Raw genomic sequence first — 144,179 nt, 5'->3', positions numbered from 1 at the left:
TACTCCTTCTAATAATACTATATTACCCTTTTTAAATTGCTTTTCTAACGATTCTATAACGGGGGGAGCTTTGTATGGAGAATTTTCGAACGGTATATATTGCAAAATCGGTTCTTTGTTTTCTGTAAAGGAGAGGATGATCCATTCAAACTCAATTCCTTCAAGAGACGAAAATTCGTTGCCTTGATCATCATAAGCTTTGACTTCAAAATCTTCAGGTGCTTCTTCCATAAATAGTTCCTTTGTCGTTGTTTTAATGCGCAGCTCATGTATGGCGTCTACTATTACATCACATCTCAGCGTTTCCCCTGTACTCAGATCTTCGGCTAAAACAATCGCCATATTTTTTATTTTCTCTTTAGTAACGGCACTAATTTGTACTTTATTTGAACATTTTGATTCAGGCTGCTCATCTATTGGAATGATTTGTATGATATCGTTTCTTGTTGTACTCCATTTGTAACAACCTCCTTCTGTTGCTTCTAGAGTAAAGTTTATAGCAAACTCGTTGAATATTGGTAGTAAAACTCGCGGCACGTTCAATTTGAAAGCGTTTATCGTTGTACTTATTACAATTAACTTGACAATAAAAAGTACAATTTTAATTTGGTTACCCATCATAACTTTGTCAAATTAATTTATCTGTTATTTGACCGCTCATGATATATCAAAGTTGAGTGACATATTTGAATTAATAAAAAATAGTGTAACTGGAAAGAAAGTTTGGTTTTCCAGCCAATGAGAAAATGCCATTTTTTATTTAAAAACATACCATTCACATTCCACATCAAACATATAGTGGAGTAACATCCGCAAGGATTCGATTTATTTAGATTAAAAATATATGTATGTAAACACAACTATTTTAAATACGAGTAAATGTTCGGTGTTTTTTGTGATTTCATATTTTCTTCTTTTTTCTGTGCAGTACTGGCAGTCAACTAGAATATGCTTTACAGTCAACGGGAGAGAACAGTTTCTGCAGGTTGGCGAAGATTATTTTTGCGTTAAGAATTTACGGGTTATAGACCAGGGCATCTAGCATAAAAAACACCTTAATACATCGATTTTTAAATACAGCACCTAGAAACTTACAACTTTTTGCACTGTGTTTAGGATGACATCATGAAAAAATCTATCTACTTTAGAAAAATAGGTGAAAATGCATAATTGCACTTTAAAGTGCATAGAATGCATCTAAAAGAGCATAACAGTGTCAAAATAATTATATTAAGGACCATGTTTTGACACTCGGGGATTTTCGGGTCACTGAACACGAATACATAATTAGAACCGACTCCCGAAGCACCTTGTGCTCAGGATTATTGCTAAGGCACGTCATCTCGAGTTTCGATGGTTTTCGGCACTAAATTGATGCAAACAGATTACTCGGAGGTTATTTGGATCGCTGACCATGAATAAGTCATTAGAACCGGCCCCGGAGCACCTGGTGCCCAAGATCACTGCTGAGGCAGTGAGGCACGTCATCTTCTGGAGTTTCGAGGGTTTTCGACATTAAATTGATACAATCAGTTGACTCAGGGAGTTTTAGGGTTCCTGGACACGAATATGACATCAGAACCGATCCACGTATCACCTATAACAGCCCCACGAATGGAAGCCATTTTATGTGGCACGCCTATGGATAACAAAGACAAAAAAAATTAATATGTAATTCGACAAATTAAACAAACATAAAAATATATATACTTAATGGTACGTAACTTTTCGGAGTACCTCGGTAGCTCTAAGTCTTCAGAGATCTAGGGGCGTGGATTCTAAATAGATTTTAAATATAATAGAAACTCAAATTCTCGGGGGCCACCATTGGATAAAAAGAAAATGAAAGACGAAGCTTAAATAAAACTTCAAAAAAGATAACTAATGTAAAAAGTTAATAAAAATATGTTATCATAAGAGACAAACACATTTACATAAATATGTGTAAATATAACATGACTTACCATAGTATTCTCAGTTGAATATCATTTTGGAACAAGAGAAAGGGATCAAATAATAATACATAATGTCAATCAAAAAACGTTATTGCAAAATGAAATAAATTTTATTAAAATTAAAAATAAAAAAAAGGAAAGGTTGGATCTCTTGTAGACAATATAAGAGATTCTGTTTACAAAAACCATAAAAAGGTTTACAAACAATACCTTGTCATACAGTCCTGTCCTCATTCTTCACGTTGTGAATGTCCAAAGCACGCACTTTTCACTGAATGTAGATAAATAGTTGTACAAAAATGTTTATTTCCATGAAAAGTTTCAGCAAAAATAAATAAACTTCCAAGATTCTGCTCCTATTGACTTTTAAATAACTTTTGAGGTATTTAGGATTATCTTTAGCATTTAATACATAACTGTTTACAAAAAGAAACTTAGGCAGTATAGTATACACTAAAATAAGCTGGCTTTTTTCTGACAGCGGCATTTGGCTTGTGACTAGCAAGTCACGAAAGTAGAACAGTTTCTAACACTACATAGATACTGCTTCCAATACTGCTTTCTTAGAAAACAACAACCTCTCTCTTTGAAAGCCCAAACTTGCATTCCTAATCACACAACTTGAATGCCTCTCCTCAAAGCAAAAAGATTCCTTCCAAAGACCCACTCCATTTCTCTCATTCTACCCCACTCATCCAATCAACCAATAAGAAAAAAGTTTAATCCTTCTCTCTTTCATCATTGACTAATAAAAAAATAACTTAGCTTCCTACACTTATTATAGACCAATAGGGAAAAACAAAATATATCCTAAGCCAAACCTACTTAGTAGGGAGCCATCAAAAATCAGTTCGAAAAGTCAGCAAACCTCTCCCAGTTCCACAGTTTTCAAGAAAAATATTGCTGATACCACGATTCGACACCTGGGCTCTCTGATACTGATATTAGTACATATGTGTATCAACTCCAAAAATCGTGGCGTCAGTCGATCATTATAATACAATGTAACTCTTTTTTTACATCACAGAAATTAAATACAGGAAATCTAAGTTAGCTATCTATCTAATCTATCTAATCAGCCCTAAACATCCATCCTTGGATATAGGCCTCCTCTTCCTTCTTCCATGCCTCTCTATCTTGGGAAATTTGCATCCATTTTGACCCAGTGTGTTTCTTCAGGTCATCTGACCATCGCATCTGTGGCCTTCCCCTTTTTCGTTTGTGGTTCCATGGTCTCCAATGTATTACCATCTTAGTCCATCTTTCATCCTTCTGCCGTAGGGTGTGTCCGGCGAACTTCCATTTAAGCTTTGCTACTTGGGTAGAGAAGTCTTTCACTTTTGTTTTGTTACGGATCCATTCGTTTCTTTTCCTGTCTGATAATTTAATGTTCAGCATTTGTCTTTCCATGGCTCTTTCTGTCTTTGCTATTTTTTCCATATTCTCTTTTGTAAACGTCCATGTCTGAGAGCCATATATTAAAACAGGGAGTATACATTGATCGAAGACTTTTGTTTTTAGGTATTGCGGGTATTTTCTGTTCTTTAGAATATAAGACAGTTTTCCGAATGATGCCCAGGCCAACCTTATTCTTCTCTTTATTTCTTCGGTCTGATTTTCTCTATTTAATCTAGTGATTTGTCCTAGATATATATATATATATATATATATATATATATATATATATTCTTTTACTTGTTCTATTCTTGTTTGTGCCACTGTAATTACTAGTTCTTCTTGTTGATTGGTCATGGTTTTTGTTTTACTGTAATTCATCTTCAGTCTTATCTTTGTCGATTCTCTATCTAGTTCTTCCATCATTCTTTGTAATTCTTCACTTCTTTCTGCTATTAATACAATATCATCAGCATATCGTAAGTGATTCAGATATTGCCCGTTTATGTTTATACCCAAACCATCCCAGTGCAGTTGTTTGAACACATCTTCTAGCGCTTGGTTGAATAGCTTGGGCGAGATGGTATCTCCTTGTCTTACTCCTCGGTTTATTTTAATAGGCTCCGTTTGTTTCATTAGCTTGATAGTTGTTGTTGCCTTATCATATATATTTGTAATTAAGTCGGTATATCTGTAGTCTATTCTGCTGTTTTGTAGGGAATTCTTTACTGCCCAGTGTTCCACACTATCAAATGCTTTTTCGAAGTCAATAAATGCCATATATAGCGGGATACGATATTCGTTAGCTTTTTAGATTAATATCTTCATCGTTAAAAGGTGGTCACTTGTACTGAAGCTTTTTCTAAATCCGGCTTGTTCTCTTGCCTGGTATCCATCTAATTTAGTTGTTAATCTGTTTGTTAATGTCTTGGTTAATAATTTGTACATCATATTTAGTAAAGTTATGGGTCTGTAATTCTTTAGATCCTTTTTATCTCCTTTCTTAAATAGTAACAATGTTACTGCTTCGTTCCAAGTGTTGGGTATTTGTTTTGTCATTAATATTTCATTCATAAGTGTGTACAAAACTTCTCTAGTTGTTTTCCCACCATTTTTTAGCATTTCTACAGTTATCCCGTCTTTTCCTGGCGATTTATTATTCTTCATCTCCTTGAGTGCTCATTTTATCCCATTCTTACTGATTTCTGGTTGTAAGTCGGAATTGACATTTTTTATTTTTATTTATAATTGCTTAAGGATTTCTTGTGTTGGTTTCTGTTTTGTATTGTAGAGGTTTTTATAATATTCTTGTGTTATTTGTATAATTTCTTCTATATTATTGGTCTCTATGCCTACTTTGTTCTTTATACTATTAATCTGTATGCTTCCAAGCTGTGGTTTTAAGCACTTCATATTTTTATTTTGTTCAATGGTTTTTTCTATTTTTTCTTCCTGTACTCTCCTTTGACTTTCCTTGATGTTCCTTCTGATAGCTTTGTTTATCTCTTTGTAATGCGCTGTGTTTCTCTTATCTTGTTCTATTAATGTTTTTCTTTAGCTATGACCACAAAATAATATAACGTCTTTCTTTTAACAAAACAGATACACTACAATTCCATATTGAATTATTTTCACGTTTTTTTTTGGAACAGAAATAAATTCCTTGAATTTACTTGACATATGAAGCGATATTCTTATATCTACAGGGTGAGATAAGAATGTGTTACAATACATTTACGGTTTTTGGTTTCTGGATGAGGCAAAATAATTGAGTTCTTTTGAACCGTTTCACACCTAGAACCCAGATTGACTGATACTCACGTTATCTTCTGTAATTTCGAGGGTTTTCGGTTTTCGGAGATCGGTTCTGATGGCCAGGGCCGGCGATAACGGGCCTGCAAGGAATGCACTGCAGGCGGGCGCCGTTGTTTAGGGGGCGGCATGATGAGCTTTTTTTCTGCTGGTGTTATAAAAAATATTGATTTTAAAAATCCGAAGGGCGCCTATGCTAGTTTTGCAGGCGGGCCTCTTATACCCTAGCATCGTGTTCAGCAATCCCAAAAACTTCCCGAGTACCTAATCTATTTGCATCAGTTTAGTGTTGAAATGTCGGAAAGGATCGAAATTCCAGAAGATGACTGCGTTCAGTCTAAGATGACGTACCTCAGCAGTGACCTTGGGCACCAGCTGCTCCGGGGCCAGGTTCTGATGACGTATTTATGGTAAGCGATTCATTTAAACTTTGAGTAATCTGTTTGCACCAATTGAGTGTCTAAAATCGTCGAAACTCCAGATGACGTGCCTTAGCAGTAACCCTGACCCCAAAAGCCCCCTGAATAAGAAAATATTTACCTTAATATACTTATTTTGACATGTTTACGCACTGTTCAATGAAATTTATGCACTTTAAAGTGCAATTATGCATTTTCACCCATGTTTGTATATTGGACTTTTTTCCTGACGTCATCCTGAACACAATACAAAACGTTGCAAATCTCTAGGTGCTGTTTTTAAAAATCGATTTATTTTGTTAAACGCCCGGTCTATTAATGCAGTACGTCAAATTCTCAGACAGTCGGTTAATTATTACTTGGTGTCTTCTTCTATTTACTCAATTATTTAAGATGATGTTCACAAAAGGAGAGATTTCATTTAGTTTGGATCTTGCATTCTTTCAATAGTTTTGCCAAATATTCACACTATGAGCTTTGGTTAGGTTTTTCAGGTAGGTGTTCAAATAATTGCTATATTTTGTTGTAAATTGTTTATTCGCTTTATGTTGACTGTCCACTTTCTCATTTACTTCGATTCTTAGACACGAAGATACCCAGATACTGATACTTATTTTCGAGATGACCCAATCATTTTTTATTGCTTGAAAAATTGGATTTGTAGGATATATTTGGTGTATCTGCACTTAATAATATGGCATTTAATGAGCACAACACATTTCTCTTCACAACTCGTTTTGAAGAAAATTAAGGCTTCCAAAGGGGCTATGGTCTCGTCTGTGAAAATATAGAATTTTACAGGAATGGACATAGTGTGGGTAGTATATTTCAGCAGTATGCAGCATCATGTCATAGTAAGACATCGAAACAGACTGGGACAACATCAAAACAAGCGTAATACACACAGCAGAGGAAACAATAGGATAAAAGCAAAAAAATTTTTTGATGAAGAGTACAAAGTCAAAAACATAGAGAAAAAGCAAGCATGAATCAAATGGATAAAAATGAGAACAGATTAAAAGCTAAATGAACACAAAAAGAAAAAGTGGAAGTGGAATAGGGGATGAAAGGGACGAAAAAGAAAACGCTCCCACATACAATGAAATTATTGAAATAATGATAAGGTTTAATAAAATTAAATCAGGGAAAACAGCAGGACTGGATGAAATTAACAATGAATTAATAAAAAACGGAGGAGAAGAACTGATGCAACGGGTTTAGAAAATAATAAAAAATATATGGAACCGAGAAAATATGCCAATGGAGTGTAGAAAGGGTCATATAATAAACATGTATATACAAAAAAAGAGACCCAAGGGATCCCAATAACTACAGTAAAACCTCCGTTAACCGAAATAATTGTGGGGAAGGCCGTTTCGGATAACAAGAATTTCGGTTAAAAATAACATTATTTTTTGTAATATTGAATGGGTTGCATATGTGAGTCCATATTAAATGTAGTAATGAAACACAGACTTACTCACAATCATTTAATTATACTTTGACGACCGGTTTCGATCTCTACATTATTCAGATCATCTTCAGGTTGGCGTTACAAGTAGTTAAATGCTACATTTAAAGAAAACCAGAGTTAGAACATTGTCTGGTTGCACAGATGCTAATAGAAAGCCAAATTTGAAATTTTTGAAATAAAGGTTTGCAACTGTTGACATTTCAGAAATTCGATACATACAAATACACACCTATGAGAAACAGATACTCATAAGCCAGTATAAGCACATGGATGCATGCAGTTTATGACCATTTGTTGAGAAAAGGGGTAAAACTTTAAAATATTAAAAAACTAATAAAATATTAATCAAAATTACATATGCTACCAAATTCAAATAATAATAATAAATAGTAATATTGCTTTGATCCACTTACATGCCGATACAAGGGATGCGTTGCCAGTTCGTTGATAACATGTTTATACGTCCAACTTATGCTAATTGGTTAGCTGGGAGAGGTACAGGGCAAACGGACATGTTACGTAGGTCAAAACATAGTAATTTTTTTGAAATTTGAATGGATCCTGAAGGAAGATGTGTGCTGAGAAACAGAGGATGTTGTGTTAGAAAGGAGAAAGACAACGTTCGAGTGGGTGTGTTTTATATGTAGCCAAGTTTGAAATTACTTTATTGTAGACACTTGTACTAATGTGATGGTCTTTGCTCGTTGATCTTTTACGATGTGGGCAGAGGTCAAAGCATGGGAAATGACAAATAGGAAAAAATTTTTAATTAAATTAAATTAAAATGTCTTGTTCCCGGTCAAAGGACTACGGGATGTCATATATTTAATAAAATTGTAGGTGCCTAACACTTTGAAATCTATGAAATGTATAGAAATTATAAGAAAAGTAATTAGATGAAAAAGATAGTTAAAAAAATTGTCAAATAGGATTGGTTAAGAAACTGTAAATTGATCTGAAAAGGCACGGGTTATTTTATTTGAGCTTTTGTATGATGGAATATGATAAGAAAAAAGTTAATGGTAGGGTGTAGGCACTTACTTGAGAATAGTTTTAAAATAAATAAATAAATTAACACATTAACACCTAGGATTTTAAAAATACACCGACATAACAATAATTGGTAAAAATTTTTGATAGTACTACATTTCCCCAATTCACTAAATAACTAATTTTTATTTTTTAATTTTTAATTGGAATCTAGTTTTTTGTTTATTCATTCTTATAGGGAATATTGACAGTAATTAGACATATGTAGCTTATCTGAAATGTCAAAATACTTCTTCTCAAATGTTGTAGAGTGGTTGCCTACTTTAAATAAATCTATTAGTAACATGAAGTATAAAACAGTTTTCTACATTTTTCAAAAAGAATATTGTTAATTTATAACATTAATAGCAAAATCTAAATTATATGTGTAACAACTACTATAAAAAGACTATTGTAACAATACTGATGTACAGGATTGTAAGTTAATAATAAATGTATTATCTAGAGTTGCACAAGTTTGACTTGAATGTTTGAACTTGACTTGAGTTTGACTTAATTTCAAGTCAAACTCAAGTCAATCCTTCTGACAAATATTTCAAGTCAAGTCAAACTGGTCAATCGTACAGGTTTGAAAATTCAAACTGTTTGTCAAACTAGTTTGAAAGAGTTAATTTGAAAAATAATTTATTTAGTAGATATACTTTTTTGTCGAGATTGACATGTTAGTTGCCAATTACGATAAGAAAATTAATAATACAATGAGTGCCACATAAAAGTAACTTAATACGGGAAGCGATTATAATCAAAATAGGGTCGTAAATTTAAATTTCTTGAAAATGATTCCTGAATGCTTAAACTGCTTGCTGGCAAGTTTCGTTTTATCCATATAACTTTTTTATATCTGAGTGTTACTAGATTAAAACAAAGAATTCGTTGGATAGTTTTTTTTATCATACAAAGTGTAATTTAATCTACTTTGGGAGCGTTCAGGTTCAAGTATTATGTAACGCAAGTTGGGGGGGGGGGGGGGTTATATAAAACGTTACGGCGCGTTACACGGGGGGGGGGGGGTAGGATGGTTCGAACAGCGCATTACGTAATAGTGATGTAACGAATGTCATTTTTTGAACATTCGCGAATAAGAATGCGAATGCGAATATCTAATAACGACATTCGAGAATGTGGATGCGAATGCGAATGCTCAGTTTTTTTTTTAATTTGTTTTTATTTTTGAAATGTTTTCTAAATTTGTAATGAGAAGTTAATTGATATTTAGTGTAAATCAATCTGAATCTTAAGCTTTATTACATTATGCCAAATAATAAAACAACGTGAAGGCTGATAATCTGATTATACGAGGTTAAGTTACCTTTTTTTAATAAAAAAGATGAGAAAGAGAATAGATTTTGATTTTATTAATCTAACTTTATTTTCAAATTATTATTTCTCTAGAGTTTCACGATATTCGATAAAAATATCGATATTGTATTGATATCGTATCGAAAACCAATACGATACCGTTACAATACATACCTTAGCAATATTAATGTCGATACGATACTCATTATCTGAAATCAATACAATACTCTTGTATTGTCGATACGCTTGCCTCGATATTATTGAAAATATCGATATCGAGAAAAGAAAATAAAACGCCACAGTTGTTTGATTATATTTTGTGGAATAGGTATTTAGATCATAATTATTTATTACATAAAAGTATAAGTGATCTGCAACCCAAGCATCAGCTGTTATAATATTTTACACTTGAGTGCACGAACTTGAAATTCTTGAGAGTGAGTAAATGTCTGTTATGATTACACTGTTTATATCATGTGGAATTTGTGGCAATATTATGGAAGTAAGTGGTGATGGCTCAAAAATAATTTTTAAAAACACTGAATTCGATTTATTCCGAATCTCCGGGGATTTCCCTATATTTTCAAAAGTAGTTTTTAAACAATACAGAATTATAAGTATTTGTCGACTTTCAAAGAAGCATTCAGCCATATTCAATCTTTATAAGAATACACATATAAGTTATAAGCAATATTCGTAATATTTTTAGAATAATGTTCATTTGTCAAGCATACAAAAGTGGGCATAAAGGGCCTACACAGCTCAGATGTATAATCCTTTTTATGTCGATATTTTATCGAGTATTGTATCGATATCGTATCGAAATCAATATCAATACGATATTTTTATAAGACAGTATTGCCGATATCGATACTCGATACGATACTTCATTGGCATAACCAATACAATACTCAATACTTAAAAAGTATCGATATTGTATCGTATCGTGAAGCTCTATATTTCTCTGATATTCATATTCGCAAAACATTCGCACAAATTTTGCGAATGCGAACGCGAATGCGAATATGCAAAAAGATGCGGATATTCCCGAATGCGAATACGAATACGAATATTCGTTACATCACTATTACGTAACATTGTTTTTTTAACTTAAATAAAAAAAAACTACCGAATCACAATCTTCCACCTTTTCAACTTTCGTTTATATTTTACATAGAACCCCTGGATTGTATTATATTGTCCCCTCACCTCCGCTCATGTTACAATAGGACAAAATAGTATTCAAGTGAAAAAATCTTAAAATTTGTATTTAGCAGTCAAGCACAGTAACATGTGTCTCAATGGACAGCTCAAAATAAAATGATTTGGAATTTTTATGACTTTCTTTTATTAAAAAAGGCGTTTAAGGGTAAGAACCAGTTAGAAAAAACATCTGGTAACCAATCTGCTAGTTCACTCGAAAATACAATACAAATGTATTGCTGTATATTTGTTGGTATTTCTTTAAAATTCAAATATAACCATTGGGTTATTAGACCTGGATCCTGCGTACCAAAAAAAGTTGATTAATAGCAAGCGGAAAATTTGTTAATATCTTAACGGTGCCTAGTCGGACAAACTTAGATGTACGGGAACACTGGAACGGTGGAAGTTTTAATTGTGGAACAGTTTAATAATTTGGAACGTCAGATTACGAAAACGTCCCATGTATTTTGTCGGACATAACATTCAATTGATTTGTTACCATTTCATTAAACTCTCATGCAAAAATCAGACTGCTATTACTAACCAACGTGATTCCTGTCATTTGATATGTTCTTCATGTTCCACTCATTAAAATGCCCAGTTGGTGATAAACACCAGTCTGATTTTTGCATGAGAGTTTAATGAAAGGGTAACAAATCAATTGGATGTTAATCAATCGGAAGTTCTATCCGACAAAATACATGGAACGTTTACGTAGTCTGACGTTCCAAATTTTTAACCTGTTCCACAATTAAAACTTCCCCTGTTCCAGTGTTCCCATACATCAAAGTTTGTCTGACTAGACACCGTTAAGCTATTAACAAATTTTCAGCTTGCTATTAATCAACTTTTTTTTGGTACGCGGGATCCAGGTCTATATGGTTTTACCTACATTTATCTACAATTTAAATTTCTTTCGGAGACAGGCTACAAATGTTGGGTTTAAATTTTTTAAAAATTAATGTATAAATATGCATTAATAGTTTGGTATAACTTATAACTAGACCCAAACCCAGACATCCAAAGTGAAAGTTATCCTCCAACACCAAATGGTTCTATATGGTCCACATAATGTTAAGAAAAAAGTTACACACACCATTTTGAGCGTCGGGTTTGGGGGGTGAGGGGGAAGAAATCGGTAAATTTTCGGTAGAGAAATCGGAATATTTCTAAAACTATGCGGTTTCTAAAGGATTCTACATAAAATTTAAAACAAAAAGGTCCTATACATATTTGTTATAAAATCAACGGTTCCAGAGTTACGGAGGGTGAAAAGTGGAAGTTTTCGATACTTTTTATATTTTTTGGGAAATTTATAATATTATTACTGATGAAAGAAATTTTTCTTTAACAAGATTGTGTTTTGTAAATAAAAATTGCTATTTCAGTGGCATGTTAGTGATAAGCCCTCGAAGAAATGTCAACCTCACCACCCAATATCATCAATTGCCCAAAAAATATAAAAAATATCGAAAACCTCCACTTTTCACTCTCCGTAACTCTGGAAGCGTTGATTATATAACAATTATATATAGGACCTTTTTTGTTTTAAATTTTATGTAGAACAATTTGGTATAGAACATTGTTTACGCTAAAGTATAGTTTTAGAAATATTGACGAAAAACGTAAAAAAATACTAATTTACTGATCTCTCTCCAATCTCCCCTCCAACCCTGACGCTCAAAATGGTGTAACTTTTTACTGCACAATATGTGGACCATATAGAACAATTTGGTGTTGGAGGAAGACTCTTTCTTTGGATGTTTGGGTTAGGTCTTTTTTTGACCAGTTATACTATACTACCTCCGTAACTTTGGAACCGTTCATTTTAGAAGGATTATGCAATGGGCCTTTTTTATTTCAAATTGAATGTAGAACATTTTTGTATAAAAGGTTGTTCATGCTAAATCGCATAGTTTTAAAAATATTGACGAAAAACGTAAAAAACTACGAATTTACCGATTTCTCCCCCCTCTTCCCATCAAACCCGACGCTCAAAATGGTGTGACTTTTTTCTAAACATTATGTGGACCATATAGAACAATTTGGTGTTGATGATAACTTTCACTTTGGATGTCTGGTTTATGCCATTATTTGGATCAATTGTATCATACTATAAGACGCTATAAGCTTTCTTAATAATTATTATCCTAACTGGCGCGCTTATTGGGTTTTATTTGTCTGTCTGCGGTTTAAATATCATATCAGTCAATACATTTCTGTTTATTGAAATTTGTCAAAAAATTTTTTTGGACTTTGTTGGGATTGGGGGATTCCCCTACCCCTCCCCCACCCATTACTCCCCCCCCCCCCGTTGATCCGCCACTGAACAAATAGACACGTTGCGTAATATTCAAACTTTTCAAACTGTTTGAAGATGTTTGAATTCAAGTCAAACCTAAAGATATCGAAATCAAGTCAAGTCAAACTTTTTTATATAAAAAGTTTGATTTTCAAGTCAAGTCAAGTTTGTTGAGTAAAATCAAACTAGTTTGACTTGATGCATCTCTAGTATTATCCAAAAGTATTATTCAAAAAGAGAAGAAATGTAGAGTGAATTCACGTAATACGAATGCATAATCTAACGGACAAGTATATCACCTGTTGCATAAATGCAGGAGAATTAAGTACTTTGATAAGTCTAGTCTATTTTAAATTTAATGTATGCAGTCAAATATAATTACAGTGAAAGTTGTAATAAAGAGAAGGAAGAGAGAGAGAAAGTTGGTTGGTAATATTATAGTCATTTGACATCGACAAATCGACGTGGTCTGCGGAAACGGAAAATTTAGTGACAGGTGTGGGGAGGGGGGCTGCTAATTTAAAAAGAACCTAAAACTTGGTTTAATCTTATTTCTATTTAATTGTTGGGTACCAACCAGCTTCCTCCTGTGTTGTCTCTGGTAAGTTTTAAATTTTGAATAATTGATAGATTAAAAGGGGGATTTTTGATAACTTGTAGGTACGCCCGATCATGCATTCATACAACGATCACTATTTTAAATATGTATTATGCTATAAAATTAAATATGTAGTCATAGTGAATCTGATATAATATAGCGTGACATTTTGAATTAAGAAACATGTGTTATATATAATGAATAATGAACTGATCAAACTCTGTATTAAATGTTCAAACGGTCAGGCAACTATGGGTAATTAACGGAATGAGCTCAAATGTCGTACCAGCAATTTGCTGGTACGACAGCATAGTAACTATCTTTTTCATCTAATTACTTTTCTTATAATTTCTATACATTTCATAGATTTCAAAGTGTTAGGCACCTACAATTTTATTAAATATATGACATCCCGTAGTCCTTTGAGCGGGAACAAGACATTTTAATTTAATTTAATTAAAAAAAAATTCCTATTTGTCATTTCCCATGCTTTGACCTCTGCCCACATCGTAAAACATCAACGAGCAAAGACCATCACATTAGTACAAGACTTGTACTAATGTGATGGTAGACACTTAGTGTCTACAATAAAGTGATTTCAAACTTGGCTACATATATATAAAACACACCCACTCGAACGTTGTCTTTCTCCTTTCTAACACAACATCCTCTGTTTCTCAGCACACATCTTCCTTCAGGATCCATTCAAATTTCAAAAAATTTACTATGTTTTGACCTACGTAACATGTTCGTTTGTCCTGTACCTCTCCCAGCTAACCAATTAGCATAAGTTAAACGTATAAACATGTTATCAACGAACTGGCAACGCATCCCTTGTATCGGCATGTAAGTGGATCAAAGCAATATTACTATTTACTATTATTATTTTTTGAATTTGGTGGCATATGTAATTTTGATTAATATTTTATTAGTCTTTTAATATTTTAAAGTTTTACCCCTTTTCTCAACAAATGGTCATAAACTGCATGCATCCATGTGCTTATATTTGCTTATGAGTATCTGTTTCTCATAGGTGTGTACAGTGGAACCTCGATAACTCGGATTAATCGGGACCGCGGCCGATCCGGGTTATTGAAAATCCGGGTTAGCCGGAGAGCATGGTAAAAATTAATAAAATACGGTATACTTATAGATAAAGTCCCTTATAAGCAAAATAATATGAAATATATATGCACAGTTACCTATGGTTGTATAGAGTTTAGTATAGAAAATATAGAGTATTATTAATTTCTAGGTAAAAAAACTCAGTCAGTTTGGTTGTGTCAATAATTTCATCTGGTCTGCTTATGTAATTTAAGAACAGTGACTCTTTCATTATTTAAAAGACCATTGTTTAAAAAACAATTTTTTAAAAGACAGTTGAAAATAAATAAAGGAATAACAGGTGCCTGTTGTTTGCGATAATGAATGTCGCTCTGCCGCCGCCGTGTACATGAGTCATTTTTACTATCATATAGTTCAAATTACACAGATACCCATTATCTCTCAAATATTATATTATGATTGAAGGGAAGTTTTATCAATGAAATTCGATATTTTTAAGACATTCCAGAAGCGGCTGCAGATTAAATGTTTTAACATAATACATACATTTTTATTGGTGAAATGTTTGTCCGATGAAAATCGGTCCGGGTTAGCCGGACTTCCGGGTTATCGGGGTCCGACTTATCGAGGTTTCACTGTATTTGTATGTATCGAATTTCTGAAATGTCAACAGTTGCAAACCTTTATTTCAAAAATTTCGAATTTGGCTTTCTATTAGCATCTGTGCAACCAGACAATGTTCTAACTCTGGCTTTCTTTAAATGTAGCATTTAACTACTTGTAACGCCGACCTGAATATGATCTGAATAATGTAGAGATCGAAACCGGTCGTCAAAGTATAATTAAATGATTGTGAGTAAGTCTGTGTTTCATTACTAAATTATTTTTTGTATTCTTATTGTATCAAGCTACCTAGTATTCTTGGTCAAAGTTGGTATTAAAAAATTCTATGAGGTGATTTCGTAATGTGTTGTATATTTAATTGCGTTCTTTAGTTGTATGAAAGCCCTGTTGAAGATGTTGACAAATTAACATCGAATTGTTTCCATTTTTCGATAAAAAATTACTTTTTATTGACGAAATTATTGAAACTGTCGGTCGTTTCGGTTAAACGATGTTTCGGTTAAAAAGGTTTCGGTTAACGGAGGTTATACTGTATATAGGAATCAAGCTACTGAACACCGCATACAAAATACTTACAAGCATTTTAAGAAAGATATTAGAAAAATACACTGAGAATACTCTAGCTAGGGCAATGCCAACAAGGCTGCAGAGAAGGAAAATCGACTATAGACGCCATTCACTTACTAATACAACTGATTGAAAAGTGCTACTAATATGACATAAATTTACACCTACTATTTATAGATTTCCAGCAACCTTTCGACGCTGTAAATAAACACCAACTCTTACTAAAAATGTTGAACATTAATATACCAGCAAAACTTATTGTGATCAAGACTTTCTAACTCTAGTTTATATTATTGATTTATCTTTTTATTAGTAGGTAGTCATAATTGGTTGTGCATAGTTAAAATTACCAAATATTACCAAATGTTAAACACTCTCTGTTTAAAAATATGAATGATATTAGCTGCTCAAATTTATATTCAATAGTTGATTAAAATATATTAACACTAATACCGTGCGCAAATATTCGCATACAAAAATTCCTATCAATATTATTTTGATTGCAGATGTCATATTTATTAAATTATTTTATTCAGTATAGATAGAAAAGATAATTGTAAATTCAATATAAAATATTAATGATTATGGGGATCAACATATGTCTAATGAAAATTTTAATAATATGTGATTAATAAAAATAACAGTCTCTATGTTGTCCATTAAATCAATTACATTTAGTTCATTAAAAGTATACATCATCAAAATAAATACCTACATCTACATACATAATATAATATATGTATTCATTAGATTTTAATAATTTTTGGTAAAAATGGTCAGTATCCCTTACTCGTAAAATGATTAAATTTTCATCTTGATTTGTCAACAATCATTGCAGAAGCTAATAATTAATAATGTGTTGAGGATTTTTATACATTCATTGACACGCCTAGATATGGTTCTGATGAGGTGGTCAACATCGATATCCTTTAGGGAGTAGATATCTCATTCCACAGACTACTGCAACTTCCTGAGTAAGAGCTGCTAGAATCTGTGGAGAGTGTTGCAAATTCAAGAGCTTTCTTGCATCCACAACAAAAGCCTCCCCGTGAGTTCTCCACTCTTCTCTGGTTCGTGTTATTTAATTCCAGTGGCGACGCGTGACTTTCTCTTAATTGTTACCAAAACCAGACGCAAAAAATCTTATTTAAAAAAATGACGATATGGCTGAATGTATATTGTATATATGGCTTCAATAATATCATTTTGTGTATCACTTGAAACTTCCGAAAAAACAGTTGATGTTTCTAGATGTTGGCAACATTTTTGACCTTAATTAATGATAACAATTCCCTGTAATTACCTCGATTGTCAGAGTGGCCGGCCCTCAAAATGACCACGAAACTCTAATTCTTGTTTGGTCAAAAAACATACGGTATCTGTTATAAGTGTGCTAAGGATATACCTATCTATTTTTTAACTCGTTTTTTAAACTCATTATGTTTAGCAATATTTGCTTTAAAAGCTTAGTTAAGAGAACGTTCGATTCTTGTTTTGCCAAACTGAATCAAATTGGCTATACATCTTACATGTAGATAACGGAGAAATTTCATGTTTCCTTCTTAAAACTCTAAAACTATTTAAATCGTAAACGAACTATTTTTTTTATTCCTTGTTTAAATGGTTTAAAATAATAATGATAATATTTTCAATAATCTCATTTTTTTTTCAAAATTATACAAGGAGAATTACTTTTCAAGTAGTTTATCGATTACGCAGTGACACTCATCCATGGTTAATAGCACGCACACTGTAACTGTTACAGTAACCAATCCAAAATCTGGTAACAGGCCTACTGATATACACAACGCGCTCACGCCGTCGCTCTTTCAAATTTTTCAGACACCAGCCGGTCTTGACCGACAGCGAGGATTACCACATTGTAACCACATACGAAATTGGTAACAACGTATAATAATAAAGTGCAACTGGGTCACATAAACTCGCCAATATTTTCGTGTGTCTACGAGTAGTTGGCTATTTACTGAATTAGGTACTATTAACACATAATATTATGAGTAGAACATCAACAGGAGCACAGGAAACATACGCAGAGTTAAAAACACAAACAAAAATGCTAGGTCTGGAAATTAACACAGAAAAAAACAAAAATAATGACTCAGACGAGAAGAAATATAGTCCCACAAAACATTATACATAAAGATGACATTGAAACGGTTGGAAAGTTTACATACCTGGGAGTAGAAATATATGCCGACGGATCAGAAGATGGAGAAATACGGAAGAGAATAACGCAGAAAAACAGAGCTTATTTTGCCCTGTCCCATATATTTCGGTCTAAAAGTGTCCACCGAAATACAAAGATGAGAATCTATAAAACTTTAATTTGACCAATATCATGCTTTGGCAGTGAAGCCTGGGTCCTGAAAGAAACATCCAAAAACAAACTCGACACATTCGAAAGGAAAGTACTGAGAAAAATACTAGGATCTGTGAGGAAAAACGGAATCTTCAGAAGTCGATACAACAACGAACCAACTTTATAAGGAAGCACCCTTGTCAGACTTCATTAGAATACAAAGGTTGCAATGGGCTGGACATGTGATAATAATGGGAGAAGATAGGCTACCAAAAAGAGCACTGAATGCTAGAATGTAGGGAAAGAGACAGGTTGGAAAGCCAAGAAAGCGCTGGGAAGACACAGCAAACAGCGACGTACAAGCCCTTTTAGGAGTCCGTGTATGGAGAAGAGCAGCCACAGACAAGCAAGGGTGGAGGCAAAAAATAAAGGAGGCCAAGGCTCAATTTGGACTGTAGTGCCGTAGAAGAAGAAGAACACTTAATATATTTCTATTGGTAAAAATATAAATGTGCAAGATTTTTAACTGTTACCGATGGTAACAGTGGTTACACAGATGTTTAGCCAGTGTTTAACGCCATTTCTTTTCACTTTTTCTTTAATTTCTAGTCACCGTTTTTCTTTCTCTACTACGACTGTTACGTAGGTCATCTCTTAGGATGAGACTGTTAAATACCCTTCTCTTTATACTTATTGGTCCCTATCTCTTTATTATTTAACACAACATTAAACCTTCTCACTGCTGCCCAAGGTATTCAAATAATGATCAAATATTACACAGCTAGCAATTTACGTCAACATTGTCATATTGTAAATAAGGATCAGATAAACTTGTTTCTTAAAAATCAAATTTAAATACACTGCAGTTAATTTTGACAATATTTGATCTTTGATTTAGCTTCTTCTTCTTCTTATGTAATCCACTAATGGATGTTCGCGATCACGTTTACCATTTTTCTCTATCCCTTGCAGTATGTATTAGGTCTCTTATATTTCTTAGCCCTGTCCATTGTTTGACATTAGGGAGCCATGATATTTTCTTCTTGTCCACTCCCCTTCTTCCTTCGATCTTTCCCTCAATTTAGACATGCAGAAACTGGTATATTTCGTTTCTAATTGATTTAGCAATCAAGTTAAATAATGTAGCTGAAAATTAGCAAATTGGTTACGGCTTGGAATATTGCTTGTAAAAGCCTTGACTTGATAACGACACCTTTCAATAAGATATATGACACAGGTAAAATACCATCAGTATTATAATTACCGAGAAAATCCAATTCGGCACAGTGCGATGATTATCGAATATTAAGCTTGATGTCTCATGTTCTAAGAACATTTCTCGGAATTATCCATACACGAATTTACAAGAAGTGTGAGTTCCAGATGAGTAATACTTAGTTCGGATTTCGAAACGGATTAGCAACACGAGAAGCTCTTTTGCCTTAAATGTGTTAACTCAACGATGCAGAGACATGAATGTAGATGTGTATGCATGTTTTATTGATTATTACAGAGCATTTGACTGCGTTATCCATCAACAGATTATCTACATTTTAAGGACAACTGGAATTGACGAGCAAGACCTCCGAATTATCTCAGAATTTTATTGGCACCAAACAGCAACAATTGAAATAGAGCACACAACATCCGAAGATATACAAATCCAACGAGGAGTGCGACAGGAGTGCGTCTTATCACCGCAATTATTTAATCTATTCGGAGTCTATATTCAGAGAAGCATTAGACGAGGTCCAAGGTGGAATCAAAATTAACGGAACCAGCATAGACAACATTACGTACGCCGATGATACCGTCCTAATAGCAAGCAACGCACAATAACTACAAAATATAATAAATGCAGTAGTTCGCATAGCTAAAAATTTTAGTTTACACTTAAGCGTTTTCTAAAATTAAATAAATAATTCTATTTTAAAGTAACAGAAAATTCAATAAATTTTTTCTTCTTCCTTATTGGCTTTGGATTACTTGATCCATTCAGCCACGATAGATAATAAATTACTGTTTGCTACAACATTCCAAATATAATACATTGCATTACATAATACATTAGGCACATGTGCGCACATATAATACTTATGCACGCGCATACATACATACATATGTAGAAGTGGAAACATTTAATTGACCAGTAGGTATACGCCTCATTCATGGCCCTAACCAACTTAAATTAATTTACAAATAATTAAATCGACAAAAAAAAACTACATGCTAATACTAAATACTAATACTAAATGCTAATAAATATATGTTTTTTTTACACAGCGATAAGGCTTCAACCCGGATCAACCCCGCGGAGGTTTACACCCTCTTTGTGTTTTTAATTTTTTTTTTCTCTTTTTTATTTTTTTATAATTTACTATACTTTTTTTTTATTTATTTAATTTTTTTTTAATAATATTTAATTTTTTTTATACATTTTTTTTGTATACATATTTTTTGTATATTTTTTTTTTATAATTTTTTCAATATAAACTTTTTCAATAAAATTTATAATCTTCCTTATCCTTTCCGGAATCGTGCTATAAAAACTTACGCTGCAGGCCGTGCGGGGCAACTATGTTACCCCACTAAAATACTTTAATAATTCATTTAAATTTTACATTATTGTTTGGAAAGTTATGCAATAAGGCACTAGTAACTCAAATAATTTGTTTTTATTATTAAAAAGATTTACATTTTTTTTATTTTTACCTGTAATTACAATTTGATTTTATTCCTGATTTTTACAGTCAGGGCATAAAAATATTTTAATTTCTTCTCGATGTATGGTACAAATTGGTTTTCTGCATGTACTACATGATATTTGAGTCTTTCTATCACGTGCCCTGGCACAAAAGCTGCATCTTCGACTTGTATATTGTTGAATGTCTCGGGCAGGGGTTTCTGGCACTGTGTGCCCCGAGGAGTTAATTTCAATTTTAGTATAAAATTTAAATTATATTTGATAATTTTTATAAAAAAACGATTTAGTAATATATTTTCTAAGATTACCTGGAGGGATAAAAAAAATAAAAATATTTTGAAAAGTTATAAAGACAAAACCGCATCTGGGGTAACCAAGTTGCCCCGCACGGCCACGGAAAGGTTATTAAAATATAAGTCAATTACTGAATTTTGGAAACTTGTACCGGAATCGAAATATACTGAATTAAAAAAGGCTGCTTGTCGAATTATTTCCATATTCGGACAACGTACTTATGTAAAAAATAATCTTATTCCAATTTAAAATCCAAAATCCAAACATCGATCAGTATTAAGCCAGCATCTGAAAGAATTATTGTTGTCACGAATTTTTCGTTAAATTTTAACACGTAAAAAACTAAGTAAAATAACTGTTTAATTTTTAATATTTAAATTTAATACACATATTTTGTAATTCTATCTACAAATATGTCTTCAATAAATACATGTACTGTCTGTAAAAATATTTTGTATTACCTTTTTTGCATACTTTTTTAAAACGTATTTAATTGTCGCTTGCGAAAAATTTCTAATTTTGAAAAATGGTGGAGACTATCAAGGAGCCTGGCCACCCCTGCTGTTATGTATACTGTTTATTTTATTTAAAATCTTACGTAAGATTCATACGGTACGGCAAAGTCAGAAAAAAATTGAATTATTACCAGAGAACGGAAGTTCTCGCCAGTGGCGCACACCCACACCCCTCTACACGCGACACTATATATACACGAAATTTTCGATTTTCTAAATCTGACTGAATTGAAAATTGGGCCAACTCCCATCTTAAAATTCAGGAAAAGACTCACCCATTCATATGTCAACCATCTACTTTGGTCCAAGTATGTGGATTTTACGGCCCTTTCTATTTAGGGTCTGTTTTTTGTTCTCGTCCCCCAAACTCCCAAAAACTTCGAAAATTTAAGTCCGACCTTTGCGGCTTCTAATAGTACTGATCATAACCTCTTCCAACGCATGTTTAATTTTGAAAATCGGTTATGCCATTCAAAAGTTACCGAGCTCAGAAATATGACTCAATTTTTATTTAAAAAACGGAAAATGTTTGTGGATATGTATGTATGTATGTATGTGTGTGGAAACGTTAAACCGATCTGAATTTTTTTTCTGTGTTTGAAGAGGGGGTCAGGGCCGATTCAGAACCGGTGTAGTTTGTGACTTTTGACCACCCATAGGCCATTTATAGGACTTGGTAAGTACAAAATGGCATATTTTTTGGGGGTATATATCTTCGGTACAAGAAGAGACAGGAAAACCGCAAATACACCAAATCAATAGCGTTGACTTAAGCTTTCAAATGGTGTCTAAGCCGCTAGAATCAGATATACACACGGCTCAGCATAGCCGAAAAACGGAAAAACTAATCTTTGAAAATTTTGGTTTTTCGACAATTACTCAAAATTTCAACGTACGAATTGCGCCAATAACTGAGCGTTTGTAGAAGAACTCTAGACGAATCTAACGGTGTATACCTGATATCGGGGAAAATTCGAATTTTTTAGTTATAGGCTTCATAAGTATGATCAAATTTATTTCTTATGGGGAAAACGGGTTTTCAAGCTCAATAATTCCTGTAATAGCTTCAGTTATCATACTTAACCTTAGATGCATCAGATACTACTTGTCAATACGTTTCAAACTCATGTTTAGTGATTAAAATCGGTTAAGCCGTTTAGAAGTTATTAAGCTACAAATGTGTAATCCAATTAACGATTATTCCCGAAACGGTTTATGTAGTTGTAGTGGTTACGACGCTAAATTTGATCTAGCAACGGGCAATCCGAGTTCATTTAACGGTCATCCCAATATTTTTTTTAATCTATTTCGAATAGAAAAAAAATCTAGGATACATTCCATGTACACTAGATCATTTGGGAGATATTGCGACAAAGGCGACCATTTTTAAAGCTTAACGTGTAATCGAGAAACATTGCATTCAACTTCATACATTTAATTTATACTTAAATAACTGAAAAACTCCTGATACAAGAATAAAAAACCGCTAAACGCCGTAAAAATGAGTGGCGCATACAATATTCCAGCTACAAAAGATCTGATATGAATTTTACGTGGCGCGAAATTTTGTATGTATGTATGTATTTTCAATTTGATGCAAAGCAAAATTCTAGTTTTATTTTAAAAGATTTTTTCATAATATTTGCTAAATTTGAAGTAAACGCGCCACAAAAGAGTTTCAAAATTCAAACTGTATCAAAGTTACTCTTCTGTGGCACGTTTTCTTCAAATTTAGCAAATATTATGGAAAAATCTTTTAAAATAAAACTAAAATTTTGTTTTGCATCAAAATGAAAATACATTTTCGCGCCACGTAAAATTCATATCAGATCTTTTGTAGCTGGAATATTGTATGCACCACTCATTTTTACGGCGTTTAGCGGTTTTTTATTCTTTTTGTTTATTTTACATTGATTATATTCTCCCAAACCCCATATAGTACAATGTACGACATAACTTCGACGACCCAATTTCGTAGTATCCACTAATAAACTATCTCTAAATGAGTCAATTTAATAATAATGAAAGAGTGTCTACCAGTGATAAAGGAGCAGTAATCAGAAACGTGTGCCGGACCGATGCTCCCTTATCAGGCGATATGCAGCTTGGGACACCTTTATGACTACATTAACATTATATACGTAAATTTAATTAAATTCACTCTGCGTCAATATTTATAATGGATGAGTGTGTATGTCGGGTAACCAGTAACTAGATGGTTCAATCTACTAGGGAGAATCAATCTATCAAGCCTTATATTTGCTGATAACAAGTTGTTTATGTAATCAGATTTTTATTTAGAAATCAATGATTTTTTTTATTTTTGGGATCTAATTTCTGACGTAGATATCTTTCGTAGAAATCGTCTTTAGTACAATAAAAACAAAAAAGATTTAACACGAATTGAAAGGACCATTGTTTGGAAATCAGGTGCTGTAATTGTTGTTGTTTCTAGCGGTTAACGTTAAAAATCTGCAATATTTACTGCAGTATAAAATCTACAGTTTTTCCTCTGCTGTAAAATAGCTTTGTGAAATATTCGTTATCACTTTGGCCTAGTGTTGCCCAAAATCGGTCTTGGTCTTGCAGTCTTGGTCTTGTTCTTGCGTTTTTGCAAGACCAAGACCGAGACCAAGACCGCCTTATTTTAGCAAGACCAAGACCAGGACTGACCGTGCAAAACTTGAGCAAGACTAAGACTAAGCCTGCGAGACTCGTACGCCTTGCAGTTAGGATTGAGTGTCGTTTTAGGGAATATAGTAGTTCGTGTATATGCTTAGAGACTATGAGACGAAAAAAATATGTAACAAGAATTTAAAAAATTGGACTTTTGCTCATTATGAACAATACGATAAACATACATAGCGAATCAAAATATCCATTAAAAGAACATTTGACATATTTATTTGACACTTACTCAGAGGTCATAATTATTATAATGTAAACATAAAATATGTTGTACATTCTTTCCTAGCAGACAGCGCCTTCGCACTGAAATTAATTGTAATTGTCTAGATTTTGAAAATAGCTGTCCTTTAATAAAATAATCTTCTTGTGTTGCGACGCGCGACTTCTTCTTCTTAAGGTGCCGAGACCGCTTGTCGATCGTTGGCTCTCATGTTGCCCAGCATATTAACAATCATTGTCTTATTTACAGCCGCACGAAATAGTTCAGGGCTAGTTTTCCCAAACCATTGGCGTAGGTTTTTTAAGCCAAGTAGTTGTACGGCGGCCCACACTTCTTTTTCCCATTATTTTACCTTGCATGACAAGGTGAAGTATGTCATATTTTTCTGGGTGACGCATTATATGACCAAAGTATTCCAATTTGCGCCTTTTAACCGTGTTCACTACTTCGCAACTTTTATTCAAACGTTGCAAAACCCTTTCGTTTGTGACTCTTTCTACCCAACTGATCTTAGAATACGGCGGTAGACCCACATTTCAAATGCTTCTAGGTTTTTTAAAAGCGATTCTGTCAGTGTCCATGCTTCAACCCCGTAAAGTAGTACTGGGAATATATAACATCGGACCATTCTTATGCGAAGTTCCAAATTTAGATCATGACTGCACAGGATTTTCTTAAATTTCATAAAACTCGACGACGCGCGACGCCGACAGTATAATATTGCATTGAAACTTTTTAAGATATGTCACCTAAGCTGATAAAAAATATAATACGATTAGCATACCCACTGTTAAGGCACCCACCCAATTTTTTTTCCTAAATACCACATCGTAAACACTAAACATCGTACTTACAAACTTTCTGCAGAGTGTGTAATTAGATCAATCTGTCTAATTTCACACTCCGTAAATATCGGTAAATATTTTTTACTTGTGTTTTTGACTCTTGAAAATCGTCATTTTTCGTTTTTTTTTTCAGTTTTAAATTGTTTATAACTCGGAAACGATTAACTTAGATAAAAACTACAAACGACCTTTTTGTTCCCTTTAATTCAAAGCACGTAAAAAATGTCTTCTCGGGCTGAAATAATTGATTTTTATAATTTGTTTAAATGTATTTTTAAATGAATATGGGAGCGTTCTAGTATTACGTAACGCGATTTTTGAAGGGGTTTAAGCCCCCCCCCCCAACCTGCGTTATGTAATACTTGAACGGTCCCTATAGCAATAACTCAGAAATTACGGCATTTAGGTATAGGGAATATTACATGAAAAATAATCAGTATTTATTATGGTTCAAAATGCAATAAATATACAGGGTGTTCTGTTTGAAATACGAAAGTTCATTAAATTTTCAGAAAAACTTCAGTATACATGTTATTTAATTAAACTGTATGTACTCGTATTATCTTGTATTAATTCTTGATAAAAAAATTAATATCAACTATTAGTAATGTCAAAGCTATTGCGTACTCTTCTGTAATTTAATTTGTATTGCTTTTTATATTTTTTTTGAATAACTGACAAATTGTACAACTCTTTTTTACATTTGGTTTTTTGTGTTTTAACTAAGTTTTAGCACATGTAAGGTTATTAAATGCAAACGTTTAGAAACAGACCGACTCCCATGGGACATGGTAGATAGCTCAGTTAGTTAGAAGTACAGGCAGGGATAGATCGTGGGTACAAACCCCACCCGATGTGAGTTGTTTAGACATTTATTAATTTGGTTGGTTTTTACTATGTCCATGTTAAGTCAAGCTGAAAATGTACCTACACTTTTACGTCGTTCTAAGATCTAAAGTAACGTTTAATAAATAGCAATATGCTAGTGGGTAACTGCGAGACTTGCTAGACTCTTGCTGCAAGTCTCCTCTTGTTATTGCATTTGAGCAACACTAGTTTTGCAACACAAAAGTTTTGCCGTTATGTTTTACCCACAAAAATCTACGGAATGAACAACTGTACAATTTCAATTGAAATTAAATGATCACGTGATTTTATTTTTATAAATTTTATCATGTTATAAAAATAGACCTGGATCCCGCGTAAGAAAAAAAAGTTGATTAATAGCAAGCTGAAAATTTGTTAATAGCTTAACGGTGTCTAGTCGGACAAACATTGATGCACGGGAACACTGAAACAGGGGAAGTTTTAACGGTGGAGCATGATAAACGTGTCGTCCTGACAAGTTTATGATGGTGAAAAATAGCAAGTTGTTTTTAAGTTTATTCAATAGCCAACGTTATATAATATAAGAAAAAATGTTTGTCCGACAAAAAGGTTGGGCATTTTAACGAGTCCGACACGTAGAACATGTCACATCACAGGAACTATGTTGGTGATGAATAGCAGTCTGATTTTTGCATGAGAGTTTAATGAAAGGTTAAAAAAGCAATTGGAAGTCCTGTCGGACAAAATGAATGGGAAATTTTCCTAGTCGGACATTCTAAACATGTAAGATATAGACAAAAATGGTGGTGATAAATAGCAAGCTAATTTTGATTTGTTTATGTACAAATTATATTTTGTAACGCAAAAAGTTATATGTCGGACAAAAAGTTTGGGCAAATCGAAGGAAATAAATAAAAAACATTTTTTCAGAATGACTTCGTCACATATTGATAGAGCTGTGTTAGTTGTATATTATTATTTATATTCACATATTTGCATGTGAATATATATACATGCACACTCCAAAAACAGTGAGGTAAGTATCAATGCATGTATATATTGCAAAACAATTATTTTTTTGGGTGGAGTTTGTTCTAGATATTCTGTGTGTGTGTGTGTTTATGTTTTATTGGCACTGGTTTAAGCAACCAACTGGCCAGTCAATGTGTTTTGAATTCTCTCTTTTACAAAATATATGCTTAGTATCTAAATTTAAAACTATTAGTACTACTGTTTTTTTTACTCTGTTTTTTTTATTATTTTTTTTTTATTATATTTTTTAACATTTTTTTTTATTACATTTTTTATTTTTTTTTTTTTTAGTTTTTTTTTTTTTTTTTTTTGTATATTTTTTTATCGCGCTAAGACCTAAACCCGATTCAACCTCGCGGAGGTTTAGATCTTAGTATCTTTTTATTTTATTTAATTATTTATTTTTTTTTTTTATTTTTTTTTTCTTTTTTTCTCAGATCTTTAATTTTAAACAATTAACATGGTTGTACAAAATTTTATAAACATCTAGATTGTTTGATTGTAAAAGGTATATAAGATTAAAAGGAAATTGTACATTAACTTGAACTAGATTGGCAAAAAAGTTTGATATTTCAATAAAATGTAAAGGACATTCTAATAGCATATGTTGTAGATCAGCTAGCTCTCCACATAAACATTCATCATTATCTACAAGTCCTATTTCTCTTTTGTAGACTGGAGTCAGACAGTGATTACTTCTTATTCGACAAATAGTTTTGATAAAGCCTTTGTTGGAAACTTGATTAAACCATGTCTTGATGGGAAGTGTAGGCTGGATTTTTTTGTAATAATTTCCTTTGTCTGAATTATTGTATTGTTCCTGCCATTTTGTCCGTTTGATAGATCTCATAATAGAAATTATGTCTCCCATAGGAAGTTGATAAGTATGCAGAGTGGATTCCTTCGTTGTTGCTTTTTTATCCAGATCATCTACCATTTCGTTGTTTTTTATACCAATGTGTGCTTTTATCCAACACAATATTATATTTTTGCCCGATTTCAAAGCTTCACTGTTCATTGCTATGATGTCACTGATGATATAATTTTCTGCAAAATTATGTACATTATATTTCAATGTCTTTACAATGCTTTGGCAGTCTGTAAATATAACATAATTGAGTTCTTTTTGATTAATACATATTTTGTATGCTTCTTTTATTGCAATGAGTTCAGCTGTGAAAATTGTCATTTTATCAGGTAATCTGTTGTTTATTTTTATACTTTTTTGTGGGTAATATATAGCATATCCAACTTTTCCTTCCATTTTTGAACCATCCGTATATAATTTCTGATAACTCCCCCAGTTTTTTTGTACACACTGAAGGTGGTCTATTTTAGTAAGGAAGTCTGTCGCACGAATATTACTTAAATGACAGTTAACTGGAGATAAATAATCTTCATAATTTAGCTTTCGAGACGAGCTTTGTTCAATTTGGTGTATGTCGCCAATGGAATTAGAAACGTTGAGGAAGCTTTCCACAACTAAAAGTAGTTTCTTTTTTTCCCAGTAATAATGAGTTAGGTATGAGGTGGTTAAATGAACAATTTTATTTAATAGCAGTGTATCGTTAACCGCTGTTTTAACTATAAATTTCTCACTTAGGTATTCCCTGCGTAATGAAAGTGGAGGTTCATTAAGCTCACATTCCATGACCAATATAGGTGTGCTACGAAGATAACCAGTGCATAACCTAAGTGCCTTATTTTTGATCCTCTCGATTTTTTGGAGTACAGAGTTTGATGCTGAGCCATAAAAAATAGATCCATAGTCTAAGATTGATCTTATCAAATTTCTGTATAGTAATATTGATATGTTTGGATCAGCTCCCCAGTTACTGACACTTACAGTCTTAATCGAGCAGTTCACGTTAGATTAAATGGAGATCAATCTAACTCCCGATACACATCTTTGGGACTACCTCAGGGTAGCATCCTAAGTCCTATATTATATATACTGTATACTGCTGACTTAGAAACTAAACTTCCTCAACACATAAAAATCCTACAGTACGCTGATGATGTTGCGATATATGCAGAAAATAAGTCAATAGATAGATGTAATAACTACCTTAAATCGACATTGAATATTATAAAAAAATGGGCTACCGATAATAACTTAACAATATCAGAGAGTAAATCAACCATTGTTACGTTTACTAAAAAACGATATGTTCCTCAAAGCCATCTACAATTTGATAATACTAGTATTCCTTATAAAACTTCAATAAAATCTCTTGGCGTATTTTTAGACTCCAAATTAAATTGGAAAGAACACACAAATTACATATTACGAAGAATGGAAAATGCAATGAATATCATGAAAAAGTTCTAGATATTCTCAAAATGATAATAAAAAATGTCAAAGAACATGTGAAGGCAATCTGTTAGGGTTTTCTAATTAGGCGCATCAGAAAGTACGGAACATTTCCTACAAAAAACGTTGTATACATTTTTTTCCATACTCAAATCTTAACCCTGTAAACGACATTGAAAAATGTGAAGAGTCTAAAACTTCGGTGCTTATAAGAATCGGCGTAAATATGACACATTATGCTTAGAAGTATGTATTAGAAGGCTGCATTTGTCAGTGTGACACTTTGTGCTATAAAAGTAGTATTTGAAAGTACATGGTCTCTGAGTTTCTGTTTGCCACGTGTGTTGGAAATTAAAATTTATATTAACTATGGAGTATTTTTGTGTCTATTTTTGAGTGTCAACAGTTTAAATTTTAAGTCGCCAAATCAAAAGTGAAACCATTCAACGGAACATTTTTGAGTAATTTTCGAACATTTTACAAAGTTAGTAAAATACTTGGTCATCAATTCAATGAGGTTCAGTTGCCAGATAATTGTGAAAGTTCTATTGAATATCATTCTTGGTGCTATAATGCTTTGCTTGATTTAAAAAGGGTACCTAAATAAATTATTACTAAAATTGTATAACGTAATTTTTCTCAACTTTCTACAAATGAAATAATAATGTAATTAATATGTCACATGGCAAGAAATAATTTGCTGCCAAAATAAATCGATTAGTTTAAATTTGAAGTTACGATTGCAATTTATTATGAATTATTTTCAAAAGTGACAGTTTATCTTAAATGGAAATGTATTCATAGACATAAGGGTAGACAGGGAATACAGTGCAAAAAGTCAATAGGTGGTCTATCTATCTCTTTTAACCAAGCGATCCCGCGCATGTGGCAGACAAAGATAGCTAGACCACTCAATCCCTAATATAATTTGCCTGATCTACTATAAATTTATTACAGTGAGGTATCTAAATGATGTTGAGATAAATCGAAAGATATCGATTGTAATTGATTGCAGGTACTTTTGACATAGAATAATCACCCCTTATTGAAATTTCAAAAATTATTTTTTGAAATTGTCTGACTACAAAATCTACCCCTTATTTTTTTCCGACAACAGTGATTCTTGGTAAGGAATAATTTACTTAATTAAATTTCGTCTTTGTCGGAAAGCTATTTATCACCAGCATTTTTGTCTATATCTTACCTGTTTAGAATGTCCGACTACGAAAACTTCCCATTAATTTTGTCGGACAGAACTTTCAATTGCTTTTTTAACCTTTCATTAAACTCTCATGCAAAAATCAGACTGCTATTCATCACCAACATAATTCCTGTGATGTGACATGTTCTACGTGTCGGACTCGTTAAAATGCCCAACATTTTTGTCGGACAAACATTTTTGCATATATTACATAACATTGGCTATCGAATAAATTTAAAAACAACTTGCTATTTTTCACAATCATAAACTTGTCAGGACGACACGTTTATCATGCTCCACAATTAAAACTTCCCCTGTTCCAGTGTTCCCGTGAATCAAAGTTTGTCCGACTAGACACCGTTAAGCTATTAACAAATTTTCAGCTTGCTATTAATCAACTTTTCTTTCTTACGCGGGATCCAGGTCTAAAATATTCCTAGGCCCTAGACTATTCCGATGTGTATAGTTGCAATATTCGGATCATGTTTTAAGAGGTGCGAAAATACAAAGACGAATAAACTGAGGTAGAAAACGCGTTTTGTGGCTGAACAATCTAGAAACGTGGTTCAACTGCAGTTTTACAGAACTAATCAAAGCAGCCTCATCGAAGATTAGAGTCACCGTAATGGTTACCAATCTTATGGGAGAAGAGACGGCACGTTAAGAAGAAGGCATAAGACTATACAGTGAGCACGTAAAGGTTGGAATAAATTCATTTTCTCGAGAATGGACAATTCTGGAAAAAAATCCCGGAACAGGTCAATTTTTATTTTTTAATTACGACTTTTTGCCATACATATCATACTAGTGACGTGATCCATCTGGGCGTGATGACGTCATCGATGATTTTTTTAAATTGGAATAGGGGTCGTGTGATAGCTCAGTTGAAAGGTAATTTAATTCTCTATTCAGTAATATAAACATTTACATAATTATTTATACAGGGTGTTCAAGAAAACATTTTTTTTTTTTTTTTTTTTTTTTATTTAGAAATAACCGCATTAACCACGAAGGTCATCAGCGGGGTAACGAGAATACAATTAATAAGTTTACAAAAGTATGAAATTGTGTACAATTAAATCTTACTTGCTAGGTTACATTTATTAAGGAATTGAAAAAGAGGTTTACAGTCGGTTTGCAGGTTAAGAATGTCTTTCATATTGTTTGAATAACCAGATATAGATTGTTTGTAAGCGGCAAATTCATCACATTCTGTTAGCACATGTTTTACTGATACTGGTATATTACACCTTCTGCATTTTGGTGCTTCGGTATGGGTAATGAGATGCTCATGAGTAAGTTTACAGTGTCCTAACCGAAGACGAGATAAGATGACTTGGTTCGATCTGTTGGTTGTATGTGGATTCCATGGACCAGTATCTTCTTTAACGTCTCTTAACTTGCTCGTGGATGTTTTCCATTTTTCACTCCATAAATTGAGAGTCATTGATTTTAGTAATTGTTTTGTATCTGCGGCTGGAATTGATTGTTCTGCCAATGTTGGTAATTGCGCAGCTGTGTAAGCCCAACGATCAGCGTTTTCATTTCCCTCGATTCCAGAATGAGAGGGAACCCATAGAAAAACTATTTTTGAGTCTGTTTGATGCAGACTGTGTAATATTTCTTTGATTAATATGACTATAGGATTTTTCGTGAAGGTTTGTTGTATGAGTCTCAGTGAATTGAGTGAGTCAGATATTATTAAGGAGTGTTTGGTTTGTGCATTGGAAATGTGCTTCAACGCTTGTAATATGGCATAAAGTTCACCATTTAAGATGCTATAGGAGCTGGGAAGCTTAAATAAATATTTGGTTTCATTGTTTATGTATACTGCTGCTCCTACACCTTGGGAAGACTTAGACGAATCAGTGAATAAGTGGGTATAATTTTTATATTTTGCGACTATTTGTTTATAATTTTGATATATAAGACGTGGATTGGTATCGTATTTATTATATTTCGTCAATTGGGTGTTTACATGTGGGGTTCTGATAATCCATGGAGGAATGCTGTGTTCATTCATTAACCACGTTCTGGGGAAATTTTGGAGATTTAACGTTGATATATACCGGTGAATTCTAACATAAAAGGGTGGTGGAGAGGTGCTATGTTGAAAAGTTGATTTGAAACGATTACAGAACGTGTTTTTGTGAGCAGGAATTGATGGTATTTATGCTATTCTGGAGGCATAAGATAAACTAAGAATTTGTCGTCTGAAAGATAGAGCTGGTTCGCCCAGTTCGCAGTATAGACTTTCTACAGGCGTTGTCCTGTAAGCCCCTAGAATTATTCTTATTGCGGTGTTGTGTATAGTATCTAAGCATTTTAATATTGAAGAGCGAGCAGATGTGTATGCAATACATCCATAATCAATTTTCGATCGAATAAGGCTTCTGTATATTTTTAGCAGCATTAGACCATCAGATCCCCAAGACTTGTTTGCTAAGCATCTTAATAAATTTAAGCCCTTTTGACAAGAAAGAGTTAGTGTTTTAATATGATTTTTCCACGACAGACGTTCGTCGAATATCATGCCCAGAAAATTTATGTGTGGAGTATAGCTTAGTTTCTGGTTGTATAGGAATATTGATGGTCGATGCTGCTCTGGTATGTTTCTTTTTGAGAATAATATGCAATTTGTTTTGTTTGGGGAGAAATTGTACCCAGACATTATAGACCAACGTTCGAAGGATGTTATGCATTGCTGAAGGCTTTGAGCCATGGTGCTAAGACATCTTCCCTTGATAAACACGATCATGTCATCTGCGTAAAGTCTGGCTACAACTGGTTTCTTTAAATCTTTTAAGACATCATTCATAGCAATTAAAAATAAAGTTGGGCTGAGAATTGATCCTTGTGGTGTGCCGTTTAATTGTTTCTTGGTTGATGATATTGTTCCAGAAATTCGGACTTGGAATTCTCTTTGAGATAAAAAATTGCGTATGAAATTTATTATATTGCCTTTCAATCCCCAGTGATGTAGTTTATTTAGGATGATTTTATGGCATGTAGAATCAAAGGCTTTATTAATGTCAAAATAAATTGCTAGACATTTATCTTTAGTAGCAAATGCTTCGTGAATATGACTTTCTAGGTCAATAATGTTATCAAGTGTGCTTCTAGATGGTCGAAATCCGGATTGTTCGGGAATTAATAATTTGTGAGTTTCCAAAAACCATATTAGTCTCTTGTTGATTATTTTTTCTAGCAATTTACTCATGGAGCAGGTTAGGGAGATTGGCCTGTAAGATTCAGGCAAGAGTGAAGATTTGTTAGATTTAAGTATGGGGATGATTGTTGCTTTCTTCCAGATTAAGGGGAAGTCACTATTATTCCACATGTGATTAAAGATATTAAGCAGAATTTGTTTCGCCGTTTCTGGGAGATTTTTTAGAAAAACTGGTGGGATGTCATCGGGACCAGAAGAACTGTCTTTTAGTGATGAGAGAGATTCCTCCATTTCTTCTTTTGTCAGTGGCTTGTTTAGAAAATTAAGGTTTTCCAGCTCTTTGAATTCCGTAGGGAGGGCAATGTTATCATTAGTTATATTTCTGTTTATGGAAAGCTTATGATAATAGTCTGCGAATGCTTCACCTATTTCTTTTGTTTGGTTTATTCGTTTGCCGTTATAATCTAATGCTTTAATGACATGGTAAGTTTTGTTTCCATAAATACCTTGTATCTTCCTCCATGCCGATGATATTGTAGTGTTTCTGTTTATGCTTCCTACGAACTTCTTCCATGACTCTTTTTTACTTTTGTTGGTAATATATCTTGCTTTTGCCCTATGTTTTTTGTATTCAATTATACTTGTTGCGGTTTTCTCCCTCCTACATCTATTTAGAGCAGATTTGCTGTTTTGTATTGCTTCGGCACATTCGTCATTCCACCAAGGCACAGGTTTAAATTTCTTGATATGTTTTGTTTTTCCTATTGAAAATTCAGCGGCTTTTATGATTATTTCGTTAAGTTCAGTTACTGCTGTATTTGCGTCCTTCCACTCATTAATTTTGTATATGTTATTCTCAATGGTTTTTGAGAAAGAGCTCCAGTCGGCTTTCTTTATTTTCCATTTCTGATGGATACTATCTCCGTTTGATATTTTGTCTTTTATAGTTGAATTCGTTAATTTTATAGGAAAGTGGTCACTGCCTAGTAAGTCATCCATAACTCTCCATTCAAGGTAAGGACTAATAGTTGGGCTACATAATGAAAGATCGATGCAAGAAGAATTGCCAGTTGCTATATTGAATCTAGTATTGCTGCCATCATTCAGTAAACTTATGTTCATGGTGTTGAATATGTTTGATAGAATTCGTCCCCTTCTGTCTGTTTTTTGAGAACCCCAGGAGTAATTGTGGGCATTAAAATCTCCTAGAAGAATGAAAGGAGTTGGAAGTTGATTAACTAGAGACTCCAGTTCCTCCTCAATTAAATAATGGTCAGGAGGAATGTATATGTTGCAGATGGTGTAATTTAGTTGTGCTTTAATTTTTACGGCTATCGCTTCTAGGTTTGTATTTATTCTAATTTGTGTTGCTTGTAGATTCTTTGAGACGTAAATGGCTACGCCGCCACTCGCAACTTGTACATTTCGGTTTTTAACGAATTCATTGTATCCCCTCATTTTGTGGACATTTTCGTCTCGGAAGTGAGTTTCTTGTAGACACAATATGTCCAGAGAATGGTGGGCTATGATATGCTGTAGCATATTTAAACGGGTATAGTACCCATTTAAGTTCCACTGGAGTAATGACTCGAATTTATTTATTGGGTATCTTGAGATGTATTTGAGATATCAGATTGGGTATCACTTACATCTTGGGATTGCTTTAGTAATTTCTTTTTTAGCCTTGTGACACGAGTTTTTAGTTTCTTAGTGTTTGCGTGAGGATGAATTTCTTCTAACATATCTATTAGTTTTGGAATATCTTCTGTGAAGTCTTCCGCAATGCTAAGAACATCCCTCGATCCGTATGTATTTTCTAGGAGCTGTTTAAGCTGATGGCTGTTGATTATGAAGGGAGGAGAATGGGAGTCGATATAGTTTATAACAGATTCAGTAAGTTCTATTTCTTGATCTAATGTATTAGATTTGGGTTTTTTGTTTTTCTGAACGACTGTTTGGGGAAGAGAGAAGGTAGAAGTATTGGGTGGCATTTGTTCTTCTGGAGTGGCTGGGGTCATATCTTCAGCTGTTCGTTTTGTTGCGGATGAAGTTGTTGACTTAGTAGTTTTGTCCGAGGTTGGGATATTTTCAGATTGAGCAGTGTGATCTGGATTTGTTACCAGATTGGATGTGATCAAAGCAGTATTGGCGACTTTTGAACAATTTTCTACTACTGAGGAACTTTCGGGTAGAATATTATTTATTGAGTGGGAATTTAAGTCATTAGGAGATGTTTCATCCGGTTGAGATATTGACGAGATTGGAACATTATGTGTGGGTTGTGATGATTGTTGGGAATGTGGGTTAATATTGCCCGAAGGGCATTGGGATGCAACATGACCCGATAATTTGCAGGTGAAGCAGCGTTGACTGTCTAGGGCTAAAAAGATATGATATGATAGATTATCATGTGTTATTTCTAAGAATTCGGGTATGGTAATATCTGGGGAAGGAGCGATATACACCTGTCTTCTGAAGCTGAGTATGTGTTGGTATTCTGGATTTGATGCACCTATTCTAAGAAAGTTTATTGGAGAAACTAATTTTAATCCAATATTTTCCAGTAAGGTTACAAGAGTTTCGTGTGGGATCGTTGGGCTTACATTCGATAATACTAGTCTGTCTGCTGGTGAAATTAGACGTCTTGCTTTGATGACTTCATTATTGACAACAATTTGACCATGATTAGTTAAAAACTCATCAACCAGTGATTTATTGGTTAGATAAACACATATTCTGTTGTGTGAAATTCTGCTACAGAAAATGATGTTTGTTGGTTTTACCAGAGGTCCCAATTGGAGAAGATAATCTTGAAGTTTTGCTCCCTGAATGGAGCCGAAGATAAGTGCCTGGTCTTTGTTAGGATACTTGTAGATATTTTTGGAGACAGTGCTTGCATAAGATGTGTTGGAGGTATTCATATTATTTAAATTATTATCTGGGTGAGTGTTGGTGGATGAAGATTGATTTGTAAATGTTGGTTGTGACATTTTATTTAAAATATTCAAATTTGCTAAGTTATTTTGTTAAATATAATTATTGTCCAAAACATTTTTCCCAGGCCGACCCTGCCTTTTGTTGTTAAAAATTCTTTATTTCGCTAGGCGAGTTTTTACTAGCTAATTACTTTTCAGTCTTGTGTATCTGATATCTAACCTCAATCAGCCTAACAAAAATCGTCTGAATGCAGTTAATATTAAAAATTTACTCACAGTTGCTGTTCTTGGTATTTTATGTCACTGCACTAGTAAAACTTAACTATTAAAAGGCTTTTATTTAGCGGTAATTTGTTTAAATCGACCGTAAATTATAAAACGTGTGTTTACAAACAGGTCTCACAAACAAGTCTCAAAACATTTTTTTAATTTAATTTATTGACATAAAAAGAAGAATGCATGTAATTTATTTAATCCAAAATACATTTTACTGCTCTCAGAAAACAGAAAAAATGTTTATTTGAAAAATATTCATTGCTTTTGGCTTAAACTAAATGTTCAAACTGTCCAGAGGAAGGTGGGTGTCGGCTTTGATATTGAATTTAAGCAAAAAACAATATTTATTTGTCAAATAAACATTATTTCCTGTTTTCTGATAGCAGTAAAATGTATTGTGATTTAAACAAATTACACACATTCTTCTTTATATGTCAATAAGTTTAATTAAAAAAATTTTTTTGGACACTCTGTATAAATAAATATGTTATTGTTTATATTACTAAGTAGAGAATTAAATTACCTTCCAAATGAGCTATCACACGACCCCTATTCTCATTTAAAAATTTTTAAGATGGCGTCTTCACGCCCAGATGGGTGACGTCACTAGTATGATACATATGCCAAAAAGTCGCAATTTAGAAATAAAAATCGACCTGTTTTGGCATTTTTTTTCCAAAATCGTCCATTCTCGAGAAAATGAATTTATTCCAAACTTTACGTGCTCACTGTATATAGTTTTATTAAACAAATCTGTTTTTACTGTCTATTTTAACGCTGTCTTCTCCAGGGATATCAAATGTTTTAACTTTTTTTTTGTAGTGCTTCAAAAACTTCCCCAGTTGTTATTTTTATGCCAATTTTTGTTACTCTACTCGTATTCGTTTATTCAACTGTATAAGTATTTTTTTATTTTCCTTTTTGTTCCTTGTATTGATATTTTTACATCAATCTAACTATACAGAGCAGCAGCATATAAGATAGAATAGCCATGATGATTGTCAACCTCCGTCGCGGAGATTGATAAAGAAAAATATTGTTATCTTACCTATCTTCCCTTTATACTTTCTGTTAGTTGATTATGTAGGTATATATTTTTATATATTTTTTATGCTTCTGCTGTGATTTTTCTTACAGATGATTTCTCTTTCTTTAGGACCAGGCCATTTGGTGTAAGAGCTAGCAACGTTTTCGAGAAATCATTTTAAGACGGCTGATTCTTAAATATATGATATGTTGTTGAAGCATATGTTCTCTATGCTTCCTCGAATACCGTACCGGCCACCTGGCTGCTGATACAGGTTGCGTTCAATACTCCGCAGCACACCTGTACAGGTAAACACAAAATCAGCGTGATTAATTAAAATGAAAAAGCTTAGTAGATCCGCTATAGTAATAGATAGCGATAAAAACAAATAACAAAAATTGTAGCTAACTTTGCGCTTCATATTACAAAATTAGTTAGAATGTTACAGGGTGTTCGATAACATAGTGGCAGACCAAACTTTTGTTTTTTTAAACGGAACACCCCATAATTTATTTTATATTCGAAATCTTCTTAACTTCCCCATCACAAAAATATAAAGGTTTGTTATGTTATACAGGGTATTTACAAAGTTATAACCAATGTTCTATGAAAATCGTAATAAGTTCAGCTCCCTGTATAAATAAAAATAAACAGCAATGGTTTATTAGTGCCGTATTTTTTTGTTGATTGTCAAAATTTATAAAAATGGTTGAAATTTCTAATTTTCTTTATATCGAATACAGGGTGAGTCAAAACGCAAGTACATTATTTTCGTATATAATATCACAAGAGAGAAAAGTTTGCCGGCAATATTTTCGACTGGTATGAAAGTTTGTTGCCTGGCAATTTTCGCGAATTAAATTTTGACTTAAATCACGAGACGTCAGTCGAGTGATTTTGTCAAAATTTCATAAGCGAAAATTACCAAAAGGCAACGAACTTGAATAAAACCAGGAGAAAATTTTGCCGGTAAATAATTTTCTCTAGAATGATATTCGACAAGACTATTTCACGAGACAATTAATGCACCATATCAACGAATTATAATCTTTATTTATTTTTTATTACCAGACACTTTCGTGACGGATCTCTCATAATTTTGTCGCTGAGAAATCACGTCGCTAAGGAGTTTTGTCAGTAGGAAACGATACGTTGCTATGACGTTTAATCGTATATAATGTCACAAGAGAGAAAATTTTCCCGGCAATATTTTCGAATGGTATGAAAGTTTGTTGCCTGGCAATTTTCGCGAATTAAATTTTGCCGGAAATAATTTTCTCTCGAATGATATTCGACAAGACTATTTCACGAGACAATTAATGCACCATATCAACGAAATATAATCTTTATTTCTTTATTTATTTATTTGTCTTTATTTATTATCTGTCATAATTTTGTCGCTGAGATTTCACGTCGTTAAGGAGTTTTGTCGGTAGGAAACGAAGCGTTGCTATGCCGTTTTATCAGTTAAAAACAGTCTAGTGAAATAGTCAGTTAAAAACAGTCTAGTGAAATAGTCAGTAGTAATTGCACAAGAGCTCTGAAATTATTGAATTTTTCTCGAGTGACACTTTGACAGTTTTAATTTAACGAGCCGAAGGCGAGTTCTAAAAAATTCTATATTCAAAAGTTCGAAAAAATTCTATATTAATTTCAGAGGTCGAGTGCAATTTGTTGCGATTATTTCATGAATAAAACTGTTCAAAACCAAAATTGTATTGTAATTTATTTATGTAAGTACCATTAAACACACAGTTTTTATAAATATTTGACGATTGAAAGTCATCACTTTTATAATTTTTAAAACATTAATTGTCATTAATGTCACTGAATGTATTTTTTCGTAGCAACACCGAGAGAAAAAAATTCTTGACATAAAGAAACTTTATTAATATTTAAGAAAGATCGACTTGGCATATTGCTTAAGAAATGTATCTTTGTATGTAAGATATAATTTTCTAAAATATTTCAAATAAATTCTACTATAGCCAAAGAAATATATCTTAAGCATGATTGAACCATCACTTTCTGGCAAACTTCAAACCCATTTATCAGAAAGAAATTACACTTGATGTTAATTAATTTTATTAGTCATAAAAATATATTTTCTACACATTACAAAACTATTCTTTCTGAGCAATAATATTTCTTAGTAAGGAATATTATTATTTTACTATTAATAATTAATATATTTAATGTTAAGAAATATATTTCGCAGAGATAAACGTATATTTAGAGTTAAGTTAATATTTCTTGAAAATAAAGTGATATTTCATACGGCGAAATAAATCATTGTGTTAAGGTAAAATCATTATTTATTAGTAAAACAAGATACAAAACGTTATTATTACATACAAATACTCGTATTTTCTCCACTCTTAAAACCACTGGCTTCTACACAAGAATAAAAGGATGGAGAGGCACCTTCTTTTGTTAATAGCACTTTGTATATCAGCAATTCACTAAAACAAAATCGTTATGTAGAAAGAGTAAACTTACTTTAATAAAAAAATTTTTATAAAGATATCTATAGATATTAATTTTGACAAATTTAGGAAATACAAAAAAAAACAAATACACGGCCCCACATAAGAACTATTAATACTAATAATAATCAATCATATTTAGTTCAAACATGGCATTATTTAACCTACACATCTTTGTTTATTTTTTTCTTTTTGTTAATGAAATATTAATTATAATATTAACTCACACAATAAACATTGTTTAGCAAAAACAAGAGGGAAAATACACAACCAATGTAAAATATTGAAGCAGACATAATAATAAGTAATTTTCTTATAAGTATTCTAAAAGAGACAGTATACCTAATCATTAAGAAATTTTATTACGGGAAAGTATTATTAGTTTACATCTAAGTCATTTAATACATATTCTAATTCACGGTTTTCGGCAATAACATTTCTTAACCATAAACATATATTTCTTTTAGACTAACTGATTTCTTTATCTCAAATAAATTAACAGAAAACATCCTCAGCGTTGCAACCGCCATGTTTGATATAGCGTTGTATTGTATATTTTTTTAGAAGACGATACGTTCAAGAAACCTATTATAATTGATACATAAGTATACACATTTTTAAAAAGGTACTTACATGTATGAAGTTCTACCATTTCTGGAAGGCCCCGCAGTTGGTTAATAAATCCTTTCTTAATATTGTTCTGAAGCTATATATTATATCATTCTGTCCCAGCTTTAAATTGTGGCATATTTCCCAGTTAGAATCATAAGCTCCTTTATTTCAGAGTCGTCCATCATTATACCTAAAAAGCATATAAAGATACTATTATGTTTCTTTTTTAACCATTCGGATATGCAACAATATTATTATTACATCTGAAATTACTCAATTTACTTTTATTTAATACCTATATATGTACGTACCTTCAAAGTATCCGTTAATTTTTAAAGAACACCAATAAATCCAACATCCATCTATACGAACATGAACATATCACGCCATCTTGACAAACACTGACGACTAAATCATAAATAGTTAATCTGCGCAATTCTTTTGTGGAAGAAAATCTCTTTGCATGTAACATTTCGGCATTAATGACAAAGTTTTTATTTTATAACCACAGTTACTACAGAGGGTATTTCTGAAGAATTATTTCTTGTGGTTTAAAATATTTATTTGATTGCAAGAAAATTTCTTGTTCACAAATATAAATATGGATTAACTTAACATTATATTTCTTATACTGCAAAATATTTGTAGTTTTCAATTTAAGAAATAAAAACTTTAGGATAAGAAAATTAAATGTAACCATTAATGCATTTCTTAGTATTGAAGAAATTATCTGTAAGAAATTATTGAGTTGTGTTTAAAAAACTCGTTTCTTTATATGTGAACCGGTGTGTTTAAGTTAATAGGATATGTTAACTTTTAAGAAATATTGCCCAAAGAAATCGGTGTTTTAGGAGAAAAGAAATTGTTCTCTCGGTGAACGAAGGGCATCTGACGTAATATACTTAACGACGGGAGATTATCAAAAATTATCGATTTAGTTCAGATTTCTGTAGCTTTCTATTGGTCAGAATCTCCTATGAATGAAATAATCACAGTAATTTTAAATAAAACACCCTAATTAATAACTTGCTCTGAAAAATGAAAATATCTCGAAAACTAACAAATTTAGGCATAGGGAATATTATACAAAAATTAAAATACGGTAATGATATTTTTCGATAGTGACATAAAATACAGGGTGTTCCATTTAAAATTTCTGAGAAAAGAATGTACTTGCGTTTTGACTCACCCTGTATTCGATATAAGGAAAATTAGCAATATCAACAATTCTTAAAAATTTTCACAATTAACAAAAAAATATAGCACCAATAAACCATCGCTGTTGTGCTTTTTTTATTTATACAGGGAGCTGAACTTGTTACGATTTTCATAAAAAATTGGTTATAACTTTGTAAAAGCAATATATAACATAACAAACCTTTATATTTTTGTGATTGGGAAGTTAAGAGGATTTCGAATATAAAATAAAATATAGGGTGTTCCATTTAAAAAAGCATAACTTTGGTCTGCCACTATGTTATCGAACACCCTGTAACAATCTAACTAATTTCGTGATGTGAAGCTGAAAGTTGGCAACAATTTTTATTATTAACTTTTATTGCTATCTATTACTATACTGGATCTACTGAGCTTTATCACACTCATCAATCACCCTGTATATTGAATTTAAATTATTTTAGGACGAAAAATTTTTTTGTCATTACTTTTTAAACCACAGAAATGTCGGGCAATTACAGTTCATATTTCTAATAATGTTTAAAAAGTAATGGCAAAAATTTTTTTCGTCTTACAATAATTTTAAATTCGATATGTTCGATACCTGTACAAGTGTGCTGCGCAGTAATGAACGCAACTTGTATCAGTAGCCAGATGGCCGGTACGGTGTTCGAGGAAGCATAGGGAACAATATATGAAAGAATCAGTCGTCTTAAAATGATTTTTTTCCGACGTTGATCTCTTGGTCTAATTTAGCACTAAAAACACCGGAATAATTCAATTTTTAAATACAGCACCTAGAGACTTGCAATATTTTGAATTATGTTGGGGATGATGTCAGGAAAAAAGTCTACAATAGAAAAATGGGTGAAAATGGATAAATGTGTTTTAAAGTGCATAAAATGTATTCAAAAGTGCATAAACATGTCAAAATAAGCATATTAAGGGCCAGATTGTGTTACTCGGGGGTTTTTGGGAATACGATTACGCCATTATAACCGACCCTCGGAGCACCTGGTGACTAGTGTAACTGCTAAGGCGCGCCATCTTCTGCAGTTTCGAGGGGTTTCGGTATTAAATTGATGAAAACAGATTACTCGGGGAATTTTTGGGGTCGCTAAACACAAATACGTCATCAGAAACGACACCCGGAACACCTGGTGCCCACGATCATTGCTAAGAAACGTCATCTTCTAAATCTTCGAAAGTTTTTGGCACTAAATACATGCAAATATATCACAAGGCGGTTTTTAGGGTCGCTGAATACGAACACGCCATTAGAACTAACCACCGAACCATCTACTGTCCAAGATCACGCTAAGGCATGTTATCTTCTGGAGCTTTGAGGGTTTGTTGCTTTTAATGCCGTATTCTTGTTCAAAAACACCAAAGACCCCCCAAGTGATCTGTTTGCAACAATTTAGTGCCGAAAACCCCCGAAACTCCTGATGACGTTCCTTAGCAGTGAACCTGGGCACCAGGTAGTCTGGTGGCCGGTTCTGATGGCATATTTGTCTTACACTGAGAGAACAATTTCTTTTCTCCTAAAACACTGATTTCTTTGGGCCATCTTTCTTAAAAGTTAACATATCATATTAACTTAAACATACCGGTTCACATATAAAGAAACGAGTGTTTTAAACACAACTCAATAATTTCTTACAGATAATTTTTTTAAATACTAACAAATGGATTAATGGTTACATTTAGTTTTCTTATCCTAAAGTTTTTATTTTTTAAATTGAAAACTACAAATATTTTGCAGTACAGTCAAACCCGCTTATTGGAGTAGCCTTGGTGCCAAGCAAAAGTGTTCCTATAACCGGGATATTCTAATAACCGATCATTGCTGGCTAGTAAAAACTTTTCGGGACATCATATTTCTATTCCTTAAACCGGGATATTCCTTTAACGGGTATTCTACTAAGCGGGTTCGACTGTATAAGAAATATAATGTTAAGTTAATCCATATTTATATTTGTGAACAAGAAATTTTCTTGCAATCAATTAAATATTTTAAACAACAAGAAATAATTTTTTAGAAATACCCTCTGTAGTAACTGTGGTTATAAAATAAAAACTTTATCATTAAGCCGAAATATTACTTGCAAAGAGATTTTCTTACACAAAAGATTTGCGCAGGTTAACTATTTATGATTTAATCGTCAGTGTTTGTCAAGATGGCGTGATATTAGTTCATGTTCATATATGTAGATAGATTCTGGATTTGTTGGTGTTTTTTAAAAAATTATCGGACATTTTGAAGGTACGTACATATACAGGGTGAGGCAGATAAAAGGCTTATTAGAAATATCTCGAGAACTAAAGGCAACAGACACATTAAAATTGGCATGAAGGGGTTTTGAAGAGTGATCTATTTAATGAAAATATTTTCATCTATTTGCTACTTCCGGTTATACCGGAAGTTGCTTATAACTTCGTTTTTTTTAATGGGACACCCTGTATATTTTTACATTTATGGATTCTACTCGAAGTCTTATTTCTTAAAATATGAGGTTTTGTATTGTTATACAGGGTAGTTTAAAAGATCATTACGTTTTTTTATTAATTTCGTAGAAATTTTCACACCCTGTAGAATTGGCGTAGTTTGACATCAAAAACTTTATTTATGTTCAAATAATGTTTAATATAGTCGACTATTGTTAGAAATTATTAGTATTGTCCTTTTCATGATAATTTTTCAGTACGTAAGAAATGATAGAGAAAAGGGTAAGTCCGTGATAATGCACATTTATGAAATTTATTCTAACATGACATTTTAGTTAAATCTGACAGTTGTCACATTTTATTTTCAATTTGGAATAAAAACAAGTCAAATGTGTTTCTTGCATTTATAAAATGGTATTTTCTTTGATTTGTACAGTCTCATAAATTATACAGATTATATTTGTAATATTATTATCTAATTAAAAAAAAATATTTTTTTTATTATGGCGCCATCTGTCGACAACTAGAATAACTAGAATAAATGTTATAAATGTCACCGACGAAATGTAATCACCGACGTGCCTTTTTTTCTGTCATATACAATTTAATGCGTTAAAAAGAAATCGAAAAACTGTGACGCACTGAAAGATGATCATGAGAAAAAGAATATACGCTCTGAGCTTCGCTGGTGGCGCTCCTAGCGGATTACTAATTCAACTTACACCGGTAATTTTTAAATTTATTATTTAATTGTTATCGCTTAATATTTACAACGCAAAAAAGTAAATAAATTGTAATCGATTTTTTTTTAATCTTGCTAATCATTTTGACGTTCTATTGATAAAATATGAATTTCTTACTTCGGATACTTTCACAATCATCGTGTAGATGGAGCTAAGATTAATATATTAATTTATAATAACATATTACGGAACATTAAAAAAACTTAAATTCAGTATTTAAAACGTAAGTATATTTAAGGTAAAAATATATACCACAGCTTTGTCCAACTAATATTTTTTATAATTAATGTTTTCAATTTTAATTTTAAATTAATCACTTTGACATTTATGTCAAATTTCCGGTAAACGTTTACAGACTTGCCACTACTGGCGCTCGCGAATTTGTAGATATCCCCTCTACGTACGAGCTCACAGCGTATAGCTAATTGTTGAATTTTAGTATACAGGGTTGGTCGAAACTCGGAATGAGTATTTTCTGAGTTTTCTTAAATAGAACACCCTCTAATTTAGTATTGTAATGAAATTATATTTATGTTACTTTATTTATTTCTTAAGCATTCCCTATACCTATCTGCTTTAATTTGTGCTTAATTGTTAATCGCACCAACAATCATAACTACGTAAGAATTTTGTTAGCTCAACCATTATTGGGAATTTTATCGATCAGTCTAGATTAATATGTATTTATTCCCGAAAAATTATTTGTGACTGAATATTTTCAAGGCCAACCGAATAAAATTTCACGTATTTTTTTTTGATATTAATGTTTGGTTTGAATCACCAATAACTCACAAATTAAAGCAGTTAGGTATAGGGAATGCTTATAAAATAAAAAAGTACCATAAAATATCATCTCATTACAATACTAAAATACAGGGTGTTCCATTTAAGAAAACTCAGAAAATATTCATTTCGTGTTTTGACCAACCCTGTATACTAAAATTCAATATTTAGCTATACTAATAATGTTTAACAATAGCAGGCTATATTAAAAATCATCTGAACGTAAATAGAGTTTTTGATGTCAAAGTACTATAATTCTACAAGGTGTGAAAATTGCTACGAAATTAATAAAAACACGTAATTTTATTTTAAACTACCCTGTATAATAATATAAAACCTCATATATTAAGAAAGGAGACATCGAGGAAAATCCAAAAATGTAAAAATATACAGGTTGTCCCATTTAAAAAAACGAAGTTATAAGCAACTTCCGGTATAACCGGAAGTAGAAAATAGATGAAAATATTTTCATTAAATAGATCACTCCTTAAAACCTCTTCATTACAATTTTCATGATTATGTTGCCTTTAGTTCTCGAGATATTTCTAATAGGCCCTTTATCCGCCTCACCCTATATAGGTATTAAATAAAGGTAAATTGAGTAATTTAAGATGTAATAATAATATTGTTGCGAATCCGAATGGTTATAAAAGAAACATAATAGTATCTTTATATGCTTTTTAGGTATAATGATGGACAACTCTGAAAGAAAGGAGATTATTATTCTAACTGAGAAATAAGCCATAATTTAAAGCTGGGACAGAATGATATAATACATAGCTTCAGAACAATATTAAGAAAGGAGCTATTAACCAACTGCTGGGCCTTCCAGAAATGGTAGAACTTTATACATGTAAGTACCTTTTTAAAAATGTGTATACGTATGTATCAACTATAATAGGTTTCTTGAATGTATCGCCTTCTATAAAAATATACAATATAACGCTATATCAAACATGGCGGGTACAACGCTGAGGATGTTTTCTGTTCATTTATTTGTGATAAAGAAGTCAGTTAGCCCAAAAGAAATATTTTATTGGTTAAGAAATTTTATTGACGAAAACTGTGAATTAGTTAATATGTATTAAATGACTTAAGATGTAATCTAATAATAATTTCCGTAATAAAATTTCTTAATAAATGATTAGTTATGCTGTCTCTTTTAGATTATAAAAATAAAGAAAATTACATATTATGTCTGCTTCAATGTTTTACATTGATTGTATTTTCTTTTTTGTTTTAGCTAAACAATGTTTATTTTGTGACTTAATATTTTACAGATAAATAATTAATATTTCATTAACAAAAATAAAAAAATAAACAAAGATGTGTAGGTTAAATAATGCCATGTTTGAACTAACTATGATTGATTATTATTAGTAATAATAGTTCTTATGTGGGGCCGTGTATTTTTTTTGTATTTCCAAATTTGTCAAAATAAATATCGATATCTTAATAAAAAAAAATTATTTAAATAAGTTTACTCTTTCTACATAACGATTTTGTTTTAGTGAATTGCTGATATACAAAGTGCTATTAACAAAAGAAGGAAAAATTAAAGAAGTTGGATTTGCCTCTCCATCCATTTATTGTTGTGTAGAAGCCAGTGGTTTAAGAGTGGAGAAAATATTTGTATGTAATAATAACGTTTTATATCTTGTTTTTATTAATAAATACTGATTTTACCTTAACACAATGATTTATTTCGCCATATGTAATATCACTTTATTTCAAGAAGTATTAACTTAATTCTAAATATACGATTATATCTGAGAAATATATTTCTTAACATAATATACATTAATTATTAGTAGTAGTCCAGGAATCGAAGCTTTTCACCTCGCAATTTTTACAGAATGAATCGATTTACTTGAAAAGTTTGTAGTCCAAGCTGTGGGTGAAAAATAGGTCGATTACAGGATATAATTCAGGAATTTTTGAAACCTATCAGGTGTTGTAAAGGACGACGCCAGGAATAACTTATACTAAAATGTAACAAAAAATTTTGTGCGGTTTTTAATTTATGACGATTTTCATTTGTTAAATTTGCAATTTTTAAAGATTTTTAATTTTGCAGCTTAGGATATTCATTTTAGAGAAAAACTTTTAAATAGAAAATTGTAGTAAATTAAAAAACCTACAATTTGAGCTATTGCAAGTTTAATTTCGTTAATACGTTATTGCAAAACAGCCTGCGAAATGTCCAAAATGACCGTTTTTTGCAATTGCGTTATTTATTGTACAAATATTTTTTATATATTTTTTAAGGCTTTAAAATGAAGATCTTTCAATACTAAACATAAAAAAAATTGTAGTGCCCGATTTGTGAACTTGTTGCTTAGATATTATAATTTGTTTATCCCAAGAGGTCAAATGTCCAAGGCTATAACTTTTTGAAAAAAAATCGTACAGAGTTAATCCAAGATCCACTCTCCTTCTAAAGACTTATATTTTCATATTCTGATGCAAATAAATGCGTATATCATTTTTCAACCTCTTATTTCGGGTTTGAAAATAAGGGGGCAAATTTCGTTATAAACATTTAGAACTGAAGCCGCCCCTGTACATCCTATGAGTTTCTAACTTGCAGATTATTGTTGCTAAAGCCAAAATAAAGATTCAAAACCAAATAAAAATATTCTACAACCAACTGAAGCCGAGATAATTGTTTTTGTTTTCTTAAATCGTAGTGACTTTATTTATAACAATTAAGAAATTATTTTACAGTCATTGACTAAAGAAAGACTGATATTATCTTAAAATAAAAATTATTTTGACCGAAAGTTACATTTAATTATTAAAAATGATTTTTAAAATGTAGTGGAGATTTATTTTCCGTTTCGACTGTGATTTATTGTGTCGGTTGCCCTTAGCAACGGCTAGCAACTTATAAGAATACATTAATCACGGTTTTCGCTTTAAATTTTAAAGCACCGCTTGGATTGACATGAAATTTGGCAAACACATAGAGAATATGTTAAAGAATAAAAATAATATTGGGCCTCTGTGTGCTTTTCTGCTAGGGGTGAGTTTCACCCCTTATAAGAGGTGAAAAAATATATGTTCAAAATAAGTTCGGAAATGGATAAAACGTCTAATTCTAAGCACCTTTTGCTCTATAACATTTTTTCACCAAGTTAATACCTTTCGAGTTATTTTCGAGTAAATACCTTTATTTTTCAACAACAAAAAAGACACGTTTTTAGGCGGTTTTTGACAAATAACTCAAAAAGTAAGTATTTTATTGAAAAAAAGAGTTTTAACAAAAATATAGCAAATTAAAAATTGAAAAAAAGGTGTACGCGTGATATCTCTAGACCCAGTAGAAACAAAGTTCTAACTAATGAAAAAAAGGTTCATATCCGTCAAATTTCAAAGTGAATTATTTCAACGTGAAATAACCAAAAAATCATGCACTTTTTAGAGAAGAATCATTACAAGGTTTTTTAAAGTGTTTAAAAAAATATGTATATCTGTTTTTAAAAAAAGTTTATAGCATCAAAAGTAAGCAAGTTACGCTGAAAATAAAGTTGCTTTCATCTTTTTGGTCAAAAAACTCGGGAAAGTCACCCTCTAATTAGCATCAAAAATGAAATTAATTAATTTTACTTCAATGTTGTGTTACTCGTGTATGTGTCGTTTATGTCTGTAAGTTTCATCGGTTCAAAGTGATTATTTTTGAAGGAGCAGTAGTTAAAAGGACTTGAACTAGTCAATAATCACGAGTGTATGTAAATTTAGAACAGCCATATCTTAACAAATTTTTGCCTTCCAAAAAAGCAAAAAATCCAAAAATATTCGTAACAGCAAAAACTAATTTTTTTTACTCTTTGTGATTTTTGGTCACATTAATAAATTTTAAGTTATTTAGAAAAAAACATTTTTTTTAATTAAAAATTAAAACAGATTTACTTTAAAACCAATTTTTTTAAATAACCCTTTGAACCGAAGATACTTATGGTCCAAGAGCTGTGAGACATTTTTGAGTAGGTATTTTAGGCAACCTGAAAATTTTTCAGGTAACTCTTCTATGATAGCCTAATACAAAAATGCCGGTCTGGCTGGAGGGTAGCGGTTATTTTCCCCAAAAATCCCCCCAGAATTAAACAAAAGGGTAAAAATTGTTATTACAAAAAATATCATTGACGTGACTTTAAAGTAAATTTAAATATTCAAATATAAAGAAAATAAACAGGCCAGGCGATTTGAGGGCGATTTTAACTCTGCAAGATACTTGCATGGGCGCCCAAGGATTATTCTCAGGGGATGCATCTGAACTTCAGAAGACTTCATCTGAATCTGTACATACTATTAACGGGTATAAAATATACAACTATACATGCATAGCTTTATACATTCCTTCCGGACAGGGAGGTGCAATTGTTATTTTGACAGGGTATTTTTTAATATTAAAGATAAATATTCTAAAAAAGACAGGTTTTTTTTGGTGAAATTTTTCAACTGCCAGGTGATCAAACAAATTACGCGTGCATATAAATGAAAAGCGCTATAGGTAAGCAGCAGTGTGAGAAAGATTGTATATCGATAGCTGTTTGCGTCCTCTGTTGTAGCTGAGTGAGTCCGTTCGCTCGAGAAAAATCACGTTACCTGGCGATATCCATGTTGTTGTGCCTCGAAACGTTAGAGTAATTATTATATATATTATAGTTTTTAAGTAATTTTTTCTTAATTAAAGAAAAATAATACGTACTATACAATAGATTTTGCAAATATGGTAGAAAAAGACAAATTTATTATAAATAAATATAAATAAATATAAATAAATATAAATATATAGGTAGGATAGTATAAAACTATAAACTAAATTAATTCTGTGTCCGAATCTTGTACTTCTTCAAACTCCTCATCTGAGCTTAAATATTCATTCTCTTCTTCTTCGTCAGACTCCCCCCGAGACTCAGATTCCTCTTCTACATGTTCTGTAAATAGTTGTAATATGTATTTAGAATTAATTAAAAATTAATTCGTGATTATTTAGTTGAGTTGCTACGTATTCTCCGTCCTTTTATACGGAGTCGAAGCCTGGACAATCACGGGCGCATCTGTATAAAGACTTTTGCCGTTGTTGAGATGTGGAGTTATCGAATAATGTTAAATATATCATGGACACAGGTAACAAACACGGAAACATTAAGAAAGATGAAAAAGGCAAAAGAAATACTCAAAACTATGAAGGAAAGAAACATGAGCTACTTTGGTCATATACTAAGAAATAAATAACGTGATGTGATTGGTTATATAAGGAAAATTATTAAGCATTGGTTATATAAGTAAGAAATCGTAGTAACTCAATCAATTAATCACTAATTAATTTTTCATTAATTCTAAATACATATTACAACTATTTACAGATCAGGTAGAAGAATTTGAGTCTCGAGGGGAGTAGAGGGGAGTGACGCAGAAGAAGAGAATATATATATTTATTTAAATTCATTTTTCTTTTCTTCATAGTGTTGAGTATTTCTTTTGCCTTTTTCATCTTTCTAAGGCCCGGTCTTTTCACCTCCGAATAACTATTTATTGGGAAGTTTATCCGGCAGATTACATGTAAATCTGTCAAATAAACCTCCGAATAACTTTTATTCGGAGGTGCAAAGACCGGGCCTTAATGTTTCCCTGTTTGTTAAGTGTTGTGTCCATGATATGTTTTAAATTATTTGATAACACCACATCTCAAAAATGGCAAGTCTTTCTTCAGATGCGCCCGTGATTGTCCAGGCTTCGACTACATATAAAAGGACAGATATTATGTAGCAACTCAATTAAGTAATCACTGATTAATTTTTAATCAATTTAAATACATATTACAACTTTTACAGATCATGTAGAAGAGGAATCTTGAGGGGAGTCTCGAGGGGAGTCTGACGAAGAAGAAGAGAATGAACATTTAAGCTCAGATGAGGAGTTTGAAGAAGAAGTACAAGATTTGGACACAGAATTAATTTAGTTTATAGTTTTATACTTTTCTACCTATATATTTTTAATAATAAATTTGTCTTTTTCTATCATATTTGCAAAATCTATTGTATAGTACGTATTATTTTCCTTTAATTAAGAAAAATTACTTGAAAACTATAATATATATAATAATTACTCTAACGTTTCGAGGCACAACAACATGGATATCGCTAGGTAACGTGATTTTCTCGAGCGAACGGACTCGCTCAGCTACAACAGAGGACGCAAACATCTCTCGGTATACGCTTTTTCTCACACTGCTGCTTACCTATAGCGCTTTTCATTTATATGCACGCGTAATTTGTTTGATCACATGTAATGGCAATTGGATAATTTCAACAAAAAAACCTGTCTTTTTAGAATATTTATTTTTAATATATTAAAAAATATCCTGTCAAAATAACAATAATTGCACCTCCCTGTCCGGAAGGGATGTAAGGGATAGTGATGCGCAATACATAGCCTCTCCTATTCAAATGTCAACCTCACCTGCCCGTGAGATGATCTCGATCATGATCATACGGTACATCCTGCTAGATAACAAACGAGGCGCTGACGTCCGAGTGATTGCCGGTATAAGCAATCCCCCACTTACTGACCAACAGCTTCGGGTGGAAGAGTCGGTAAGTGGAAGGGCACCTTCTTGTCCTAGAAATGAGAAATCATTTCTAAAGGCGGACGAACCAGGCAGGGTCAACGGCGTGGAGATGCATAAGGCAACGGGAAACCAATGCATTAAAGGCTCATAGAGCATCCCTAGTTAATCATCATGACTAACAACATAACCAAACACTCTACTGATCATGAAACTCGGAAAACAAGATCCGGCAGAGGAGGAAACTCACAAGACTGCAAGGCCTCCCCGGTCGTCAACATGCGAAAACCTTGCAAAGTAGCGACGTGGAATGTTAGAAGTCTACATCAAGCTGGAAAAGTACATAATGCCGTTAATGAAATGGAAAGGCTGAATGTAGACATTTTAGGAATCAGCGATGTCCAATGGCCCGACTCAGGAAAGATGAAAATCAACAATAAAACAATATACTATTCAGGAAGTCAAGACGGTTCACACAGATATGGTGTCGGGATAATACTAAACAAACACATGGATAAAGCTGTAGTAAGTTTCATTCCATACTCCAACAGAATTATCCTCTTACAATTAAATCAGAATAAACCCAAATTAAACATAATACAAGTTTATGCTCCGACTGCGGACAAACCAGAGAGCGATATTGAAAATTTCTACGAAGACCTAGACAATATTTTAAAATCCATTAAAACGCAGGATGTTACAATTATAATGGGAGATTTTAACGCAAAGGTTGGGGACGAGAAAGTAGAAGAATGTACAGGAGGATATGGTCTGGGCAACAGAAACGAAAGAGGTGACAGGCTTATCGAATTTTGCCAAAACAATAATTTTGTCATAACTAATACATTGTTTAAAATGCCAAAGAGAAGACTATATACCTGGAAGTCACCAGCAGATCAAGAAGGGAGAATTGTAAGAAACCAAATAGATTATGTATTGATTAGACAAAGATACAAGAACGCAATTATATCTTCAAAAACCTATCCAGGTGCCGACAGAGGATCAGATCACAATCCAGTAGTGACCAAAATTAGGCTCAAAATGAAAATAATAAAACGCAGAACAACAGATGTAAAAATCGATACAAGTAAACTAAGAAACCCACTCATAAAACAACGCCTGGCAGATGAAATTAATAACCGTTTAATGAATGTTAAAGAACAAATCCAACAAAATACTGAAACAGAGACAAAATGGTTATTAATAAAGACAGAAATAGATAAATGTCAAAAAGAAATTCTTACACCAACCAGATACAAAAAGAAACAATGGATGACGGAGGAAATCTTAGATTTAATGGAAGAAAGACGTCAGCATAAAAACAAAGATAATCAGATGTACAAAAATGTGGATAAACAAATAAAATCCAAAATTAAACAGGCTAAAGAACAGTGGTTAAAAGAAAAATGCGCAGAAATAGAAGAACACCAGAAAAGACATGATAATTTTAACACACATAAAAAAATTAAGGAATTAACGCAGATCAACAGAAAAAGAAAACCGGGAATACTAAAAGATACAGATGGGAAACTTGTGTTGAGTACTAACGAAAAATTAAAGAGATGGACAGAATACATAAATGAATTTTTCAAAGACAATAGAACAGAGCAGATGGAAGTCGAAGTAGAAGATGATACGGTTTTGAAGATATTAAAAGAAGAAATTAAATCGGCATTAAAAAACCGCAAAAATGGTAAAGCAGTAGGTCCAGACCAAATCCCAGTAGAAAGCTTAAAATGTATAAATGATGAAACCTTAGACATTATCGTAGACTTGTTTAACACAGTGTACAAAACAGGAAACATACCAAAACAATGGTTACTCTCAACCTTTTGTGCTATCCCTAAAAATACAAACGCTAAAGATTGCAGTGAATACAGAACAATATCATTAATAAGTCACATTCTCAAATTATTCTTGAAAATAATACATGGTCGTATAAACAAAAAACTAGAAGAAGGAATAGATGATAGTCAGTTTGGGTTCAGAAACGGACTAGGAACCAGAGAGGCGTTATTTGCTTTTAATGTGTTAGCTCAAAGATGCATGGACATGAATGTGGATGTGCATGTTTGTTACGTTGATTTTGAGAAGGCTTTTGACAAAGTAAAACATGAAAAATTAGTCCAAATTCTAAAGACAAAAAACATAGACAAAAGGGACTTACGAATAATAACAAACCTTTACTGGAATCAAAGAGCACAAATTGTAATAGATAACGAACCCAGTCCAGAAATTGAAATCAGGAGAGGAGTTCGGCAGGGATGTATTATGTCTCCATTACTCTTTAATGCATATAGTGAAGCCATTTTTGAAGAAGCATTGCTATCTCAAAGTGAAGGAATAATAATTAACGGAAGATCTATTAACAACATAAGATATGCAGATGACACCGTGATTATAGCAAGCTCTGCTGAACAACTCCAACTACTACTAAACAAAACAAACAATTTCTGTAAAGAATATGGACTAAAAATGAATATAAAAAAGACCAAATACAGGATAATAACTAAGAAAACAAACATACAAACAAGCATACATTTGGGAAATGTACCGATAGAAAGGGTTGATAAATACAAATACCTAGGAATCTGGATTTCAGAGAAAAATGATCAAACAACAGAAATAAGGACCAGGATAGAAATAGCAAGAAATGCGTTTGTAAAAATGAAAACAGTTCTCTGCAACAAAGACCTTAGCTTAGAACTGAGAGCAAGAGCTTTGAGATGCTACGTGTTCTCGATACTACAATATGGACTTGAAAGCTGGACATTAAAGCAAGAACACATAAATAAGCTACAGTCATTTGAAATGTGGTGTTACAGAAGAATGCTTAGAATAGCATGTACACAGAGGAAAACGAACACGGAAGTACTGCAAGAAATGGGTAAAAAATGCGAAATAATAAACACAATAAAAATAAGAAAGTTACAATATCTGGGACACGTAATGAGGGGACCGCGATATGAAATGCTAAGACTGATAATACAGGGAAAGATAAGAGGCGGAAGGAGTATAGGAAGAAGGAGAGTGTCATGGTTAAAGAATTTAAGGGACTGGTTTAGATGCAGTTCTATAGAACTCTTTAGAGCAGCGGTGGATAGAGTAAAGATAGTGATGATGATATCCAACCTCCGATTAGGAGACGGCACTTGAAGAAGAAGAAGTCCGGAAGGAATGTACATAGCTATGCATGTATAGTTGTATATTTTATACTCGTTAATGGTATGTACAGATTCAGATGAAATATTCTGAAGTTCAGATGCATTCCCTGAAAATAATCCTGGAGCGCCCATGCAAGTATCTTGCAGAGTTAAAATCGCCCTCAAATCGCCTGGTCTGTTTATTTTCTTTATATTTGAATATTTAAATTTACTTTCAAGTCATATCAATGATATTTTTTGTAATAACAATTTTTACCCTTTTTTAAATTTGGGGGGATTCTTGGGGAAAATAACCACTACCCTCCAGCCAGACCGGCATTTTTGTATTAGGCTATCATAGAAGAGTCACCTGAAAAATTTTCAGGTTGCCTAAAATACCTACTCAAAAATGTCTCACAGCTCTTATACTATTACAGATCATAATATAAATAATACATGAACAAAATAACTTGTGAAGCGTTAATGATTAATTTGATTTAAGATGCTAATTGGGGGTTGACTTTCGAGTTTTTTGACAAAAAAAAAAGGGATCAACTTTATTTTCAGAGTAATTTGCTTACTTTTGATGCTATAAACATTTTTAAAAAACAGATATACATATTTTTTTAAATACTTTAAAAAATGATTTTCCTCCAAAAAGTGCATGATTTTTTTATTATTTCACGTTGAAATAATTCACTTTGAAATTTGATGGATATGAACCTATTTGTCATTAGCTAGAACTTTGTTTATACTGGGTCTAGAGATTTCATGCATGCATCATTTTTTTCAATTTTTAATTTTCTATATTTTTGTTAAAACCCATTTTTTCAATAAAACACTTATTTTTTGAGTTATTTGTCAAAAACCGCCTAAAAGCGTGTTTTTTTGTTGTTGAAAAATTAAGGTATTTACTCGAAAATAACTCGAAAGGTATTAACTTGGTGAAAAAATGCTATAGAACGAAAAGTGCCTAAAATTAGACGTTTTATCCATTTTCGAACTTATTTTGAACATATATTTTTTCACCCCTCATAAGGGGTAAAACTCACCCCCAGGACAAAAGCACACAGAGGCCCAATATCATTTTTATTCTTTAACATGTTATCTATGTGTTTGCCAAATTTCATGTCAATCCAAACGGTGCATTAAAATTTAAATCAAAAACCGTGATACAATGTATTATAAGTTGCTAGCCGTTGTTAAGGGCAACCGACACAATAAATCATAGTCGTAACGAAAAACAAATCCCCATTACACTTTAAAAATCATTTTTAATAATTAAATGTAATTTTCGATTAAAATAATTTTTATTTAGTTAAAAACTTATAGGATGTACAGGAGCGGCTTCAGTTCTAAATGTTTATAACGAAATTTGCACCCTTATTTTCAAACCCGAAACAATGGGTTGAAAAATGTTATACGTATTTATTTATATCAGAATATGAAAATATAAGTCTTTAGAAGGAGAGTGGATCTTGGATTAACTCTGTACGATTTTTTTTCAAAAAGATATAGGCTTGAACATTTGACCTCTTGGGATAAACAAATTATAATATCTAAACAATAAGTTCACCAATCGGGCACTACAATTTTTTTTATATTTAGTATTGAAAGATCTTCATTTTAGACCTTAAAAAAATACATAAAAGTTATTTTTACAATAAATAAGGCAATTGCAAAAAACGGCCATTTTGGACTTTTCGCAGGCTGTTTTGCAATAACGTATTAACGAAATTATACTTGCCATAGCTCAAATTGTAGGTTTTTTAATTTACTACAATTTTCTATTTAAAAGTTTTTCTCTAAAATGAATATCCTAAGCTGCAAAATTAAAAATCTTTAAAAATTGTAAATTTAACAAATGAAGATCGTCATAAATAAAAAACCGCACAAAATTTTTGGTTACATTTTAGTATAAGTTATTCCTGGCATCGTCCTTTACAACACCTGATAGGTTTCAAAAATTCCTGAATTATATCACGTTTTTTCAGCCACAGCCTGGGGTATTGAGAATAAGTAGCGAATAGTCCAAGGATTAAAATCTATATGATGTCGAAAGGCGCTTTTACCATGGGGGTGGTTGCCACCCCATCTCGCGGGTGGAAATTTTTTATTATATTTTGACGCAAAAGTTGATGAAAACATTAATTCTAAGTAAAAAATGTTCAATACATTTTTTTGATAAAATTAATAGTTTTCGATCTATTCGCTATCGAAAGTGTTAGTTTTTTATGGAAAAAATCAATGTTTTTCGATATATTATATACTCATTTACGATTCACTCAATTTTTTCCGTAGAAAAAATTTTTTCAAACCAGGTTCTTGGGAATTAAATAACCTGCAATGTTATATTTAAACATTTTTTCGTATCTCTGATGCTAATCTTTCTATTCTGAAAATAATGGCATTTTTTTACCTAACTACACAAATTCGTTAATCGCTTTTAACTCCGGTTTTTTAAAAACTAATCATTCTAAACCAGTCAAACTTCTAGAATCTAGGCCAATGACTAAAAACACTGCTAACTTACATTATTATGCTTCCAATTGGATATTGGATTTTGTTTTCAAAAAAATATATTGATTTTTTAACCGTAACCTTTTTATTTTTTATCTTAGAAGGTTTAGTAAAAAATAATTTTGTAGGTTTTTACAACATCTATAATCCTATTAATATTAAATTTTTTTAAATCCTTAGTTGCAAAAAGAAGTGACTTTGAAAGGGTTAGTGAAGGTGGTTTTTCATGTTATTAAAAGTTTTAAGTGTCAATAGCTCACTCAATTTTTGCCGTATAAAAAATTTTTGCAAACCAGATTCTTGGGAATTAAATAGGCTACAATTTCGTATTTAAACATTTTTTCGTATCTCTGATGCCAATCTTTCTATTCTGAAAAAAATGCCATGTTTTCCAAACTACTAAAATTTGTTATTCGCTTTAAACTTCTTTTTTTTTAAACTAATCATTCTAACTCGGTCAAACTTCTACAACCTATTAATAATACATAAGTAAAGAAGACCAAGACCAAGAAAGTCAATGACTAATTTTAATCAGGTTGGTGATTAGGGGGTTGCTTTCGATTACTTTTTCGCTAAAAAAAATAGGGACTGATATTCTTTTCATTACAAGTCCCTTAATTTTTGAGCAAGAGACTTTTTTTATTTCTGGAGATAGATATTTTTAAGTACTTTAAATTAGTTTGAACAAGTTATCCTCGAAAAATGCGTAGTTTCCCCGCCTTTTGACTTTGAAACTACAATATTTAGCATTTGACGAAGAAGAACTAACATATAATAAAGTATAACTCGATTAATATTGGTCTTAAAGAAAATTAAAAACAAACTGTTTCTTTTTTATTTTTTTAAAAGGTACATTGTTGTTAAGTAAAGTTGTTTTGATAAAACGAAAACTAACACTTTCGATAGCGAATATATCGAAAAGTATTAATTTTATCAAAAAAATGTATAGAACGTTTTTGGCTTAGAATGAATGTTTTTACCCACTTTTGTGGTCAAAATATTATAAAAAATTTCCACCCCTGAGAAGGGTGGTAGCCACCCCCATAGTAAAAGCGCCTTTCGGCATGATATAGATTTTGATCCTTGGACTATCCACTACTTATTCTCAAATTTTCAAGCAAATCGATTCATTCAGTAAAAATTGCGAGGTTTTGTCCTATTTTAAGCTTCATTACTTGGACTATAGTAAGATAATAATATTCCTTACGGAGAAATATTATTACTCAGAAAGGATAGTTTTGTAATGCCAAGAAAATATATTGTTTTGACTAATAAAATCAATTAACATCAAGTGTAATTTTTTCTGATAAATGGGTTTGAAGTTTGCCAGAAAGTGATAGTTCAATCTATCATGTTTAAGATATGTTTCTTTGGCTATAGTACAATTTATTTGAAATATTTTAGAAAATTATATATTACATACAAAGATATAGTTCTTAGGCAATATGCCAAGTCGATCTTTCTTAAATATAAATAAAGTGTAAGTGGCTCCAAAAACCCCTAAGTAATAAAATCTAGCCCATAACACTTATTTTGACATGTTTAATTATATTTGGATGCTTATAGACTTTAAAACGCAACTATGCATATCCGCCCATTTTTCTATTGCAAACTTTGTTGGTGACATTATCCTGAACATAATGCAAAAAGTTTTTAGGTGCTTTATTTAAAAATCTATGTATTTATTTTGTTTTAAATGCCCTAATCTAATCATACTGAAGTTCCTGCTAGTCGTTCTACCTTTTTCTAAATAGACCAGGGCATTTAGCACTAAAAACAGCCAAATAAATAATTTTTTAAATACAGCACCTAGAGAGCTGCAGTTTTTTGCATTGCGTTCAGGATGACGCCAGGAAAAAAGTCTACTATTCAAAAATGGGTGAAAATGCATAATTGCACTGTAAAGTGCATAAAATGCATCCAAAATTGCATAAATACAAAAATAAAGTCAAAATCAGTATACTAAGGAACAAAATTTATTATTTGGGGGGTTTTTGGGGTCACTGAATACGATTACACCATCAGAACTGACCTCCGGATCACCTGGTGCCCAAGGTCACTGTAAGAGACGTCATCTTCTGGAGTTTCGATGGTTTTTGGCATTAAATCGGTGCAAACGCGTTACTTGCCGGTTTTAGGGGTCGCTAAGTACGAATATGCCATCAGAATTGACCTCCGGAGTACCTGGTGCCCAGAGTCGCTACTAAGGCACGTCATCTTCTGGAGTTTCAAGGGATTTCGGCAATAAATTGATGCAACTGTACTATTCGGGGTTTTTTTTAAGATGGTTAAACACGAATCTGCCATCAAAACAGACCACTGAATCACCTGGTGCCCAAGGTCACGGCAAGGGACGTCATCTTCTGGGGTTTCGAGAGTTTTCGGTATCAAATTGGTGCAAACGGATTACTCGGGGGGTTTTTGAGGTCGCTAAACACGAATATACCATCTGAATAGACCACCGGATTACCTGGTGCGCAATGTCACGCCAAGAGACGTCATCTTCTGGAGTTTCGATGGTTTTCGACATTAAATCGATGCAAACGGATTACTTACGGGTTTATGGGGTCACTAAACACGAATATGCAATCAGAATTGAATTCCGGAGTACCTGGTGCCCAGGATCGCTGCTAAGGCACGTAATATTTTGGAATTTCGAGTGTTTGCGGCAATAAATTGATGTAAACGGATTACTCACTTGTTTTTTGGGGTCGGTAAACACGAATATGTCATCAAAACTGAGCTCCGGAGTACCTTGTGCCGAGGATCGCTGCTAGGATACGTCATCTTCTGGGGTTTCGAAGATTTTCGGCATTTAATTGATGCAAATGGATTACTGGAGGGTTTTTGAGGTAGCTAAACACGAATGTGCCATCAGAATCGACACCTTGTGCACCTGGTGCCCAAGGTCACTGCAAGAGACGTCATCTTCTGAAGATTTGAGGGATTTCGGCATTAAATTGATGAAAATGGATTACTCGGGGATTTTTAAAGTCGTTAAACATGAACATGCGATCAAAACATACCATCGTAGCACCTGGTACTCGCGGTCACTGCAAGGGGCGTCATCCTCTGGGCGAGGTTTTTCCGTACTATACTGACGCAAACCGATTTTTTATAGGTTTTTGGGGTTACTGAACACGAATATGCAATCAGAACAGACACCGGACCAGCTGGTACCTAGGGCACGCCATCTTCTTGAGTTTCAAAAGTTTTCGGTATTAAATGAATTCAAACGGATTTCTAATGGCTTTTTGGTGTTGCTGAATACGAATACGCCGTTAGAACACACACTGGAGCACCCGGTGCCCAAGGCACGTTATCTTCTGCAGTTGCGTGAGTTTTCGGTACCAAACTCATACAAACAAATTACTTTTGCGTTTTTGGGGTTGGTGAACACGAGTATGACTTAGATGAAGGATTCTAGAATATCTAGTGATTATGATGATCAATAATAACGCCAACGCATAATAACATTGTCATAATAGAATATAGTAAATCGATCTGGAGATAAATAAAGAAAAAATATAGTCAGATATAAATAAAGTTTATATAAATTTTATATATACATAAGTAAGAAAACTGAACAGCACAGTCAGTCCCTTGCAGTTACCATGGTCACCAGGTGCCCCATGGGTCTGTTCTAATGGCATATTCGTGTTTGGCGACCTCAAAAACCCACCGAGTAAATCATTTGCATCCATTTTAAGCCGAAAACCCTCGCAAATCCAGAAGATGACGTCCATTGCAGTGACCTTGAGCACCAGGTGATCCGGTGGTCTGTTATGATGGCATATTCGTGTTTAACGACTCAAAAACCCCCGAGTAATCCATTTTTATCAATTTAATGCCGAAATCTCTCAAACTCCAGAAGAGGATGCCCCTAGCAGTGAACTTGGGCTACAGGTGCACAGGTCGGTTTTGATGGCATATTCGTATTTAACGACCTCAAAAACCCGTAAGTAATCTGTTTGCATCAATTTGATACCGAAAACCCTCGAAACTCCAGAAGATGACGTCCCTTGCAGTGACCTTGGGCACCAGGTGATCAAGAGGTCTGTTCTGATGGCATATTCGTGTTTAACCACCTCAAAAACCCCCTGAATAGTCCAGTTGCATCAATTTAGTGCCGAAATCCCTCGAAACTCTCCAGAAGATGACGTGCCTTAGTAGCGACCCTGGGCACTACTCTACCCTAGGTACTCCAGAGGTCAATTCTGATGGCATATTCGTATTTAGCGACCCCTAAAACCCGTGAGTAATCCGTTTGCATCGATTTAATTCCGAAAATCATCGAAACTCCAGAGGATGACGTCTCTTGCCATGACCTTGAGCACCAGGTGATCCAGAGGTCAGTTCTGATGCCGTAATCGTATTCAGTGACCCCAAAACCCCCCCCCCCCCCCCCCCCAGATAATAAATTTTGTTCCTTAGTATACTCATTTTGACTTTATTTTTATAATTATGCAATTTTGGATGCATTTTATGCACTTTACAGTGCAGTTATGCATTTCCACCCATTTTTGAATAGTAGACTTTTTTCCTGACGTCATCCTGAACATAATGCAAAAAACTGCCAGTCTCTAGGTCCTGTATTTAAAAAATTATTTATTTTGTGCTAAATGCCCTCGTCTAAAAATTTCAATGTTAAGTTTATAAATTCATAATGCATCACTCAAAATCACATTTTTGGAAAAAACGGAGCAAGGTTAATCAACAAAATACCGACGTTTTAATAAAATCTTAATCCATTAGTTAATTTTATATTTGACAATGCAAATCTAATCTCAAAAACTGATAACAAATCTTATTGAACAGAATTTTTGAGGAAGCCGTCTTTTACATTCTTTTGTAAAAATTATTTTTGTTGACTATAAAATATCTCTTGTTTCGTAACATTCCTTATTTTTAAAAAGGAAAATAAGCATTTGTGACGAGTGCGTTTTTATTAATTTTTAAGATAAGATTAGTATTATTAGCATATTAGTAAAACCAAGAAGCGAAAGCTTTGTCGGCACCTTTGATATTCAGGGGATAGAAATATCGGTCGGAGAATGGTAGGTGTAATACTAATACAACACACTACATTAAGAAAAGTAATGAGCAATTCGTTCAAAACAGTAGTAAATTTTGAGTTACACTGAGAAAAAAAGTAATGATTAAAATCATAGTCTTTTTTAAGTTGATCTCTTTTATATCAATTGTATTTTTTTCTGTAAAATTTAATATAACTAACCCACATACAGTAGGAAAAATGAAAAAATACCCATGAACAAACATATAAAACACGCTGTATTTTCCTGTCACTGTATTTCACTGTATTTCACGCTGTATTTTCCTATTAGATTGAAAATTTAGTTTTTTGATAGCAGTTGCCGCTAGGGCATCCCTGCCATTTCGTTTGTTGCAATCCGTGACTGCACGCCGGGGTTTGTCCTAGTTGGGTCAGAGAGAGCAGCATATGTGCCTCCTGATGAGAGACTAATAAGTTTCGAAACCGGTAGAGATGCTTGCTGCACTCTTTGATTGAACTAGAATAATGATGCGGCTGTAGTTTCGTGTTGCAACGAAATTGAAAATAGTTACACATTTTTGGTAAATATTTCTAATTTGTTAAGCAATGGAGATGAATAATATGATACACCACACATAACAATTCAGAACTTGGTCCTGGTTTCCAGGTCATAAAAGCCTTACTTGGTATTTCGATCCTGGTTATTATCGCTTCATCACAGTCACAATTTACCTTTAAGTAACTGCCAAGGCACCTAAAACGATTTACATATTCTCTCTATACTCCATTACGAGAAAGCAGACCTTGACACATTAATCTCTTCAACTGCCATCCACTTTGTCTTTGAAATGTTAATATTAAGGCCTCTCCGGTAACTTGCTTCACTGACCACATTTACTAATGTCTGTAGATCTTGTAAATTTTCTGCAGGAACAGCTGTATCCTCAGCGTATCTTTTATTGGTTTGATTACTACTCTGCCTAGTCTTACTCCTTTTCACTATTATCCGAGGCTTCCCTAAAGATTTATTCAGAGTTTTGATAGGAAAAAGACTGGCTGACAACCTCGTCGTACTTCTTGTATCGTCAAAATGGTCGCCGATGTATCTCTCTCATTTTTTGGATTGATTTTTGCACATCACAAATTTTTGCTTCTGTGGTTTTAAGTACGTGGGCCCGTCGACTTTCCATTCACTTTGGACAAATTTTTTTAGATTCTTTGGGTCATTATGAGCAAAAAAGGTCTCCTGTGATTTTTCTCTAAAATGATTGTTGTCGAGTTATACGCGATTCAAAGTTTAAAAAACGAGACAATGGCTATTTTCATGGCTTAATAACTCGGTTAAAAATTATTATTATGAAAGCCAAGAAGTGAACAAATCAAAGCTTAAAGTCCCCCCTACGAGATTCTGAAGAAACTTGCGTCATCATTATATTACTAAGCGGTTATTTTTAATTATCAACAATGAGCGCTAGCGCGTATTAGGCGGCCGTCAATGGTGAGTTCGAAAGAGATGCACCATTCCGGCCGTCCAATGGCACATCTCACTGGCACTTCCATTGACGGTCGCCTCAACACGCTCTTAGTGCTCACTGTAAATAATTTAAAATAACAGCTTAGTAATAAAATACAGTGGAACCTCAATAAGTCGGATTAATCGGGACTGCGGCCGATCCGGGTTATCGAAAATCCTGGTTAGCCGGAGAATATGGTAAAAATTAATAAAATATAGTATATTTACAAAAAAAACTCACTTATAATTGCAAAAACCTGAAATATATATGCACAGTACATCTAACGTACGTACCAGTGGCGGCTCGTGGCCTTAGAGACAGGGTCGGCAAGGTCTTTTTGTCTCCTCATATAGGCGTACCATGGATTTTTTTGTTTGGTTTACTTGACATTCTCTTTTTCATGGTGTTTCGACAATACGTTTTGATTCTTTTGAGACAAGAGAAATCCCGTTCATTTAAATCAGAAGTTGGTGGTAATAAGAGAATTGATGATCAGTTTGTTATGTTGTAATGAATTGCAGTACTTAATATATAAAATTACACATATTTTCTAATTTATGTAACTTTCAGAAAATATTTGGATCAGCGAAATTTTTAGGTAATTTGTAATAATAAATATTTTAAAAGTTCTTTGGCGAAGGTAACTTTTAAATTTTGAATCATCAAAGAGGTCAAAATTTGCAAATCTTCTAAATTCGAAAAACGAGTATCTATTTGCATAATAGATAGTAGATATCCAAAATTTCAAAATATACTCATTTTTCGAGATATGTTTCATGCCTGTGTCTTTTTTGGGGTGGTTCGGAAATATCAAGCGAACCCAAAACTTCACTGCGTATATATTGAAAACTACTATCATTACGAAAATCTTTGAGATTTTGCACCAGTTTTCTTATTCTATCTTTGAAATAAAGAATGTTAGTTGACTGATTTTAACAACAATGAATATCAAATCGGTTTGGGCAGACACTTTCTTAAAAATATTTAAAAGAGTATTAAAAGAGTAATCATTTAAGAAAGTTTTTAAACCGATTGCTTCACGGATCAAGATATCACATCACAACTTTCAAAATCGTCGCCTTCGATAATAAATTAAAAAACTTCCAAAGGCTGTTCACGAAAATCTGCTACAGTGGAAACTAACCTAGGTTAAAAATTTCATCGAGTCTGACAAACTGTTTGCATTTTTTTCGAAACAGATTGTTCTAAAACAGTAGTCCGTTTGGGCGAGCTAAACTGGCAAGAAAACACGATATTCTTAATTTTTGTACACGTATCCTGCAAAACTAAATTCATTCTATTCCCATGACAGTGAGCAAATAAAGCTTGTGGTGCAATAGTTTTAACTTTTGCCTGGAGACCGTTCAATTCACCAGACATCACGGCAGCGCCGTCATAAGTTTGCCCCAGTTTGCCCTACCAATTTGTTTTTGATATCAAAAAATTTTAATCTGTTCTTTAAAACACCAAAAACATATTCTGCCTTATAGCTTTTACTCACGTCTGTAAAACCTTAAAACCTCTCATAAATATTACCACGTAACGCGTATCGGACAACAATTGATAATTATTGTAAATGACATGATAATCAGAGGTTTCATCTATTTCTAGCGAAAAGTAAATGGTTTTCTGAAGCTCAGATCCAAAAACGTTATTCAAAATGTAACTAATTAATTATATTAGTTCATTCTGTACTGTTTTAGACATGCCGCTAAATATCTTAGAATCAGAAAGTACATTAGAAAATCCAAATCGTATTTCTTAAACAGTTTTATTAGTTATCTATAATTATATTATATAACGATTATACGATATTATATATCTATAAATAAATGATAATTCCTGACAACTTAAAAAAATTACAATATTAATTAAACGACGTAAAACAGCGTGATTATTTTTTACATTTTCCGCCGATGCTTCCAAATGAAACCGGCAGATTTAAATATGCCGTACCTGCCGCTTAATGCCTACGGAGAAATATATGTTTGGTTGCTCATCGACTTGTATTTTTCGTTGAGTTTTACGTGTAAATCGTCAAGCTACGGAGGAGCTGGGGTCGTCTAGCCGAACAGGCAGATGAATGGCTCGGATCATTCAGTGTTTGAAAATGCGCAGGGATCACTTAACGCTCGGATTGGTCGAATCCTTTTAAAAGCCATGAATAAAATTTAGTCTGTATTATCTGACAGTTTTTTTATTTCACAGATACAAAAAATTACATAAACTACTTAAAATGAATATTAAAAAAATCTATAATATCTATAAATGTGTGGGTCGGCACTGCCGACCCTGCCGACCCTGACCGGCCGCCACTGGTACGTACAGTTGTATACAGCGTTGTTCATTTCTTGGTAAAAAAACTCAGTCAAACTGAAAAAAAATTTGTTTTGTCAGATGAAAATCGGTCCGGGTTAGCCGGAATTCCGGGTTAGCGGAGGCCGACTTTTTGGGGTTCCACTGTAATGGCAAATATTTCTTCAGGATCTTGTAGGGGGGCTTTAAACTTTCATTTGGTGATTTTATGGCTTTCATAATAATAATTTTTAACCAAGTTATTAAGCCTTGAACATGTTCATTTTCACATGTTTCAAATTTAAAATGGCGTATAACTCGATAACAATCAATTTTAGAGCAAAATTACAAGACATCTTTGTTGCTCCGAATATCCCAAATGATTTAAAAAAAATTGTCTGAAGTGAAAAAAATGTTTTTGTGAATTTGTTTAAAAAATCGTTTAAACAGTTTTCCGACCGCGGCACTCTGTGAATTTGTTATGAGGACCTCTTTTTGAGTAAATCTGTGCAAAAAAATCAAATCGGGATAATTTAACTAACGGGTACGACGATACAGCCTGGACTACAATTAAATTAAAGGAATTTTTTATTATCAAGTATTACCATTTGCGAATTGTAGTAAAAAGTAAAAAAACACTTTTTGCAGATGCTTTTGCTTTCCCCACTATGTAATTTCCTGTTAAAAATTTCTGAAAAAGTCCCGTATCATCAATTTCAAATAATTTTTTTCGAGTGTAATTATTGAATTATAAAATAATTCAATAGCCACTTAAATCGATTTAAACTACATATTTATCAAATTTTATCTACATATCCGCATAAAAATTCGTTAAATAGAACCATTTATTGACATGTATCTTTATTTATAAGTTAAACGTGTAACTCGATTATAATACCAAGTTTGTAGTGCTAATTTAATATAAAATATTTTCGAATCAGTGGCTTCACGATGGCTACTACAGCGGATATTGAAATTTCTAGGAAATGTAAGTCTATATACTCATATATTTTTTGATAATTATAAAACTGCTCTTTGAATTAGTTAAGAGCTAATATAGCATATTTTTGTTCTTTGTGTCCTCCTCCTCTATCTGTTCTCCTTCGTAAGGATGTAGTGGCGTCATGTAAGTCGTTTGACTATTGTTGTCCAGTTCTCTCTCTCCTGTGAGTGTTGTTTTGCTTCGGAGAATGAGTAACCGGTCATGTCCTTTATTTGGTCCGACCATCGTAATGGAGATCTTCCTCTGGAGCTTCTGCCCTGTACGTTGCCTTCAACTATCATTCGTTCCATGCCTTCTCTTCTTCTAGTTATATGTCCAAAATATCTCAGTATATTTTGGTTGATAGTTGTGCTGAGTCTAGTTTTTATGTTAAGTTCGGCTAATATTGAATTATTTGTGCGATGTGCGGTCCATGGTATGCGCAACATTATCCGGTAGACCCACATTTCAAATGCCATTCTACGTTTTGAATCTGCTTTTTTGATGGTCCAAGTCTCTGAAGCGTAGGTGGCGATAGGAAATATTAACGCTCGGACAAGGCGTAATTTTGTGTTTTTTGTAATGTCAGTATTCTTCCATATTTTTGTGAGTTTAGCTGTTGCCGATCTGGCCATTATGATGCGCCTACGAATCTCGTCTTCGCATCCTCCACTGTTAGTAATAACGGAGCCTAAGTAATTAAATTGTCTGACCACTTCGTAACCTGCCAAGTCTCTTATCTCCGGTTGGTTGTTTCTGATTCTATCGATGATCATTACTTTGGTTTTCTCTATATTTATTTTCAAACCATATTCTAGGGATGGGAAAAACCTACCGGTTTAAACCTAAAACCGGTTTTTTTACTTCGCAATAACCGGTTTTACCGGTTGTTTTTTTGTCCCGGTTATAACCGGTTTTTTCTTTTTAAAGTAAAAACCGGTTATTAGGTTTTTACGGTGATTAGGATTAGGTTAGGTATTATTTTGGATCCCAATCATAATTATTATTCTCAAGTAATTATTCCAAACAAAACCATAATTCAAATTTTATTTTATTTTATAAAATACAGAAGCAAATTGAAAGTGCTATCTCACATTAGCCAGAAACAATTATTAAGTTTTTTTATAATATTTCCTTGAAAAGGTATTTGTAATCATAATATTTACATAAGAAGTGATCTGGTTGAATTAGACGCAAACATCATCTATTTTTCACACTTAACTCTTGACATTGAAAGTAGGTGAATAACTTTTTCTGATTACCAAAAATAATGCTCTGACTATGAATATCGAATTACTGATAACGAATACGAATCTCCAAGAATTTCGCTACGTTTTCAAAACGCTACACTCATACAGGAAGTATTAAATGAGTTAAAATGTACCTATTCTACAAATATAAATGAGTTAAAATGTACCCCTAACACAAACGTGTTAAAAGTAATACATGTTCTTTTGATAGTACTAATTTTGATCATATTGATATAGAGTCGAATGGAGTATCGCAAACTAAAATGTATTGGTATTGTAAATGTAACTTTGTAACTTATTGGATTAAAAAAACCGAAAACCGGTTTTTCCAAAAACCGGTTTTTTTGGCCGGTTATAACCGTCAGGTTAAACCGTAAGCAAAAAAAAACCGGTATAACCGAAAACCGGTGTTTTGTCAAAAACCGCCATCCCTACCATATTCCGTACTCACCGTTCCTAGCCTATTCATAATTTCTTCCAGTTCTTCTGGTGAAGACGCCAATATAACAGTGTCATCAGCATAACGTAGGTTTTTTATTTTTCTTCCTCCTATCGTTGCTCCTGCCATTCCTCAAAAACCTGACGCATAATGTGTTCACTATATATATTGAATAGAATGGGGGATATTATACATCCCTGCCGTACTCCAGATTTTAATTTGAAGTTTTTCGAAACCACATTATTAACTCTTACATTAGCGGTGTTATTTACATAAAGTTCTTTGTGTACCGTGCCCAAATTTTATTCGTGGGTAGCTGCCATGACAATTTGCCAAAATTTTTCCCTGTAACAATCCATCTGCTGATAAGCCATTCCATTGACCAAGGATTCGGAGCCACGAATGTTTCTTCCTACCAATTCCTCTTTTTTACTCGACCTTTCCGTTCAGTATTAACTGCAGTCTCCAGTATCTGCTGTCTCTCACTATATACCCGAGATATTCAAGTTTTTTCTTTTTTATCATCTTCGTCAAATCACCATCGCCTTGACCTATTCTTTTTTGGACTTATTTCGATGGGTGAGTTGCCGGAATTTAATTAAAAATGAATATAATAAACCGAACGGTAATTTTATTGTTGTAACGAAAATGTGTTTCGTTTAGGTCTCTCGGAGAGGGTCGAGTCGGTGTATGTGTGTGAATCGTTCACGTGCTGTGTAGTGACTGAAGAAAAAAAACCACAAACGATAATAATGTTGGTGTTCCTTTTCCCCTGACCAGATGAGCAAATAAATCACTAGGTTTGGCGTCTACTTTTGCAGTTTTAAGTAAAACAATTTCCAATGCATTAAGTGAGTTGTTGACACAATAATTGTCTGATAAAGTACTTAATTAATGAGGGTGCAGCTTGTTGCACACGAAAAACAGATGTGACAGGGTAAAGCCCTGTCTCTTAACATTTGTATTTGAATGTGCATTTCGAATGACTAACGTTGATTCGTTTTTGAGAAAAAATATTAAAATTAAAATTAGCGAAAATAGTAATTAAAGCGTATCGCTATAGACTTCTATGTTTGAAATAAGTTAAACCCGTGATATTTTCAGCATCCTACGATATAACCAGATCTCGAAGCCTTCTAATTTAAATTTGTTGATCATATTAACCTTCATGATCCAGATTTCACATCCATATAGTAATACATGATACACCATAACAAATTTGGAACTTGTTTCTTAGTTGTAAGTTCAGCTGAGAATTTAACTGCACAGTATAGTAGTATAGATTTAAGTTTCATAAATGCTCTTCTTGCAATTTCTTCTTGCAAGTTTTAATTTGTCCATCAGGATTTAGTGTCTCGTTTATCCGATATCATACTTATGTATTTAAAATGGTTAACTTTTGTAATTAGATAGCATCTTAGGTCATTCTAAATTGAATAATAAATTAGGGGTTTAGAGGCTAAGAACACAACTGATAAAATAGCTTAGTTGTTAAAACCGAAGTGAAAGGTATTTTTACATAATCAATTCTACAGCGAATTAATCACTTATGAACAGGTATTTTTAAAAAAAATACCGATATTTTGGTATTACATTAATTGATAAAAATTGAATTTATGCACAATATAAATCTAATTTAAAATAATATTGATTAAATACAAAAATTTTTTTAAGATTAAGAATCAATTTCATTGTATTAAAATCTATATCAGGCATATTTATTACACATAATATACCGAGCCAAGTATATGGCACCATCGAGAAGCGGCGGTGTCGGCAATATAAAGCGATTGTTTATGTTTTACGTCTACTACCCAACGCCGCATTTTCTTTCGAAATGCCACATTTTGCAAAAAAAAAGTAACTCAATGGAATTTTGGAAAAAATACAAATCCACTTTCCCTGACTTTTATTATTTGGCTATAAAATATTATTTGTCAATACCTGCCACATCAGTACCTTCCGAAAGAGTATTTTCAAAATTTGAGCAGTTAACAAACCTAAGTAATTTTTAGAAACTAGACTAGGCATTAGAATACCGGTATCCCAATATTTCAAATTTCAAATATCAAACACCGGTATTCAGATTTTAGTTCGGTATTTTAAGCCCTATACATTTTGTATACTGTATACTATATATGTACTACACACATCGGCGTACGTTTCACTTTATGTTTTGACTTAATTTGTTTGAAAATGAATGACGCGTGACGCATGGGAAAAGTTATAGCGGACGAATAATACCAGGTCTCGTTCAGTGTTTTCTTAATATTCCAACGGAATATCCACTTCCAATGCTTGGGGGTTCCTTTCATGTTGTTGTTTATTATGCGTTTCGCAATTTCGAGCTTCATCGTGGCTTAGATTACAGTAAATATCCTAGTGAATAGGAGGGATATATGGTAAAAGTTGCAACAAGTTTTTGTATTTTGAGAGTTTTATTTTGGACGTGGCCTTGACGAAGAGGCAAAAGTTCGATGACAGATGGAAATGCTGCAGGTCGTTCCACCCTTTTATTTCTTCTTTAATCAACCATGCTGAATGGAAATTCCTTCTCCTCACAGTGTATACTTATAAGACAATGTGCGAGATGCTTGCTTTTCAAAATGAAGCCAATGCATTTTTCGTAATCCCTTCACATTGTCGTTCATTATCTCGCATAAAGGAGCTATACTTTTAAAATCATCTACATCCATTATGTTAACCAAGAACTTTTTACTGAATTTAGTTATAACATTCATCTAATAACTGCGGACAAAGGCAAACGCTCTTTTCTTTAAATTTTTTAATTACTCCAAATTTTTCGTCATATTCCATGAAAGAATGACCAGATGCTAGACTAGACTTTGTGACCTATAGTTTCAATTTGTATATAAGGTATAACATAATTCCAAAACAGTAATCTGCTTGTTCTTATTTTGCCCGCCCCCTGGGTGGTTAAACTGTGTACGTCCAGCGAGCTAGTGATCTTGGTTTTTGACCTTGGTCACTGGATCTTGGCAATTGGTTTTGTGGTGCCGGACAATCGGCTGCAGATTTGGTAAACGATGTTTACTTACCTCACCAGCTGACCACCCCGAAGGTCTTGCAACCAAGCCCGTACCTAACTTCCTCAATGCTTAGGAATAGCGGTTGTAACGACCTAAAGGAAGTCGAAAAGTCAATAATTTTCTTTCCAACTTAAATTAAGTCTAAATTTATATGGGTCTATCGTAACATTTTGCCCTATTCTATCTCGTCCCTTTTGTCTGTTTATGCACATGTATTTGCTATGTGACTACCTTTTTATATTTCACTCTTCCTTGTACCTTACTAGTTGGTGTTTGGGTCTTCTGTGCCTTAGACTTTCATTCGGATGATTTCTTAGTTAGTTGAAGATTCCGTTTGCTTTTTCATTTATTTTATTTAGGATTCTTACCTCATTGGTTTCTTTGTATAAAAACATTTTGGATACGTATGTGAATATGGCCATAGCCTCCCTAATAATGCGGTTATGTGCTACTTGAATCTTCTTCATGTCCGTTTAACTGGTTTAGCCCAAAGCTACTAATCCATATTATACGATGATATGATGATGCTGTTTATCATTCTTAACTTCGATATTAGGCTTTACTTGATATTTCTTCCAATAAGAGATCTCAGCGTGCTTCTTAATTTCTTGCTCTTAGTGATACATATGGTGTGTATGTCATACTTTTGTCCATTTGTACTCCCAAATATTTATATTTTGCTTGGTTGAACAATTATATCTGTGTGTTTACGGACTCCTGATCCTTTTTTGGAACATCGCAGAATCTGATTTTTCTGGGTTACCACGATTTTTCATTGAATGCACCAATCTTCCAACTGATTTAGAACTAAGCAATCTTCCCGCTAGGTTTTGGTCCAAATTTCTGTCTGCACTCAGCGGTTGTGGCGTGAAACATAGAGAATCAGAATATAAATTCCTGTAGGAGATAATCGATAATCCAATGCTAGCGTAGCATAGTAAAAATGGGAACAACTAGACTGATTAATGTAAAATATTCATTTAATTCGACTGTCTAGAACATCACGAATCAAGGTCAAAATAATTTTTAAAGATATTAAAGGTAGCAAAAACTGTATATCGTCGGTATACTGCGAAAACCAGGTAAATGACAAATTTTAAAATATTGAGTTAAGTGTACCAAAATTCTCAGCCTTTTACGCTCTAGATGCAGGTAAAACCCAATAAATGATACGACTTACCATTCAGCAGATAATTTGTGTAATAAACAAATAAGTTACATCTAACCAACTTTTCATTTTCAAATAAAACAATATATCGCTACTTATTTCCATAAAATCAAAGTTATGTTGCATGTAAAACCAACTAAGCGCATATATATATATATATATATATATTTGCCGGACAACAATATATTTCTACTGCTGTATATCTACCATATTCAGTAAACATATGATAAATGTCTTTAATACAGTGTGATTTATTTTGATTTACAGGTAAAACCCGGTAAGTGATCGCACCTCGATCTTAAATTTAGGTTTAATCAGCTAGGTCTCTTAACTTGCTCAAACTAATGATAGAATATTATTTCTGATATATGCATTTTTCACTAGCATATCGAATATCAAACACAACTGGTCCGCATAATTCAAAATAAAGCACTAAACTTTAAAAACCTTTTTTCTCCATTTCGGTATTTCGATATTTACCTGGTTTTCGCAGAATACCGACAATATTACTTTTATTTGTCATCTTTTATCAAGTTGTGGGATTTTGATTTTATCTTAATTTTATTGAATGTAAAACACTAATTACTTTTGAGGTGTAGAGGATTTCGAATTTCTGAATTGTTTATTAAATTTAAAACAACTGAGTTATATTTACATTCTAACTACGTTTGAACTTATATAATAATAGTCCATTTATTCGCGACTTTGGCTCCAAATTTTAAAGAACCGCCTGGATTAACATTACATTTGGCATGCACATAGCTAACATGTCAAAGAAAAAAAGTGATATTGTGCCGATGTATGCTTTTGCCCTGGGGCTGAGTTTCACTTCTTTCGGGGGTGAAAAAACATACGTTTAAAATAAGTCCGGAACTGGATAAACTGAACAATTCCAAGCAGCTATTGTTTTATAGCGTTTTTTCACTAAGTAAATATTTCCGAGTTAAATGCTAGTGAATATGTTCATTTTTCAACAAAAAAATTTCTAGTTTTTAGACAGTTTTTTGTAAATAACTCAAAAACTAAGTATTCAATCGAAAAAACATTTCTAGCAAAAATATAGCTTATAACAATTTGAAAAAAAAAATGGTGTTTCTACCAGGTCTCTAGACCCAGTAGAAATAAAGTTGTAGCTAATGAAATATAGGTTCATATTCCTCAAATTTTAACTCGAATATTTCAATGTGAAATAACCAAATAAACACTTTTCGGGAAAAATTCATTATAAATTTTTTAAATTGTATGAAGAATGCTTCATTTTGTTTCTCTTTAAGTTTCTAGTATCAAAAGTAAGCAAGTTGCGCTCAAAATAAAGTTGTTCCATTTTTTTTTGGTAAAAAAATCAGCAAAATCATCGCCTAATAAGCATCTCAAATAAAATTAATCATTAACTAGCTTTAGAAATTGCTTTACTTATGTATTGTTTATATGATCTGAAGTTTCATCGGTTTAAAGCGCTTATTTTCGAAAAAAAAAAATTGATTTTAAAGTAGAAATTTTTCAAATTTTAATTTTTAAAAAATGTTTTTTTTTTAACAAATTTATTAGTGATACCAACAATCTTCAAGAGTAATGAATTGTAGGTTTTGCTTTTCTGAATATTTTGGATTTTTTGTTATTTTTTTTTGTAAGACAAAAATTGGTTAAGATATGGCTGTTCAAAATTTGCATACACTCGTGATTAGTGACTTGTTCAAGCCCTTTCAACTACAGCCCTTTCAAAAATAAGCGCTTTGAACCGATGAAACTTACAGATCATATACACAATACAAACACGACTAACGTAACTTGTGAAGCGGTAACGATTAATTTCATTTGGGATGCTAATTAAGGGGATATTTTAATGATTTTTTATCAAAAAAAGGAAAATATTTATTTTGAGGGCTTGCTTACTTTTGATGCTAAAACATTTTTTAAAATCAAAAATAAAGCTTTTTTAAACACTTTAAAAAAGTTGTGACGAGTTTTTTCCAAAAAATGCTTCAATTTTTGGCTATTTCATGTTGAAATATTCGATTTGGAATTTGGCCAGTAAGAACGTGCTTTTCATTAGCTACAACTCTGCTTCTACTGGGTCTACAGACTTCATGTATGCACTATTATTTTCGATTTTTTATAAATTATGGTTCTGCTAACAATATTTATTTGTAAATTAAATTTAGTGGGAAATAAGCCACAATTTTACCAAAAAAATGATTTTATTAACGTTTCGAAGCCCAAATCGGGTTTCGTTGTCAAAATAAAAAAAACCCGATTTGGGCTTCGAAACGTTAATAAAATCATTTTTTTGGTAAAATTGTGGCTTATTTCCCATTAAAAGTAATTTATTATAAAAATGCCACAAGATAATAGCTTCAGAACAATATTTATTTGGATAAAAACTTACTTTTTGAGTTATTTGTGACAAAACGTCTAAAAACGTATTTTTTGTTGAAAATGAACATACTGTCTCGCAAATAACTCAAAAAGTATATTTACTTAGTGAAAAAATTCTATAAAATAAAAGTTTAGAATTAGTCAGTTTATCCATTTCTGGACTTATTTTGAACGTATATTTTTTCACACCCGAGAAGGGGTGAAACACCCGAAGGGCAAAAGCACACATTGTCACACTATCACTTTTTTTCTGTGACCTGATAGCTATGTGTATGCCAAATTCCATGTCAATCCAAGCGGTTCTTTAAAATTTACACATTTTACAATATTTTACGGTGAGTGGATGGACTATAAAATCATTTTTCAGTCGCTGTTTTGTCGTGTCAGTAACAATAATTACTGATCTTAACAAGACAATAATTATTGTTATCAACTATATCGATTTACATTATTTTAAAGTAATAGGAAATGTGTCAAATCATGTAGGTACTTTTGAAAAATTAGGTTAGGTAAACGAATTAAATATTTTCAAATAATTGATGGATTCGACCGTTACTTGATATTGTATATTATATCACTTGAGAAAGGCACTCTGCCGAAACAGCTGTAGTCACATAGTTGTAAATAATAAATTTTGTGGAAGTAAAAAAACAAAATTTTCAGTGTTTTATTGTGAGATTTTCAAATAAAATTATTGTAATCTAAAATATTACACAAAAATCTCCGGTTCATCGATTTTTTTTTATTTATGTAGAAAAACATACAATCCACATCAACCACGCAGGGTTATTAGTGGAGTAATGTACACAAGAATTTGTTTTATTTACATTAAATAGATGTATATAAACGTAAATCTTTTAAATAATTTATTACATGGTCAGTGTTTATAGTTAAAGTGGTTTTGATGTCATCTGAGATTCCATATTTTCTTCTTGTTTCTTCGTAGTAATGGCAGTCAATCAGAATGGGCGGAGGTAAATTCCTCACCAACCAGTAGAACCATATAATCCGACAGGTATTTTCCTCACCAAGTTTAAGGGTTCGTATTAATCCGGTAGGCATTTTTCTCACCAACTCACTCAGGTAATAAAATAAAAAATATAGATGTAATTTAAGAATGATTATTATGAAAGCATCCGAAATCCGAATAAAAGACATTAATTTCCTTACGTTGCAATAATAGTTTATAATATAGATAGATAATGTGCAAAACGTATAACATATTATTTATTATTTACTATAATAAGAAACACACTTCACACACACTACACATTACTCCCCTGACTTAGTGATAAGTTATACAATTACGTGGCTAAAGGTTCTAGTTCTAAACCAAAGCCAGAATCAGAGAAAAAAAAAGAAACACACTTTACAAAATCCATTATAGTCATTTGATTAGACTGATAACTTATTATAGTTATTAAGGTACCCAGGGTATTATTATAAGGATAATAACGCTTGAGGTCAATAGTGTATAGACAGGGCCTTCGGCCCGAGGTATATACGTTGACCGAAAGCGTTATTATTATTTTATTATTATAATACCCGTGATTCCTTCAACGATTAATGTCCGACTAAATTATTCTTAATATGCAAAAAATTTGAATAAATTTTGAATTAATTAGTTTTCGAATAAGTACATTTACCAGAAATAGTCGTAACGTAATTGTGGTAACCATAGTTTTACTTTTTATTTGTTTTACAGATTTTTGTTTGTCAACTTGACAGTATTTAACTGGTTATTTAAATTTAATAGGCGCTAGGGCGTTATTTTTCTATAACACCCCGTTGGGCGTTATATCGTACTTAATTGACTTCAAAATAATGTCATTATTTGTCAAATATTAGACCAGTCGTACGTAAATTTTCTACATTTTTCTCAGCTTACTTGCAGACTGCAGTAATAAAAACAAATCATTTTATAGTTTGCATGACATTAAGGGCCGGTTGTTCGAACGCTAATCAACAATGATCATTATCAAATATTTAATTACTGTCACCAACTGTCAATGTCAACTTTGTTTCGGTTGCTAAAAACATAATTGATTACAATTATGAAATTACTTAATCAATTATGTTAATAATTGTTATGTTAATTAATTAACTAATCTCATAATTATAATCAATTATGTTTTCAGCAACCCAATAAAAGTTGACATTGACAGTTTTGGTGACAGTAATTAAATATTTGATAGTGATCATTGTTGATTAGCGTTCGAACAACCGGCCCTTAATCAAACACAAAACAATCTGATACGTCCTCCAGTTTTATATAATGTAAGGCCAAAAGTATGTTTGAGCCTACTTCAGAATCATTTGTATATTCTGATGTTAAATCAAGAGACTGAATTTTCTATACCAAGTTTGGTGTACTTAGGTGAAATCTTCAATCATGTATTTCAGTATTTGGACACATTTGAATGATTGCATTATGTATAAATATAGCCTTTTCAAAATCTACAAAAACTTTACTAGGATTAAACTCAATTTAGAGAGCTTTAAAAATTTCTGATTTTAACAAATAGGAAAGATTGTTTTAAGTTTCTGTTTTTTTTTTTGTTTGACAGTAAACAGTATAATAAAGAAATATAATTCCCATTAATTGGCCCATGAATAGTGAATAATTGCAAATAATGGGTGGTACGGTAATTGTGTCATACATATAATATACGAGAGGGGCAAAATTATGGAATAAATTAATTTTCTCTAAAACGGACGATTTTGGAGAAAAACCCCGAAACAGGTCGATTTTTATTTTTAAATTACAATTTTTTGGCCTATATTTTCATAGTAGTAACGTCATCTAACTGTGCGTGATCACGTAATCAATGATTTTTTTAAATGAGAATAGGGGTCGTGTGGTAGCTTATTTGAAAGGGTGTTATATTCTCTATTTAGTAATATAAACATTAATGTAATTATTGTTTGATTGATTGATTGATGATGTCACTAATATGAAATATAGATATGCCAAAAAATTGTGATTGAAAAATAAAAATCGACGTGGTTCGGGGTTTTTTGTCCAAAATCGTCCATTTTATAGATAATGAATATATTCCATAATTTTGCCCCTCTCTGTATAAAATTCAGTGTTGCTAAAAATCTTATATTTGTTTCACATTCACAACTAAATACAGTTATCTTACTTTTGACACAGTTTATAAAGAGAAAATTTTCCTCCTTGGTTGTTTTTTGAGCACAGCTCTTCACAAATTCTTGAACCTCATAAATATTGGAAGAAAGTCGACCAGGCATCATTTTCGTCGATAATTATATATATTTTTTCTTATGTAACAGACATCAATCGTAGTAATTGTTTCAGGCAAATTAGCTGCAAGCTCTTGTCGAATAATTTTTGGCGGTTTTTCAGTATATTCTCTTCGGCTTTACGTTTACAAGAGTTAGAAACCATTTGTCGATCTATCTTCTGCAGATCTGGTTCATGATTATGTTGTAGGCTACTTCTAGTTATTGTAAAATTTGCCCCAATAGTATTCAATTTCGCAGTAAAAGTTATTTTATTGCCTCCAGAACACTTCTTCACTTTCTAAAATTGTCACCTTATAAAAAATAAAATTTTCAAATACCGTGACTACTTTCTATTAAACATGCCATTTTTGTCGAAATTCCAATTATGACTAAAAATAAAATATTATAAAATTAATTAATTAATTATTATAGGTACCTACTGTAATTTTATAGTAGATAAATAATTTTCTTGAATGCCTTTTAGTAAAATCTACCTGAAACAACCATTTCAGTTTTGGTGAGGAAAATACCTGTCGTATTATGACATACCCTTCCAAACTCAGGTATAAGATTATTTTGGTGAGGAAATTACACCCGCCGATCAGAATATGCTTCACCGTCAATGGGAGAGAACAGTTTCTGTAGGTTGGAGAAGATTCTTTTTCTATGGATGCTATACAATGTGCAACTTCTCTCACTACTTACATACATTCAAAACGAATAATTTCTCAGGCAGTGAGAAAAGTCGGCCATTGCAGTGAGAAATATTTTTTCTCACGGGTTCACCGCCGTTTACATACATATGATCGCCATTTCCATGGTAACATGCACAATACAAACACAAATATTTTTTTCAAACAAAATGTGTTGTCAAAACTTATCAAAAATTACCTTTTATAAGACTGTTCAACTGTGAATTATAATGTTAAATAAATAAAGTATATAAATATTAAGAATATTAATTACCTATGTGTATTGATGTGATCTTGATTATTGATATGAGATAATATTCTTATATGTCATTTAATTTAATCAATGCATTAATCATAATCTAATTAATTTACCAGATCACATATCAATATGTTTTCAATCTCAGGGCGAATTATAAAATTAATTACTTACTCTCGTGGCTTCTAAGTATTTCTCAATGGTTCCTAATCGGGATAGGAAAGAAAAGAGTAAAATAATACACACATATGGGTTACAATTATAATCAAAATATTGTTTATTTTATTTAAATGGCAATCACTGCTTAATATTTGCTAGATCTTTTTATTCTTAAACATAACATTTACAAATGGGAATCTTATTTCCTTTTGGTTTCCAATTGAAAGTTTTTATTAACATTTAACTACAGTGGAACCCCGATAAGTCGGCCCCCGATAACCCGGAAGTCCGGCTAACCCGGACCGATTTTCATCAGACAAACATTTCAACAATTCAAAATAAAAATGTATGTATGTACAACTGTATTGTGTGTAGTACAGTCTTGTATTGTTCGCTTCCGTTTGCTTAGGTTTGTATTTACGTGTTTTTAGTAATTTAGGTGTGTACTGTGCATATATACTTCATGTTATTTCAATTATAACGGAGTTGATCTGTAAGCATATCGTATTTTATTAATTTTTACTATATTCTCCGGCTAAGCCGGATTTTCGATAACCCGGATCGGCCGCGGTCCCGATTAATCCGAGTTATCGAGGTTCCACTGTATTAGGATTTATTAGCAACAATTCTATTTAAGTTTGATGAAGCTTTTCTGATATTATTGATTATGTTCTTCAATTTATAATGTGGTATTTAATACGAAAAACCCATACATTCATGTCCAAACAAATGAGACTGACCTTTTTCTGGTGAACTGAGAATGTCTTCCCACAAGACCCGTTTCCTGCTATCCTTGGCTGCGATCAAAAACCTCGTCCTGGCTTTCAGTAATGTTCTCCTTTGAAAACTAGCTCGTATAGCTCTCGTTCCTGCTTCTGTCGTGATGCTGTATTCTACCTTTTTCGAAACTGCAATCAGCTACCGGGACACTCTTGGCTCAAGGAGGTTCTTTTACTCTCAACCTGGCCTACCTCTCGTTCCACGATAGATACTCCACACTCACGGAACTACACCGGCTTTCTCACTCTCCGTACACTACCGTCTACTACTGGACTTCTCTTCTCGACAGCTCAAAACATTCTGATCTCTATTTTTCATTCATTCCCTTACTTTCTAAATATCCCTTCCAGATTCACAAATCAACCTTCCACCACCAACTCTCATTCGCAGTATTCCTCAAAACCAATTTTTAATCTTTCTAAATATGCTTAATGGGTTTCAAAAAAGAAATAGTTAATTCCCATTCTAAAATTACTTTCTACTATTTACAAAATTTAATGACCTATTCTCTATTTCAACTGAGTCTTATTTAGCATCGGCTAATGATCGAACCTTCCGCGAACAACCATAATGACCTATTATCGATTCCAACTGAGTCTTATTTAGCATAGGCTAATGATCGAACCTTCCGCGAACAACGATAATGGTACGCGCCATTCACTTTGTTTATTCTAAGCGCATTTTCCCGAGTTTCGTTTAATCACTTCTTAAAATTAAATATAACAATTTGTTGTATACAGGTTGTTCTAAATTTATATGCCCGTGGTTGAGAAAGTTGAAAATATTTTATATTAAATTGAATTCTGTTTATAATTATCAAAATTTAATTTTCATATCAAATAGAAATATAACAGTATATATGTATTTTATTTCAATTTAGGCATATAATATACCTAAAACCACCTAAATTATCTAATTTTGAAGTTTTAACTCTTGACAAAAACGCATCCATAGAAAAAGTACGGTGTACAACACGAGAGAAAATGACATATTTCTCTCTCACTTGATTTGCGGCACTCGCCTCGTGCCTCGGTTCGTGCCAACAAACTTCTGCGCTCGTGAGAAATATGTCTTTTTTCTCTCTTGTTGTACAATATACTATTGTTGATTAAGAGTTTATGGGTTAGTGCAGTGTGTCCAATTCTTAGTCGGTTAATTATTACTTGTTCCCTTCTATTGGATGGATTATTCAAGATGGTCTTCACAAGAGGATAAATCTCATTTAGTTTTGTTCCTGAATCTTTCCAGTAGTCTTGCCATATGTTCATACAGTGGTCTTTAATTAGGTTTTTGAGATCGGAGTATGGGTAATTTCTTGATTTCGTTGTGTGTTGTGAGTTTATTCGACTTGTGTTTGCTAGGCTGTCCACTTTCTCATTTCCTGCTATTCCTACATGCGACGGTACCCAGATAAATGCTACTTCTTTTCGAGTTGATTGAATTATATTTATTTCATTTTTGATAGCCCGAAATATTGGATTTGTATGGTATATTTGTTTTACACCTAATAGGGCATTTAAGAGGGAACAGTAGCGATCAACAGGTAGCAAAAACGCGTTCCAAGATTGCGGCTGTAATTATGAATATTTTTTCGAGAAATTTGGTACACGTATTCGTAATATAATAAAGAATGGCGTTACAGAGCCCAATTTTAAAAATATATCAATATGTGGAAATTACTCTGTAATTAAATACAATATTAAAAAAACGAGCCTGTACCGCCATTAAGAAGAACAAAAAAATATACTTTCTTCAAATAAACTTTTTTATCCGATGCACAGATTTTGTGTCATTTTGGAACTACTAAAATTATTTATTTCATTAGTAGTTCCAAAATGACACAAAATCTAGGCATCGGATAAAAAAGTTTATTTGAAGAAAGTGTATTTTTTTGTTCTTCTTAATGGCGGTACAGGCTCGTTTTTTTAATATTGTATTTAATTACAGAGTAATTTCCACATATTAATATATTTTTCAAATTGGGCTCTGTACCGCCATTGTTTATTATATTACGAATACGTGTGCCAAATATCTCGAAAAAATATTCAAAATTACAGCCACAATCTTGGAACGCGTTTTCGCTACCTGTTGATCGCTCCTGTTTCACCTTAATGAATCAGTGATGATGACACATTTATTCTCACTACGCGTTTTGAACAAAATTAAGGCTTCCAAAATGGCTATGGTCTCGCCTGTGAGAATGTAGCAGTTTCTAGGTATGGATATAGTGTGAGTAGTTTATTTACAGTAGTATGCAGCAGCATGTCCGTCATGAGCTTTAGAGGCATCACTGAAGATTTGGAGATAATTAGGATAATGAGATATCACTTCGGAGTACAAGTGTTTAATGAAAATCGGATTTGTAGTTGATTTGGGATATTTTGTGAGGGTTAAGTCAATGGTAAGTGGTTGGATTGTCCATGGAGGAAAATTTACACTGACTTGTAGAGACCGATTTAGCTTACCTATATCAAAGTTAGAAGATTTTATTAAGTTAAGGGGACTACTATTTTTAGTTAGTTTTATAGAACCAATACTGGGATGGCCAATTTGGGAGAATACTGGATGTTGTTTCTGTGATGATATTCTCCCTATATAGTTTAGGGATAGTTCTTGGCATCTAATATATGCAATAAAACCTTGATTTAACGGACTAATTGGGGGGATGGGGTGTCCGTTAAAGCCGAAAGTCCGTTATATAAAAATAGGTTTAAAATACATAAAATACTTATTTTTTGAAAATATTTACACTGTATTTAAATATAAATAAAAACACAAACAAAATTCTATTTAATTATCTTCAGAAATTCGTGAAGTTACGTTGTTTGATATCGACACGCTTGCTTTCGGTAATCCTGCTTTGAAAAAGGAATCAAGTTTTGTTTGCACTTTTGAAGTTTGTTGTTTTTTTTATAATCAACTCTCTAAAATTACGAAATTGCGTATAATACAGTTGAACTTCGTTGTCTGAATAATCAATAAATGCTATTAGATCGTTAAGATGCGATCTTACCTCTGAGAACTTCATTTTTTGCAGTGTTGTTTTGCCTTCTTTGCTATCTTCACTTCCATCCTCATATTTTAGGTTCATAACTGCATCTGCTATTTCACTTTCAGTCGTGATATTATACCCAGGGACACCTTCATCTACTTCTAGCCAGTGTAAAATAAAACATCTCAGCTACCTACTTCTTCTACGGCATTATTAGATATGTATTGTCTTACAGAAATCAGGAATTTCCAACCCTTCCAATCTTATAAATAAATAAATAAATAAATAAATAATAAATAATAGCTTTATTGTCCAACAGGTATCCATTTATAGGACAATTTTACACTAATTATAAACTAAATTTTAAATTTTAAAGAAAAGAAAAAAGAAAAGATAATTACCACGTGAATTAAGAATTCAAATGAGACTTAGCCATTCTGACAAGTTGACTTATACTACAGTTGAATATATCACAATAGTTTACCAAACAATTATAATTTTCACACATAACAAATATGGGGGAGTTTAATATCAGGTTTGTTCTAGCTTGCGTAGTTCTGAACGTGGAAACATTTCTAACAGGATAAGAAGGTATATTAAAATTTATTTGTTTGAGAATATCGGGGCAGTCAACTAAATTATGCAGCAATTTAAATAAAAATATTAGTGAAGCACAATTTCGCCTCATTTCTAATGAAACCATATCTAAACTATTACACAGCTCACTATTTATGCAGCCTCTCTCTGGATATATGCCGTTAATCTTAAATGATAAATATTTCAAAAATTTACGCTGCACCTTCTCAATCAACTGAACATGTGAATTATAAAATGGAGACCAAATTATAGACGCATATTCTAATTTACAACGTACATAAGAGAAATATAGTAATTTGACAGTTTTTATGTTAGTAATATTTCGGCTATTTCTGACTACAAATCCATATGATTTAAGTGCTTCAGAAACTTTTAAAGATATATGTTCAGTAAATGAAAGTTTACAGTCGAAAATTATGCCAAGATCTTTAATTTTATTCACATGTTCCAGTTCGCTACCATCAATAGCATAAACATAGTTTATACTATTATGTTTCCTTGAGTAACTTACAACTTTGCATTTATTTGCATTAAGATTTAAACAGTTTTCTTTGCACCATTCATGCACACCACTCAGTTCATTCTGGATAGTGTGACAATCATTGATATCGTTAATTTCTAAGTAAACTTTTAAATCATCTGCATAACACAAACAGGGTACAGAAATTTTCTCACATAAGTCATTAATAAATAACAAATAATAACAAATAATCTTGGCCAACACACAATGATATTTTTTACTAGATATTCGGTTGGTTTCCAAAATTATTCCCTGATCCATGGGTTGAATATGCGATGTTGTATTTTTGGCAAAAACATACAACTAAAGTTTCTAGGAAGGTAGCATTTGGGGTCCACGGGGACCCCGTTGGTATTTAATGTATCTTGGTATGTGACAGGTTAAGCATGTATCATATCAACAGGACGTTTTTAATTTTTTTACATTTGACCGGATTTTTCGTCCGTTATATCCGAAGTCCGTTATATCATCATCATCATCATCATCCTGGTGCTACAGCCCTTAGAGGGCCTCGACCTTCTCAAGCGTTCTACGCCATTCTGTTCTGTCCCTTGCCTGCACTTTCCAGTTGCCGACTCCGATCTTCTCGGCATCTTGTGTTACCCCGTCCATCCACCTCAACTTTGGTCTACCCCGTCTTCTCATTCCCACGGGTTGAGCTCTTAGAATCCTTTTTATCATGTTCGATTCAGGGGCTCGGGCTACATGTCCTGCCCACTGCAGGCGATTTCGCTTAATTATAGTGATAATATCTTTTCCACCAAACGGTTGCTTGTTCCTGCAGTTCGAAGTCCGTTATATAGAGGTCCGTAATATCGAGGTTTTACTGTATATTTAAACAACTCAGAAAGTATTATCCGTTTTATTTACAAACATTTTTAAAATATCTTCATAATTTATAGTAATTAATATTTTTTATTTATTTTGCAAACTAAGCTTAGGTATTTAACTACATATTTAAGTACCTATTTTAACAAATAAATGATATTACTTCGGGGTGTGCTAACACTAAATGATTAAATGCTGTTTAAATTTGTTTAACAAAAACTTATGGCTTCTGAGTAGGTACATATTACAATATATTTTTTAAATGAAAAATCTTCTTTCTACATCAACCGATGTTACTGGGGCATTTTTCAAATTTACAGTAATCTTTGCTTTCACATTAAGAGTGTGCTAACTAAGAGTGTCCCACCTAGTACCTACTTGAACTAAGTACTTCAGAAAGGACCTGATAACTATTTTCATAACAATTAAAATCAGGACTTTTGATATTATCGAGATAATATGACTGTGAAAGCAGGAAGGTCCCCCAAATATGTACAGGAGTTTCTTGGTTTTTGCTTATTTATCTAAGAAAAAATACGACGATCCTAAATCTAAGCACACAACTAAAGGTTATTGTACAAGAAAACAATGTTAAGCGACTTTTCAGTACATTATTGAATGATTTGAATTTTTTTGATCCTATTTTTTCATCACAAGAAATTAAAAAAATGCCTGAGAAAATAAGAAATATTATCGATTTATTGCGAACTTGATTTGTGTCAGCACATATTAGAAAATATTCTCGTATAAAAAAATATAACACACAATTATGTAGTACTTAAAGTTTTACCATAAATTGAGCAGTAAACTTTATCCTTACCCGTAGATGTAGATTTTATCTAAGTTTGAAGCAGTGTTTAATTTCGGTAGTTTCAAATTGTAATTCACAATATTATTACAAAGACAGGTGTTACCGATTCCAATTTTACAACATAATTGATATCTAAAACTGATCATCCCAATAAAATTTTTTACCTAGAGGTATAAACTAGCAGATTTTGGAACCCTTATTCAAGGAAAAATCTACAATAAATATCTAGAGCTATTGAAACAAAATTAAATATTCGGATTTCCAAGCTCTTGATTTATTTGATGAATATCTATACACCTAAAATTTCAAGTTATATGCACTTTATATTCACTTTTATAGAAATATGCAAAATTTGACATTTTTGCATATTTTATGTATAATATGCAAAATATGCAATTTGCATATTTGCCTAAGTCTAATTATAGCGTTCCTGGTGAAAATAACTAATTGAATTAGATTATATTAAAATATGATTAAGAATAATGAGTGTATTTGTTTTAAATTCGATTATTGCTTTTGAGTGGTAAAAGGTAGCAATTAGTTGTTCTACAATATGTTACGCTATTTAACCGCTCTATTTTTAAAAACTAAAAGAGAATTTAGATCTGAAGAACTTTTAATTTTAAGGGATTTATACCCGATATCTGTGGCTTTTGCCCAGTATCCATGATTTTTTATGTGATTTTTAACAATTGCTCTTCTATGAAGGATTTATAAGACGACGAAGCTCTGATGATGGCACGTTATGTCTTGAAAGTACTTAGCTGATTATTAAAAATAATCACACACTTTCAATTTCTTTGAGAACATACACCTGTTTGCTGGTAATTGTAATTGCCCATAAATTCTTTGTTGATCATTATAACCAAATTTTTCTTTTGTAGTATCCATACTGTCAGTTCTAAGTGATAAATTTGCAGAAGAACGAAAAGTATCTCATAAACATGACAATGAAAAAGGACCAAAAGATTTTATGTTTGCGGTACACATCGCCTGTTTTTTTGTTGGATTTATGAATGTTATGCCACTGGTATTTTTTAGTACAGCAAATTCTGTAAGTACCAATTGTTTAATTTAATTAGTTCAGTATTTCTTAAATTAAGTTTGTTTTATCGATCGAAAATAAAATGTTAATAGGAGAGTAGCAACAGTATGCAACTGACTCATAACAGTATACTGTATGACTGTATAAATATAAAAAACCGCTAAACGCGATAAAAATAAGTAGGCACCCGTCTGAATGAACTGAACAATACTTTAATAAAGTTTATTATTAAAACAAAATTTTTAAAATTTCTCACCTAAGAAAGCTGTTGTTCTGCTAAACATGCTTAGTTGATCATTTTCTATAAGAATTAGAAAACAGGGTTGTGCTTTTTAATTTCCACAGAAACTGGCCAACTTAACCCTTTTTCCGATAGAACAGTTTCCTGTAGGAATATTATAGTTATAGTTATATAGTATAGTTGTATAGTTATAGTATATTTAGATTTATACTATGCACTTAGGTTAGTTTAGTTTTTTGATTGTCAGTGTCATTGAATAATAGTTATTTATGATATAAGTGTTAAAAGTACTCGTTTAAGGCACGCATGTGAAAGTTTGCAGAATGAGCGAAGCGAGTTCTGCAATTCACATGAGTGCCTTAAAAATATACTTTTTAACACGCATATCATACAATATTTTTTCTACAAACGTAATTACAGGACAATATCTACAAAAACTTTTACTTGAACTTGACTGACATTCCATTTTTATATTTTTTTGACATTACATCAAAATTACCTATACGGTCAATACGAACTGCAGTTCCATAAAAATTTTAAAGCACTAGTGCCTTAAAGTAGCATTTTTAACGCTCGTATGGAGTGCTAAAAATTGAATTTTCAAAACGGTTGTAGAAAAAATATATTTAACGAACATATCATGGCGCAGTTATAAAACCTACAAAGTAGAAGATGCCAAAAAGAAAGACAAACACCAGTATTTTTTTTAATGAAGAAAAGAGTTCCAATGATCAAATTACAATTCTTGAACATTTTGTAAGTTCCACACAAGATAGCATCAAATATTTTGCAAGATATGATGCAAATACTGCTGTCAAAAACTACTGTTGTCCCGACTGATAACCCCGCAGCAACATCTTCAATAGCAGAAGAGGCTGAGAGTTCAAAAACGTTGACTAACAGTATAAACTACATTTACATTTATCAAATGCCGTGGCTGGTCCTGAAAAATTGGTAGAAAGCTTGACTTACTTACAGTTCAAGGACTGGAGACGAATATTTGAGAACTATATAACCTTTTAAAACGTAGAAGACGCTCCAAATAGAAAATTATTAACTCTTCTCGAATCATATTTTAATCGATATTATATCAGATATGGTCCGGTTAGTAATAAAATTTGATAAAGAAAGTGGCTCAAATTACATAAATCTACTAAATCAGCGGTTCTCAATCTGTGGTACATGTACCACTGGTGGTACATTTCATTTTTTGAGGTGGTACACAAAACGCAAAAACAGCCAAAATCAGCACCGCTATTATAGTTAATTAGATCACCTAGTTAGATATATATTTCAGTTAGGTGGTACCAAAAATAATAAAAAGTATTTGGTGGTACATGACACAAAAAGATTGAGAACCGCTGTACTAAATAAATTGGAAGAATATTTTAAAAACAAGGAGAATGGTCGCTTGAGACGAAGCAACTTGTGAAAAATGTAACAGAAAGGGGCATTATACCCAATGCTGTTTATCAAAAGAGATTCGTTCCGCAGATATTCCATCTGAACCCATAGAAGAACCTATCAATATGGGGTGTTTAAAAATTATTTATATCGATTATGCTGCTAATAAAAGTAGAAATCGACAAATTGAAGTAAAAATAAATTCAATTTTAAACAAAACCATATCGTTTTCTTATAAAGCCACCCCTGATACAGGCGTAGAAGTATGTGCGGCAAGTGAAGAGCTTATGCGTTTGCTTAAATATACCAGATCTGATTTACAACGCTCTACATTGGCCCTGAAATCCGCAGACAAATCGAAACTTAACGTAATTGGAAGTTTGCAGTGTCAAATAATCTATGAAGGTCGATCTGTTAACACCATAGTATACATTTGTAGTGGAGTTAAAGAGCTGTTAATCGACAGAATGTCCATGATTTATTTGGGTATAATCCATTCAGAGTTCCCAAAGCCAATCTTCAGGGTTACTTCTTTCAATGTTAATGAAATTCCTGAAAGTCCCTCATTAGCAATTTGCGAAGGCATAAAAAAATTTTAGGCATGTACAAAGATATATTTAACTCAAACGATATCTGGCAACCTATGAATAGTACGCCAATGCATATTTATTTAAAAGAAAATAGTGTCCCATATACTGTATACTGTCCTAGAAGGATTCCATTCGCTTGGAAGGATTATGTAACAGCTGAATTAGATAGCCTAGTTAAGAAAAACATCATTAAACTAGCTGATGAGATACCTTCAGATTTCGTTAGTCCCTTGGTAATTGTACAGAAGAAAAATGGTAAAATAAGAGTCTGTGTAAACTTTACTACGCTCAATTCATTCATAAAACGACCAGTCCATCCTTTTAAGTACCCCTGGGAAGCAGTTTCGAACATATCCGGCAATCCACAGTACTTCAGTACGTTAGATACTACTAGTGGTTATTGGCAAGTGTTACTCGATGGAGAAAGCCAAAAGCTCACTACATTTCTTCTCCTTGGGGACGATATATGTTTTTAAGAGGTCCAATGGGTCTTGTAAGTTCTGGAGATGAATTATGTCGTAGAGGTGATGAGGCCTTAGCAGGCTTTAAGAATTTGTAGAAGGTCGTAGATGACATTCTAATATACGATGAAATATTTCGTGAACACTGTAATAGAAATAAAAAATTTCTTGATCTATCTATCTATAAGCGAGGTTCCTACAGCCTCTGCCGCTTCTCGCATTTCGACCGCCATCGTTTTCTGTCCACCCATTCTTCTTCTTTGATGGCTCTATCTTTCATGATGTGCCGTACATTTTCTTCCCAGGCAACTGAAGGTCGTCCCCTTCTTCTTCTTTGGTGTGGTATGTAATTCAAAGCTTTCTTTGACCATCTATCTTTATTCATTCGTTTCACGTGACCATACCACACTAGTTGTCTAGTTTCAATTCTATCTACACTGGAATATACAGTATGTGTCCTCCTTCTAATATCTTCATTCCTGATGTGATCTTTTTTAGATATACCACAAGCTCTCCTTAGATAATCCATTTCTACTACTTCTATTCTTTTTCTATCTTTTTTTGTCATCTGCCAAACAAATTTCTTGATACATGTAGAGAAAATAAGATAACTCTTAACCGTGATAAGTTTGTTTTTGCCCAGAAAGAAGTTAAATATGTCGGATACATCGTAGGAAGAAATGAAATAGAAGCAAATCACAAAAACGTATGTGCCATCCAAAATTTTCCAACACCAACATGTTTAACTGAATTACGCTCATTCATGGATACGGCAAATCAGCTGGGACATTTTTCTAACGAAATATCTAAGCTGGCATTACCATTAAGAGACTTATTAAAAACAAAAAACCATTTTGTTTGGTGTTCAGTACATGATGAAGCTTTCCATAAAATTCGTGAGGCTTTGACTAAACCTCCAATCGTAACCCACTTCAATCCATTATTACCCACCGAGCTTCATGCAGATGCTTCTCAATCAGATGGCCTTGGTTATGTTCTTCTGCAAAAACACGACGAAAATTGGAAGCTTATACAGTGTGGGTCAAGATTTCTGTCAGATACAGAAACCAGATATGCTATGATCGAGATAGAACTTCTTTCTATAGTATGGGCAGTCAAGACGTGTAGGCTATATTTGCTAGGTTTGAGTGAATTTAAGATTGTAACACATCACAAACCGCTCTTACCGATATTAAATAGTTACACCATGGATATGATTGAAAATGCAAGGCTACAACGTTTAAAAGAAAAATTAACAGGGTATAATTTTGTAACTGAGTGCCAGAAAGGCAAAGACCATCGAATCCCAGACGCACTCTCAAGAGCACCAATAGATATTCCATGTAATGACGAGTTAGGGAGAAGAAGCAGCTACACAGCTGAAATCCTTCATTATTCAACAAATTGCTCTAGTTGATGTTACCTACTGAAGAACTAATACAAAACTCTCATCTGCAACATTCGTTATTAACTGAGTTAATTAAGGTTTAAAAAATGATGAAGTACACCAAATGCTAAGAGATGCAATCAAAAATGGGTTTCCTGAGGTAAAAAAAGCGAAAAATGATCCTAGGCAGGCTACGTGACCCTCATCAAGGAATGGAAAGTACAAAACGACGAGCCCGACAGACAGTTTACTGGCCGAATATGAATAATGACATAAAAAATAAAATAGAGATATGTGAAGCATGCCCCATAATCTGATGGCCACTCACCAGCCGAGATTTTTTATGGACATCCGATAAGATCCTTAGTACCCATTCATTATAAAGCTTTTTCAAAGAAGTGGCACACGAAAGTCAAAGACATGGAACACCGAGAAATGGAAAAAGAAAAAGCAGTTATGTATTATAACCAACAATCTAAACATTTAGATCCAATTAAAATAAGTACTAAAGTAAGGTTTCAAGATAACAGAAATAAACTATGGAACAGGATAGGTGAAATAGTCGAAATAGGAGAGAACAGAAAATACATCATAAAAACACCAAGTGGTAGACTTCTCATACGAAACAGAAGATTTCTTAAAAAGTGTTTCTGATAGCAAAACACTAAAGAGGCAGGTGTAGGAATATTATAGTTATAGTTCATATTATATACTTAGATTTGTCTATGCACCTAGGTTAGTTTAGTTTGTTGATTGTCAGTGTCATTAAATAAAATATATTTAACGAACATATCACTAGAAAATAAATTTTAAAATTACTCTCTCCGTCGCTCAGTGGTAAGATCGCCTGCCTTTGGATCGAAAAAATCCGAAAGGTTGTGGGTTCGAATCTCACCAGGGTCAGAAATTTTTCATTTATTATAAATTAATAAATGAATATAGTTTCTGTCCTTGTGGGATCGGTACACACCGGAGGGACCGCAGACGTTCGGATACAATTAGCGTCTCTTTGCAAAGACAATGACGTCGACTTTGCAAAGTAACAAGACACTTACTCAACACACACTACACATGACACTAGGTACCTAACTGTTCAAAATTACCGTACCTACCATTAGTGGAGTCAATGAAGGTTTTCGCCTCCGATTTCGTTGAACCTCCATCGATTTTCATGAAAATTGGTAAGTATGTAGAGGATACCTCAAGAATCAAAGGTGACATGGTGCCAACTTGCGCTTTTACCCTGGGGGGGATGCCACCCCTTCTCGGGGGTGGAAATTATTTTATTAAAAATAATACCACTAATCGATAGAGGGACAAATTATAAGTAAAATTTGTTATATAAAGTTATTTCAATAAATCAATAGTTTTTGAGTTATTAAAGATCAAAAGTTTTGATTTTTCCTGAAAAAATCCATGTTTTAAAGCAGTTTTTCATAAATAACTCAAAAACCATAAGTTTCTTTAAAAAAGTTGTTATTACCAAAATCGAACATAATATAAAAATAAATAAGCTCCTTACCCGAAAAATCCTTTATTACATATATACAAAGTGAGTTATATGCAATTGAATGTATATTTTTTTCCGCGAGTACTCAAATCTTAGTATTCAAGCTTAAATAACAGGAAAACGATGCACTTTGTTAAATATAGATACTAAACATTTTAATAAAGTAATTAAAGGTAACTATCAAAAAGCTATATAAGAAGTCGATAGCATCAAAATTAAGCAAGTTATGATGGAAATAAGAGGACCCTTTCAGATTTTTTAGGGAAGAATGAAAAATGAAACATACGTCATTTCCACAAAAACTAAAATTTATAGTAACCCATTTAAAACTTTATTTATTTTAACATGAGTAATAACTTCAACAATTTTGACCGGTTTAGAATGCATATTTTTGAAAAAAAAATACGATTAAAAAAAATAGAACTTTTCAAATTTTCGTGAGTTTCATTTTCTTTTGATAATAACTCCAAAAATACTCGATATGCTTAAAAAATGTTAGAGAACAAAATTTTAGTTTTAACTTTATTTAAGCTTTCTCTTTTCTTAATATTTTTTTACGACAAAAAATAACCGAGATAGAAACATTTAAAACCTAAATTTTACTGCGAGAACCATGTAACCGGGGCCATTTCACCTTGTATTTAAAAAAAAATAAAGGATTTAGAAAATTATGTTTAATACAGTGTTATAGACAGTTTACTTAGTTTTGTAATAGTTTTTGGATAAATCTCATATTTCAAAAATTAACTGAGTTATTTTTAAAAAACCAATAGCATTTTCTTTGAAAACATTTTATAGCGGAGATTTTGTATGTATACAGGTTGTGCGAAGTCCAATTAGTCGTTTGTTGTAGGAGATACGAAAAAAGTTTATTTAGGTGAGATTGGGGCATAGATAATATCAGAATTTAAATACATTTCCAAATATACAGGGCCACCCATATTGACAGGGTGAAACAAAATTATCTTTTGTTTAATGGAACACCCTGTATATTTTTACATTTTTGGATTCTCCTCTATGTTTTATTTCTTAAAATATCAGGTTTTGTGATGTTATACGAAGTAGTTTAAAAGATAATTACGTTTTTTTTTCAAATTTCATAGCAATATTCACCCCCTGTATAATTGTAGTGATTTGACATCAGAAAATCAATTTATGTTCAAGTGATTTTTAATATAGTCTATTATTGTTAAAAATTATTAATCTAGCAAAACGTTTAATTTTAGCTAATACAGGGTTGGTCGAAACTGAATGAGTGTTTTCTCAAAGTTTGAGAGTATGAGTTTTCTCAAACGGAGCAGCCTGTAATGCCTGTAATGAGCATTATAATGAAATGCTATTGTATGGCACTTTATTATTTCCCACACTGCCAGTGAGAACTGAATTTATTTTTGAAATCCCTAACTTTATGTCTTTAATTATTTTAAATATTGTAAATGATTAAAAAACAATCAAATTAAATTGAAATGAATAAACAGTGTATATCTTCCACATTTCCTTCATATTTAACGTAGCCTGTACCATAACATTGCACAGATTATTATCCCTGTATAGCAACGATATACCATGAATGTGAATTCATACTGGAGAAATGTCCTATATCCAGTCTCAAAAAAAAGGGATTCTTCAAACATAATATATATGCAGACAAAATCAGCCAAAGTGATTTGCGATATCTAATTAAAGGCCGTACTAAGTTGGTTTTGTTGAATATAGCATGAAAGCACGATGATACGCTGGTAAGCGTATTTTTCGTAGTAGCTAGAGTATGTTGTTTTATATTATGTATTACCTATATTAAATTAGTTTTAGTATGTTTCGTTTATCTAAAAAAATGTAAAACAAACAAAAATTCTGTTTTTCTTGTAGTTGTTTTTTCGTATAGATATTGTTTTATATTGTAGTAAATTGAATTTAGTTTTAGTATGTTCCGTTTGTTTGTAGAACTATATTTAATTAGATTTGCTTTAATTACTTAAATAAATAAATTTTCAATTATATTTTATGTATTTGTGGAAAAGGAAACCTAGCATTAGCGGCCACATTTCTATAACGGCCAATTGTTTTCTATTTTTAGTGGCCGTTATTGGCAGGTTTTACTATACCAATAATATTTTATTAAATTATGAAATATTATTTAAATAAAAAATTTAAAAACTTGATAAAAGAAAGTTTGCTTAGAATTTACTCCTCTATCTAATTATGGGGTTATTTTTAATAAAATAGTGTTCACCCATGAGAAGGGGTAACATCCACCCCCAGGATAAAAGCGCAAGTTGGTACCACATCATTTTTGTTTGTTGAGGTATCCTCTAACTACTTACCAATTTTGATGAAAATTGATGGAGGTTCAACGAAATCAGGGGTGAAAACCTTCAGTGACTGCCTTTTTGGAAATATAAAAGAATAATTTTTTTCGTGATTGTCGATTTGCTAATTTTCTGATTTTTGGTTGCTATAAGGTTTGAAAAATTAACAAAAATTATAAATCATGCACATGAATTTAAAAAAATATTTATTTTACTTAATTAAACGAGATTGCTTGAGCCAGAATTCTGAAATCTGCATTTTTATCATTAAAAAAAAGGTGGATTTCACCCCTAAAATGCAGAAAGCGCAACTTGGTGCCATATAACTTTTGTTTTTTGAGGTATCCTCTAACTAATCAACAATTTTCATGAAAATCGATGAAGGTTCAAAGAAATCGTGGGTGAAAACATTCAGTGACTACACTTTCAGAAATATAGAAGAATAAGGTTTTCGTGATTTTCGACTTGTTAATTTTCGGATTTTTGGTTACTATAAGGTTTGAAAAATTAAAAAAAAATGTAATTCATGCACATAATTATAAAACAAATATTTATTTTTCTTAATTAAAGATTACTTGCGCCATAATGCGGAAGTCTGCATTTTTTACAATTTAAAAATTAGGGGTGTATTGCACCCCTAAAATGCAAAAGCGCAAGTTGATGCTATATAACTTTTATTGCTTGAGGTATCCTCTAACTACTTACCAATTTTCATGAAAATCGATGAAGGTTCAACGAAATAGGAAGTGAAAACTTACAGTGACTGCACTTTCAGAAATCTAAAAAATAATTTTAAAGAAAGGGGTGTATTTCACCCCTAAAATGCAAAAAGCGCAAAATGGCACTATGTCACCTTTGTTCCTTGAGGTATCCTTTAACCACTCACCAATTTTTATGAAAATCGATGGAGGTTCAACGAAATCTGAGGTAATAACTCATATCCACCTTCATTGACTCCACTACATGCCAATGGCCATTAGTTGTTGAGGCATTAGCTAAATAAAAAAAAATTTAAAATTTAAGGAAGACGAAAAGCCCTTTATACAAAGTTTGCTACTTTTATACATTTATAATAATTGAAATAAAAATAATAAACAATATTTTAAATCCAAGACTTTTCGTTAAGAAACTGCTTTCTGGCTGCATCCTGTATCTCCGGCTTTTACAATATATAATCACAAGAGACGACGAACATAGAAGAAAGCTAATAAAGGACACTGGCCACGTATTTACCTTCTTTTCGTCTAGGAAAAGGACCGAAGGACAGTTTCAGGTACTCAAATCTGAGTAAAGATGAAAAAGGTAAAGGCAGTTTTTGTTTTTATTTGATTCAAAGTTGGACCATAATCTCCATATAGCTATTTCAGCATCTATGCATCCTCAGTGAAGCTATGCAGTCAGAACTCTGAACTGAATATCAACAATCCTGCCTATTTATATTAAGCGAAAACTTCGCGATGCAATATTTCCACCTTTTGAGACTCAAAACAGCGACATCTCTCGTAATACGAGGAAAACGAAAAGCCCTAGGTACAAAGTTTGCTACTTTTTTACAATGAAAATAATTGAAATCAAAATAATAAACAATTGTTGATGTTCGTTTCAGAGTTGTGACTGCATAGCGTCACTGAGGATGCATAGATGCTGAAATAGCTATATGGAGATTGTGGTCCAACTCTGAATCAAATAAAAACAAAAACGCCTTTATCTTTTTTAAAATTTTATTTTGTCTCCCTCGTCTTTTTTTCTTTGTGTGAGAAAATAGTTGAGTATTTTCCTCATTGCTTTTGTTACAATAATGAGACATTTTTGTAGTAGCTCAAATTACGAATAGATAACATAATGGGTCTTCTGTACCGTAGTACAAATATGGCAACCTCTGATTTCCATTACTAACTTGTAGCATTCAAGGTTTTAACACAAAAGAAAGGACAAAGGCTCCCTTGCTCAGAATTGGAAGAGGTTGATGGTTTTTTGGATCTTCCTTGCTAGCTCAGAAATAGAAATACAATTGGAGAAAAATAAAAGGGGCGCCACTTTATCTTTCCTCAGAGAGACAAAGAGAACTCTCAAAATCAAAACACAAATATAAGCAAATAAGTAGTAACAAATAGGAAATAAATATCAATAACACCTACCTTATTTAGTCTTACTAAAATGTTTTTTGTCCAAAAGAAAGGAAGATTAATTGTCAAGAAATAATAAATAGCACAAAATTGTTATTAGGAAAAAATATTTATCATTATTCAAAACAAATTTTTAGTTGGACATCTTCCAGATTTTACAAACATCTATGTACTTTTTTGTGTACATATTTAGTACACAAAAAAGTTATTTGGACATTTTGAAGATTTTACCAACCGATATAAATGTGTCCAAATATGACAAAGAAAACATTATTTAATACCTTTCAGGCGCGGTCACAAGGAGGTCAACGGGGCCATAGAACCCCCTACTGTATTTGTCTATAAATTTTTTATTATTTATTATTTTTTATGTCAACTCTAAACTTCAGGCGACTAGTAGAACACTAAATAAGATACATGACAACCGTTTCCAAAGAATTGGAAGAAATCATAAAATCCAATAAAAGCAGCCCTCTCTTAAAAATAAACTGCAGGCGCATTTGTTTGGGTACTGATGGAACCATAAACAACAGATATATTTTTCTCAATTCAAAGAATAACAAAAATGGCATTTTAAAATAATGCAAATACGTTAAACTGGGTATAAACCTTATCTCATGAAAAGTCACGTCTCAAATTTGCGATACAATAACGATATGAAAAATTAAATTTTACGTGATAATCCAGGCGTACCTATTGACAGTAGAAAGGTACGTAATACCTACAGATGGTAAAGAGTGGCCAGTGAGATTAATAGTCGTGAGTTGTGTTTGCTAGCGGTGAATAATAGTGAATATGTCCAACGAAATTTTCTAACTGACATAATGTAGTATGCAGTTCATAAAAAAGCCATGTTATTTTTTTTTAATGTAATATTTACAATCTGTCCTCAACTAAGACAATAGGTAAATTATTTGACAAAAATTGAAAATTTGACCTGTAGAGGGAGATCCAGTGATCACCCTCTTTACATAAATTAAATTAAAACAAATTAAAATAAGTTTAGTTCACAGATTATTCGAATCTTCTTGCTAGGTCCACTACTTTGAATCTCTTCAGGCGTCGTACATCATTGTGGTCATCAGTGAGGTTGCTGGCTAACTCGTTTGGATGAGATTCTAGTCTCTTGGAATATTTTTTGTAATATTCCGCTATTACTGTTTTTATGGATGGCACATTGAGGTCTTGCTCTATCACATAGTTTGGCACCTACCAAGGGGCATTCAGCATTGTTCTAAGGACTTTGTTCTGGAATCTCTGAAATATTTCTAGGTTAGTTTGACTGGCTGTCCCCCAAAGTTGGATACCATAGGTCCACACTGGTTTTAATATAGTTTTATATATCAGCAGTTTGTTTTCAAGTGATAGTTGAGATTTACGACCGATGATCCAGTACATTTCTCGAAATTTTATTCCTAGTTGTTTTCTTTTTGTAAAAATGTGTTTTTGCCAAATTAATCTCCTATCAAGATGGATTCCTAGGTACTTGACAGTATCAGTTTGTGGGAGTTGCGTTTCATTTAGTGTTACAGATGGACATGTTTGTCTTCTCATGGTGAAGGTTACATGGATGGATTTACTCTCATTCGCCTTTATCTTCCATTTTTTAAGCCATATTTGTATATTATTAAGGTCTTTCTGAAGGGTTCTGGATGCTGTATTTGGATCATGGTGAGAGGCTAGTACAGCAGTGTCATCAGCAAAAGTTGCACACGTTGTTTTGTTACTTGTGGGTAGGTCAGCAGTGTAGAGCAAGTACAATATCGGTCCCAAGACACTTCCTTGTGGAACTCCGGCTTTTATTGGTCTTAGGCTTGTGTATTCATTATCCTGCTTGACTAAGAAATATCGGTTTGAAATATAGCTTTTTAGGATTTCATAAAAAGGATGGGGAAGGTTTTTCTTTAGTTTAAAGAGCATACCAGCATGCCATACCTTGTCGAAGGCCTGACCAATGTCCAGGAATGCAGCAGAACAATACCTTTTATTTTCTAGATCACTTCTGATGTGTTTTACCAGTCTATGTACCTCTTCTATCGTTCCGTGTTGTGTTCTGAACCCAAATTGGTGTTGGGGAATTAGTTTCCTTTCTTTTATAACTGGGGATAATTGTTTAAGGAGAAGTTTTTCCAAAATTTTTGATAGAACAGTTAGCAGGCTTATTGGTCTGTATGAAGTCACCTGAGATTTATTTTTCCCTGGCTTAGGTATGAGAATAATTTTAGCAACTTTCCATTGTTCTGGGTAGTAACCTAGCCTAAATATTGCATTAAATACTTGCGTTATCATTTTCAGACCTTTGCATGTCAATTGCTGCAGTACTTTCCCGTTGATCAGGTCATACCCTGTAGCTTTTTTTGGACTGATTTGATGCTGGATCATATTTCTAACTTCTTTAGTGGTGATTTTTTGTATAGGTAAGTCCATCTGGTAGGGCGATTCCAGGAAGTCATTTATTTCTTCCTCTGTGTCACCATCTTCCATGGGATGTGGCTGGAATACATTAGTGAGGTGATTTGCAAATGCTTCGGCTTTTTCCTTATTATTTCTACACCAGTTTCCTTCTTGGTTTCGTATTGGTGGTATTTGTTGTTTCGGGTGTTTGATTTTTCTCGTGGCCTTCCCAAGGGAATATTCACTATCTGCGTTTGCTGATAAACCTGTAAGATATTCTTGTATTTTGTTATTTTTGATATTATGCAATTGTAGTTTAATTTCCTTGGTGATTTTATTTAATTTCGTGTTGTTCTCAGGTGTTCTTTTTCTTCGCCACTCCTCCTTTATTTTTCTCGTTCTAGCAATCATTTCCTTTATTACAGTTGGGCAATTCTCTTTAAATTCTGTTTGGTAGCAGTCAGGGGTAGCATACCAAGCAGCTTCTTGTATAGATTTCCGAAGATTTTCTACTGCTGCTTAGATGCCACTTTCTGTTTTCAATAGGATGTTTATGTCAATTAGTTCATCTAGTTTAGTCTTGAAAATGCTCCAGTCTGTTTTATTACTGTATAGTGATGGTTGTTTAGTACTGTTTGTTATTTGTGCATACCATGTCGCGATTACGCTAGAGTGGTCAGAGGGTAGATCGTAACAAGATTCTACTTTTGCCAATTCAACATTAATTCCTTTAACAATATAGAAGTCGAGTAGATCAGGTATTTTTGCGTTGTCGGAAGGCCAGTAAGTTGGTTCCCTTGTGGTGAAGTAATTTGCATTGGTCGCATTTATAGCTTTAAGAAGTTCTCTGCCTTTTGTGGTAATAATTCTGGATCCCCAGGTAGTATGCTTAGAATTAAAATCTCCTCCTGCTATAAATCTATTTCCTAATATTTTAAAGAAATTTTCAAACTGTTCCGTTTTGTTATTATGCTTTGGCGGACAGTATATAGCTGATACTGTTAGTGGGCCTAGTTGATCTTCCACAACAATGCTGGTGGCCTGTAGATAGTCGCATTCATATTTTTGTATTTCGTAGTGCTTTAGTTTATTACTAACTATTATTGCAGTGCCTCCATGTGCTTTTTCGTTGGGATGTTGCGTATGATAAGTTGTAAATCGTGGAATATTAATGTGGTTTTTTGATGTAAAATGAGTTTCTGTAATCAGCATTATGTCAATTTTTTGTATGTTAATAAATAGTTTTAATTCTTCTACATGTTGACTTAAGCCATTGGCGTTCCATAATACTAGCTTTAGTAACTGAGTCATTTCTGGTTGAGAATCATGGTCAGGAGGTTGAGCATAGTGCTCATTTGTTCCGTCAGTTTTTTTAACATGTCTTTCAGTTCTGACATGTTCGTGTGGTTATTAGTTTGATTTGGTATATGTTGTGTAGTAGTTTGGTTGGAGGTTTGCTGGTTAACTGCTTGCGTTGCTTGTGCGTAGGTTATTCCAGGTTACACGTAGTTGACTGTTGTAGTTCTATCTTGGTTTGTCCTCGCGTTATGTCGTCTCAAGTTAGGGAATTTAAGTTTTTGTAATTGTTTGTGAACTTCACACCCTCTATAGTTTGCGGGGTGATTTTCACCACAGTTAGCACATTTAACATTACTGTCTCTGGTTTTCCTTGGACATTCCTTAGTGTAATGAGGTTCTGCGCATTTGACACAGCACGGTTGTTTATTGCAGAAGTTTTTTGTGTCGTTGTATTTTTGACATCTACTACATTGCGGAATTATTCTCTTGACATGCGGTGCTTCGAATTCTACTATGGAATGCATTACTTGTTTAATGTTATAGATGTCCTTGTTATTATCTTTTGTTTCTAGATCAATGTAGAACATAGGCAGCGATTTTTTTGTTTGGTTATGTAGTATATTCCATATATTTATAACATTATGGTTTTTGGTTTTAAGATCTTCTTTTATCTCTTCTATATTTGTCGTGGGGTGCATGCCTTTAAGAACCACTCGGTAGTGTCTTTCACTTTTAGGTTTATAAGTGTGGAAGTCCGTGTTTTTTGTTTTTAGAGCATTTATTATGGCGGTGTATGCTTTGTCTGCTTTTGGTTGAATTTTTATTTGTTCGCTGTTGATCACTTTAGTGATAAAATCATTTTCTGCTACTTGTTGCAATAGATCGAAAAGAGGCTTGCAGATCTGCACGGCTGATACAAATATTGGAGGTGGTTTTGGTTTTGCATCTGTATTTTTAACTGTGTCCTCCAAATTGTCACTTTCATCTATTGAACTTAGTGCTTCAAATTGATTTTGTGTTGTTATAGGTTTACTTAACCAGTACTCACCAAGTTTTGTTTGTCTTTTGTTACTTCTAGGCATTTCTGGACTGCTTCTTAATCTTTTTCTGGTAACCTCATTCCATAAGCCATTTTATGAAGTAAGATCTAGGTCTACTAATGTTGCCGATGGTAATAATAGGTCTATGTTAACGTCAGATCGGAGACTGCAGTATTGCTTTGTGGGTAACGAAAAGTGCAGTGACGAGTTAATAAAATATCGTGTCCCAACTCATCCTTAGGTTCGTGAAAGTGAATACAGATTTCCAAACACATTAGAATCGGGACACTCAAGGCAATTCTAGCTTATATGGTTAAATAAATTACCGCTTACAGCAAGAAAGAAGAAGGTTCTTACTGCTGTGTGTGTGTTTTATTCGGGCCTAAAGAGGAGGGTAAAGGGAGGTTTCGCGTAGCAAAACATAGTTAATAAGTCCCTTCGAAAATTCAAGAAACGTGTGAAATGTTAAGGAGATATAATAACTATCATAAAAGGGCTCAATTAAAATGAAGCAACGTTAAAAACGTGTCTGATAATAAGACAGAAAACGTTATATTTCAATTGAATAATGAAGTTGCAAAAACAGTAAACAAAAAACGAACGAAACTTATTCCGATTGTAAAAACAATTATTTTGTGCGGTCGACAAATCGTTCCTTTGAGGGCACAGAGATGATATTACTATGGATTTGGAAATGTAATAGTCTGACTCAATCAATACTTTAACCCAAGGTAACTTCTTAAATATAGAGTTGATGCAGGTGATCAGATTCTGGAACACCTTCTTAAAAATGCTCCTAAGAATTCAACGTTTATAAGTAAAACAACGCAAATTGATTTCATAGACTATTGTGACACTGTTATTGAGAAAAAAAAATTGCTAAAGTGGTTGCTAAGCAAATATTTTTTTATTTTGGTAGATGAAACAGCTCATGTAAAGTCCAATGATTAATTAACATTATATGTGCGCTATGTAGACAAAGAGAAGTACTGTTTAAAAAAGTTTAAAAAGTTTAGAAAACAAATTTTTTTGTAAAAATGAGTGAAAATCAACATATTTATTATTGTTAAACAAAAAATAAGCATAAAACAAAAAATATCTCGGCAGTGTTACCTCAATAAATGTCTAAACAAAATATATACCAAATTCCAGGTGGGTTGGTAAAATGGTTTTTGAGTTACAATGTCTACAGCCTTTGAAAAAAGCAGTTTTGAGAAAAACGCATTTAAAGTATTGTCAACTTTTATTTTCAATTCCTTTTTTGTCTGTCAAATCGTAAAGTGATGCACACCGGAATATATTTTTGTATCGCGGAGCAATTTACAAAAGAAATGAGAATAGCTGTTGACCGTTGTTCACTACTAGTGTTGTCCAAAATCGGTCTTGGTCTTGCAGTCTTGGTCTTGTTCTTGCGTTTTCGCAAGACCAAGACCAAGACCAAGACCGCCTACTTTTAGCAAGACCAAGACCAAGACTTAGCATGCAAGACTTAAGCAAGAACACGACTAAGCCTGCGAGACTCTTGCGTCTTGCGGTTAGAACTAAAAGTCGTTTTAGGGAGTATATATAGGAGAATAAAATATTTTGCACATCTTTAACAGCAGACGATTTCTTTGCTCTGAACTTGATTGTCCAGGTTTTTGGTATGAGCGTTTTTTAATTCATTCGTTTATGTTGGATAATAAAAAACTTGGGTACTTTTTTAACTAGCCATGTTTTTCATCAATGCAGGGTGTTTTAAATAAGTATGGTAACCTTACAGGGTAATTCAGCACGAAAAATAATGACAGTTTGATTTGATTTATAAACATAGGTATGTCCTATTAGAGGTAAAATTCAATAGCTACACTTTGTACTTGATGAGTTTTTCCATGAACACAATTATTGGATATTGAGAAGTTAATGAATTTATCTCCATAAAGTATCATGACGTTGGGATTCAAAATGAAATAGGTAATGAATACAATGTTAATAAATAATTATTAAGTACATAAATAAGTTTATAAAAAACAGTTGCCTCTATAGAAAATCACATGTGATAGAAACAGAAGTAATGTTACTGTTAAAATATCAACATACATTTTATACATACAAAGGTACCTATACAAAATTTTGCTGACTTACAACTACTAACGATCTATCAAAAATAACAGTCTATTCTTTAAAAAATGAACAATAAGTTTCGTTGTTTGAAAATAAATGCCATTATTTTCGGCGACAGCCACAAAAGTCGCCTGCTTGACCATAAAATAGATAATGTTACCCATTATGTAAGCTTAGGCTATCTGTTACAAAGAAATTTAAACCCATATTCTTTTAATTAATCGCCGAACAGATAATGCACACGAATAAGATACAGTTTTAACAATACAATATAACACACAAGTCGCCTGCTTGATCGCAGAATAGATAATGTAAAATATTTGCTACAAAGAAATAATTTAAGCTCATTTCTTTAATTAATCGCCGAATAGATAATGAACACAAAAATAATAAACAGTTATGTTTAATAATGTATTGTTTGAAAGATCACTAAATAATATGTATTACCGATTCGGCACTCCAGATTGTAAGGAAAAATTCACTAAGGGCAATAATAAGTTTTAATGAGTTTTACCTTGAAACCGAAATTCACAATCATGCACTTAGTGAAGTATACCATAAATTATCTCAGCAATTAGAATAGAGCCCCAGTTGATTTCTTCAGAGCTGGACAGTACCGTATTGAGTTTAAATTGATGAAAATGTCAAAATCTCAAAAAAGTGCACTTTGTGAGTTTCACCTCTAATAGGAGGGTATGTCCGCAAATGTTTCGTTTCCGAAATAGGGGTATTAAAATGTTTCTTACAAACTGAGGATTTATTTATTGCTCTTAAACTGGTTGAGATATGCAAATGAAATTTGGTGAGTTTTATGAGGTAGCTATTGCGCATTTTTGACATACAATTAAGAATTTAATATTCACCATTGGCATGCATACGTAAAAGTCATGCATACGTCATTTTAACATGACTCGTTTGTTTAGAATTACCCCTTAAAGTTTGCCATACTTATTTAAAAACACCCTGTATTAATGAAAAACATGGCTAGTTTATAAAATACCTAACTTTTTTGTTATAGAACATAAGCGAATGAATCAAAAACAGAATGTTAAGAAAACATTAGACTATAGTTGGGTTTTAATTTCAGTATTTGATATGCTAGAATATTCCACAAAATGATGCGAACTTTGAGAAAAAAGCACAGTTTGATTGCTATACCCGGTATCCAGTATACAATGACACTTTACCTGTCTAGCAACAATATTTTTCCAGCGATATTGTTAAAGAATACGGCTATATAGCCTTATATATAAGGCTAACAAGTGAGATATTGAAGAGTAAGTTTCACTCTGCTTGTGAAGCAGCTGACGTGCCATAAAATTTGAAACCCATACTGGTCTGTCCAACCCAACGTAGTGAATAAAAATTAGAACTGGCATTAACATACTGTGCAGATCTGTCACCGAATTGAATGCTTTTCAAATCACAGATAGTGAATAGCAAATACACTAAAAAATGCATGTTTCTAATAAACTTTAGTTAGTTAGAATATGGGCACGGATCACTTACACCGTGAGTTCAAACCCCACCCGGTGTCAGATATTTATTAATTTGGTTGGTTTTTCCTATGGCTATAATATTCAATCTTAAAATGTACCTGCTCTGTTACGTTGTTCTAAGATATGCAATATGCTAATGGGCAACTGCGAGACTTGCAAGACTCTTGCTGCAAGACCAAGACCAAGACCAAGACCGATAGCGCAATACTAAGACCAAGACCAACACCAGGTGTACTGGCGCAAGACCAAGACCAAGACTATCTAAATCTCGTCTTGGTCTTGCATTTGGGCAACACTATTCACTACCATCAAGTGTGCTGGCGCGAACTTGTTGCAAATCGAATAGAAGGTAGGGAGGTAGGGAAATAATGTTGAATAGCCCTACATTCGCCTGGCTTTGCAGCAGGTTCACGCCAGCACACTTGAACTTAGTGAACAACGGTCAACAGCTTCTCTTTTTTTATTTCGTAAATTACTCCGCGATTAAAAAATATATTCCAGTTTGCATCATTTTACGATTTGTCAGACAAAAAGAAATTGAAAATAAAAGTTGACAAAACTTTAAACGCGTTTTTCTCTAAACTGCTTTTTTCAAAGGCTGTAGACATTGTAACTCAAAAACCACTTGACCAACTAACCTGGAATTTTGTATTTTTTTTTCTTTAGACATTCCTTGAGGTAACGCTGTCGAGATATTTTTTGTTTTATGCTAATTTTTTGTTTAACAATAATAAATATGTTGATTTTTACTCTTTTTTACAAAAAATGTCGTTGTTTTGAAATCTGATTGATATCAAAAGGTAAAAAGTCGATAAAACTAAAAAACTCGACAGCGTTACCTCGAAAAACTCATTAGCTAATAAAATCATTTTGAATTTTTTGCTTACCATGATCCAATGGTGAATTCTGATGCCCACCGCAAAATTCATTATATTTTCAGGTCTTCTTCTTGCAGTACCGTCTTCTATCGGAGGTTGGCTACCATCACAGCAATTTTAACTTTGTTGGCTGCAGCTCTGAACAATTGTATTGAACTGCATATTTTGAGGTGTCTTTAAAAAATTGCTACCGTTGGCTAATATTTCAATATTTTTCCTTGAATTTTTCTTGAATTATACTGAATATGCATATTTAATCTAAAAATAAAATAATTGTACAATACTTTAAAAAAAAATGTTTCGTTCTGATAATCCTCGCATTTTCAGCTTGTTTATTTATAAAAATGGATATTGTCCTCTTTTGGTAATAAAATTGTTTGTTTTAGTATTGGATGTACAAATTTAGAAATGTAACGCAAGGAGATGAAATAACAGAAGGACAAGATCGAACTAGATTGCAGGTATATTTCCAGCCTGCACTCATGGCTGGTGGTACAATACCAATGGTAATGTGTACATTACTGTGGACATTTTATGGTCACAAGATAGCATCCATGTTAAGAAGTCTGGTTGCGTTAGTGTTACTTGGTTTAGTGTTTGCCATATTTGCAATATTCACTCAAATTAACACAGATTCATGTAAGTAGTTGGTAGTTGTCCAATACAAATAATATTACACAGATTATAATGAAGCTGATTTGGAATCACTCTATATTTTTCTATTAGATTCGAATATGGGTTTGTCAATATTACAGTAATAAAATGTGGGTTCTATCTACAGTTGTACTGAAATATATGAAACGGCGAAGGCCACTCAGTTAGCAAATCAAGGAGAGAAAACTTCTGTTGACCGCGTTAGTGTTAGTGCAAAGAGTAAACATCCATTTAAAATGCATTGTGCACTAAATCATTGTTTTGCGAGACTGCCAGATAAAAGCGTCGAATAGTTGTTTATTTCGAATACGTTTAATATTGTTTTAATAAACATGAATAAAGCACAAGTGTCGTGAAAAATAAGATACAAAGTGCACAAACCCGTGAAATTATACATATAATTTTAAAATTTACGCAGGAGAAAGCAGAAGAAAATTTTTCTGTGAAACAGGCAACAAATAAAAAAAGAAAACCTTTAAAACTCGATTGATCTGACAACGTCGCGTAACTAATTTTCGATCCATCTGACGTTGGCTGTTTCAGAAATTTGTGTCGACTTATATCCTTCGACAAATTAGATATACGTACTCCTACAGGGTGTTTCATTAATAATTCGATATATTTTATCTGTAGATTCCTGGGTTCAAAATATTGAGGTTTAACCCAAATAACCTAGTCCGAAAATGCTTTCTAAAAGAGCAAGATCTCTTTGAAGATAGCGTTTTGTAATTGGTTTTTGAATGCCTCCAGAACGCTCTTATTTAGAAAAACAAAAACTGGAACTGGACTGGCGTCAATAATGCCTAAAAGTTAAAGACAAAAAAGTCATGTTATAAAATAACCGTTGCCCTACTCAAAAGCTACTAGAAGTTTGCAATTTATGGAATCCATTTATCTCTGGAAGATAAATTGACGTACCGGTTTTTGTTTTTTTATAAATAGAAGAGTTCTAGAGATATAAAAAACATAATTAAAAGGCGACATTTTCAACGAGCTCTAGCTCCCTTAGGAAGTATTTTCTGACTAGGTGATTTGGGTTAAACCGTAATATTTTGAGCCCAGGAATCTAAAGTCAAAATTTTTGCAAATATTAACGAAACACCCTGTATCTCTTGAGGACCATACTAACCATTACACCTTAATTAGGTATTTTTTAATTATACAGGGCAATAACTATATTGTACTAATGTTCTACAAACCAATCTTTGTGTAATTACATGCATAATCTGCAATATTTTTTTTATTTTAGGGCAAACTGGATTTTTTGCGTTAACTGTAATTTTGTTAATGTTAAATAGTGGTAAGTAATCTACAGGATGTAACAAAAATACAGGTCATAAATTAAATCACATATTCTGGGATCAAAAATAGATCGATTGAACCTAACTTACCTTAGAACAATAAATGTGCACATACAAAAGTTACAGTCTTTTGAAGTTACAAAATGAAAATCAATTTCTTTCAATGTATCTAAAACTAATATAGATTTCTTATTGGAAATAGACATATGGCATTTTCATGGCAGAACGACTTTTAAAAAATTATAGTGAAATTTTTGCAATTTAAGGGGGTTTTGTTCTTGTAAACCCTCCCAAAGTTTTGTGTACGTTCCAATTAAATTATTAATGTGGTACCATTATACCAGTTATATATTAGTTAAACACAATGTTTACAAAACTTTTTTGCCTCGTAGTACTTTTTCGATAAGCCAGTTTTTATCGAGATGTTTTGAATATTTGTCAAATCCACCACATATTTGTACGATTAATAGAGACCTGGAAATATATGAAAATTTATTAATAATTTACATTGTTAGGCATATGGTGAAACATATTAAAAAAGAAACCACATCTCGATAAAATGTGGCTTATCCAAAAAATAATAAGAGGCAGAAATTTTTAAAACACTGTGTTTAACTAATGGTACCACAATAATAGTTTAATTGGAACGTACATAAACCTTTGAGGGGTTGAAAGGAACAAAACCCCATAATATTTTTATGTAAACATATTAAAAAAGAAGCCGCATCTCGATAAAAACTGGCTTATCGAAAAAATACTGAGAGAAAAAAAAAGTTTTAAAAATATTGTGTTTAACTAATGGTACCACAATAATAATTTAATTGGAACGTACACAAAAGTTTGGGGGGATGAAGGGAACAAAACCCCATAAAATTATTATGAGGTGAAAAAATTTGACCGTTATTTTTTTAAAATGTTCCTGCCATAAGGACGCCACATGTCCATTTTCAATAAAAAATCTTCGATAATTAAAAAGTTTTCAATATATTGAAAAAATCGCTTTTCATTTGGTAACTTCAAAGGGCTGTATCTTTTTTTAAGTGCACATTTGTACTAAGGTACAGTTGAGTCCCTGGATCTTTACCCGTGCGTCATCATTTATAGCATACGAACTAAGTCGATGATAAGTCGGAAATTAAAATTTACTAAACGCAACAACAAGTGACAGTAAGTGACTTGCTGTTGCGTTTAGTAAATTCCAATTTCCGACTTATCATCGACTTATTTCGGATGCTTTAAATGATGACGCGCGGATAAAGATTAATGGACTCAACTGTAAGTTAGGTTCAATCGATCTATTTTTATTCGATCGATTTAATTTATGACCTGTATTTTTGTTGCACCGTCTTTAATAAAAATATTGTTTTGAAACATCTTTAACATTTATTCTTGAAAATAAAGTATAATCTCTACGCATTAATATATTATTTTATCGGATAAGTCTTCCCGAAAGAGATTGATTTTTATGTTTAAATTATGATTTTTGGGCATATAACATATATATTATATAATATAGTGTAATATAGTGTATAAGTTTATTATACCTCATCCATCGATAATCGATATTTTTTTAAATGAGGATAGGGGTCGCGTGCTAGCTCATTTAAAAGATTATTCAATTCTCTATTCAGTAATATAAACATTAACATGATTATTTTTACAGGGTGTCCAAAAAAAAAATTTAAATTAAATTTATTGACACAAAAGGAAGAATGTGTGCAATTTATTTAATTCAAAATACAGTTTAATGCTCTCAGAAATCAGAAACAATGTTTATTTCAAAAATTAACGTCGCTTTTCGCATAAATTAAAGGTTCAAACTGCCAAGAGGCAGGTGGGCAGGTGGGTGGCAGCTTGAATATTGAATTTAAGCGAAAAGCAATGCTTAGCAGTAAAATGTATTTTGAATTAAATAAATTACATACATTCTTCTCTTTGTGTAAATTAATTTAATTAAAAAAATTGTTTGTATTACTGAATAGAGAATTGATTAACCTTTCAAATGAGCTAGCACACGACTCATTATCTTCTAAAAACCCATCGATTAGGTCGTCATGCCTAGATGGCACTAGTATGGTCTATACGCCAAAATTTAAAAATAAAAATCGACATAGTGATTTTTCCTTGAAGTCACCGGTTTACGAAATAATAAATTTACTCCATTTGGCTTTGCCACACTGTATAGTTTTCCAAACAAAATCGCAAAGAGAGTTATCATAGTTATCATAGTTATGCATATTTTTTGACTTGACTGGATGTATATCTGTTTATACTAAAATAAATATAGTAATTATTTGTTACAGCTGGACTAGCAACGTTTCAAATGTCATCAGTTATATTAATTGCTAAATTACCTCCAAGCTATATGTTCTGCTATCTTATTGGTCAAAATGGAACAGTTCTGACTACCAGCTTACAGCTCGTTGCGGTGGCTGTTACCAACAACAGCATCACATCCGGATTAATTTATTTTACTGCAGGAACCACGCTTATAACAATCTCGTTAATATTTGTTATGATTGCGAGAAGATCACACGTTTTTAGATATTACGAGGTTGAAAATATAAAAGATAAACAGGCTGAACACATCAATTTTGGCGAAATGAAAAAGCTGATAGTGCAATTTTGGCCTGTCCTGGTAGTTATTGGAATTACGTTCTTCATGTCTAGTTTCGTCCATCCGTCGATCACAACCTTAGTGGAATCTGAATATGCATACGAAAAGACTGTATGGACACGTAAGTTTTAATTTCTAAACTGGCAAAAATATGCAGTTATTAACCTAATTTATTTATAATATATTCGTAAGAAAATCTTGTTAAGTAGATAATTTGTAGATATGGGTGATTGACTAGGTATAACACATATTGATGGTCCCTTTTATCTCCTTCTTCATCTCATATGAGGGTTTAGATTGTCCTTGTCCGATATTTAGGTCATAGCCCTATTTGTTACGTTAACTGTCAACTATCTCACTTTCTTGTCAACTATCTCACTTTTCAACTTTTAAAAAGTCCTCCTGACGATCTAGTGCTTGTCAGTTTTAAATTTCTTGATATTCCGGCAAGTCAGTTGAGTCCGCGAGTCTTTACCCGTGCGTCATCATTTAAAGCATACGAAATAAGTCGGAAATCTATTTCACGCAACAACAACTGACAGAAAGTGGCTACTGTTCCGATTACGGGTTTTATTATAAAATTTGACGTTATCAAATATATAGAATATCAAATGTAAGTTTTGCTTCAAAATTTTTGCGCAGAATTACAGCTACATTTAAAGTAGCTTAATAAATTCTTTTATTATTATTGATTAATAAATAAATAAACAATTTATAAAAAAATCCAATAACATATTTTATTTTTGTTATTTTATTTACTTTGACGGAAATCTAAACACAGTCATTTCTTTACTGTGTGAATAACTTTAGCTTTGTATGTTTTAATTATTAATTGCCTAAATATAATTATTTACCTTAAAATTTCAAAGCCCAATATAAAATTAGTTGTGAAAACAACTGTTTGTGTAATATAAAGAAACTTCAAAACGTAAAAATTCGACAAAAACCGCAAAAAGTTCAACTGACAGACAGCCACAAAATTAAACAAATCAGAAACGTTAAACAAATTGTGCTTAAGAGGATCGGTACTTATTTTCGGCTGCAATGCTATTCAAATGGGGATTCATTTTTTTCGAATCCTGAGAAAACTAATAAGTATTTTTGAAAAATTTAAACGCAGATTGAAAGATTACGTTATTAGCGAGGGCCGAAAGTCCCTGAGAACTTCTATAATGTTTATTTTAATAAGTTACAGGGGTGAAAAACTAAGAGAAAATTTAGTGTGATTTTTAATTTCAAATATATCATTCAAAATAAACTTTTTATTTATTCTAAGGGACTTTCGGCCCTCGGTAATAATTTAGTCTTTCATTCTGCGTTTAAATTTTTCAAAAATAATTATTGGTTTTTTCAGGATTTGAAAAAAATGAACACAATGCCGTGGTAATATTTTCCAAATCTATCTTTGTCTTACAACGCACTCAGCCGAATATAATATTGTCAGCATATATTGTCAGTCAGACACTGACAATCAGTAAAAATTTTAAATATTTGACATTGCATCGGGAATATGTTGAGTTATTGATTAAATATTATTGATATATAGTGTATTTGATAAATAATTGATTTAAGACGTGAACTTAATAAAAAGTTATTTATTGTGTATTATTTGTGGAAGATCCAAGCAGAGAATACATCAGGATAATATTATATTCTGTGATCCAAGTATTTTGTTGTTAAAGTTGTTCAAAATTGTAAGCGTTCCATAACAATATATTATTAAAAAATCACTTTAACACTTTTCCTCTTTTCTCGATTGAGTATTAGTCTTTGTTGTACAAATAAATTATTACAATCACTGAATACATAGTTAGTGAAAAAATTATCACATTTATTAACTGAATTAATAATTTGCAATTATAAAAATAACAGTTATCCAAGAACATTCAAAACCCATCTCTTTAAATTAATGATGACATTTTCAAGTAGAATGACATTCTAGTAATGTTTACATATCCATACCAGTGTGAATTTTACTACACGTAATTTGCCGTGTAAAGACAGAAAAAGTAGGGATACACGTAAAATATTTGCGAATTATGTACCCATAGCCTTAAAATATGAAAACATACCGAATCGTCTTTTTTTGTACCTATCTCTTTTCAATGCACTGAGTCTAGATGGTTCATAAAAATAACATGTGTTTTTACTTAATAACAAATGGCAGTTGAGTTGTCATGAGTTTCATGCATGGAAGAGAATGATGCTAGATAAAAAGTATGTGTTTTATCTCGCCAGGTATTAATGACGCACGGGTAAAGACTTGCGGACTCAACTGTATCTCACTATACATTCGTATAACATGCTGGTTCTACTCCCGCCTTTCCCATCATACAATATACTGGACGTTCCAGAGGTTTGTTAGTCCAAATTAATGTATTGAGCCTTATCTTATCCAACCCGGGCCATTTCCACAAAACGTGTTCCGCCGTCTCATCATAGTGTCGTATCAGACATAATTTTCAGATTTGTTCCGGAACTTCCTGTAAGCATCTCTATACCGTCTATAAATTTCCGCTTGGAAAATAGTAGGTATAGAGGTTACCTATGTTTTAAATAAGGCTTAACCACGGTTTTCTTCCATATAACATTGCCTCTTAGGTTAGCCCTCCTTCGTAGGTTTTAGAGTCGTCTCTATACCAGCATTGATCTGCCATTATGATATTCATTTTATTCGACTCCCATTAGTCCCTTCCTGGAAAGAAAACAGTAAATAGCTTTTCGAAATTTTATTTATCTCTCCATATTTGATCCCGATATCCTTTTGTCCTGCTTCCTGGAGACTTATTGGCCTTCTGTATGTCCCTACCTGAGGCAAGTAAGAACATACAGAACCTCCCATACCATAATGGAGGTCAAATATGATTTCCATTAAGGCGGTTGCGGCAGTCGACATCGATGTCGGCTCCTGTTATGATTAAGGCCGTTGAAACTTGTCGTTGAAACTTATTCAGCTTCCAACTTTTTGGTCTTTTGTTGGCATTTACACCAACACATGCTTGACATACGTAATTATAAGTCTGATTACAGTCATATATAGCCAGTACATCGGTTTGCGTTTCATATTTCATGTTTTCCTTCATATCCTTTGACAAGACCAAAGCACCAAAAGTAAAACTTTAGTTTGTTGGCTATTCTAACTAAATGGGCGTTCCATGTAAGCCGCTTATCTAATATTACTCCTAGATATTTGAACTTTTTCTTTCTTTATACAGAGCGGGCATCCAGATGTTATCTCCGTTCCGTCTCCTTGTAGGCTATTGATTATGTATTTTAGAAAGGAACTACACCGTTAACGGGGTTTTATTGTTTCATACAGTCAATCGACCTGTCAATATGAAAAACCCGTGGAGTGCTACCATTTAAAGGGGTGCGTTTTTGAGAAAGGGATGAATTAGTCCCTAGACACAGGGCGAATTAGGGTGACTTCTATACACTTTTGGTACAAACACGTCTACAGGAAAATTGTTCTAGGTTAAATTTACTATCGAAACATCAAATTTTAAAGTGAAAAATATTTTTCCTTAGAAAAATATATTCAAAAGAAAAGCAAGAAAAAACACGAAAGATAGCCATTTTTTTGCCCCATAACTTTTTTCCACGGAATTACAGGTATAGGCATTGCTTTAAAGAAAAAAAAACTTTCATCCTTCCTCTTTAAAGTGACGTTTGGTAGAAGTCTCTATGATATACAGTTTCCAAAATATGATTTTTCAAATTTCGCCACTCACAGAGACTTTGGCCCAATTTCGTTGTTACTTCTCTAATATTGTTCTGTAACTTTTTTTTGCGTATCTTTAGGTTGATGCAATGTTACATTAGAAATGAAAGTCAATTACCTTTGAAATGGTCTATTTTAGAAGGCTGTATGGCTACTTTTAAGCAAGAATTGGTTGTTAAAAGTTTTATATCTTAATGATTTTTGATATATTTTACGATTATTTCTAAATTTCTCATCATAACTTTTTTATTGTATATTTAGGCATATCCATTGTACAATAAAAAAAGAAAGCTTATTTTCTTTACTTTAAAATGATATATTGTAAAAAATTCTAGGACTATTTTTAAACAAGGTAGTTTTTCCAAAATGTGACATATAACATGCAGTAGGTCCCACTAAGTTGGAACCAGATGGAAAACTTTTTTAATATTAACTTTATGAAAAAAAATATTCATTATAAAATGCTCTGCATAGTCTAAATTCTAAAACCTAAGATGCAATCATCAGATATCAAATTTTATCAATAGTGTAAGAGGTATGTTAAAAAATATAAATTTCGCTCAAAATTAAAGTACCTTTATATTTCACAATATCGAAAAGTGTTATTAAGAAAAGTTATTTGAAATTAAGAATTATATTATAGTAAGCAATTATATTCTTCTTATTGAAAAAAAAAACTTTTCTCAAATTACGGATACTTTTGGAAATTCTACGGATATCTTGTTTAAAAATAGTCCTAAAATTTTTTGCAATTCGCCATTTTAAAGTAAAGAAAATAAGCTTTTTTTATTCTACAATGTATATACCTAAATGTACAAGAAAAAAATCACAATGAGAAATTTAAAAAATGATCAAAAAAACTATCAAAAATCATTAAAAATATAAAACTTTGAAAAAGCATAACTTGCTCAAAAAGAGCCGTACAACTTTATACAATAAACCAAGGTAATTAACTTCTCTTTCTACCAAATGTACCATTGCATATACCTAGAAATGCGGAGAAAAAAGTTACAGAACAATGTTTGCGAATTAATGGGGAAAATGGCTAAAAAATGCTGTGAGCGGCGAATTTTGAAAACTCCTATTTCGTAAACTCTAAATCCTAGAGATTTTACCGAACTTCGTTTTAAAGAGGAAGGACGGAAAATAATTTTCGCTGAAGCAATGCCTATATGGGCCATTCCACGAACATACGCCTGTTTTGGATTACTTCGACAACGAACATTTTACTGTGCAACATAAGAGGTACGAAAGTAAATGGCGCTAATAATTATTCCAATAAACAACAATGTAATTTGCAATTTACTTTCGTTCTTCTTATTTTGCACAGTAAAATATTCGTTGTCGAAGTAATCCAAAACAGGCATATGTTCGTGGAATAGGGTATACCTATATCCCCGTGGAAAATGATGGGGAAAAAACAAAATTTCTTTCTGTCGTGTTTTTTCTTGCTTTTCTTTTGAATGTATTTTTGTAAAAAAGAATATTCTTGACTTTAAAATGTGATATTTCGAAATTAAATTTAACCTGGAACAATTTTCCTGTAGATGTGTTTGTACCAAAAGTGCAGAGAACTCACCCTAGTTTACCTTATGCCTAGGGATTAATTTACCCCTTTCTCAAAAACGCACCCCTTTAAATGGTAGCACTCCGAGGTTTTTTTCAAATTTAGAGATCTATTGACCATATGAGACAATAGAATCCCATTAACGTTGTAGTTCTTTTTCGCTCTCTTATTTTGAACATAATCAATAGCCTATTGTGAGACTGACTACAATATACAGGGTGTCCCAGACTAATTTACCCACGCTATATCTCTTAAACGAATAAAGATTTTCGAATGGGACAAAAAGTGGTTTATTCTACTTGTAATACACTTTAATATGACCTAGAAAAAAAATATCCCCTAAATATGCATCCCTTAGTTACAATCCCTAACTTTAATTTTTTTAATAGCACCCTGTATATTTTTTTATAGTTTTGGATGTGGTCTTCTATCGTCTATTCAACACATTTTTTGAAAATAAAATCGGTTCGTAAATAACCAAGAAAATATCAGTATAGTTTTGTTAATTATGTGTCCCAGACTAAATTCCCCAGGCTATATTTCTTAAACGAATAGAGATTTTCGAATGGGACAAAAACTGACCTATTACATTTGTAATACACTTTAATATGGCGTAGAAAAAATATTATCCCTTAAATATTTATCCCTTAGTTAGAACCCCTAACTTTATTTTTTTTTTAAATAGCACCCTGTAAGTTAGGGATAAATATTTAGGGGATGAATTTTTTCTACGCCATATGAAAGTGTATTACAAATGGAATAGATCAGTTTTTGTCCCATTCGAAAATCTCTATTCGTTTAAGAAATATAGCCTGGATAATTTAGTCTGGGACACACAATTAACAAAAATTAACTGATAGTTTCTTGGTTATTTACGAACCGACTTTATTTTCAAAAAATGTGTTGAATAGACAATAAAAGACCACATCCAAAACTATAAAAAAATATACAGTGTGCTATTAAAAAAATTAAAGTTAGGGGTTGTAACTAAGGGATGAATATTTAGGGGATGATTTTTTTGTACGCCATATTAAAATGTATTACAAGTAGAATATATCACTTTTGTCCCATTCGAAAATCTCTATTCGTCTAAGAGATATAGCGTGGATAAATTAGTCTGGGACAACCTGTATTGTATTATTGTTTTACTAGAATTGCTAGAGAGTTTTCCCAGTCGCCCCACCTATATATGGGTTTTCCCAGTCACCTTGACTTTACAGTATAAGGAACATAGACAATGCAGTCCTTATAAGAGTTTTTAGAGAGGACATGCCGATTTGATAAAAAAGGGTTTGTAATCGAACATTAGAGAGATTAAATTACAACTGCTTTAGAAAGGCAATCCACAATTTTAGGATTCATATGCGTTTAAGTTTATTTGATATACTATACAGTGATGAGCGCGCTAATAACCGGCAAAATAGCGCAAAAGATGGAAAACACATTAAATTATGAGATAAAAAGAAATATAACTAGTAGAGTTGTTAAATTTAGCGATAGTAACATATAAATTGACATTATATTGATTGTTTCCCAACTTTAGACGTATCAGAGGAGTATGTCAATTAAAATTGTCACTGTGACAGTGATATTTTTCAACCTCGTCCGATACGTCTAAAGATGGGAAACAATCAATATAATGTCGATCTATAAGTTACTATCGCTAAATTTAACACCTCCACTAGGTTCATCTCTTTTATCTCACAACTTAATATGTTTTGCATCTTTTGCGTTATTTTGCCGGTTATTAGTGCGCTCATCACTGTATAGTTATTCAGTATATGAATTTTAAAATTGTAGATTGCCTTTCTAAAGTAGTTTTAATTTAATCTTTCTATAATGTTTGATTACAAATCCGCGAATCCGCAAATCGGCATCTCCGCGAAAACTCTCATAAGGACTCACTCTCGCATGTTCCTTATACTGTAAAGTTAAGATGGGACGGACTATAGTAGGATATTTTAAGTTTTTTGGAGATAGAACATTACCATATTTTCCTCTTACCAGATTACCAAATCACCCGCATAGGCGTCTAATTCTGCCCCCTGGTGTCAAGAAGCGTATCAAATCAACTACCAGGAGTAGTGTTGCCCAAAATCGGTCTTGGTCTTGCAATCTTGGTCTTGTTCTTGAATTTTCGCAAGACCAAGACCAAGACAAAGACCGCTTTATTTTAGCAAGACCAAGACCAAGACTGACCGTGCAAGACTTGAGCAAGAACAAGACTAAGCCTGCAAGACTCTTGCGTCTTGCAGTTAGGATTGAGTGTCGTTTTAGGGAATATAGTAGTTCGGGTATATGCTTAGAGATTATTAGATGCAAAAAAGGTAAAAAAAATTGGAAAATTGGACTTATGCGCATTATGAACAACACAATAAACATACATAGTGAATCAAAATATACATTAACCCTCGTAAGGCGGTGCGGGGTGCAGCTGACCTCGTTTTTCTCACCTATCTTTTTTAATAATTTTTTTTGATTTTTGTCAATTTTTTTATTCGCATTAAATTCAATTCTAAACACATTATACCCATTGCAGCATCTAAGACGTTTTACGTTTACGTGATTTTTTAGAAAAATGACTTTATTGTGAAAATGATGAAAATTTCATATCCTGAATTGGACATTTCTGGTGTTCCACTTGGAGCTAACAGAGCTACGGGACAAGGTCGGTGTTACTTATGTCAGAGAAAAAAGACCGAAAGTCCCGACATAACTGTATTTTGTGTAAAAACTTTGTGTTGGTCACTCTGTGAAAAATTTCATGTGTTTATCTTGCAACGATAATAATTTTTTTAAGAAGAAATGGGTACTTTGTTTGTAAAATTATGCTTCATACTATAATAAACAAGTCCTAATTATCTTTCAAATCAATTTTCCCGACGTTCACATATAAAAAAAATGGATATACAGATGGGGTGCAAATGCACCCCGCACCGTTGTTTACGTAAGAAGCTAAGCACCGCTGTACGAGTGTTAAAAGAACACTTGACATATTTATTTGACACGTACTCAGAGGTCATAATAAATTTGTACAATGTAAAAATAAAATATTTTATAATACATTCTTTCTTATACAATAGCAGACGACGCCTTCGCTCTGAAATTCATTGTAATTGTCTAGATTTTGAGAATAGCTCCTTTCATAAAATAATCTTGTGTTTTGACGCCGACAGTAATAAATATCCTTTTGAAACTGGTTATGATGTCACCAAAGCTGATATAATACGACACCCACTTAATTGTTATTCCTTATCAGTTTAAAGACTAAAGACTATCGTAGATACTCGTATATAAACTTTTTGCAGAATGTGCAATGATATCAATGGGTCAAACAAAATACCATTCTAGACAAATATTCTTTAATACAGTTAAGTTTATGCCATTTATTGGATTTTTTGTGTTTTAACCCTGTTTTAGCACATGTAAGGTTATTAAATGCAAATGTTTATTAAGAAACAGACTGACTCCCGTGGGACATCGTAAATAGCTCAGTTAGTGAGAGTATAGGCAGGGATAGTTTAGATCGTGGGTTCAAACCCCACCCGATGTGAGTTGTTTATACATTTATTAATTTGGTTGGTTTTGTAACTAAAGGAACAGAATCATGAAAATTGGAACGAAGGGGTTTTAAAGAGTGATCTATTTAATGAAAATATTTTCATCTATTTCCTACTTCCGGTTATACCGAAAGTTGCTTATAACATCATTTTTTTGAATGGGACAACCTGTATATTTTTACCTACATTTTTAAATTCTCCTCGATGTCTTCGTTGTTAAAATGTTTTGTAATGTTATATAAGGTAGTTTAAAAGATAATTAAATTTTTTTCTATGGATGCTATACAATGTGCAACTTCTCTCACTACTTACATATATTCAAAACGAACAATTTTCCAGGCAGTGAGAAAAGTCGGCCATTGCAGTGAGAAATATTTTTTCTCACGGGTTCATCGCCGGTTTACATACATAGGATCGCCATTTCATGGTAACATGCACAATACAAACACAATTATTTTTGTCAAATAAAATGTGTTTAAACTTGTCAAAACTTATCAAAAATTACCTTTTAAGACCATTCAACTGTGAATTATAATTTTATATAAATAAAGTATATAAATATTAAGAATATTAAGTACATATGTGTATATAATATGTATTTTATTTCAATTTAGGCATATAATTTACCTAAAAGCACCTCAATTATTTAATTTTGAAATTTGAACTCTTGACAAAAACGCATCCATAGAAAAAGTACAGTGTACAACACGAGAGAAAATGACATATTTCTCCCTCGCTTGATTTGCGGCACTCGCCTCGTGCCTCGGCTCGTGCCAACAAACTTCTGCGCTCGTGAGAAATATGTCTTTTTTCTCTCATGTTGTACAATATACTCTTTTCTTAATTTCGCAGCAATATTCACACCCTGTAGAATTGTTTGTAGTAGTTTGACATCCAAAACTATATTTATGTTCAGATGATTTTTAATATAATCTACTATTGTTAAGAATTGTTAGTATACCCCATTCCACGAATATACGACTCTCTTGGATTATCCCGACAACGGATATTTCACTGTGCAAAATATGAAGGACGAAAGAAAATTGCAAATTATATTGTTGTTTATTGGAGTAATTATTAGAGGCAAAATACTTTCGTACTTCTTATGTTGCATACTAATATATTCGTCGTCGCGATAATCCAAAACAGTCGTATATTCGTGGAATACACCATACAGTTAATTTTTAATTTTAGAATACAGTGTTGGTCGAAACTCGGAATGAGTATTTTCTGAGTTTACTTAAATGGAGCATCCTGTATTTTAGTATTGTAATGATATAATATGGTACTTTTTTATTTCTTAAGTATTTACTATACCTAATTGCTTTAGTTTGTGAGTTATTGGTGATTCAAGCCAAATATTATTTGCAACAAAAAATATGTGAAATATTATTAGGTTGGCCGTGAACATAAAATGTTCGCAAATAATTCAATAGCAAATAATTTTTCGGAAATATATACATATTAATCTAGAGTCTAGAGTCTAGAAATCTAGACTGATCCTAAAAATTACCAATAATTGTTGAGCTATCAAAATACCTACGTAGTTAAGATTGTAAGTGCGATTAACTATTAAGCACAAATTAAGGCAGTTAGGTATAGAGAATGCTTAAGAAATAAAAAAGTACCATAAAATATCATTTTATTACAATACTAAAATACAGGGTGTTCCATTTAAGAAAACTCAGAAAATATTCATTCCGAGTTTCGACCAACCCTGAATACCAAATTCAACATTTAGCTACACTAATAATTTTTAACAATATTAGACTATATTAAAAATCATTTGAACATAAATAAAGTTTTTGATGTCAAATAACCAATTAAATTACCTTTAAATATACCTTTTTTACAGGATTTTACTGTTTATTTGTATTACATGGTTTACAGCCAACTACAGGAAAACTTTTTCCTTGTAAACTTTTAATAAGAAAACGTAATTATCTTTTAAACTACCCTATATAATATTACAAAACCTCATATTTCAGAAAGAAGACATGGAAGAGAATTCAGAAATGTAAAAATATACAGGGTGTCCCATTTAAAAAACGAAGTTATAAGCAACTTCCGGTATAACTGGAAGTAGGAAATAGACAAAATATTTTCATTAAATAGATCACTCTTCAAAACACTCCATTCCAATTTTCATGATTCTGTTGTCTTTAGTTCTGGATATATTTTTAATAGGAAAGTTTATCTGCCTAACCCTGTATGTTAAGTCAAGCTGAAAATGTACCTATACTGTTACGTTGTTCTAAGATCTAAAGTAACGTTTAATAAATAGTAATATGCTAGTGGGCAACTGCGAGACTTGCAAGACTCTTGCTGCAAGACCAAGACCAAGACCAAGACCGGGAGAGCAATACAAAGACCAAGACCAAGACCAGGTGTATTGGTGCAAGACCAAGACCAAGACTCTCTAAGTCTCGTCATGGTCTTGCATTTGGGCAACACTAACCAGGAGTGACCACGGAAGGGAAGAAACCACTTCCCACTTTTGTGGACTACTCTTTTAGCCAAAATCTCGTTTCCTTGCAGGTCTGTTAGAATCAGCCTATAGTCCATTGTAGCGTATTTTTTAGTAATTTTACAAGTAAATTTTTTCGTTTAATTGCAGAAAAATTTTTTACACCAGCGCTTGTTTTTCTACTAGCAGAAGTTTCATCCATAGTAGGAAGAGTATTATCTCACAGATTTTCAATTACGGTGAGTAAGTATTTTAATTTACTAGGGGGTCAATAAAGTTTTTACTTACTGAAAAATTCAAACAAGATAGAATTTTTGTAATTTGATTAAGACATTTTTAATAAACAACAATCAAACAGTTCTACTCCAACAGTGGGTCCCTCATTTTTTATTGAACAAATAACGCTAAAGTCACACCTCTCACAAACATCGGAGAGGTATGGCAGCGGTCGGCGAGGTGCGCGATTAAGTTAACTGAACATAACTTTTAAACTAATTGATCGAATTATATTTTATAAAACGTAAATGAAAGAAGAATATAAAGCTTTCAGTTGTATTATAAAAAAATATGTGCATAAGTACGTAGTGTGGGCGGAAAATGTAACTTACATAAAAATGATTTAAAAATGTGCAACTAATACAAGTTTACTTATATACCTCTCAAAGGACCCCGCACAAACCTTATGGAAAATAGGTCCCAGTGGATTATGTTCATACTTTGGGAAAATACCCTTTGAAGCATCCTGATAAAAAGTTCTCATGGGCACAACTCAATCATATGAAGGATTTTCAAGATATAGAGGCCCAAACTCGGAAAATTATAAGATTTAGGGGGTATTCCAATTCCGTGAGTTACTGGATATTTGACAACATGTAGAAGTTTGGATCAAGGAAGACTACTAGTAGTCTAGGATTTTTTCCTGGCTATCCAATGGCGACCTTTACTTTGACCTTGACCTTCAACGGACGTCATCTTCTAGAGTTTCAGGGGTTTTCGGCATTCAATTGATATATACAGGTTATTCATGGGATTTTGGGATCGCTAAACACGAATATGCCATCAGAATTGCCCTCCGAATGACGTGGTGGCCAGGGTCTCTGCAAGGGACGTCATCTTCTGGAGTTTTTATGGTTTTCGGCATTTAATTGATGCAAATGAATTACTGGAGGGCTTTTTGAGGTCGCTATACACGAATATGACACCAGAACCGACTCCCGGAACACCTGATTTCCAAGGTCAATGAAAGGGGCTTCTGGAGTTTAGAGAGTCTCTGGTACTAGATTAATGCAAACGGATTAGTTATAGGTTTTTGGGGTTGCTGAACACAAATACGTGATTAGCACAGACACAGGAGCAGCTGGTGCTTAAGACAGGTTATCTTCTGGAGTTTCGGAGGAATCAAATGGTTTACTCTTAGATTTTTGTGGTTGTCGAACATGCATACATACATACTACCGAACATGCACTATGGCGTATCATCTTCTAGAGTTTCGAGGGTTTTCAGCATTAAATTGATGAAAACGGATTACTCATGGCTTTTTGGGGTCGCTTACGCCAATACGCCATCAGATTCGACCCAAGTGTTTTAATAAGTGTCATATTTGGACAAAGTCCTCTCCATGAGTTCTCCATTCTTCTCTGGTTTGTGCTATTTGGTGCCAGTTTCTCCCCATTTTTGCTTTGATGTCATCCAACCATCGTTTTTGTAATAGTCTTCCTCTACTACGATTGTGCTTGCGTGGTCTCCAATGTACAATGTTTCTCGTCCACCTGTCGTTGTTTTGCCGTGCCAAGTGTCCTATTTAGTTCCACTTCATTTGAGCAATTCGTCCAATTACATCTTCCACCTTCGTCCTGCTTCGCACGTCCTCATTTTGTATATTATATTCTCTCAGAGATACTCCCAATATAGATCGTTCGATGGCCCTCGAACGTTGATTTACCCAATATCAAACCCTAATGTTCTTTTTATTTTAGATAACGTATTGTTTCCTATCTATGGTTTATTTGAATTGGATTTTTAAATTTGAATCAATTAGATGCTAGCTAGAAATATTTATTAAGCGTATGTTCCTACCAAAATTAGTTCGCCGCGAGAGTGTTATTTTAAATATTTCTTGCATTCAGTATATTTTTATTTTTCACTTACTGTATTATTATTTAATATAGCGATGTTACAAATATTTAACTGTTATCCAAAATTATACCTTGGAAACCAGGTGCTCCGGGAGTCGGTTCTGGTGGCATATTCGTGTATAGCGACCTCAAAAAACCCTCCAGTAATTCATTTGCATCAATTAAATGCCAAACACCATCGAAACTCTAGAGGATGACGTCCCTTGCAGTGGCCCTGGCCACCACGCCATCCGGAGGTTAATACTGATGGCATATTCGTGTTTTGCGATCCCAAAAACCCATGAGTAATTTGTTTATATCAATGTAATGCCTAAAGCCCTTAAAACTCTAGAAGATGACGTCCGTTGAAGGTCAAGGTCAAAGTAAAGGTCGCCATTGGATATCCAAGAAAAAATCCTAGACTACTAGTACTTTTCCTTGATCCAAACTTCTACATGTTGCCAAATAACCAATAACTCACGGAATTGGAATACCCCGTAAATCTTATAATTTTCCGAGTTTGGGCCTCTATATCTTGAAAATCCTTTATACGATTGAGTTGTGCCCATGAGAACTTTTTATCAGGATGCTTCAAAGGGTATTTTCGCAAAGTATGAACGAAATCCACTGGGACCTATCTTCCATAAGGTTTGTGCGGGTTCCTTTGCACAACTTACTTTTCAACCTACTTACTAAAGGAGGTTTCAGTAAAAAAAATCTCAAAAATTTAATTCCAATGATACGACGCGACACGTCTCGAAAAATGTAATTGTTTAAAACTTCGTAGTTTTATACAATTATTATCTTTTTCAGAGGAAATTACTTAGGCTTGAACAGATATATTACAATTTTATAGCAGTCGAGGAAATGAAGTTGGAAAAATGGCAAAACCTCGCAATTTTTTCGTCCAGCATCGATTTGTACAAAAATTTGGGATTAGGCTCACTTCACCCTCTAGTTCATTTTTTATATTGAGTCGTTTTACGCTTTTGACTTTTTAAGGCTGAAAACCACCCCTAATTGTAAAAAATTACAAAATAACATTTTAAACTTTAATATTGTCAACATTTGGTTCTTATTAGGTATGTAATGATTATTTTGTGCTTTAAGATATACTCTCATAATATTTCAACCCTTAAAACCACCCTTGTTGGAGCTATATATGAAAAGTTTACTTTCCTAAAAGAATAATTTCGGCTTGCACCAATTTACATAAAAATTTGGGGTTAGGATCATCTTACCCTGTACTTCATATTTTATATCATGCTCAAGGGCGTTGATTATTTTTAGGGGTGTAAACTACCCTTATTTTCAAAAATTATATAAAAACATTGTAAACTTTAATATAGGTAATATTTGGTTTTGACTGGTTAAATAATGATTGTTTTATGCTTTAGGATATAATATTATAATATTTCAACCCTTAAAAACCACCCTTAATAACATTGCAATTTTTATAAGTAGACAATTTAATAGATCTATACCGAAAAAAAGTATTAGAATTACAATTAGAAAAGAATTACAAAAACATTTATTTACACAAAAATACGAATTTACAAATATATAAAAATACACATACAAATAGTTTTTTAGTCATCCAGTATACGAACCGGCTCTGTGGTATTATATAGGTACAATGAAAATGCCCTATAAGGGGACTATTCGAATTTTTCGAAAAAAAAATTAGTTTTATAAACATACCTCCTTCATTTTTGGCGATACAAAGTTTTTTCAATAATAGTTTTGTAGGATTTTTAAAGAGTAATAAGACTGTGTAAATTAAATTCCGTAAAATCCCTTTATTTTTAATTCAGGTGGGTTTAAAGGGCTCGAATAAGGGGATGTTTGGTTGTAAATAGATGATTTAAACAGCTATATCTCGTTAACTGTTCACTGTAATGAAAATCTAGGCATAAGAAAATTTTAGCTATTGAGAAAGCTACAAATTAGCAGTCCATCATTTTCTTGTATCTCCAGTATTTTCGGAGATATTTTGAAGATAATGATAAAAAATGCAAAATGGCAAAAAATCAATTTTTTTTAAACTCTAATTTTTCTAAAATTAGGCCTTTTAAATAGGTCAAACTTCTTGGGTGTATTGATAATATAAACATAAAAGGAATTACAGAAAGGCAAAGACCAATTTTTAGTTACAAGGGTAGTTAGGGGGTTGTTTTCACTGTTTTTTTCGTAGAGAAAAACAGGTACCGACATTGTTTTTATCATAAGTTGCTCAATTTTTATGCTAGAAACTTTTTATCATTTTTTTAAAGATCTTTTTGTATGCTTGAAAAAACGTCATGTAAGTTTTCCTGGAAAAACGCAAAGTTTTCCTGTTATTTAGCTTGGATTATTTCAAATTATGCATTTAACGAAAAAGCTAACTTTTAACATGCCGTATCTCGGTTTGTATTGGTCATAAAAATATTATATAAAAACAGTTTCGTTTGTGTTACTAAAAGATACAATTTTGGTATCTACAGTTTTTTTGATTAAATGCATATTTTTCGAGTTATTCTCAAAAAACCCTCTAAAAATGTCGATTTTTCCGTCGAAAAACTGTTACTTTCAACCACGAATAACTCGAAAAATATTATTTTTGCGAAGAAAATGTAAAAAACATTTTTTTCTTATAATTAGTTTTTACATCGATTTACATGGTTAAAATGTAATAAAAAATTCTCACCCCCGAGATGGGGTGGCAACTACCCCCAAGGTTTTAGCGTACAGCAGCATGATATAGAAAATAATCCTTGGACTATTTCCTACCTTCTGTGAAAATTTCAAGGAAATCCATGCTGGACGAAAAAATTGCGATCCAAAATGCTTCATTTCCTCGACTATAGGTGTTTTTTCTAAAGTTTAAAATGTAATATTTGAGATGCACTGCATTATTTTACGTTAGACATAAAATAAACAACTTCTTTTTGAGAAAATTGAGAAAGATAAAAAAATGTAATACAAAATCCGAAAAATATCAGTTAAAAAAATGTTTGTACAAAGTCATCAAAACTTTCTTCTGTACTACTTACCTAAAATACATTTATTAACAGGCTTAAAAAATATTAAATGTTAAAAAAATTTTTGGGCTCTTATGCAGAATATCTGCGTAACTTGCAACCTATTGATAACTTTTTGATTATTGGTGTTACGAAAAAACCTTTTTGATAAAATGTTTTGCATCATATATAATCTAAGATGCAACCATCAGATATCACATTTTATTAATTTTATACGAGGTATGTCAAAAGATATGAATTTCGCTCAAGAGTAAAGTACCTTTATATTTCACAAAATCGAAAATTGTTATTGAAGAAAAGTTGTTTGTAATTAAAAACTATATTTTAATATTCAATTACATACGTTTAATTGAAATATTATTAACTATAAAGGTTCTAAACTGTTAAGCGAAATTTATATTTTTTTAGATTCGTCGTATAAAATTGAAAAAGTTTGATATCTGATGATTGCATCTCAGAGTTTAGACCAGGTAGAGCATTTTATGGAGAATAACTTTTTTTCGTAAAATTGGTAATAGAATATTTATCATAATTTTAATAAAATGATGTTGGCTATTCGTAATTTGAGAACAATTTGCAATTTTTTTTAATTAAAAGGATGTAATTGGATACTAAAACTTAGTTTTTAATTCCAAATAACTTTTCATAATAAAAATTATTGATATTCTGAAATATAAAGGTACTTTACTCTTTGCCGAAATTCATAGTTTTGACATATTTAGTATAAAATTAATAAAATTTGATATCTGATGGTTGAGTTTTAGGTTTTAGACCAGCGACACTCAACCTTTTTCTTTCCTGAGCCACATAGTAGCTATTGCCACAGCTTGCGAGCCGCAATCAAGATGAAGTAGTATACAGAGTGTTTAGTTGGGAAACGGAAATACTTCAATGGTGAATAGAGGTAAATGAGGCGGTTCTAGACATACTAAATTTATTGCTCCACCGACTTTATAACCTAATTACAGGGTCGATTTTGACCACTTCTTTTTGGACCCATAACTATATAACCACCTTGTATATTTTTTTGATATTTGGTACACATATGTCACATTTAGAACCCAAACCACCCAACTGCTAATTAGAAGAAAAATCCAAGTTCGGATTAAACAAAAATATAAATCCATTGTGACCTTGAAACAACATCTTGTATATTGAAATTTTCAAAATCCGTTTGCACATTTTTGGAAAGAACTTTAATGGAGCTTCCATTTCTTGCGCAGACAATTTAATGACTTTAATTTTGAAATTAAGTATGTCGAAGTTTTAAGAACTCGGAACTTTCAAAACAAAAATTTCGATATAATTTCAAAATTAATGTCATTAATTATCTGCGCAAAAAATTGAAACGAGCAAATAAACTTAGTTTTTTGTGCTCTTTTCAAATGTGTAGACGAACTTTGAAAATTTTAATATAGAGGGTGTTGTTTCAAGGTCACAATTTTATTTTAAATTTTTTTTTGTTAATCTGGACTTGAATTTCCCTTGTGATTACTAAATGGGTCGTTGCAATGTAGTAAATAAATATTGATTATTTTTAAAATGACTATTTGTTCATTAACTTTAATAATTTATTATTAAAAGTTAATAATACCTAAATGCGCCTCAAACACATCGGCACACTATCAAATAATTTGAAAAACACGTGAAATTTGACAAATAATTTGATCACAGGGCCATTTACTTAGCCTTCGGGCCGCATAAAAAAGGCTAGAGGGCCGCATGTGGCCCGCGGGCCGCAGGTTGAGTATCACTGTTTTAGACTATGCAGAGCATTTTATGAAGAATAACTTTTTATCACAAAATATATAATTAAGAAATGTCCCGTATGGTTCCTAGTTACGCAGACATACTGTATAAGAGCTCAAAATTTTAAAATTTTCAAATTTTAATGCCATATTCGGATTCAGCATAATCAAAAACTAAACAAAAATATATTTTATCAAAGTAAAATGATGAATTCTACGATATTTTTAAAATAAAAACAATTATTATTGTTTTAACAATTAATAAACAATTAGCGGCTAAATCTGTAAGTAGAACTTTTTACCTTAACATGTATATTATAAACTAACAAAAAAAGTTTTAGAAAAATATAACCTTGTTTGATTTTTTCCGAAACAATGCAAGTTTCCATTCTCTATTGACATTTAGGAAGTACCGAAAAATAAATAAATTTATTCACTAACAACAATGTTAAACACTGCAGTATAGACAAGGCGAAAACGGCGGGTTCGTTAGAAAAAATATTCCCATGAGATTTTTTGCATAATCACATTCGTGAGACATCCCAGAATAAGGTTCAAGAAGTCGCCCACGTAAAAATGGGTCCGATTTTTTTTTAACAATTTTTTTTTAATCACAAATTGCAAAAACCAATATTTTTGGCCCGTAAAAATTTACGCGCTTAGGACAAACTAGTTTGGCCTAGGCCAAACTAGTTTGTCCTGAAATCGGGTTTGACCGGAAATATATACATTACAACAGGTCTCATAACTGTTGTGTATATTTTTACTTTTGAATTAATTGATACTAATTTTCTTATTTAGGCTGTAGAAGCGTTTGTTTCCAAATGAAATTCTCGCTGTTACCTGATCATTGTTTTTATTTCCTTCTGTAACTATTGATTCTAAATATTCGAAATGGTCTACTTCTTAAAATTTTTTGGCCTCTCTAAGATATATGAGTGCCTTTCGTTTGACATTTTTCCTGAGTTTTTTTCATGTTCTTTGTCTTTGAGACATTAACTTCTAGACCCATAGTACCTATGTACTGCTTCTTTCAAATAGGTATAAATCTTTTCTAGGTCTTTAATGTTCAGCTGATTATGTCTATATCATTTGCGTAAGCAACGACTTGGGTGATCTTTGTAAATATTGTATTTTCTCTATCTATAGTTTTCCTGATTCCTACTTATTTCAACACAAGGTTAAAAAGTATTGTTGAAAGCCCATTGCCTTGTTTTAGATCTTCGTTAATGTTAAATTCATCGGACAGTTGATTTTGCATTATTACTTTTGCTTTGGTATGGTTTTACTAATCTGATTAGTTTTTTTTTCCACATTCAACTCTTGCATTGCGCTATATAATTTCTTTCTTATTATTGAGTTTTACGCTTGTTTTCAATTTACAAATAGATGATATAGTTCGGCATTCTGTTCGTAGAATTTTTCCATGGTTTACCTTACTGTAACTAAGTATTACTGTCATTTTTATTCTTATATTCTGGTCTGGTGTAGGTACTATGAAAACTTCTTAACTATCGCGACGCACTAACAAACATTCTTCGCTCGATTTGGACTTTTGATTTTTCAGAATTGATTTTTATTGTATTGATTATTATGACTGACTCTTCAGAAACCGAAAATTATCTTAAAAAATTATTAAGATTTCTTGTTATGTGTCTCAATAAATAAGAAATGTGATCCAAAACTAACCAATGATTAACACAAAGTCCCAAATACAGGTGATCCAAAAAAGATAAAATCCAAACCCCGAAAACGACAAGTTCATTTTGAAGAATGTATTGTATTGTGTATTTAGTAAATAATTATTAATATTTTATATTTTTATTTTTTTTAGCATTCAAATAAATGGTGGTACATACTGTTCTTGTTGGTAAGACTGAGTTTCACACCGTTTTACTTGTTCTGTAATGCACAACCAAGAACACACTTACCCGTTATCTTCGATCATGATTGGGAGTTTATTTTAGGCCATATAATATTTAATGTGTCCATGGGATTTCTGCTGCATGTTGGCTTTATGAGTGTCAGATCGTAAGTATAACATGCGTGCTATATTTTTATACTAAAGCTATTTGCACACACATATATTTTGGCCGACTAGTATAAAATCGACAAATATTTTACTGGCAGCAGGTGCTTGTAGACTCACCGGGTTTTTACCTGTCAAACAACCAGTTGGTTTGTTGTCGTGACACGAGGTTAGTTTTTAATAATAATGAATCCTAAGCAATGTGCGATTGACAGTACGACAATGCTGTCACATGTCACTAGCTGTGGTCCTGACCATTCTCTTAAAAATGGCACATACAGTTGAGTCCATGATTATTTACCCGTTTGTCATCATTTAAAGCATACGAAATAATACTCTGGGCTAATAAGCAAAATACGAGGAAAAGTTATTTACCAGCAATTTTATTGCTGGAATCGAATCTAATGATTGTATATATTAATAATATAGGTTTGCAAAGTCCGCAGATAGTGTGCTACTTTTCTTATAAACAAAATGGCACCCGAAAATCGTGTTTTTTTTTTTCGATATTTGCTCTATAACTGCAAATATTTTAACTTTGCACCAAAAACACCCAAATAAATTCTTCCCGAAATAAAATCTCATTCCCGATTTACTTCGGCGAAAGTTTTCCCCGGAAAATGCGGGTTTTTCCAACAAAATCTTTAATTTTCAACTAAAATTTTAGAATAGTAATTGTTTATCAATAATTAAATAACTTGGTAGCATAAAAGCTCTTTTCCTATAGATTATAATTACAGAAGTCAATGGAAATTGAATGAACAGTTTAGAAACAATTGAATTGTTAATTAAAAATGTACGGTCGCAATAATAACCACAATAATTATCATACATAAGAATAACTATAATTCGTGTATAAAAAGACACTGTACCTATGTAATGTACTTTGCAGAATTTAAATTTGACTACTTAAGCGGCCTCAGAAATATTTTAAAATCACAAACAATCTTTTGGCTTATAAACAAATATAATATCTCTGGAAGTATTACATTAAATTAAATCATGAAAAAGGTATTGGAAAAAAGCTGCAGGACGCTTCTTTTAAAAGAAAAAACGATTAATTGTGATGAGTGGTTCCTGAGATACAACCGCTTAAAGGTGACCGGTATTTACGACAAAGGTATAAGTACTTCGTCTAATTTACTTACCGTTGCACGTCATCCGCGTCATAGGCCTGTGACGTCACATGATACCAACAAGAAATATTTAAGCGGTACCATTTTGCCTAGTACATTGGAATTACAGCCATTAGACATATTTTATTATATACGTGTAGAAATAATATTTGAAGATTTATATTAATGTTATCCTAAAGACATACACAATACTACATATGTTTCATTTAATTTGTATAAATGGATTATAAAGCGTGTTTATGAAGCACATTTGCTCGGAACACATTGTAACTGTAATCGAACTAAGGTGACATTTTAGAATAAATTGGTAACATTTATTTGACAGTTGCAATGATGACACTTCATATTTGTTTATATTCTTTACTATAAGTATTTGTTTTATTCTATTTACTGTTTTTATTATTTACTTTAACTTAAGGTTGTACCTTAATTCTTGTTCTCTCTTTTTAAAGTTTATTTATTTACATTGAATATTAATTTGTTTTGTTGTATAATCCACGTTTACAATAATTATGTGATCTATTTGATTTAAAATGGATTCAGGTTTTTTTTATACTTTGGCAACTATGTCAACTTAGATCTCTGGTGTAGATAATGACGTGAAACGGTAAGTAAATTAGACGGACTGTATAAACAATAGGATCATAATTTTCAAACCGCCACCTTTTTATTTTTATCCTCGTTCTTCACACCAATTTTCATATCTTTAAAATAATCATAACATATATTATTATAATAAAAACTATCGATATTACGAGTGAAAATTGCCTAAAATAGCAAAATTCCAATCAAAAATCAGGTTGGAGAAAATGTAATCTCAAAGTTCAAAATCGGTATACGTTAAAAAAATGCATTTTCTCGGCTTCCCATGGAGCAATTTTCTTCATTCTTTTTTTGTTCCGAAGTAACTCGAGTAAAGCCATCTAACTAATGCATTACTAAATGTCAAGCTTGCTTTTGTTTTGTAATAATAGATTAATTTATTTATAAGAAATGAAAACTACATATTTTCTCCAGTTTCAGACTTTTTTTAGATAAACTTACTACAAGTGTACCTTTTAACGTTAAAAACACAAATTAGTGCAGCCGATATGTGAAACAATTGTGCATTTAATGATAGAAGCATATAATTTGGACCATATATACTACACACATAAAGGTTCAAATTTAGATACGAGGCCATCTCAGATTTTGCCTTTTACAAAAATGGCAGGCATTTAAAATGGCGCTATATATTGTTATATTTCTATTTGATATGAAAATTAAAATTTGATAATTATAGACAAAATTCAATTTAATATAAAATATTTTCAATTTTCTCAACCACGGGCATATAAATTTAGAACAACCTGTATACAACAAATTGTTATATTTAATTTTAAGAAGTGATTAAATAAGACTCAAGTGAAATCGTTAATAGGTCATTATCGTTTGTTCGCGGAAGGATCGGTCATTAGCCGATGCTAAATACGACTAAGTGGAAATAGAGAATAGGTCATTAAAATTTGTATATAGTAGAAAGTAATTTTAGAATGGGAATTAACTATTTTCTTTGAAATCCATTAAGCATATTTAGAAAGTTTAAAAATTGGTTTTGAGGAATACTGCGAATGAGAGTTGGTGGTGGAATTTTGATTTGTGAATCTGGAAGGGATATTTAGAAAGTAGGGGAATGAATGACAAATAGAGATCAGAATGTTTTGAGCTGTCGAGAAGTGAAGTCGAGTGGTAGACGGTAGTGTACGGAGAGTGAGAAAGCCTGTGTAGTTCCGTGAGTGTGGAGTATCTATCGTAGAACGAGAGGTAGGCCAGGTTGAGAGTAAAAGAACCTCCTTGAGCCAAGAGTTCCCGGTAGCTGATTGCAGTTTCGAAAAAGGTAGAACACAGCATCACGACAGAAGCAGGAAACGAGAGCTATACGAGCTAGTTTCAGAGGAGAACATTACTGGAAGCCAGGACGAGGTTTGGATTGCAGCCAAGGATAGCAGGAAACGGGTCTTGTGTGAAGACATTCTCAGTGCACCAGAAAAAGGTCAGTCTCATTTGTTTGGACATGAATGTATGGGTTTTTCGTAGTAAATACCACATTTAAAATTGAAGAAACATAATCAATAATATCAGAAAAGCTTCATCAAACTTAAATAGAATTGTTGCTAATAAATCATAATAGTTAAATGTTAATAAAAACTTTCAATTGGAAATCAAAAGAAAATAAGATTCCCATGTGTAAATGTTATGTTTAAGAAAAATAAGATATAGCAAATATTAAGCAGTGATTGCCATTTAAATAAAATAAACAATATTTTGATTACAATTGTAACCCATATGTGTTATTATTTTACTCTTTTCTTTCCTATCCCGATTAGGAACCATTAAGAAATACTTAGAAGCCACGTATGTAAGTAATTAATTTTATAAAAAGCCCTGAGATTGAAAACATATTGATATGTGATCTGGTAAATTAATTAGATTATTATTAATGCATTGATTAAATTAAATGACATATAAAAATATTATCTCATATCAATAATCAAGATCACAACAACTGTCGTCCAACGTGGAGGGCATTGTAAAGTATTTCTAGTGGCAAATTTGAAGGATAGAAAGAGTAAAGCCGGTATTTGAAAATTTATATGCCTGTGGTAAAAAGTGAGATACTTACATTTGATAACATAAAATTTTAGATCTCTTTAGGTACAAATTTTACATAACTGATTTAATATTTTATTTTTACGATATTTACATTTGATATATTTATTGACAATTTATAATATTTGGGTGAGAAAAAGTCGTCTTGGTAACATACTAGTAAAATTTCATATTTGGCGGGGACAGTACTTCTTGAAAACAAATGTCTGTGACAAGAAGCCAAAGCAAAGACAACAAAAAACAAAAAGAATATTCAAATCAAGAAAATAATTCAGACCAAGAAGATATTTTAAACACAACAATCATGGAAACAGGAAAAAAAGAATTGTCAGAATTAGAAAAGATATTACAACTTATGCAACTACAGTCAAAAAAAATGGATGAAGCAAAACGAACAATGGATGACAATCAAAGAGAAACAAAACAAGCAATGGATGAAGCAAAAAGGACAATGGAGAAAAATCAGGAGGAAACAAAACTAGCAATGGATGAAGCATCAAAGAAAATGGATAAAGTGGATCAAAAAATGGATGAAACACAACAAAAAATGGATGAAACACAACAAAAATTGGATCAAAAAATGGATGAAACACAACAAAAAATGAAACAAGCAATAGAAGAGAACAACAAGAAAATGGAGGAACGCATAGGAAAGTATGAAATGAAAATTAAAGATCACATGCAAGAACAAGAAATGAGAATGAAGGACCACATGAAAGAACAAGAAATGAAAATTCAAAATAAAATGAAGGAGTTAACGAATTGCCAGAAAAAAGAAATGGAAAGTTTGGAAAACAAGTTGGAAAATGCTATTCAAGCAATCAGAGAAGAAATGGAAAGAAAGATTGCGGAAATCAATATTCAACAAAATGTAGGAGAAAGAAGAGAAATGGTTATACATAGCACAGATGACATGAAGATAAGGTTTGGCGGGGATGTAAGAATATTACACCCAGTGCCGTTCATAAATAGCCTGAAAAAGAAAATACAGCACATCGGAAATTTCGAAACAGCAAAAGAAACTATCAGAAACCATCTAAAATATGAAGCAAGCCTATGGTTCGATTGCAAAGAAGAAGAATTTGACAGTTGGCAACAATTTGAACAAAAATTTTTGAATTATTTCTGGGGAAAAGTCCAACAATTGGAAATTAACAAGGAATTGCAAAATGGGAAATACAATGATAGGATGGGTATATCAGAAAGGACATATGCATTACAAATTTACTATAACGCAAAACATTTACAATATAATTACTCATCGGAACAATTAGTCGAACTGATTGCAAGACATTTCGAAGAAACGCTGGAAGACCATATCACATTGCAAAACTACAAAGACATAGATAGTTTATGCCAATTCCTACAAATAAGAGAATCACGTATAAGAGAAAGAAAATCAAGAAGGTCGCGAGAAGATTACAGGCCCCGAGAAACACAAGATTACAGAGATAGAAATCAAAATAGGAGGGACTATACAAGACGAGATTTCAATCCCAGAAGGGAAAACGAAAATAGAGACAACGGAAGAGGAAATTATGAACAAAGAAATAGGCAATGGAATGAGGACAGAAATCGAGAATACCAGAATAGAAACACCACACGCTCAAATCAAGAAAACAGAAATAATGGTAGGCAAAATGAACAGGGATATCGAGAAAACCGAAACAGATCCGACAGACCAAGAGAAAATAGAAGAGAAGTAAATAATACCCAGACAGATGAATATGACGGAGAGAGACATTATGACGAAAATATAAACAACGATGAGCAACCGGCGTTTTTTCACGACGGCGCTCACTAAAAACCAAAAATCAAACAGGAATCTTTTGTAACCCCAAGGAGTTTATTAAATTGGCAGGAAACAACGAAAAGAAAAATGGAGTTAATTTAAAATTTGTGGATGGATTTATCAACGAGAAACCAATTAAAATTATGATAGACACTGGATCTGAAATAACATTGGTCAACAGAAAACTAATAGAAGAAGTTAACTTAACAAATTTAATTTACAAAATACCTAGGGTAAATTTAGTGGGCGCAAACAAACGGACATTGGCAACTATAAATGAAGGCATACGAGTAATAGTACGACTGGGTAAGAAGATGTATGCACTACAATGTGTAATAATGCCAAACATGTCACATGACATGATAGTAGGAGTTGACGAATTGGCAGAAAAACATGTAGTGATAGATTTTAAAAATAATACGATGAATCTAACAGAAGAAAAAGAAAATGAACAGGACAAGGAACAGGAGAAACAAAATACGGACGAATCAGGTAAAGAACAAACAGTGGAAATGAATTTGGCAACGAAGCAAGGACAAAGAAGAAAAGGGAGAAAAAGTCAGAAAAAGACAAAAGAAAATGAAACCTGTGGCTCCTCAAAAGAAGAGTTGAGCCCAGAAGAAGAAAAATTGAGAGTATCAAAAGCAAAAGAAAACTGGGATTCCTCAAAAGAAGAGATGAGCTCAGGAGAAGAAGAAATAAAGCTAACAAATGAAAGCGAAAAAGATATGATCGAAACAGTGGCATTTGAAGAGGAGGCATATGAAAACGAGGATGCAGAATGCACGGTAAAAGTATGTGAAAAATCTGAGGAAAAAGACAGAAGATTGATATGGGAAAAAGGGAAAGACAACATAATAGCCGACACTCTAACACAGGATGAGGACACTGAAAATAAGGAAACAATTACTCTACAGGTGGGACTAATTAGAGTAATACAAGAAGAAGGGGTATAAGACGTAGATTAAAGTAAGGAAATATACAGGGAGTTGGTTTTGCCTCGAGAAAATTTATTTAAAAATGCAGATAAATTTTATCGAATACAAGGCGGGGATTTGTTATATTTCTATTTGATATGAAAATTAAAATTTGATAATTATAGACAAAATTCAATTTAATATAAAATATTTTCAATTTTCTCAACCACGGGCATATAAATTTAGAACAACCTGTATACAACAAATTGTTATATTTAATTTTAAGAAGTGATTAAATAAGACTCAAGTGAAATCGTTAATAGGTCATTATCGTTTGTTCGCGGAAGGATCGGTCATTAGCCGATGCTAAATACGACTAAGTGGAAATAGAGAATAGGTCATTAAAATTTGTATATAGTAGAAAGTAATTTTAGAATGGGAATTAACTATTTTCTTTGAAATCCATTAAGCATATTTAGAAAGTTTAAAAATTGGTTTTGAGGAATACTGCGAATGAGAGTTGGTGGTGGAATTTTGATTTGTGAATCTGGAAGGGATATTTAGAAAGTAGGGGAATGAATGACAAATAGAGATCAGAATGTTTTGAGCTGTCGAGAAGTGAAGTCGAGTGGTAGACGGTAGTGTACGGAGAGTGAGAAAGCCTGTGTAGTTCCGTGAGTGTGGAGTATCTATCGTAGAACGAGAGGTAGGCCAGGTTGAGAGTAAAAGAACCTCCTTGAGCCAAGAGTTCCCGGTAGCTGATTGCAGTTTCGAAAAAGGTAGAACACAGCATCACGACAGAAGCAGGAAACGAGAGCTATACGAGCTAGTTTCAGAGGAGAACATTACTGGAAGCCAGGACGAGGTTTGGATTGCAGCCAAGGATAGCAGGAAACGGGTCTTGTGTGAAGACATTCTCAGTGCACCAGAAAAAGGTCAGTCTCATTTGTTTGGACATGAATGTATGGGTTTTTCGTAGTAAATACCACATTTAAAATTGAAGAAACATAATCAATAATATCAGAAAAGCTTCATCAAACTTAAATAGAATTGTTGCTAATAAATCATAATAGTTAAATGTTAATAAAAACTTTCAATTGGAAATCAAAAGAAAATAAGATTCCCATGTGTAAATGTTATGTTTAAGAAAAATAAGATATAGCAAATATTAAGCAGTGATTGCCATTTAAATAAAATAAACAATATTTTGATTACAATTGTAACCCATATGTGTTATTATTTTACTCTTTTCTTTCCTATCCCGATTAGGAACCATTAAGAAATACTTAGAAGCCACGTATGTAAGTAATTAATTTTATAAAAAGCCCTGAGATTGAAAACATATTGATATGTGATCTGGTAAATTAATTAGATTATTATTAATGCATTGATTAAATTAAATGACATATAAAAATATTATCTCATATCAATAATCAAGATCACAACAATATATGTGACTAATATCACGATAACTTTTAAACGAGACGTCCGTTTTCAATCAAATTTGGTATATAGGTTATTTTTTTGATGGGTAAGGTCAAGGTCTTGAACCGGAAGATTCGGTTTACCAAAAGTTGTGTTTTTCCTATTGTTTATGTAAAAATATGTTGTATTTTATTTCAATTCTTTCACCCTGTATGTATTAATTTTTCAAAAAGATAATACCGATATTGAAAATAGCGTGAAAACATTTTTTAGTAAATATTTTTAACTTTTTAGTTCTGTTAATTACCATTTAATAAATGCATAACGTATCTACACATGTACCTATGTACGGCAGACTCGTGAAAATATTATAAGAATTATTATTGCATTTAATAGTGCATTTAATGGTAGAAGCATAATTTGGACCACATATACTACACATATAAAGGCCACCTTTATACACATATACACATAATTTATAAAAGGCCATCTCAGATTTTGCCTTTTACAAAAATGGTGTGCATTCAAAATGGCGACTATACATATGTGACTAATAGCACGATAACTTTTGAACGAAAAGTCCGATTTCAGCCAAATTTGGCATCAAGCTTCTTTTTTTGATGAATAAGATCGAGTTCTTGAACCGGAAAAATCGGTTTACCAGAAGTTTTGTTTTTATTGTTTTCATATGTAAAATAATGTTGTTTTTTTTTTCAATTCTTTCACCCTGTACATATTAACTTTTCAAAAAGCTAATACCGCCGTTGAAAATAGAGTAAAAATATCTTTTAGAAAATATTTTGAACTTTTTAATTATGTTAATTACCATTTATGCCGGGAATACCCGCCATTTTTTTAAAGATAAAATCTGAGACAGCCTCATATCTAAATTTGAATCTTCGTATGTTTAGTGTGTATGGTCCAAATTATATGCTTTTACCATTAAATGCACTATAATTCTTATATTATTTGCACGAATCTGCCGCACATAGGTTCATAGATACATGTGAAGATAAGTTATCCATTTATTAGTTGGTAATTAACATAAGTAAAGAGTTCAAAATATTTCCTAAAAAATATTTTTACGGTCTTTTCAAAGCCGGTATTATAATTTTGAAAAATAATATATACAGGGTGAAAGAATTGAAAAAATAAAAAACATTTTTATATAGAAAATCAGGAAAAACACAACTTCTGGTAAACCGATTCTTCCGGTTCAAGACCTCAATCTTTTACGTCAAAAAAGAACCTATATACCCAATTTGGTTTAAATCGGACTTTTCGTTCAAAAGTTATCGTGCTATTAGTCACATATGTATAGTCGCCATTTTGAAGGTCCGCCATTTTTTTAAAAGTCAAAATCTGAGGTGGCGTCATATCTAAGTTTGAACCTTTGTATGTGTAGTATATGTGGTCCAAATTATATGCTTCTACCATGAAATACACAATAATTCTTATAATATTTGAACGAATCTGCCGCACATAGGCACATAAGTTATGCATTTATTAAATGGTAATTAACATAACTAAAAAGTTCGAAATATTTCCTAAAAAATATTTTTACGCTATTTTTAATGCCGGTATTACCTTTTTTAAAAATCAATATATACAGGGTGAAAGAATTGAAAAAAAAAACATTATTTTTACATAAAAAATCAGGAAAAACACAAATTCTGGTAAACTGATTCTTCCGTTTTACGACCTCAATCTTTTACTTAAAAAAAGAACCTATATACCCAATTTGGTTGAAATCGGACTTTTCGTTCAAAAGTTATCGTGCTGTTAGTCACATAATGTATTGTCGCCATTTTGAATGCCCGCCATTTTTGTAAAAAGTAAAATCTGAGATAGCTTCCTATCAAATTTTGAACCTTTAAATGTGTAGTATGTGTGGTCCCAATTATATGCTTCTATCATTAAATGCACAATTCCTATAATATTTGCACCAATCTCAGGAGCGTCATTTGAAATGTTAATAGGGGGGGGGCAAGCATTATATATACAATACATTTATATGCAAACATAATACAAAATTGATCTATTTTTTGTAAATTTCAGTAATTTTCAGGGTCAGGGGGGGGGGCAAATGCCCCCCCTGCCCCCTATCAAATGACGCCCCTGACCAATCTGCGCACTAAATTCACAAGTAATGTAATGCTGGTACAATATGTACAATGTTTGGGCCAATAAATAATTAGTTAATAATATTAAAGTATTAGGTAATACCTAGGCTAATAAATAATTTCTATGTTATTTTAGGTTTTCAGAAGACAAGCCGGAAGTTGGCTTAAAAATAGTTACTTTAACATTATCTTTAGTAATCGCAGCATCAACTTTTAATGGATTCCTTACAGTCATGCTGCTTTAAAGATGAATCTGAAATATTGGTATTCATACTAATATGAATTATAAACGGTACACTTCAAACGTCACAAATCGAGTACATCATTATTTAATTAAAAATATTGTGTCTATATTTTTGTAAATAAAATTGTTTTTTTTAATAAATATCTATGTTTTTTTATATTTATTTCTTTCACATTCGTATTATCTGTTCAGATAAGTTAAAAAGTTACTATTAAAAGGAAGTAACTACTAAAACTTCTTCATTAGTATACTTCATCACTATGGTATCCCAAACAATAAACAACAGCTACATAGCCTCATTCTTTGAAGTTGAAAAGGCCTTTGATTGAGCCTGGCATGACGGATTTGTACAGAAGCTGATTAAAATAAAGTTATTCTTGTAATTTAAAAAAAATTTAAAGGTTATGAGATTAACCGGAACTGTTAGAGTAAAAATATGTGATCACCACTTAACACCCTTTACTCCATAAGCTGGAGTCCCACTATGTTCAGTATTAGCACCATTGTTGTACACAGGCCCGGCCCCAGGGGTGGGCGAACTGGGCGGGTGCCCAGGGCGGCAAATTTTAGAGGACAGCCAGTTTTTGATATTGAAGAAATAATAAATTCGTTTTTTATTATTTTAAAAAATCAATATTATGAATAAAAGCAGTAAATACGCAACTGTAAAAACGAGAATTAAATAAGTGAAACAATAACAATTGCAAGGTTCATTCTACGGGAGATAGACAATGCCGCCTTCTTCTTCATCGCATAAGAATAGTGGGATCAGAATAGTGAGGGGCGATTCTGATAAAATTTGTCATCACAACAAAGGTAACTTTTTAAAGCTTGTTGAGCTCTTTAGAAAACTTAATTTTGTTTTACAAAAGCACATTAGAAGAACAACGAATGGTAGTAACAAGCAGCGTTACTACTTGAGAAAACGTATTCAAACCGAAATTATTCAGCTCCTCCATGACCAAATCAAAATTAAAAACTTTCTCAAATTAGCAAAGTATTATGGCATAATTTTAGATTGTACACCTGATATTTCTGGAATTGAACAGATAACTATTGTTGTACGTTTTGTCGATATAGGTTAATGTTCACAAAGTGTTAAAATTGCAGATCTTTGATTTGTGCCTGTACCTGAATCCACAGGCTTGTGATTTACAGAAGATATTTTGCAAAAACTGAATGAACTGGGAATACATTTGGAAGATATGAGAGGACA

General features: G+C 32.4%; 2 protein-coding genes across 3 annotated transcripts in view; one reads left to right on the top strand and one right to left on the bottom strand.

Moving 5' to 3' along the window:
• Positions 1 to 648, bottom strand: part of LOC114333783 (nuclear pore membrane glycoprotein 210) — a 5,870-nt gene extending 5,222 nt beyond the window's left edge. The window contains exon 1 of the mRNA XM_028283788.2: positions 1 to 648. This exon is cut by the window's left edge and continues 5,222 nt beyond it. Within this exon, the coding sequence (XP_028139589.1) occupies positions 1 to 621 (621 nt within the window). The 5' untranslated portion in view covers positions 622 to 648.
• Positions 649 to 68,286: 67,638 nt separating this feature from the next.
• On the top strand, positions 68,287 to 143,122 carry LOC114333784 (equilibrative nucleoside transporter 3-like). Of its 2 annotated transcripts, none has more exons than XR_007699330.1 (8): positions 68,287 to 68,431; positions 88,477 to 88,646; positions 108,265 to 108,517; positions 109,782 to 109,832; positions 112,137 to 112,571; positions 123,916 to 124,004; positions 129,665 to 129,804; positions 132,483 to 132,565. XR_007699330.1 is itself a non-coding variant. In XM_028283789.2 (8 exons), exons 1-8 carry the CDS (start codon positions 68,395 to 68,397, stop codon positions 142,962 to 142,964), a joined length of 1,341 nt encoding a protein of 446 aa, XP_028139590.1. In that variant the 5' UTR covers positions 68,287 to 68,394; the 3' UTR covers positions 142,965 to 143,122. The 2 variants fall into 2 exon arrangements, 1 of the variants encoding a protein (XP_028139590.1); XM_028283789.2 differs by lacking the exon at positions 129,665 to 129,804 and adding an exon at positions 142,856 to 143,122 and having other exon boundaries at positions 132,483 to 132,679.
• Positions 143,123 to 144,179: the final 1,057 nt, after the last annotated feature.

Source organism: Diabrotica virgifera, chromosome 7, assembly GCF_917563875.1.
Source record: "Diabrotica virgifera virgifera chromosome 7, PGI_DIABVI_V3a".
Classification (NCBI taxonomy): domain Eukaryota; kingdom Metazoa; phylum Arthropoda; class Insecta; order Coleoptera; family Chrysomelidae; genus Diabrotica; species Diabrotica virgifera.
Note: the sequence above shows the minus strand (reverse complement) of the source record. Positions and strands in the feature narration are given on the sequence as shown.

Coding starts and splice junctions, on each gene's coding strand:
- LOC114333784 (XM_028283789.2), top strand. CDS start 68,395: ATGGCTACTACAGCGGATATTGAAATTTCTAGGAAAT. Junction 68,432..88,476: donor TATTGAAATTTCTAGGAAAT/GTAAGTCTATAT, acceptor TTTCTTTTGTAG/TATCCATACTGTCAGTTCTA. Junction 108,518..109,781: donor TCAAATTAACACAGATTCAT/GTAAGTAGTTGG, acceptor TTTTTATTTTAG/GGCAAACTGGATTTTTTGCG.